General features: G+C 37.9%; 4 protein-coding genes across 12 annotated transcripts; all 4 read right to left on the reverse strand.

Moving 5' to 3' along the window:
* Nucleotides 1-245: 245 nt before the first annotated feature.
* Nucleotides 246-13,219, reverse strand: LOC310639974 (cilia- and flagella-associated protein 298-like). 3 transcript variants are annotated; one of them, XR_014492443.1, is made up of 8 exons: nucleotides 13,059-13,219; nucleotides 8,701-8,841; nucleotides 7,862-8,029; nucleotides 5,707-5,774; nucleotides 2,310-2,468; nucleotides 1,241-1,372; nucleotides 607-1,116; nucleotides 246-511 (listed from the first exon to the last, which is right to left on the reverse strand). XR_014492443.1 is itself a non-coding variant. In XM_083362008.1 (8 exons), the coding sequence occupies exons 2-8, from the start codon at nucleotides 8,837-8,839 to the stop codon at nucleotides 401-403; spliced, it is 873 nt and encodes a 290-aa protein (XP_083218134.1). In that variant the 5' UTR covers nucleotides 8,840-8,841; nucleotides 13,059-13,219; the 3' UTR covers nucleotides 246-400. The 3 variants fall into 3 exon arrangements, 2 of the variants coding, with proteins under 2 accessions (XP_083218134.1, XP_083218135.1); XM_083362008.1 differs by having other exon boundaries at nucleotides 607-702; XM_083362009.1 differs by having other exon boundaries at nucleotides 607-702; nucleotides 13,073-13,184.
* A 3,072-nt stretch (nucleotides 13,220-16,291) lies between these two features.
* On the reverse strand, nucleotides 16,292-73,377 carry SYNJ1 (synaptojanin 1). Of its 7 annotated transcripts, XM_083361842.1 has the most exons (31): nucleotides 73,327-73,354; nucleotides 69,857-69,910; nucleotides 69,576-69,721; nucleotides 60,916-61,002; nucleotides 60,354-60,621; nucleotides 59,357-59,582; nucleotides 57,968-58,051; nucleotides 56,821-56,882; nucleotides 56,277-56,373; nucleotides 55,318-55,487; nucleotides 54,988-55,069; nucleotides 51,931-52,083; nucleotides 47,810-47,975; nucleotides 46,782-46,805; nucleotides 45,427-45,618; nucleotides 45,242-45,326; nucleotides 43,174-43,314; nucleotides 41,058-41,250; nucleotides 39,614-39,772; nucleotides 36,537-36,693; nucleotides 36,000-36,117; nucleotides 35,675-35,890; nucleotides 33,919-33,997; nucleotides 32,616-32,778; nucleotides 31,619-31,831; nucleotides 29,134-29,259; nucleotides 24,732-24,776; nucleotides 23,951-24,018; nucleotides 23,163-23,280; nucleotides 22,326-22,534; nucleotides 16,292-19,079 (listed from the first exon to the last, which is right to left on the reverse strand). In XM_083361842.1, exons 3-31 carry the CDS (start codon nucleotides 69,697-69,699, stop codon nucleotides 18,255-18,257), a joined length of 4,650 nt encoding a protein of 1,549 aa, XP_083217968.1. In that variant the 5' UTR covers nucleotides 69,700-69,721; nucleotides 69,857-69,910; nucleotides 73,327-73,354; the 3' UTR covers nucleotides 16,292-18,254. The 7 variants fall into 7 exon arrangements, with proteins under 7 accessions (XP_083217968.1, XP_083217970.1, XP_083217967.1 ...); XM_083361844.1 differs by lacking the exon at nucleotides 69,857-69,910 and having other exon boundaries at nucleotides 47,810-47,966; nucleotides 73,327-73,377; XM_083361841.1 differs by lacking the exon at nucleotides 69,857-69,910 and having other exon boundaries at nucleotides 73,327-73,377.
* Nucleotides 73,378-79,891: 6,514 nt separating this feature from the next.
* PAXBP1 (PAX3 and PAX7 binding protein 1) lies at nucleotides 79,892-113,174 on the reverse strand. Its single transcript, XM_083363102.1, has 18 exons — nucleotides 112,475-113,174; nucleotides 106,661-106,786; nucleotides 104,644-104,820; nucleotides 102,850-103,071; nucleotides 101,049-101,152; nucleotides 99,703-99,920; nucleotides 98,102-98,291; nucleotides 93,144-93,267; nucleotides 91,958-92,057; nucleotides 90,942-91,057; nucleotides 89,831-90,030; nucleotides 89,034-89,178; nucleotides 88,827-88,948; nucleotides 87,848-87,924; nucleotides 87,693-87,759; nucleotides 86,659-86,805; nucleotides 84,933-85,087; nucleotides 79,892-80,902 (listed from the first exon to the last, which is right to left on the reverse strand). Exons 1-18 carry the CDS (start codon nucleotides 112,971-112,973, stop codon nucleotides 80,800-80,802), a joined length of 2,892 nt encoding a protein of 963 aa, XP_083219228.1. The 5' UTR covers nucleotides 112,974-113,174; the 3' UTR covers nucleotides 79,892-80,799.
* A 7,728-nt stretch (nucleotides 113,175-120,902) lies between these two features.
* On the reverse strand, nucleotides 120,903-121,669 carry EPCIP (exosomal polycystin 1 interacting protein; the record flags this gene model as incomplete). The annotated part of the gene is made up of 1 exon (XM_083362820.1): nucleotides 120,903-121,669. The coding sequence occupies one exon, from the start codon at nucleotides 121,667-121,669 to the stop codon at nucleotides 121,019-121,021; it is 651 nt and encodes a 216-aa protein (XP_083218946.1). The 3' UTR covers nucleotides 120,903-121,018.
* Nucleotides 121,670-144,179: the final 22,510 nt, after the last annotated feature.

The raw sequence follows: 144,179 nt of genomic DNA on the forward strand, positions 1-144,179 counted from the left end.
TTAAACCAGTATTGGTAAGGCATAATGTTTTCTGGAAACTTACCTAGTATACAATATTTTTTCCTACACAAAGTTTGAGTTTCCCTTAAAAATAAATTCAGTTCCTTCTAAGCTAAGCCATACTAATTAGAATAATTTTATTTAGAATGCAAAAATGTTGAGGGACAATTTTATTGTTTTTAATAATAGTTTTTAGTAATAACATGACAGCATCAGTATTTTTTTTTAAAAAATACGATCAACAATCCTAATAATATAGATTTATTGACTACAAGGCAATCAACAGTATAAATAAATAAAAATCTAATATTTAGTTTTAATGAGTAAATCTGCATTGATGCTACCAATGTAACTTGCTGTGTCAGCTTATCTTAAAACTATTTTTTCTTGCCAAAATAACTTATCTTGGTCTCCACTTAATATCCTTGACACCGTGAAAATGTCTTTTCAAGGCATGACTATCAGCCCATTCGGAATCTAAAAATGAATCATCATCATTTTCTTCTAATTTCTGAAAAACACGAAAAGGAAATGAATTACATATATTGCAAACACAATGTAAGTATCTTCTTTTCAATAGAGTAACACAGCAACAACACCTGATACCTTGAGTTCTTCTTGTCTTCTGTGATAAAAAAGAATCATCTGTTTATGTTCTTCGCTACTTATGATAGGTTCACGTGCCGGAGCTCCTTGCCCTTTCTTGAAACATAACAGAAAATTAATATATTTCAACCTGCCTTGATCTGACAATGGAATACCTATTGATATGATGAATAAAATGTCAGGAGGGGCAGACATCAGTCCCTCTCCAGCACAAATAGACAGCACATAACTCCAGATATTGAATTGCAATGTCTTTGTGATGAATGATGAAGAATGTTAGAGGCTGTAATTCAGCCACACGGGGAATGAATCATGTTCCCTACTTTTGCTTTACAAAGGCAAGTTTCTCTGTACTGTGAGACACTCAGCAGCTAAATTTGGCTACCTTCAAACTGGAGCCGAGGGACAGCTTGCCATAATATTGTTTTTAGTGCAGGAGTATGACTATCCAACACTCATTTTTTTACACCAGTAAATGAGGTCTGCCTTGCTTTTGAACAGCATGCTTACCTGTATGAAGATAAATAATATAAAATAAAATCTAAAACATAATAAATCTGGCAAAATATTGCTTCGGTGGAGTGCAAACCTATATAAAGACTCTCACTTTACTCGGAAAGTCACAAATACTTACTTTTTGTATTTTGATAATAATTTTTGTTTTCTCATTTTTGCCAACATAGTCAGAAAGCTGGTTTGTTCTTTTCAGTTCCTTTGCTGCCCACCACAGCTGGGCCTCTGGTTCTTCAATAACCTCAAGAGCTGCCTGTAACAAAACTGAGCTTTACAACAGGCAGAATCCAATGGCACACAAGCAGAAATCTACTCACACCCTCGACCTTCTTCCTTCCCTTCCTTGTACTACTCTCCGAAGCCTTTAAATCTGCTCTGAATGGTTAAAAGATTCCTTAGAACATTGTTGAGATCTATATAAGACAGACATGTCAAACACAAGGCCCGGGGGCCAGATCCAGCCCGCGAAGTGGTTTCATGTGGCCCGCGAAGCCATCCTGGAAACAGTGAGGGAACGGCCCCCACTGCCTTGGACCTGGCCCAGAGACCCTCCTCCTGCCAGAGACCCTCAGATCTGTCCAACTCCTGCCCAGGCCTCCATAGGCACCCTCGATGCGAACGATGTAGAGCTGGCCATGCCCACCCAGTAGGCCACGCCCACCCAGTAGGCCACGCCCACCCAGCCCCCTGACGGCAACCGCAATGCTGATGCGGCCCTCAATGAAATTGAGTTTGACACCCCTGATATAAGAGATGAAGCAGTGAAGTGATTTTGGCTGATCAGCTAGCTAACACTTCATGAAGGAAATATAAGGACTTAAAAATGCTTAGATTTAATACTCCATTATCATTTTTTTCCAATAAAATCGTTAGCACTATCGTTGATTTCTAAGTTGAATACATAACATTTTTAAAGATGTATTTGTTTTTTTTCAACAGTTCCAGTTACCAAGCGGAGGTAAACAGAAGGGGAATTTATTTTCTTGCACTGAAGAGATAACAAGGGGAAAATGACTTTTTTTAGTATAAACATATAACACTATGTAAATATATATATATACCGCACAGCAGTCTAGAAACCAAATAAACATGTAGATAATGAATCAGTTACATTTTCCAAACATCTCTCCAGGATGAACAATATTTTTAAAAATAAAAATAAAAATCATTAAATCAAAACTAATGCTTACTTGAGTTCCTGACAGATCTTCTTTATTTTCAAACTCCATTCTAATTGGGTCATATGGAGGGAGCCCCATTGGATAAACAATCATTACAGCTCCTCGGAGCTGGTCAAGTGCATCTTTCACCATACTGGTAGTAACACATACATTGGCTTCCACTTGTCCCTACATTACAGAGAGAAGCAACTTAAATGAATAAACTAATACACTACGGAAGAAAGAATTCTTCCTCTGAAATCTACAATGACAGCACAGTATGAGATAAAGTCAAAGAACAAAAAATATTTTCCCCATTTTTAGAATAACATTTCTCTGTCCATTAGCATTATCTACTACCAATTTATCATCTATTCAGAATTACCATTAAACATTTTGAAATGTCTGTTAAAAATGACATCTGCTTGTTTTTTTTCTAATGAAATGAATGGTTATTGATTTACTGAAATAATTATTTCAAATATGAATAGGAAGCAAGGAGGATTCCTTGCAGACATGAAACGTTATTTCATCTCTTGATGTTTAGATATTTTTTGAAAAAAATTATGGGGATTAAACATTTCTCCCATTGCTCTACACAGCTAATCTACTTCAAAAAAAATCTACCCTTACTCTGCCTTTTATATTTGTAGTAATACAGTTTCAATTAAAACATATCTGTCCAAATGGACTTCATATGCATTGTGCAAAGTATATAAATATTTATATACTTATAAATGTGTAGTTACTAATTATTCTACTTGGGCAATAACAAAAAGCCAAATTAAATGGAGGGCTATTGTAAGCTATAATAATTGCAGGCATATTTTCTTTTGCAGTTATTCCAAAATAATTTCCAAGTCTTAAGTATGCAGGAATTAATAAGCTTTGTTTGGACAGTAGAATCCAACCATTATTCACAACTAAACTTAGTTATGAACCAAATTAAATTTAACCTTTCACATATTACAATATTCAGTATGGAATGAGTTGTTGGAGCTTCAGGTAAAGGAAATCCTTGGATGAAATAGATTACTGGAATCATTTATAGTCAGGATTCAAAACTGGGCATGGGACCAAGTCTACATTGGTCACTGATAAATGAACTGCATCAAGACTTGGATAATAAGTACATCCCTGCTTGTCCTACTAAATCACTTGACAATGTTTGATCACAGGTATCCTTTGGGACTGTCTGCAGGGATTGGAAATTGGGGATATTATTTTCCTCCATTTCCTAAGTAGGTCGTTCCTTCTGATAGACATTAAGAATGGTCCACTTGGACGATTGGTTCTGTTAGTGTAGCACAGGATGGAGCTCTCTCTCCTCCATGATATTTAACACCTAAGCTCATTTGTCATCATGACTTGAGGTATAAATCACTGGCCGGGCCAAGCTGGAGGTCCCAGAAGAGGTCACAACTACCGTTTTAGCACTAGGTAGAGATGGTGGCAAGATGAATCTTTTCCTAGCTTCAACTAGTGTGTCAGCTGCAATCCTTTTTCGAGTGGGAAGCCTTATGAGATAGCGATTCATGTTATTATCACCAGTTAGACTACAGACTTAACAGGGGACCACCTTTAAGATGATTTGGACATTGCAATTGGTTAATGTAGCAGCCTGGCCACCTTCAGGAATAGCAGCATGATACTTGTGCTACAATGGTTGTATTATTTGCCAATACCTTTAAGTATTGTTTCTTTGGAGAGCTAAAGCACACTGCTGGGTCATGCTTAATTTGTAATCTACCAGAACTCTCAGATCTTCCCTGAGTACTACTGTCAAAGCAGGGACTACCTATCTTGTACCTATGCATCTGATTTTTCCTATCTAAGTGTTGAAATTTACATTTATCACTGCATAATATTTGTTGGATAGCATCCAATGTTCAAATCTATCAGGTTTCTTTTGAATTATCTATGGCATCTACGTATTTGTTGGCGCTATCTAACAAAATGAAATTCAATGGTGAAAAAAGTAAGATTCTACATTTAGGCAAGAAAAAACAAATGCACAGGTACAGTATAGGTGGTACCTTGCTCAACAGTAGTAACTGTGAGAGGGATCTTGGAGTCCTAGTGGACAATCACTTAAATATGAGCCAGCAGTGTGCTGCAGCTGCCAAAAAAGCCAACACAGTGCTAGGCTGCCTTAACAGAGGGATAGAATCAAGATGACGTGAAGTGTTAATACCACTTTACAATCCCTTGGTAAGACCACACCTGGAATACTGCATCCAGTTTTGGTCACCACGATGTAAAAAAGATGTTGACACTCTAGAAAAAGTGCAGAGAAGAGCAACAAAGGTGATCAGGGGACTGGAGGCTAAAACATAAAAGGAATGGCTGCTGGAACTGGGTATGTGTAGTTTAATGAAGAGAAGGATGAGGGGGAACACGATAGCAGTGTTCCAATATCTCAGGCGCTGTCACAAAGACAAGGGAGTCAAGCTATTCTCCAAAGCACCTGAAGGCAGGACAAGAAGCAACGGATGGAAACTAATCAAGGAGAAAAGCAACCTAGAACTAAGGAGAAACTTCCCGACAGTTAGAACAATTAACCAGTGGAACAACCTGCCTCCAGAAGCGGTGAATGCTCCAACACTGGAAGTTTTTAATAAGAGAGTGGAACAGCCATTTGTCTGAAATGGTACAGGGTTTCCTGCCTGAGCAGGGGGTTGGACTAGATGACCTCCAAGGTACCTTCCAAGTTTATTTTTATTATTGTTGTTGTTCTCGTTATTATTATTATTATTAATCATCGCACAGTCAGCCAGATGTTCAGACTGGATTTGGCATTTTTGTCTACCTATCGAGTCCTTACCAAGGACCTGGGATTTTATTATTATTATTATTATTATTATTATTATTATTATTATTATTATTATTATTATTATTATTATTATTATTAAAGAGCCTGTCTTTCAAGTATTAGCTCCATGAAACAGCATTCCCAAGTTGCTGGCACATCAGAAAAACTGAAAAAAACAGGCCTGTTGTGGTAGGTATTCAGGTGCAAATGGTAGAACTGGACTGGCTTTTTGTTTTGGGTGGATTTTAATTCTGGTTAATTTTTAAGTTTGGAGTGACAAATTTTAATGGGGGGTTGGGTTTTTTATTATAATGGGTTTTATTATAGTAAACTATTTAGAGTTTATGTGATTAAACAGTATCTACGTTACGAGATAGTTAAATAAATATATAAGAAATCTGATCCTTTAGAGTTTTTTTTATAATAGGTGTGAGCCCAGAGATGTGGTTTTTTAATCAAAAAACTGCCAATAAATAAATACAACCTTACTTTAATTAGCGGTTTGTTTTAGAATCAGACTTCCTGCTATTCTCTGAACAGCCTAAGAATAGTTGTCTCTGATAACACAGAGCTGCTGGCTCATAAATATTTCACACCAACAATATTGTATCTTACCTTAGAAATGAGTGCCTTAGCTTCTTCTATGGTTGCTTTTAAAACTTGTTTCATTTTCTCATTTGGAGCTTTAAAAAGAAATATGCAGACGATAGTATACACTATTATATAACTATGGAAATGATATAAATAATAATGTTTTGCACTGAAAGGGCTTCTAAATTAAAAATCAGCTATTGTGATTAAAAATCAGCTATTATCTTAAACTCTACCCAATTTTAAAAGATCAGAAATTTCAGTGATTTACAGACGCAGGGTTTTTAGCTTATTCCCGTTAGAAAACTTAAGTGTGTGGAATTGGCCCAAGTGAGCCAACAACAAAGCTTCTGAGCAAGAGTGTTAAACAGAAAAAATCATGTCTATTCAGGAATAAATCTCAGTGGGGATTAGTCCTAATTTACAACAACAACAACAACAAAAAAGCACAGCATGATATTGGAGCCAGAAGTAACAAAGAATAAGGGTTAAACAAAGGAAAGAGAGCTTACACAGCAATGAAAAAATGCAGACAGTAGCTAACTCTGTTGAGTAATTTAGCCCCATATAACCATTGCATTTGTCAATATAGCATGTTGATGAAATACAAGGGCAGTGGGATATATCAAATAGAAAAAGCAATGCTAATGCCATCTTACCTAGCACAGCACAGATCTTGGAAGCTTTGTAGGATGGTATCAAAATAACACATAAATAAGCCCCAGATGGCAAGAGGGATGGAAAAGGGGAGTAATGAACAGACCAGTAGTAAGCATGCCAAGCAGCTTAATATCATCTCTTGTTATTAACAAGAATGCTAATGCAGTGCCACATTCCTCCTTTTTCCACAGAGAAGCACCAACATGAAAGCAATGAGCCACTGACTCTTTGCAAAGGAGAGCAGGTCTATCCCTTTTCAATGAAGGGAGTCAACTGGTTATTATCGCCTTCTCTGAACTGGCAGGATGGGAGAAAAAGGAGAAAGATGGCAAATGACTGGTGAGGGATGAGAGGGACATATGCAACACCCATTGTATCTTAGAATTTTATGGCTCATCTTCTTCTTGTTGTTAGTTGCAAAGTCGTGTCCCACCCATTGTGACCCTATGGACAACGTTCCTCCAGGCCTTCCTGTCCTCTACCATCTTCTGGAGTCCATTTGGGCTCACGCCTACCGCTTCAGTGACTCCATCCAGCCACCTCATTCTCTGTTGTCCCCTTCTTCTCTTGCTCTCAACCTTTCCCAGCATTAGGCTCTTCTCCAGTGAGTCCTTCCTTCTCATTAGATGGCCAAAGTATTTTAGTTTCAACTTCAGGATCTGGCCTTCTAAAGAGCAGTCAAGGTTGATCTCCTTTAGGACTGACCGGTTTGAACGCCTTGCAGTCCAAGGGACTCGCAGGAGTCTTCTCCAGCACCACAGTTCAAAGGCCTCAGCTCTTTGGCGCTCAGCCTTTCTTATGGTCCAACTTTCACAGCCACACATTGCAAATGGCTTGTCTACCTCTCACTAAAACATAGGCTCCAGGATTAGTGGAAATGGGAAAAAGACTATTGAAATATCTTTGTGGAATACTGACATGGCAATAAATAAAAGAATGGAATAGTAAAAATGGTGCAATATATTAAGTGAGTAAAATCATGAAAATGCCCTCTAGAATAATTGGGCTTTTCATTATTTTACAGTTTCTAAAAGGCCAGGAGGTAGGGGGTGCGTCTGATCTCTAAGGGGAGGCCAGTCCAAAACAACCCCATTGCTAGAGAGAAGCAGTGCCGCCCAGTTCGAGCTCCTCTAGTGCTTAGAAGTATGGAATCATTAGCAGCTGTTGCCTGTAAGATCTAAAAGGTGCTTGGGAGAAGATTGCCCTCAGGTGCCAAGGCATGAAGGGATTTAATGTTTAATACCAGAATCATAAATTGCACTCACAAATACAGTGTCAAAAGTCTAAAGAGCATTTTCCTTTCTTTTTAATACTGAATTTTAGAAACATGTTTTAAGTTGTGTTGCTGACTGAACATTTTTTCATAAAGGGCACACAATGTGGTATCTACAGTATTATTGATGTTTATTAATCAAAATTTGAAAGTGTACAATATGCCAATATATGTTTCATAAAACTTGGCAAGCTATTTTTATATACAAAAAGATATGTATGTACGTAGGTATGTATATTTATTTACCATGACCATTTCTTCGTCCAATGTCATCTTTTTTAAATGTGCTTCCACCACTGGGAATACATTTTTTTGCCCATTCATCTATCAGCCGCAGCTCTTCAATTTGTTCATCTGTCAGACCTTGCATGTTAGGAGGTAAGAAAATACCATGTTCTGCCAGCGATTCCATTTCTTTCAAAAGAACAAAGAGTGGGACATGGAGATGTTACATAAAATGTCCTTTAACCATCTATTTTTGAGAAATTGTTAAAAGAAAGTTCCACTGTAGCAGTATAACAAATTCTGCAATTTATTTAATATTATTAGAATATATTACAAATTTCTCAGAGTACATAGTTATACTTAAAAGCTTATAATTCTTTCATATTTGAATATATTGTAAATATTGCTAAAAGGTATATTTAGAAAAAGAGTTAATAACAGACTGAAAGCACAAAATGTACCACAATAGTAATCCATGTAGAAAAACTTTAGAAAAATGTACAACCAGCAGAATTGGTTGAATAGTTTCCACTATTCAAACAATTCACTTGTGACATGAATGTAGTATATGGGCTATAAAGAGTAAGCAAAAAGAAGATTCAGAACGGCCCAGAGTTGGGAATGGGACAGATAAATACATTTAATAATTATTAAATTATAATAAACATAATGATAATAAATAATTATATATTACATTTATTATGTTACATTTATTACTGTTATTTATGTTTATCTACAGTAATAATTATTATATATTGTAGTAATTATTTATATAACTATTGGTATTAAATTATTTGTTATATTTTTACCCAGGAGGTTTAGGTAAGAAGGACAAAATAATAGATTGACATATTTAATACCTGCGCAAAGACGTTGAATTTTGAGTCTTCCATTGTAGATCCTGGTCACTTCCTGAGTTAAGTCTTCAATGGAAACCTTACCTGTTGTTTCCAGGAGAAACTGGCTCTCATCTCCATGCTTCACATGAAGCAGAACCATTTCTGTTAAAGCAGAAACACAAAGAAAGTGCATGGTAAGTATTAATTATGAATTTCTTCTAGCCTAAGGGGGGGGTCTGAAATTTTGATCTGTACAGACAAGGATCATGTTTCCCCTGAGGGTGGTGTGGTTCCACTTGGTTAAAAGAAAAAACAATAAGTAAACCGTTGAAACCGTACAGCTTCTATTATGTAAAATGTAGTACTCAAGAATAATTATAAAAAAAATCAAGATCCCAAAACACCAACACAGGAAAGCAAAAAGCAATATCTAAACAACACAGAATCGAGGCTGGTGGCAATGATGCACATCAATATCCCAAAATAGGCTCATATCCCATTCTGGCTCAATATGTGGGGGAAGGGAGCTTAATCCAAAAGGCAAGTGCAGCAACAGAGAGGTCACATCTCCTAGATCCCATTAGATGGCACTGCTTTAGAAATGGGACCTTAAGCATGCCCACCTTTGGTGATGGGAACAAACAACTGAGAAAAGGCAGTTCTGCAAATAACCCTGTCCTTTTGTCACTGCACTCCGAAGCCAAAAGACTTTGCCCAAGGTACAATCTGATCCAAGTCTGCCATCCTGCACCCAGGTCAGGCAACACCTAAGATCTCAGTGGAACTTTGTACCAGAACTTCAGAAATAAGTCCAAGTTCCTATCAGGTCCATCAGACCAGGGCTTTTTTCCTCACAGAACGCTCAGAACGGAGTTCCGGCACCTTTTTTGGATGGAACCTTGTAGGGTAGGCAAAGTGGGTTGTATGACATGTGTGAGTTCCGGCACCTTTTTCTTTTACAAAAAAAGCACTGCATCAGACCCATCAGGTCCAACAGGTTCTGATCCAACAAGTTCTTTCTCCATGGAAGGGAACAGCAGGGAATGATCTGTCCATGAAAAGGGAGTAAAAACATCATCTCCCAGCTCTAGATCATGTTACCGTTGCACCTAGAGAAAAAAAATATAACTTTCAATAACCTCGGTCAGGTCTGTTGCTGCCATGGTAGCCATGGAAGTCCCAAGCTGTTTCTGACTCTCTGCCTGGTGAAGAAAGATTGAAGACCCACAGAACTATAAGCCTTGGAAACTACACGGCCAACCTGGAAACGTCGTCCAGCAGCTTGGATAGAAAAGCAGTTACGTAGCAAGGTGGCAACAGCATCTAATCCTAGAACACGCATTTCACCAACAGAACCACACGTCTAAATATCTGTGGAATATCAAATGTCAAAAGGTCTCCTGACCTGGATGACAAAATCTACCTCCTGCCTCTGTGCTGGGGTTGTAGTTGATGCCAGATACAAAATCCAGTTGGACACTAATGTACAATTTGGGGCCAATTTCTACAGAAACCACAATTTTATTTATTAAAGAGTCTTTAGAGTAAAATTAATAATTCTGTTCTTTACCATCCCAGTATTGCTGAGAAAAGTGAAGCAGAGCCTGGAATTCCTAGCTGTGCTTAAAGTAACAAGGTGCCAACAAGATAAGTGAAAGTGTTAACTGCAAGAATATGAGTTAGTTTTGGGAAGTATACTAACATGTCTGATAATTCTTAGCAGCTAGTGCTGGTAAGCACTCGATCAGGAGTGTCAAACTGCCAGTCTGCAGGCCGGCTGCATCATACGGAGGCCGCGCCCACCCTGGCTCTAGCAATGCAAAAAAAAAAAAGTTGTGATACATTGCGACACGTCACGTGGTGAGTTCGACACCCGTGTTCTAGATAATGGCTAGGGCATCTAACTAAGATATACGATGAAGGCTTATTGCTTATTAAAGGTTGCCATAATGCAGGAAAAGGTGATCTCATTGATCTTCCCCTCTCATTATTAAAATACACATTAACCACCAGACCAATCAACAGGGGTAATTTTGTCAAAGTATAACAATAATAACCAATAATGTAAGTAACATACTATAATTAGAAAACAGCCAATCCAATAGAGAGATTCATTTGCCTACACTTTTAAGAGGTTCTGCAACCCCCATCCCATCTGTGCTTTGTTGGATAAAATCATTCTGCTTTAATGTAATGGTATCCTGGCCTCAGCTTTAAAGAGACACTTTTTTGGTTGGGGTGTGTGTGTGTGGATTTTCTACTAGAACATTTCTGAGAGGGTTACCACTCACCCTGATTCTGTTCCAAACCAGATCTTGGCCATGCATACCAGGCAGGCCTGTTCATCCAAGCTTAAATCACAGATGACTAAGGTTTTATTACAGAGAACTTGACACTGAGAAGCAACAGTTGGGTATCAGGGCCTCCTTGGCTATGATGACTGGTCAATGGGACAAAGACCAAGAAACTGTAATATGACATTGGCACTAAAAACAGATGCCATATTCTCCGAGAAAGGCAGCCCCAGCTCCCTACTATATCTCTTCTTTCCTATTGCCACCAAGATGTCACAGCACAATCCCCGTCCTACCAGAATACAACTTTGAAAGCCCTGAACCTTGCAGCAGCTTTTGATATTTCAACAATTGGTGCAATGGTCTGGATCAAGGTTAGAAGGTATAGCGTAACAGTCCTCCTTGGCATTGTCTTAAAAGAGTAACTATTTTCCATCCCATGGCGACTTCTATGTGGTACTATAAAATTCTGCATTATTCTCCAGAGTTCCCAAGATCTACATAAAGGCACAGAATTATCTAGAACTTGTATCAAGACATATCATTTTACAGATTATAATAAATAAAGGAGAATATTTATAGCTCAGGGTTAAAATAAGGGGTCCTTGGTGCTCTCTGAGCTGGGTTGTTTTCTTGCAGAGGTTTCATTACCCAAACTAGGTAACATCATCGGTGCTGATGATGTTACTTAGTTTCTGCAATGAAACCTCTGCAAGAAAACAACGCAGCTCAGAGAGCACCAAGGACCCCTCAGATTATAATCTACTCACCCTCTAATTACCATTGCCTGATCTCAGACAGGCCTTTGAACGCTTGAATTGTTATTGAACATAATTTTGGTTGAATTCAGTATCAACAGTCCCAGGGTCAATTACAGATATTCCCCAGGGTAGATCAAGTGATAATAAGGAGTAAGAGTGCTTTTTAAATAGGTGCAGTTGATGCAATACTTAGGTAAAAACTTACTTTCAGTTTTCAGTACCGATACTGAGGTTTGAGTACAGTATATGATACTACGGTATGTTTAAAGATAGTACAGAAATTAAAGAGGTGTAGAACGTAGGCATAAAGGTACTTTTATGCCACTTTTACCATTAAAGTTCATGGGATACTTATTTTATAATAGCTACATTGGCATTTGCTGCATTTTTAAGCCATTTTAAAGCACTAACTTTAACTTTTAAACTTTAAGCAGGTTAAGATGGACAAATTAACTTTATAGTGCAATAAAGAGCTCATTTTTGTCCCGCAAAAACTGTTACTTGAAGAAAGCTCACAAAATGCACTTATATCTTTGGTGACTTCCCACTGAGAAGTATTGAAACGTCAGATGTAAATCGGACACTATTTGTGATTTGCAAATCGTCATGAGAGATCTACAACATAAAACTATATTAAATAAATATATATATATAAAAATTAATTATATAACGAGAATCTGTACAAAGGACTTTAAAAAAAATAAAGCTGAAGTGGAACGTTTTAATGTTTCAGTGTTAACCCTGAATCTATTCTTTCCTCCTCAGCACCCTAGGGCAGGGGTAGCCAAGCTTGGCTCTTTTATGACTCGTGGACTTCAACTCCCAGAATTCCTGAGCCAGCCGTGCTGGCTCAGGAATTCTGGGAGTTGAAGTCCACGAGTCATAAAAGAGCCAAGCTTGCCTGCCCCTGCCCTAGTGCTTTCCACACAAAAGCAGTACAAATTTTAGCAAACGAATATTGCTGCAGAATTCTTCGACAGCACAGAGTTGTAAAATCTATTTCCAAACAGATTCTGCCGCGGTAGTAAATTCAGTGTCTCGTTCAACTGCCTTAATCACACTGGAATTTCAACCCCCACCCTGCCCCTGGTCTCAAACCCGCTGCCAGTTTCTGCCTCGTAAATAAATCGACTGCATTTATCAAACTCATCTGCCCACAACTGTTGAGGACGTTAAGTGAAAACGAAACAAAGCGCGCGCCTGAGAAAGGGCGAAGGACGGACTGGAGCCGGTATCCATGTCAACCACGCAACAGACGTGGTCGCCGAGCCAACAACCGATTCTTCTCTGTCACCCCAACAGCCAAGCTCAGAAGGCCCCTCACCTGGATCGGCCCACCTATCGCTAAGCCTGGGAAAACTTCCCCTTTCGCCCGGCAGACGCGCGGCAACAGCGGGGCTCGGAGATCCCCGGCCGGTGGACGAAAAGCCACGCGGTGACCCAGGAAGCCTTCGTCCTTGACAGCCAATCCCAGCCAGGAGCTCGGCGACGACTTCGTCGGAGAAGCGCAACTTCCCCGTCACTCAAAGATCCGTCTTACACCGCAGAGTGCTTTTCATTGGCCGCTTAGGGTTGCTATAGAAACGCGCTGTGCTGAAGGGAGGTCCAAACGCGCGAGCGGCCGGAAGCTGTTTGGCCTGCGAATTGTAGTCGCTGTTGAGGACAGTCTCTGATCCGGGGCCTCTCCGTTTGCCTTCCTAGCTTCTGTGCAAGCTTTTGCGTGAGGCTGAAGGCAACCGAACCGTGTAGCCTCCAAACGGACCGCAACTGCTGTCTGTTTTCTTCTTTCCCACTATCTTCGTGGGAGACCTAAATTATTATTATTGCCCTGTGGTAAGATGGACGGCCAATAAAATAGATAGATAGATAGATAGATAGATAGATAGATAGATAGATAGATAGATAGATAGATAGATAGATAGATAGATAGATAGATAGACAGACAGACACAGACAGACAGATGATAGATTGATTGATAGATGATAGACACAGACAGACAGATAGATGATAGATTGATAGACAGACACAGACAGACAGATGATAGATTGATAGATAGATAGATGATAGACAGATAGATGATAGATTGATAGACAGACACAGACAGATAGATGATAGATTGATAGACAGACACAGACAGATGATAGATAGATAGATAGATGATAGACAGACACAGACAGACAGATAGATGATAGATTGATAGACACAGACAGACAGATGATAGATAGATAGATAGATAGATAGATAGATAGATAGATAGATAGATAGATGATAGATAGATAGATCCACCTATCTCATCCCTGGCTAATCTAGGCGGCTCACAGCCATAAATAACGAAATAAAACGTTTAAACAAAGCGAAAGTAAAGCTATAATAAACTTGGAAAAAGAAAACACGTCTCAATCAGAATAGAGCTGGAAGGGACCTTGGAGGTCTTCTAATCCAGCCCCTTGCTTAAGCAGGAGACCCGGTATACCAGGGGTAGGCAACCTTGGCTCTTTTTAGGACTCGTGGACTTCAACTCCCAGAATTCCTGAGCCAGCCATGCTGAGGGGAAAGGGAGAGGTTTCCCAGCTGAGCCATGCTGGCTCAGGAATTCTGGGAGTTGAAGTCCACGAGTCATAAAAGAGCCAAGGTTGCCAACCCCTGCCCTATACCATTTCAGACGAGTGGCTGTCCAGCCTCTTCTTAAAAACCTCGAATGAGGAGGCACCCACAACATCTGGAGGCAAATTGTCCTCACTGTTAGGATGTTTCTCCCAAATTCCTGGTTGCTTCTCTCCTTGGTGAGTTTCCATCCATTGTTTCTTGTCTTGCCTTCTGTAAAAAAGATGGGCATGCGGGGAACAGAGAGGCGAGGGGGAGTCTGCCGCCAATCTAGCAGCCACCTCCAGTGTTGGAACTTCCCCATCGGGGAGGCCAATTTATAGAGCCAGGTCTTTATGCTCTTACTGAAGGATAAGATGCTAGGGGCAGTGAAATGCAGCGTAACACCAGTTTTATACATATTACTTGCCATTCTGCGTGATTTGGAAGTCTTGTTTACACTACTTTACAACATTAAGTTTGCCTGTAGGTATTTTTTCTTATCATTGATGTGTTTAATAGCCAACAGGGCTACCTTGGCATTTTTGGCCTGCTGTATTAAACTGTGGTAGTAAGAGCCTTCCTCTTTCCCCAGGTCCTGCTGTGTTGCTTCCTCATAATGGGGAGACATTCCTGGGAGGGAATCCCAACAGGGTCACTTAAGGCACAGAAGTCATCCCAGCTGCCAAGCAAAAGCAAGCAAACTCTTACATTCGCAGTCACAATAGAGAAAGATGCTATAAATGGACAGTCACTTTAGTGGTGATGGCAAAGGCATCATTTCATACTATGCAGGGAAAGGTGATGGTAAACTACTCCTGTATTTTACCAAGAAAACCACATGGAAAGATGTGCTGTAAAGTGATTGGCAATGTAGTACCACATGATGGGCTCCTCAGGTCAGATGGACTCAACACCTTGAGGAAGAGCTGAGGATCACATGTTGTTTATGATATGGGTAGATTAAAGCTTTTGAGGTGACTAGTTGCTGATGTTGCCATGTAGGACAAGATAACTAGAAGCTGGACCCATTAGGCAAAGACCTAGCTCTTTGGAGAAGTCCATAATGCTAGGAAAGGTATTGGGATGGAAAAAAAGAGGACAATTGGTAGCAAGCTCTATGGTCTAAATTACAGTAGCAATGTATATATTATACACCAGGGGTCTTCAAACTTGGCCCTTTTATGACTTGTGGACTTCAACTCCCAGAATTCCTCAACCAGTGTGTCTGGCTGAGGAATTCTGGGAGCTGAAGTCCACAAGTCATAAAAGAGCCAAGTTTGAAGACCCGTTATACACTATTGGAAGACTTGAAGGATCACGGTGGGATGTCTTGGAGAAAATCCATGTGTTTTTAAGAGTTGACACCACTTTTAGTTATGTTTATGGAGAGTTAAAGTGCGATAGAATTTAATGTTTTATTTTTGTTGTTAGCATATTGTAGCTTAAGTTTGTAAGTTTATACCCTGTATTCAGCTCTGGGAAGTCGGGGAGGGTAGGGTTGGGGGGAGGGTTGGGGGGAGGGTAGCGGGAGGGAGTGAGTTTTTTCTATTTAAAAATGTACTGTAAAACTTTTCAATAAAAAAAAGACACCACTTTGATGGCAATTGCAAAATTATATAGCCTCATCTCTCTGGGTGGCTCAATAACCAACAGTAGAATGAGGATTATCATAAAAAGATTATTGCAGCCATTCCATGTCTTTCACTTTTTCCCAGGTCTGTTTTTACAGGTTAAAACTGTTAGGAATAGAAACTGAAGCAGAATTATTTGAGATGGAAGTAAGAACCAAGCAGAACAATCAGACCAGACATTCTGCAAAAGCTTTCATCAATCTTATTGCTTCAAGATGTTTGTTGCTTCCTGATATCCCTGGTAATCTTTTTATATAAAGATTATCTGATGATCTTAGATCAGAAAGATATCTGAAAATTTTAAGTCCACAAGGATAAAGCCAAATTCTGACAGCATCAATAATGGAGATATATCCCTAAAGATGGGAAAATTTATTTCATAAAGTAACATGTTCCACAGTATATGAATATGCAGTATTGTAAACCATCAATATTAATATTGTAATGGAGATAGTCAAATATGGTGTACCACAAGTAATAACTTGTTATACATTAACAAAGCAATTTGCACAGGAAAACACTTAATGAAAATATATAGGATTTTAGACTTGTAACTTTGACTCTCTAATGATGTCCTTTTGCAGTACACATTATAATAGTTAACTATTCATCCTATGCTCATACATGCTTTGTTGCAATTTTTGTGGTACTTTTCTGCCAGATTTTATAATTCATTGAAGATGCTGAGGCCTGTATTTGAAATTTAATAGGAAAACTATACTAACTGAAAATTAAATATTCATACAAGGACCACTTATAAAAGAACTCTAATTGCACTATCGAGAATACAGTTGTGTTGCTAACATTATACCAATGCATGATCACACAGATGTTAATACAATATGGAACCAGAAAATTATAGTTCTACTGCTGTTTCAAAATGTACAATTTTAAAAGCACAATATAGACGTCACTGTATTTAATGACTACTTTAATGAGTAAGTGTTATATGAGATGATTTATATAAATACATTGGAATAGTATTAGAGAAATTGAAATGATGCTTTATTTTTACTGCTCCATGGAATGAGGTGCTTCGCTCAGATACCACAAAAGGAAAATATTTTGTAAACAGAGCATACTATAACAGTCTTCAAATACAGCAAAAGGAACAGACGTATTTAGCACGGCCCTTCTCAAAAAAGATTTTCATAAATTTAAAAAAGCAAGCAATATAAATAAGTGTGACAATATGACTAAGAAAAGGCTGTATCTTGCTTAACAGTAGTATGAAACAGACATATATTTCCTTCATGACATGAAAATACTACATTTAAGTGCCATCTGTTGCAAAAATTTTGGAGGCAAACTATAGTTTACAAAGCATTATGTATGGGATTATAGAATCTGCCTCAAGAAGCATCACCTATAATACTGATGTTTGTCTGGAATGTGATACATTTAACTTGTCAGAATAGTACATTAATCATTGTTTTGTTTGTTGATAACCATATTTGAGACACATTATTTCTATACGTTGTAAAGGAAAAAGGCGGGAGAGTTGAAATATATGGACCATCTATCCAATTGCTTCTTTACAGATCTTCCTATCAAAATGAATATAAAATTTCCTTCAACTTAGAAAGCAACATTCATAATAGAATAGGAAGCTATATAATGAGAATAAGATCAGGAGGAGAGTAACAATAATGCTACAACAAATTTTCTCATGTCTGCAAAACAAAGCATGTGCAATGATAGGAAAAATATATTACTATATATTGTTTAAAATTATTTCAATTGTTGGGGGAATTCACTTCTACAAATCTTCATAAATCTCTATTATAATTTATTTCCCAACATTAACATTAAACAATTGGCATCTTAATTAAACTCTGACAGTTCTTTGGTGAATACTTATAAATATATCAGTTTATCAGATACTGGAAGTGGTTCTACATTCTAACCGAAGGGCATTTAAAATGGTATTTAAATTCTTATATAAGAATGTTCAAGAAACAATTGTTTAAAACTCTTGTGCGTTAGTCAGAGAAACCAATGCATGCTTGTTGGTCTTCAAAAACAAACTTAATTTTATACTTTCCTATGAACTAGAGTGGAATTGAAACAAGCATAACTTTTCCTTGCATTGTATCCATTAAAGGAACAGAATCAGATCACTATTTAGATTAATTCTGTGCATCATTTGACACCCTGCCACCTTTGTGTAGTAACCTAAGAATTAATGTTCAGTGCATCCGATTAAAGTATTGCACATATAGAATTAAATCAATGCCCAGTTCTATTAGTTAATTTTTAACTAATCATTTCTACCCAGTTTAAATAATTATATCTTAAATAATTTATCTTTCCATAAAATCTTGTGTCGGTAATACTTTAGGTGCTAAACAAATTAAAGGATCTGTGACTGAACTGTCGTTGGTAGATCTGGATGGTATAGGAGGTGCAGGAGGGGGTCTTGCTGGCAACAGATGAAAAGAGCCAGAACTTTTGTTATCACCGTTGTAAACAGTAAAGTTGGAGTCAGTGATATTTTGTTCAGTGCCCAGTGAAAAATAAGTTGCTTGCAGGGAAGAAGCTCTTTTTAAATCAGTGGTATTGGCCAATGGTTTCAGGGTTAAGACTAAATCGTCCTCTTCAAATGTTACCCAACCTTTTTGTTTTCCATTGTTAGATATAGAAGATGTACTCTGCAAACTAAAGTCATCTTCAGATGTATCAACATAAAATGTAGCTTTACCTTTCTGGTGAATAGGAAGCTTTAGAGATGGAAAAGGATTAGAAGTGGGTCCTTCTCCTATGCAATGTGAAGTTGCTCCATATTCTTGAGATTCAGTTCTAAATGGATTTCCAGTTGTACTATTTGTTTCAGTAAAAGGGTTTGTGCTGTTTAATCTGTTAGCAAATGGATTCAGAGAATTGCACGTGTACACCTCAGATTTACTGTGTGCTAGAGTACTGGTATGTGGCATACTTATGTTACCGGAATTAAGATTGTCTTTTGAAGAAGGCAAGTTTGTCAGCTTCTTTTGATTTAAAGATACAATTGGAGACATTTGAACTGACTGAATTTTAGATTCAGAAAACAGCTGAAAGGACAAATTTTCAAAAGGATCATTGTTTAGTTGTGTTTCAAGCTGAACAGCGTGAACTCCATTTGTTCTAATCTGAAAAATAAATATAGCGTTCAAATATGTAACTGGTTTGATAAAAGATCTTTTGTTCATGAAAGAAGCAGTGGTTTGAACATCTGTCTTTTGTGATTTGCTGTATACTTGAAAAATATTACTAAGTTTGTTTCTATACAATTTTTTCATTATTTTCACTATATGATCCCTGTCAGAATATACACACAAATGGATAATTATATATATATTACACACACACACACACACACACACACACACACACACACACACTATATATTTACAGTATGAAAGAAAAATTACAGGAAGTTTTAAGATCAGAACAGAATGTTTGGGTTAAAAGCACTGTATGGTATAAAGAATTGGAGCATTAAGCTAATAAAAATTCACATGCAGAAAAAAAAAATGAAATATTTTTCATAATGAAATCTTAGTAATTAAGTACCAAGCCTTCTCATTCTTAAGTATAGGCTATGTTAATTTGAAAAGAGTATGAGAAAGTTCCACTCATACTCGATAAACGGGCCAAAATAGAAAATATTTTCTCTATCATTTATCTAAATATGCTTAGAAATATGTCCCATGAATTAAAGCTCAATGAGAATGGAAACCAAACACAAGCTCCCATCCCTATCAAACACTCTCGCCCATCTAATGCCTTTCTCTAGTGAGCTGAAACAATTGCCCTAAGGCAGAGGTCCCCAACCTTTGGGGCACCAGGGACTGGTTCCGTGGAGAGAGGTTTTTCCACGGACCGGAGGGGGCGTGGTTTTGTGTGCTGCCTGCATCCCGCGGATGGGGCTTTGGTTGTTTGTGCAAACCAGTTGCTGGCCTGCCGCGGTCCCTGCCCTAAGATGACTCAAGCCAATGGCCTGGTTCACCCTCCCACCAAAGGGAATGCAAGATGCCCTGCCCAAGTACAGGAAATGAGTTTAAGCTTAAAGATAAGTTTTTTTAATCATTTAAACACATTCTACATATTTATTTCTTCTAATATTAATATATCTATTATATAAGATTAAATTCCAATAAATATAATAAGGGGATACATAATGTGAAACTATCAAAGGTTGTGATTTGCAATATTGCGCTCTAATACCAAGATTACATTTAGCAAAATGTAAAATTCACTGTACTTAAAAATCAATGATCAGTATATAACACTGAAGCTTAACTGCAGAATAAATAGAAATAAAAGTTTAGCAGCAATTAACGTATTCTGTTTATGGACTAGTTTATTACTAGCTGATTATTATGTTTTAAATTATGTTCATTGCATTGATCTCAGATGCAAAGCTTTTTTAAAAAAAATATCTAAGATTAACTTCATTTCAAAATTAAACTAGATAGATTATATGTTAAAAGTAACTTTTTAAAAAAATATATGACAAAGTTGGCTTAACTGAAAAGAAAATTTGGAAAAAAATGAAACCAATATTTTCCCTGTAATGTCTCAGGCTACTTGAGTTGATCAGTGTTAAATAGTTTCAGACAGTGAGAGAGAATCAAGCACCCTCAGCTGCAAGAGTTCTCAAAATGTGAGTAAGGTCCAGTTGAAGAATTGTAAATAAGGCTTCAACTTTTCATTTTATTAAATAAGCTGCTAAACTGTTTTACTCCCTTTTACCATGGCAATAGCAAGAAGCTGTACATCCCCATCTCCCTTGTCAATTAATGTGTCAGGGACAAAAATAAGGCAATTTTTCGTAAGTCTCTCTAGTATGCTGTCATACTACTTCCATTCTCTCTACTTCCAGAGTAATTAGTACAAATGGATATATTGAAACATCTTTCGATAGAAGGTAGCATAACACAATTTGAAAACTCTTACCCTATAGGGCATAGCATGTCATGTAAGTTGCCTTTTATGTCAATAACGTGATGCATATCTGCCTATTCATACAGGCAGGTGATTTCAGTGCAAGCACAGATGTATGAACGTAACTGTTCATACATCTTTTATGCTAGAATTTATGGAGAACATAGAATGGATGAAAAAAAATATAAGACCAGTAAAGAGTCAGGTACCTTTTACCCTGAAGGTTGATCCTGCTTGTGAAAAAGAGACAGATATCAAAAGAAAACATTAGGAAGAAATCCAAGGTAACATGCTTCCAAGAGACTCAGTATTACGTTGGCCACATTAAGGGGAACTATAATTCAGGTACAATGTACATCAGACATCTTTTTCCTGCACTAACCTGAGTACCTGAGAACAAACAGCATTTCTCCGTGGCCCTGGTTTACAAAGAAGGTTGCAAGAAGTGGGTTTTTTGTGTGTATGGAAATTGGGGTTTTTTTATGGCTTTGCCTTAACGAAACAGGTATATTCTTGTCCTTGCTCAAACTTTTTTTACATTCCTATGAAAAGTTGGACAGGGTTTGGGTGAGGGATGCATTCTCTTGAAATATATCTGGATATAGGGCAAAAATTACTTAGATCAAATACCAATTATATTGTAGGTTATGGAATTGTCAAATTATGGAAATTCTAAAGGTCCACATTTTTTCTCTTGTTGTTCTATTTTCTGAAGACAAATTAATAAAGGTATTCCTCATTTGCTTCATAAATCACAATAGTATACTGCATGTACAATTGCTAACATCAACATTAGGACAGTTTAAAATCTGTCAAATTAAGAGATTCTTAAAAATAGATTTTAAATTATAAGCTACATTTTTGAAAGTTATTTTACTTGTAAAACAACAAAGGCAAATGAGCACATACAATTTTGAGATTACTTTGAGGTTACTTTATTATAGCAGATGAAAAACTGTATTTTTCCATCTGGCTGATCTTTAATTGTAATAAATTGAAATTGAATGTATTTGCCCACGTTTTTAAGTCTTTAATTAAAAAAATGTTCCTCTTTATTTTGTATTCTGTTGTTGCAAATTTTATTCTGTATTAAATTTCAATATTTGCATTTTTCTGCCTTTTGGAAGTTACAATATTTTTCTGCAAACCTTTGACTATGATGAAGATAAACCTAACTAATGTCCAATGTACTGAATCCAACATAATTCTAAACCTAATTTGTTAATCCCCTCACTTGAAGTATGCCTATGTGTCCTAGTGACAGAGATTAGGAAGTGATAGAACAGCTCAGCCTTAATTTTTGATGTGAATAGATTTAAGTCTATATTGGCAATGTATGTGATGTTCAGCTTTATACACTGAATACAGCAGTATTTTTGATTGGAGCAGTACAGAAGCCGCAGTAGATACACCCAAAAGAAAACGTTTAAATGATATTCCGTACATACCTGCTTCTGTGATGGAATGTTGTCAGAAGGCAAACTCTGGGATGATTTGCTGCGAGGGGGAGGCTGTGGTGGTGCCTCCAGGTTTGATGGAGCAGCTGTTTGAGACGTTGCTGTCATAGGTATAAGTGGCTCTTGCATCTTTACAACAGAGGTGGGATGAATAGGAACTGCACCTTGTGGTTTAAGTGGTTCAGGAAGTAGAGGTGACCCTATAAATACATTCAATTATTATCTTACTTCCAACACCAAAAATGTTTTTAATAATAATAGTGGTGGTGATGATGATGATAATGCCAAATCCAGTCTGAAAACTGGCTGACTATGCAACAGATCATAATGGTTAGTGGGAGACAGATGCACTTGATCAGCCTAAGAACAAAAAACTGCTCACAGTGAATCTTGCCTTCTCCTTGAGCTAAGTACTAACTCACTTTAAAAATAAGAAGTGGGTATTTAGGAATTAAGGGACGCAGTGGCTCAGTGGGATAGGACACTGAGCTTGTCGATCAGAAGGTCGGCAGTTTGGCGGGTTGAATCCCGAGTGCCGTGTAACAGAGTGAGCGCCTGTTACTCGTCCCAGCTTCTGCCAACCTAGCAGGTAACAGCGTTCCATGCGCCTTTGGTGTCTAGTCATGCCGGCCACATGAAACGGAGATGAGCACCGGCCCCTAGAGTTGGAAACGACTAGCACGCATGTGCGGGGGAACCTTTACCTTTACCTATTTAGGAATTATGTTCCGTCTAAGGGATAGTACCCGGACTCCCTTGAATGCACTTATAGCACTCCTATGTAGAAGAATTCCATTAAAAAAAGAAAAAAATACGTAATATACTCACCACTTTTACCTGTTGCTAATTCTGGTGGCTTAGGGTGGAGTTCAGGCATATGCTTTCCTATAGAAGGACGCATGTGACTTTGTGGTGCACTAATAACTCCAGCTCGGGGAGGAACAATCTGAAATGGAAGTATAGACCTTTAATCGTGAGTAAAATTTGAATTGGTTTGTGTCAAAGTAGGCTGGCAACTTAAGCCAGTTGCTCCTAGCCTCGAATATCCTGCAGATCCACTGGGCTTCAGTCCTGTCATCTTCCAGACTGATAGTCTCTAGATCAGGGGAAGGCAACCTTGGCTCTTTTATGACTTGTGGACTTCAACTCCCAGAATTCCTGAGCCAGCCCTGCTCAGGAATTCTTCATTAACACACAAGGGACCTTTTGGCTAGCATCACAAGAAAAATATTTTTTTAATGTTACATAAGGCATTCAAACCCGTCAGTCCTAGAGGAGATCAACCCTGATGGCTCTTTAGAAGGGCAAATCCTGAAGTTGAAACTCAAATACTTTGGCTGCCTAATGAGAAGGAAGAACTCACTGGAGAAGAGCCTAATGCTGGGAAAGGTTGAGGGCAAGAGAAGAAGGGGACAACAGAGAATGAGGTGGCTGGATGGAGTCACTGAAGCAGCAGGCGTGAGCTTAAATGGACTCCAGAAGATGGTAGAGGACAGGAAGGCCTGGAAGAACGTCGTCCATGGGGTCGCGATGGGTCGGACAAGACTTCGCAACTAACAACAAAAAAACTAAATGTAATTCTATTCTTAGTTTTACCAGAAGATATATATCCTTACCGGTCTACATGTACTGGGTCCGGATGCTCCTGTGTTTATTTGTCCAGTGGGAGGCAGAGACTGATAAGCTAAAGAAAGGGGATGTATAATTAGAATATATTTCTAAATTCAGATTATCTATAATTAGTAAATATTTATATTGATATATAGTATCTATTATCTTTGTGGAGTAAGGGTTTTCTGAACTTTCAGATATGAAAGAATGCCCCTCCCTTCCAACTTTGTCATGCATATTGGTCACTGAAACTATGCAGTGAATACTAATGATTCATACGGTACTCGAAAATCACAACTGTATACTGTAATCTTTATAACATCATTCCCATAATCAGTTATTGATGTAACATCCATATCCTTTATTCTTAGTATTTGAAACTGGTTCAGCATACCCACACATGTATGGTCCTAATTGAGGAATCTGGGAGACTTTATGAAAAAAGCATTAAGTCTCACCTTTGTCATTCATAACATTTACAGAATTATTTATCTAGGGAGAATTTTTGTCTATGGTCGAACCACTTCCTCACTGAACTAGCTGGCTGATGGCACAGATAAGAATATGAACAATGAATTATTATTGACACGGATAAGCTGCTCAGTTTCAAAATTCTCTAAATAGCTAGCAACATGATTCCATTTGGTAAGAGTCTTTCAAGCGTGAACATTAAATTTATGAAGTACAAAGAGAAGTCTAAATGTTCACTACGTACATGAAATTTAAAGATTAAATATTTACATATTCAGTTTAAAAATTCAGTGCGACGTTAAGAGTAAGAGTTACCTTCTTCTCTCCTAGCTACAACAGGGCTGGGAGGAGCACCAAAACCTTATCAGAGGAAAGCAGAAAAGTACTATATAACATGTAAGCAACATACTAGATTCAGAAAAGGCAAAAATAAAGAGAATTGCAAGGCTTTTTAAGAAGATGACTAATAGACGTTTTTAATACGACAGTTGCATTGCATATTGCTGTAATGCTCAGTAAGAAAAATAAAAGCTGACGTATCACTCTTAGATAGCACACAAATAGCTGCAAACACCAATTTACCACTGCCATAGTACCACCGCCATAGCCCTTCGGAGGGAATGGTCATATCCCCACTACTACGGGTATCAAATGTGCGTTTTCCCCCTAAAAGGGCTCAGCTCCCTGGGGCCACCCCAGTGCTTGGGCACGTGTGGAGAGGAGTAGTTGGGTCCCTTGAGAGGTGGGATAGACTGTAGTATCGATTTATGAATGTGCGAGGGTGCGAAGATCAGGTGGATCGAACTGAGTGGGCAGGCAGGAACATCAGGATGGTGATGGGGATACAGGATCCAGCGTTCGCAAGTGGTCTTGCTGTTTGCCCCCCCCCATACACACACTCAAACTTTAGTCCCCGGCTATCGGAACCCTGAGCTCTGCTGTTGTTTTTGAAAGTCAAGTTGGTTTGTAATAAGGCTACCCTCATCTGTGATCTTCACAGATGAGAGCGCCAACCTGACAAGGCTGACCAAACTCTGGGTGGGCCTGGAAGGGAGTGACCCTCTATCAGAATTGTGCCACCTGGATTTTGGTTTAGGGTTCTGCACCAGCTGAGAGTCTGGTGGAGGCAGGTGAAGAGGCAGTTGTTCCCTCTGGTGCCCTGCTTTGCAGATGTCAGGTTCTCTGGCTGAAATTGGGCACTAGGGAACAGTTGGGATTGTTTCTGGTACTGTCCTACCTAGTGCCCAGCACTCTCCTTGTCAAAGCTGTTGGATTCCATTACCTGACTGGCTACAGAATCTCTGAGGTTGCTGGTACTTGGATATTTCAATTCGCCAGATCAGATAGAGCAGGTATACTCCAGGTCCTTCCCTTAAATGTTGCTATCTAGTGGGACCTAGGAAGCATGCCCTTTGTATGGCAGCCCCCGACCTGTGCCACACCCTTCCTCTTTAGTCTCCACCATTTCAACCTTCTGGAAATCTGTAAATTGCTTTTAAAAAGTTGTCTCTTCTCCAAACACTGGGGTTGGGTGAAGGTGGAAGATTTATCATAGACGGTTCACTCTCATTGCCTTCAGGCTTACTGGTGCTACCCAACCCCTCCCCCCCTCCCCGCACGGGAAGGTGGCCCCTATTCGATCACCTGGCCCAGGCAACTGATGGACCCTTTGGGATTCCAGACAGAGCTTGGAGTTTCTCCTGAGGATCTGGTGGGGGAGCTCAACTTGAAGCTTTGATTATCACCTGGAACAGGGTGGTGGTGATGTTGGTGGGATTTATTGGGGAACTCTGGGAAATGAAATGCCAGAAGAAATGCCTGGAGTGCCACTGGAGGAAGATCCAGAGGAGAAATGATTAATAAGCTATGTTAGTGATTATCTCATGGTGGTAAGAGCAATGTCAATAATTCTTCACCCTTATTGTGTCTGTAAACAGCTTCCTATTTTTAGAATAACTTGCCCGCCTGCTAGGCAAGGATAAGCTACATCAGAACATCCAATTATACCTTTCAACCCCAAATGAGCCCTGTCTCAGTGCCTGGAGGCTATGTGAACTTGGCTAGAGAAAAACAAACTCTGTGTTGTGATTCAGGGTCAGCCTGTGGGTTCGGCAGTTGGGTCGGACGACTCAGAGGAGGAGGCGGGTGTTGAAGACCTTGCTGAGGGGGTTGAAGATCTTGCTGATGATAGCCCTCAGGCAGGCCCCTCCCACCTGGTCACCATGGAGACCCAGCTGTATGAGCCTGACAGTGTGGATGAAGATGACCCACAGCTGGCCCTGTTCAAGGACGCCCGACGCAGGAGGCAGTCAAGTAGGAGTAAACAGAGGAAGGCAATGGGGCTTCTCGGAAGGAGGCAGAGAGAAGCCACGCCCTGAACTCTTTATAAGGGGAATGTGTGGGGAGGGCTGGTTTGCTGAAAGCAACTGCTCGGATAGTGTTTCAAAGCTCCTGTATCTTGGTTCGTGTCTTGTTTGTTTTTGTAGTAATAAATTTGGCAGACGTAATTCCAGCCTCTTGCCATTTGTAAAGGGGTTGCCTTTTCTGCAGGGCCGGTAGCAGGCTGGTACAGAACACTCTGGCTTAATCCCACCAAGACAAAGGGGCCACGGTCACTGATACCATCAGGGTTGAGGATTTTCCATAAAAATTTTCCATTTTTACTCCTGGCTGGAATTACGCTACTACAACATGCCTTACACTGGGCTTACGTTGAAGGTCATTTGGAAGCTTCAACTAGTCCAAACTAGCAGTGTGAGCAATGAGGTTTGCCTCACCGTACACTTCTAATACATGAGCAGTGTGGTTACCAATGTGTTTCCATGAGTAATTCAAGGTGTTGGCCATTTCCTATAAAGCCGTGCATGTCACTGAGACCAATTAGGTCTTGTGGTTTTTCCTGGGCAGTACAGTCTGATAGAATGGGCACGTTCCAGATCCCATCCAGTTTAGTGTAATGATTAATGATCAAGGTGGTATCCTAAAAAACAGGAGATTGTGACTCTCATGTTAAGACATCCCATCCAGTTCTTTCAGGACCTAGAAAACATACCCTCACTATAAAGGAACCTGCGATCTAGATTGAGCAGGGCAGGTGGGAATGAACTTGGGAGGCAGAAGGAAGAGCCACAGACTAGACAACCATTGTGCAAAAGAGACGGCAGTCCATAGAAGCAAAAAGAACATGGGAAACGTTCTCAGAAGGGACTCTCCCTAGTTTTCTGGATAGTAAAAGAGGGGAGAAATGCTTTCAGACTTGCAAAATTCTATTAAAGTAACTTTACCCTAAGGTAGTGTTAGTACTCATGGTTGGTGCTTCTTGTCTGGACTACATTGAAGAGTTGACATATATCCCCCCAACCCCCCCCCCAAGTTCTGGATAGTTCCCATCCCAATTTCTGGAAAGCTTTGAAAACATGCTATTCTCTTAGGCTTTGGGACAGGCAGGACAGACTGTCCTGTTTAAAACTGGTGTTCTCTGGATTACCATTTTTTAAAAATACTCTTTTATAATCCTATTACTTTGCAAGTAACTCAAGGTGGTCCTTTCTCCTCCTATTTTCCCCACAGTAACAATTGTGTGAAGGGGGCTAGGCTGGAAGAGAGAGCGTGATTGGCCCAAGGTACCCAGCTGGCTTTCATGCCTTAACATGCGAGTCACAATCTCCTGTTTTTTAGGATACCACCCACCTTAATCATTATACTAAACTGGCTTTTAATTTTGTAACTATTTCGTAAAAAAAAAATTGGATTAATTTTATTGTATCCTTATTTATCAATTATTTTTATGTTATTCTTTACTTCGTGAGCTACCCAGCCAGCCGAAGTCAGTTAGCACCAAAATCAAATAAATAAATAAATAAACAAAACATCTGCATTTGTTAAGCCAAAGTTAAATAATCATTACCTCCAAGTTCTTTTCTAGTAAGTGCGGGACTCTTACTCCCTTAGGAGTAAGAGATAAAGGCAGCAGTAAAAAAAATATCAATTGAAAAAAAAAGGATTAGAAAGAAATTAAGAATCACAGTGAATGAATTTATTATCGTACATTATAAGGGAATTTCAGGCTCATATCATGTAATGACAATAATTATAATAGAGCACTCTTGTATATACATAATCCAAAGCAGCTGCACCACAGAAAGCTAAGAAGTCTTGCTAAAACTTCTATTATGTTAAAATAATAATGTGGTTACAAAGAGAATTTAGGATGGAGCAAAATGTGGAGGTCCAATCTGAGTTGGTCACCGGGAAATGTGGAGAATATTAATTATAATTGGGTTTGAATCAATAGAAACCATGGTTGTAACTGTTTCAAACAAAGCACGATTACCACTATATCATCTGAACTGATAAGATATGTGCAAACCATTAATAACAGAAGTCTTTCTGAACCTGCATTAGAAGGGCAGAGGGTAAATGTATAAGCCCGAGAGTCATCCAAGCTGTTTTACCCATGTTAAACCAAAATAATAAAAAAACCTATAGCCTTCTAGCTGTTACTGAGCATTAACTATCATGACCCCAAGCCAACACATCCAATAATTGGTCATGAATGGAACACCAACAGCTGGGTGACTACCTATTTCCAAGCTCTGTGCTGAATTATGATTCAGCATTATCTAAATGTGATGGATAATAAACTTATTAAACATATGTCATCTAAAAATAACAGAAAAATCTTAGGACCATACCATTTTCTGTTTCATTCCCTTACCTGATGGAGGAGGGGGCCTTTGTGGTGGAGCAGGGCGAGCAGGTCGAGGTGGAGGTGGGCGTTTTGGTTCCAAGCCTTGAGTAGACTCTTTTAGTTGAGTTATAGGTTGAAACTCTGCTGATGAACCTGAAAATAATATCAAGGGACAGTTCAAACAGCATGATGTCAGTATGTGTATGTTACCAAAGACAGTTCAAGGATTATATCTTAATATAATCCCACATTTCCGAGATGTTTGGAGAACAGAAACCAGAAGAGGCTAATATAAGTATATGTGTGTATGTATACTCTCTCTCTCTCTCTCATTCCTCTCTCTCTTTCTCTCTCTCTCTCTCTCTCTCTCTCTCTCTCTCTCTCTCTCTCTCTCTCATCATCCTAATCACAGAACTAAACCGGCACCAATAAAGGTAACTATGTTAAGGTGCTTTGGAAGAGTCTCTCAATAAAGATCAGGCTGGCTCCCTCCTTGCTGGTTTTCTGGAAAACTGAATTCTTTTGGGGGGAGCGTCTTTTCTTATACCTGAGGCCATCTTGTTTCCTAGTTGCTTTGTGTATTTTTCCTTTCACATTTTGTTCTTTGTGTTTTTGCATTGGCTTTGGATATAAAAAGCCTACATACCCTTGTTAAAATACCAGGTTTTTGAGATGTAAAAAAAAAATTAGACCAAGATAACTTCAGAATTTCCCCCACAATTAACGTAACATTTAAGTTATACAATTCAATTGAAAAACAGACTGAAATCTTTTAGAGGGGAAAAACAATAAAAAAGTACAATAACATGGTGGCGTAAGTGTGCACACCCTTAAACTAATATTTATTGAAACACCTTTTGACTTTATGACAGCATTCAGTCTTTTGGGGTAGGAGCCTATTACCAGTAGCATGGTAAATCTTGCCTTGGGGATTGTTGCCCAACGTTCCTAGCAAAAGCACTCCAAATCTGTCAGATTGCAAGGGCATTTCCTGTGCACAGCCCTCTTCAGGTCTCCCCACAGATTTTCATGTGGGTTCAGGTATGGCTCTGGCTGGGCCATTCCAAAAACTTTGATCTGGTGAAGCCATTCTTTTTTGATTTGGAAGTATGCTTTGGATTGTGCTGAAAAGTGAAATTCCTCTTCATCTTCAGCATTTTAGTAGAGACCTAAGATTTTGGGCCAAAATGAGGACCCAGATTGTTCGGGGCAATAAGCTGACTTTGTAAAAATGCTGCTTTGGGGGGGCGCGCGAAAGCCCTAATAAGCAGGCATATACATAGAATGAAGGCTATTGCTAAGCACATTGATTTGTGCTTCTTAGATTGTAAGCCGCCCTGAGTCTTCGGAGAAGAGCGGGATATAAATGGGATTTTTTTAAAAAAACTTAATAATTTCCTCCACCTTGACTGAAGCCCCAGTTTTAGCTGAACAAAAGCAGCCCCAACGAACAATGCTTCTAGCATTAGGTTTCACTGTGGTTATGGTGTGCCACCACATAGTATGTGCAGAGTGTTGTTTTTACACCAAAGATGCTTTTTGAAATTATGGCCAAAAAAGTTCAACCTTGGTCTCATCAGACCATAACATGTTTTCCCACGTGCTTTTTGTCAGACTTGAGGTAGGTTTTTGCAAAATGTAACTGAGCTTACGTGTTTTCTTTGTAAGAAAAGGCTTCCGTCTTGCCATTCTACCCCGCAGCCCAGACAAATGAAGAATACGGGAGACTGTTGTCACTTGTAGTACACAACCAGTACTTGCCCAGAAATTCCTGAAGCTCCTTTAATGTTGTTGTAGGCCTCTTGCAGCCTCTTGAACCACCACCACCACCACCTCCTCCTCCTTCTTCTTCATCAATTTTGAAGAAGCATTCAGCTCTTGGTAATGTCACTGTTGTGCCATAGTTTCTCCACTTGTTGATGACTGTCTTCACTGTGTCCCATGCTATATCCAATGCCTTGGGAAATTTTTTGCGCCCTTCTCCTGACTGATGCCTTCCAATAATGAGATCCCTTTGATGCTTTGTAAGCTGTTTGAAGACCATGGCTTATGCTCTAAGAGGCAACTTGTGTAAACGTCGGAAAAATCTACTAGAACAGCTGAACTTTATATGGGCTTGATCAGAGTCACTTTAATTGATGGGCAGGTACATACAGAATATTTTAACACCAGTTTGTATGTGATTTGTTAATTCTGAAAACAGCCACATCCTTACTTATAAGAGGGCATGCACACTTACGCAACCGTATTATTATACATTTTTTAAATTTTATTTCTCCCCCTAAAAATGCAGTTTTTTCCCTCATTTGAAATGTACAGCTTCTATGTATTACATTAAAGCTGGAAAAGTTTTTAAAGTTGGTCTGATCTGGTCTGAGTTTTTTTTTTTTTACATCTCAAAAAACTGGCATTTTAAGAGGAGAGTGTTGACTTTCTATAATATCCATTGTAGTTACGGAAAGTTTCTTTGACTGCGACAGAACAGAAGTTGGATTAATAAATAAGTATCTACCTTGAGAAGACACGGGAGGTCCGGGAGTCTTATTAGGTGTCCTGCTTGGCCTTGACGGAAGAGTTGGAGGCGGACCTTCCGATGGAGTCGGGGACTGGCAGGGGCTTGAACGAGGGGAAGAGGCAGGTGAGGCTCCAAAACTAGAGCCTGAAGCGAGCTGTAGATGTTGTGGGAGGATCTCTTCTACTTCAGTGCTATAATCATCAACATCACCTTGAAATGAAGAAAAACATCCCTATCAATTGTATCGCAATTAATATCTAATGAAAATTGATATGCAGAAACATTCCACTTTGATAATATACAGTTCTCAAGCAAAGTTTAATATGTGGATGTATTCAGAATTCATTTATTTTAATGTCAGTGTAATTTATTTTAATTTATTCGTTTAGGCACCTCTCAACTCCAAACTGACAAAATATATAAGAGTCATGCAACAATAGAAATAAACAAACAAGAACTGGTGGTGCATCCAGCTAAGCAAAACCTCATACAATTTGGCAGGGACCCCAACCACCCTAATACAAGGCCTGGGACAATAGCCACGTCTTTTAAGGTTTTTTTTTTTGGTATGCTAGCATGGTGGGAACCCTGTAGCTATTAGCAAACTAATCGCTAATTGAATTATTTGAACCCTGGCATCTTAACCATAAACAGGAGCTTAATTATTTTATACTCCTTAGTATTCTATTTGAAATTTAGGTACACTTTGGCATCTCATTCTGATAAATATATGCCAAAGAAAAGGTAATAATTTCATATAAATTGTTGTCGCTAACTTGGCCCCATAAAGAATCAGTAAGGTAAATTTAGAAAAAAGATTTTGTTGATGGACAAATTTATGAACTAAGCACAGGAATTTAATATTAGCAGATGTGAAAAATAGTTTTATTCTTATCCTAAAATTCAATAGATTCAACTGTGATATGTTGTATATTAGTAATACGTGCTGTAAGACAGCATCCACCAAACAGAATCAATCCTGAATCTGTCAAACCTTCCATATCGTAGTCTGCAGTAACTTCTACATCTTCACAAAGCAAAGTAGAACTTGTTGATGAAGGCAGCCCAATATTAACTCTCTCCAAACTTATTTCATCTTCTAAACTCTTAATCCAATCAGGGCTTTTCAAAGAAATGTTAGCAGTTTTCCCAAGTACCTGAATTTCAACCAGAAAGAACAATTCACATAATTTCTTAAAAAATCAAATCAAAACAACCTCTCCCCCCCAAAAATGTTCTTTATACTGTAATTAAGAATAAACATGATCATTGGAAAAATTAACCTAGAAATAAGAGCATCTGCAGAAGTGTGCTAAATGATGATATTGTAATCCAAATTCTGTCCCTTGTTATTTGTATCGTGACATCCCTCGCACGCAGTGGAGTTTAATATGACATAACACAGGTAGTCCTCAACTTACAACCCAAAATTGAGCTCAAAATTTCTGTTGCTAAGTAAGACCATTATTGAGTTTTCTCCCATTCTACGACCTTTCTTGCCACAGTTGTTAAGTGAATCACTGCAGTTATTAAGTTAGTAGCACAGCTGTAAAGTGAATCTGGCTTCTCCATTGATTTTGCTCGTCAGTCACAAAAGATGATCACATGACCCTGGCACACTGCAGCTGTCATAAATAAGAGCCAGGTGCCAAGTGTCCAAATTCTGATCACATGTCCATGGGGATGCAGAGATGGTTCTAAGTGTGAAAAATGGTCATAGGCTACTTTTTTCAGTGCCGTTGTAACTTCAAACGGTCACTAAACAAAAGGCTGTAAGTGGAGGACTACTGCTACACATTTTGCTGAGGTTGAGATCATTGCAGCTAGCTGCAAAACAAGGTGGCTATACATGCAAACACATGTGGAAACCATTAGGGAAAATCCTAGAACGGGTAGGCAAACTCGGCTCTTTTACGACTCATGGACTTCAACTCCCAGAATTCCTGAGTCAGCAAAGCAAAGCTGACTCAGGAATTCTGGGAGTTGAAGTCCATGAGTCATAAAAGAGCTGAGGTTGCCTACCCCTGTCCTAGAAACAACCACTCCAAACCTTCCAGTTTATGATGCTTCTTCATTCCCCTGTGTCCTAATTTACCACTGACTCAACAAGAAATATATAAATGTAAATGCAGTCCATTTCAAAATTAAGTTGCAAATTTCACAAATTGTGCAAGAACGGTTTATCAAATATCTATACCTAATGAACAGAGAATGCTTAACCAAAATATAATATCACACACTCTGCTTGCACCACTATTATTTACATATGTACAAACAGGATTAGAAATGATGGTTACCTCAATACCATTCAGATCCAGAACACTCAAAGCAGAGCTGCCTTCCAAAAATGTCACCCACATTTTATCTTCTACAAATCTGTAAAGTATACCAAATTTTAAACCTGAATGGCAAAACATACTGAAGAATACTACTCATCTATGTGCTGTCTCTGCAGTTTCATTGTTTTTTTTCAACATTTCCATTGTCCAAACTGACTAGCATGATATGGCTACCGGGAACAAAACGTAGATGCAATAATATATACAAAACGTACTACAAAGTAACAAAAATATTTATAAAAGAGAATAAAGAGAACTCTTTTGGCATTCCAATTTGGTTTGTCTAAGACCAGAACACTGAATACATAGCCACAGTTCTTAAGACAATATTATATATCGAACACAGAGTGGTAGCCTGGCTGACATACAAGACCAAGCCATAAAACTGCTTCAAAATGTTTTGGCAGGGGAAGCGGTATCTAAATATGTTAAAAATATTATTTACACATTTTGATAAGTTAAAGCAGGGGTGTCAAACTCAATGTCATTGAGGGCTGCATCAGCACTGCGGTTGTCCTCAGGGGGCTGGGTGGGTATGGCCAGGGTGGGTGTGGCCTACTGGGTGGGTGGCTAGAGTGCATATGGCCCACTGGGTGGGCATGGCCAGCTCTACATCATTCTCATCAAGGGTGCCTATGGTGGCCTGGGCAGGAGTGGGACAGATCTGAGCGTCTCTGGCAGAAGGAGGGTCTCTGGGCCAGAGGCAAGGAAGTGGGGGCCATTCCCTCACTGTTTCCAGGATGGCTTTGCGGGCCACATGAAGCCACTTCACGGGCCGGATCTGGCCCCCGGGCCTTGTGTTTGACATGTCTGAGTTAAAGTAAAACATTGCCAAGCAAAAGTGCCAACATTGTTTGGTCTACTATTCCCATACCATTGTGATTGTTTCAATACTTCTTATCATACAATATTATACTACATCACTTCTGATAAATATCCAAGGTACACTGGGGATCCTCGTATTTAAAAGCAATGCATTTTTACAGCAATACAAAGGTGTTTTCTGTTGCAGGCACGGGCAGTATAAAAGGCCTGAAACAAATGAACACATATAAGGAACTGTAAAACGCATACCTTCCATTTGTATTTTATATGTCTGCTGAAGAAAATATACAGGTAGTCCTCAACTTGCAACCATAATTGAGCCCAAAATTTATGTTGCTAAGTGAAACACTCGGCAAGGTGAATTTTGTCCCATTTTATGACCTTTCTTGCCACGGTTGTTAAAGTGAATCAGCGCAACTGTTAAGTTAGTCACACGGCTGTTCAGTGAATCTGGCTTCCCCAATGACTTTGCTTGTCAGAAGTATATAAAAGGAAATTGCGTGACGCCAAGACCCTGCAGCCGTCATAAATATGAACCACTTTCCAAGTAGCTGAATTCTGACCAAATGACCCTGGGAATGCGGCAACGGTCATAAGTGTGAAAAGTGGTCCTAAGTCACTTTTTCCAGTGATGTTGTAACTTCGAATGGTCACTATATAAACTGTTGTAAGTTAAGGACCACCTGTAACTGTCTTATCATTAGTCTTATAGAAAAGGCTACTTTGGGAAGCTACTCTGAAAATTGGAATGATTTTTCCTTCTCTCCTACCATAATCTCCATAAAATATTGCATACATCCCAGATTTATCATTTTAACTTTACTCTAAACAAAAGATTTTGAACGTTTTAAAGAAAAGTTGCAGTATTTACAACTGAATTTGTTCTAACCTTATAAGTATAACTTCCCCATAAGTGGCAAATTTTTGAAGAAGTTCATCAATCAAATTGTCGTCAAAATAGTTATCTTCCAATGAAGATCCTTTAATGGAAATCATAATAGTGCCATCAGGAGGTCCCTGAACAGCAATTACTTCCTTGTAAACTTTGTGCCGCTCTTCTGCATCAACTTCAAAAATATCTATATCAATCAGGGCAACAACAGGCCTGAAAAAATATCAATAAAAGTCATAAATTAATCCAAAGCTAGGGATCATACTGGAATGGTTTTTCAAAGAATGAGAAGCTATTATGAAAGGGTACGGTAAGTTCAAACCTATGGTCAGATGTTTTTAATTCTGCTCGTCCATAATATAGAAGACTTCCTGGATTCCATGTGTAAAGAAGTTTATTTTCATCGTCAAAATTGGAGTTCAAAAGATCCATGTCTTCCGCTAAAATAAAAAATAAAAAATGAGATGTGTTCTACAGACAGATTATAGGACTATAAAGGGAAAAGTAAATCAGTGTGAAGGGAAATTCTCCCTTCAGTTTTGTACTGAAACATACTTTCTAAATATAATCTACAAGCACATCTTATAAATTAAAATACCAGAAGCAGTGAATTGGAGTTTCATTTCAGAGGTTTTTCATAATAACCTATGATTAGAAACTCTTTTAGAATATATTTAATGCATTTCTGGAATTAAAATGTTTGTATGTTCCCACATGAAAGTAAAACCAAAAATAACCATGAATCAGATGTAATTATTTCTTATAATTCCAATGCTTCGCATTTTTTGTACAGAATATTTACAGAACCAATCCTTATCAGACTACTTTGTATTGGCAATATTAAATTTCGTTATCTGACCTGATCGGTCAAAAGGCCATTTTCGTCTTCTCCACAATATCCGATCTGTCCAAGCTGGTGTACGACATTTTTCACTGGTATCATAGTCATCCGAAAATAAATCATATTTGTATGTAGGAGCAAAAGCTACTTTTCCCTCAACAAAGCCTCTAAATATCTGTAGGAAGGAAACTAGAGCATTAGGAAAACTTTAATATTATACCAATATCTTACAAAGCTACAAAGCAAAATTTTTCCTTGCCATATAAAATTTATTTATGAAATTTTGAATATTATAAGTGGTATTAAGACTAGGTAGAACAAAACATCTCTTTACAACAGAAAAGAAAAAAAATCCAAACATAAATGCTGTAGTCTTTATAAACGGCACATACATTTGAAAAAGTGACAAAAATATAATGATTAAAAACAGTCATGATATGTTTTATAAACGTTGATGTTGAGGATTTTTTATTCTTATGATCTCCATGTGTCTTCAAAGATGGAAAAATTGTAGCATTTTACAATACTCAATTGTACTCTATAATAAACTAGATTCCACATTATCAGATGCCAGTATACTGAAATGCATTTAACTGGTCTTTATTAAGTTAAAATACTGGTCTCCGTCAGTGTTAAGGTTGGCAGGATCTTAAAATAGGCTGTCCTTACCAAAGAATATGTTTTCAGGATCAGCTGAAGTTTCCAACCAGATAGTCTGAAGAAGATATACGTACATATAATTCATGTGCATGATGAGTGATCCCATAGCAACTTTCTCTTCACATCATAAAGGTTAGTCTGACTGAATTTATACATTGCTCGTCTCTACTATACCACTTGAAAGAAAGCCATCAAAAAGAGGTGTGTCTCTTTTTTTGCATAAAGAATTTGCAGACTGAAAACTAAAGGGAAATTAGAATATTTAACTTATTTATCTGGCTGTTACCTATAAAGGCCTACACAGCATAGGACCTGGTTGCTTGAGGGCCTTTCTCACACAGTATCTACTCTGCTTGATTTTATCTTTCAGAGTTGGTGCATCTGAGGTTCCCCTTGGAAAAATACATTCTCTGTAGCACTGTCTACCCATTGGAAATGAGGTTCCTCCTGAGATCTGGATGGTCCACATTCTGCTGTTGTTCAGAATAACCAAGACAACCTGACCCTTCACCAAGGCCTTTGAGAAGCAAGAGTGAGACCCACCCCCTGCCAAATTTCCTCTGGCTTCTTGTGCCTATTATCTTTATCTGTATTAATTTTATTGCATTTTTTATTGTTGTGAACTCCCCAGAATTATTGGAAACTGTATGAGCATACAATTTTAATAAATTATTATCACCTAAGATATCCTATTTGCATATCAAGCAGAGTGGTGATAGTAGAGATTGATGTTTCTTTTAAAAGAACACAAGCAATGGAAATGATAATTTTTCCTTTCATCATCATCATCATTATTATTTTATGTAGACAATTTATTTGCTTTGCTTTATTATTCTTATTATCTCTGAATCAACCACTAAAAATGAAATGGAATTAAAGTTAAAGAGAAACTTATTTCATGGGACGTATTAGGGAACATGGTTTGAATTTTTTATTTCTATGCTTTTGTTCTCTTCAGCCAAAAGAGAAATCCACAAATGTTCCAATGGCTCTTCTCTCTCAGTGGCTTCCGTAATTTTACGCTTCATTTTATTCCATAACTTTATGCTTTATTATGTACAATATATCTCCATTTGTACTGCACATTTGGGCTGAATAATCGTAATAGTCATTTTTGACCATCTTAGAAGCAGAACAGAGCTGGAAGGGACCTTGGAGATCTTCTAGTCCAACCCTCTGCTCAGGCAGGAAACCCTATACCATTTCAGACATGTGACTGTCTAGTCTCTTCTTAAAAACCTCCAGTGATCAAGCACCCACATCATCTGAAGGCAAGCTGTTCCACTGGTTCTCCTCACTGTTAGGAGATTTCTCCTTAATTCCTGGTTGCTTCTCTCCTTGGTTAGTTTCCATCCATTGTTTTTTGTCTTGCCCTCTGGTGCTTTGGAAAATAAAATGACTCCCTCCTCTTTCTGGCAGCCTCTCAAATATTGGAATACTGCTATCATGTCTCTCCCCCCCCCCAGCCCATCTTTTCTCTAGACTAGCCAAACCCAAATCCTGCAACCAATCACCATATGTCTTAAGTCTCCAAGCCTTTAATCATCTTAGTTGCTCTTCTTTGTACTTTTTACTAAGTCTTATTTGTATTCAGCTTCCATTGGCTGAATCCAATGGATACAACACTAAGGATCAAGAAAGCAAGTTTTAAGCAGAACAAATACATTCAAGTGATACTTAATTTACCAATGCCACATATACAATAAATGCAATTTGGTTATGACCGGAGCTTACAGGATGTCTTGCAGATAAGATAAGAAATATCAAAAGGTTCGTTAATATATATATATAAAAGAGGTAATAATAATAATAATAATAATAATAATAATAATAATAATAATAATAATAATAATAATAATAATAATAATAATAAAAAAATTGGAAGGGACCTTGGAGGTCATCTAGTCCAACCCCCTGCTCAGGCAGGAAACCTTATACCATTTCAGGCAAATGGCTGTCCAGTCTCTTCTTAAAAACCTCCAGTGTTGGAGCATTCACCACCTCTGGAGGCAGGTTGTTCCACTGGTTAATTGTTCTAACTATCAGGAAGTTTCTCCTTAGTTCTAGGTTGCTTCTCTCCTAATGGCCCAACAGCAATGAAAAATAAAAGCCTTTATGGTAATAAAACAACAAAAAAACCCCTAATATTTTCAGGTTGTGCAAAATGAAAGGAGACTAGGCTAAGGTTTTCTCTGTTTGTGCAATAAAAGGAGGTTCTAGACACTCAAATACAAACTGAAAACCTCCTATTTACAACACATACATATTACTCTGGGACAGAAAATAACTGATACAACCCATCGGACTAGTAATACTTATAAAAAGCCAGATTAATTAACCAGCCTCTGATACTGAAGATTTTAACTTATGCATCACTCAACAGTTAGCAGCAAAGAGGAAAACCACATATCTTTAAAGGAAACGTGCAGTGTTACCTGCCCTGCATTTTTCTGACTAACAAGTTGATCTCCTGCAATAAGAGCATCCCAATTCTGCTGCCGAATGAGTTCTTTTACTTCCTCATTAGGAAGATCGATACGATAATTAAAATCACCACACCAAAATACATAGTCATGTGAAAACAGCATCCTCCCCTGAAACGCAAGAAGAAATCAGTGCAGCCACTTTGAATTTGGGTACAATAAATATTTGTCATTAAATTACAGTACAGGTTGTCCTCGACTTACAACAGTTCGTTTATCATTCATCATTTCAAAGTTACTAGGGAACTGAAAAAAGTGACATGATTTATGATTTGTTTTTCACACTTACGACCATTGCAGCATCCCATGGTGATGTGGTCAAAATTCAGACGCTTGGCCACTGACTCCTATTTCTGACGGTTGCAGTGTCCCGGGGTCATGTGATCACCTTTTATGACCTTCTGACAAGCAATGTCAACGGGGAAGCCAGATTCACTTAAGAACTGTGTTACTAACTTAACAACTGCAGTCATTCACTTCACAAGCGTGACCAAAAAGGTTACAAAATGGGGCAAATTTTACTTAACAAGTGTCTCGCTGAGCAACAGAAATGTTGGGCTCAGTTGTGATCGTAAGTTGAGGACTACCTGTGTATGCAATACTTGCATTCAAAATATTTGTCAATCTCCATCTGAAAGAAGAAATACTTAGCTAAATTTCACTTTTGCACCATCTTGTTACCGCCCCACCCATTTCAGTACATATTTCAGAGGCTTTTTTTGTTTCTCTGCAACTGACAGCAGCCAGAATACAGGTAGAGAGTGTTGTTTCTGCCTCTACAATCCTTTATCAACCAAAGTTTATCACAGCATATCACTACAAGACTTCAGGAAAAAAATCGTAATTATTTTCAATGAACTGATTTAGATATTTATTCTATTTACCTTACTTAGCCTGGCTCTGTAAGTCCAGTTACAAGGCTAATTTATATTCACTTGTTAGATTGGCACATGCATATCACAACTATTCTTCTAAATGTTGGAGAGGTAGTCAAAAAGGAATATATTGTGAGCATTCCCTTCAGGGTACCCAACCCAACTGCCAAAACCAGGTTTTGATCTTTTTTGCTATTGAGATAAATCATAAAACTCATCCAAATTCAATAAAATTGTGGTTCCTGTCTTTGATGTCTCACTAATTTTATATGTGATTTTTCCCAATATAATACATCTTATTAATCTGTAACTCAATGGTTATGTTACCTAGAGTTTTCCAATGTTGCATTAAGCTTTTTTTATTTTTAAGCTTATGATTTGGTCCCATAAATAAAAGCAGTAAACCTATTTTGTGGGAAGTCCATGAATCACAAAAGAGCCAAGGTTGCCTACCTCTGGTCTAAGAGGTCCCCAATAAATGTTAGACAAAATCTGAATTAGGGGATTTAATTTCACCTTACCATTGGGAAGCTCAATTTGCGACATATTTCCACAAAATCTTCATTTCTCTCTTTGACTTGTGACTGCCCTGCAGCAAAGTGACTGCATACAAAGCAAAGACTGGATGTATGAAACAACATTCGGATAGCTACTGCACCCTTATTACCAGTAGCTCCTCCCATACCAGTCTTCACAGTATCTACTGCGACGTCCCTAGAATGAAAATAAAAGCAAGTTCAATAAGCTAGTCAAAATATGTAACTTTCATTTTTTGTTCATGTTTTCAAAGCATGTAAGTCTTATCCCTGGCAAGTAATTGTAACTGTCATAGGTGATCATATTCTATCATCATGAGTATGTTCAATTGTCCTGCACCATGATATTCATTCATATTCATATAATATGGTATAGTATTTTATCAAGACAAATATTCATTCTTACTTCAGTTTCAACCTGGATTGGGAACATTTTGAAACCAAATATCAGAGAGTATTTGAAGAGTTTAATTTATGAGAAATAAATTTTTCCACTTTCTAAGTGAGCTTCCCCCCGCCCCGCCTGAAAATAGCGTATATATTTGCTACAATATATCAATGGATAGCACCTTAGAACAATTGTAACTATAGCCAACTTCACATTAAAGCAAAATAACTTTTTTACCTTCAAAAAAGGGAGCTTGCTATTATAACATAAAATACATTTTAAGAATTAATTCGTTATAGCAGTGGTCCCCAACCTTTTTGGCATGAGGGACCAGTTCAGTGGAAGACTATTTTTCCTCAGATGGGAGGGGGAGCGCGCAACCTAGATCCCTCGCATGCTCAGTTTACAGTAGGGTTTGTGTTTCTGTGAGAATCTAATGCCTGATGATCTGAAGTGGAGCTGAGGTGATGACGGTAGCACTGGCGAGCAGCTGCAAATACAGATGAAGTTTCGCTTGGTCGCTTGTCCGCTGCTTACCTCCAGCTGTGTGGCCCAGTTCCTAACAAGTCATGGTCCGGGACCAACCCTTGGCCCAGGGGTTGGGATCCCTGCGTTATCCGGTAATATTTAAACCAAAACAGGATATATTAGAGAGCTTTCCCTTCAATTATGAAGGTTTTGAACCTTCTGTATCAAGTTGTTAGAAGACTTTCTGCCTGGATTTCTGAGGCTAAAAACCCACCTTTGTACTCTACAGATATTCCAATCTTCCTTGCTGCTTTCTATGAATAAATGTTTGCTTAGCTGAATTCTATTATTTACTAACTTGTTACTCCCATTTCTTTCACCCAGTAAATGTTTTATCTTTCCGTTCCTATTTGGGATTCTGAGAACACGCCAAAGGCTAAGCAGGCATGATCAGTCACAAACACTGTTTTGTCAAAATGCTAAACCAATGAAGTTCTTCACTGCCATCCAATTTAGTCACTCTGGACATTCTCTACCACCTTAATTCTATACTGTGTTTTTATGGACAAGACAGAGAGATACATTTTCTAGGGATTGCTAAAGAGCTAATGGAGGGTAAAAGGTGACGCAAAATGCTATGAATTTACTGTGATGCTGTGACTTTACTTGGCACACACCAGCTCCTTTTAAACGACAAATTTAAGAAATGTAAAAGGATTCTGAAATTAATCAGGAAACTGAAACTATCAGACCGCAATAAGCTTTTCCCACCAATAGAAAAGCAGTGAGGACCAGGAAATCAAGTTAGATCAAATCCAACTTGATGTCACAGCAAGGATTCTATGAGAGACATATAGTAATAATCTATTTGATACTAGCAGATTCCTAACTGCTCTGACACACTCTAAAATGCCCTCCTGAATGTCTCCTGCCTCTCCATGTCTCTCTCTCTAGAGAGCTTATTACAGTGCATTTTATACAGGAAAAAATATTTCCAAGCACATACGAAATAAATTGCACATAACCACTTTTTTCTCTTATAAGTTGCTTTTGTAAGTATAAAGACATAAAAATTTGATTGTTGTCACAAAAATGACAATAGGATAGGAATATTCATTATCTGTGGTTATAGTTATAAGCTGTCTCATGAAGGTTTTAATACGTAACTGAAATACACACACACACATCAATCAAGAGGGATAAAATGATCTAAATCAGTGGGTTTTAACATGTCAGGGCATTTACCTGATAAAAGGGGCATGCTGAGGTCTGATGAATACAAAGAGGCACACACCCACCAGTTGTTCCGAAGCCAAGAGAACATATTTGTAATCTCTTGAGATCGTCTTCTGCAGTTCAACAGCCCATAACTTCTGATTAGTTGTACTGCCAGTGTAGACAAGATAACATTTTAGTTTTTATAGAACCTGTACATTTATTTTTTCTGAAAATAGTTAAGTTCTTTAAAAAACACCCTAAAATTGAAAAGTAGGAACTTGTAGCAATACAGGTAGTCTGCCAATTTCAACAGTTCATTTATTGAACAGTTCAAAGTTACAAGGACACTGAAAATGGGTGAGATCATCTGATAATTTTAAGTGAAGTGTCACCAGTATGCTGAGGATACCCAGCTATACATCTCAATCCCAGGCTGCTTGAATGATGGCCAGGGACATCCTGTCCCAGGGCCCGGAGGCTGTTGGGGCCTGGAAGAAATGTAACACACTTCAGTTCAACCCAAGCAAAACGGAGTAGCTTTGGGTGTTTGGATCTTTGATTGCTAGGAATGTTTTACCTTTGGTTCTGGATGAGGTGGCAGTACCTCAGACAGACTTGTTACAAAATCTGGGAGTACCTTTGGAATCACAGGTCTTGCTCAAGGAGCAGGTTGCAGCCATGGCTAGGAGGGCCTTTGCATACCTTTGAGTTTTGCACCAGTTATTTACTCTTTCCTGGACTGGAAGCCCTGCCCGAGGTCACTCATGTCCTTGTTACCTCCTATTTGGACTACTACAATGTGTTCCACATGAATTTTCCCCTGAAGAGCATTTAAAAACTTCAACTGGTGCACAATGCAGGAGCATGTGTGGTTAATGGTACCAGTTATTTGGTGCATATAATATCACTGCTTCATGCGTTGCTTTGGTTGTCAGCATGTTACCTGCTGCAATGCAAGCTGGTAATTGTCACCGTTAAAGATCTCTATGACTTGGGACCAAGTTACTTGAGGCACTGCCTTTCCTCAGTTGCTTGTACCTGTCCAATCTGGTCCATCAGGATAGGTATGCTTTGGCTCTTGCTAGCTAAAGAATGCTTGTTGGTAGGGCCAAATATTTTTTCCTTTTTTCTTCCATAGTGATCACCCTATGGGACATTTTCTACCCGGAGGGGCTAGGATGGTCCCAACACTGCTGACCTTTTGTAAGGCACTCAAGATCTGGTTTTATTCTTGGGCCTGGAGCCCCGAGTGTGTAAAAGGTGTGTAATCTCCTGCCTCTGTGACCTCTGTTGACCATGTTGTTTTCCCTCTGCTGCTATATATTTTAACCTTTGTATTTCATTTTTGTATATTTATTATGTTATTGCTTTTATTATACTTCATTCCTGTTCACCGCTCAGAGTAATTTGTTGAAACAGGTAGCTTTACAAATCGGATAGATAGATAGATAGATAGATAGATAGATAGATAGATAGATAGATAGATAGATAGATAGATAGATAGACAGACAGATAGGTAGGTAGGTAGGTAGGTAGGTAGGTAAGTAAGTAAGAAGAAAGGGGGAGTGCTGTCTTTCAATCCACCTTGACTTTTGGCAATGCTTGGACAAGTCTGCAGTTTTCTCAGCAAGATTTCAGAAGTGACTTGCTATTGCTTTCTTCCCAGGGCTGAGACAGAGTGACTGACCCAAGGTCACCCCGCAGGCTTTGTGCCTAAGATAGGACTAGATCTCTCAGTCTCCCAGTTTCTAGCCTGGTGGCTTAATTGCTACCCCAAACTGCATTTCGATAAGAAAGCATACTCATGGTGAATTCCTATTTGCTCCTTGTGAAGTAGCTATGTACATTCCATTTGTTTAAAAAGCAAGTTGTGATAGTTTTCAGGTAAGCATCCATAGCAACTGTCCGGACTTTTTATAGGAAAAAAGCTGCAGAATATTGACAGCAAGGATTCAGAATAGGCAAGTTCTGTATCAGGGACAAGTATTGGCATTTGATTTTAGGTTCTGAATTATTCAAAATCGTTCTTTCATTTTTGAAAATATCTTAACAGTTTGGCAGTTTAACCGAATATTTATAAAGCAGTGGCACCTACCTTGCACTCACAATGTTTCCTGCATTTAGCTCTACCATTTCTTCAAACCCGATGGCGAAGATGTCGATAGGTTTGCTCTTTCGGTCTGAAATTCAAGAGTGAAAATTATGGCAATTGCTTTAAAGAATGAAGATTCAAAGTGAATAAAAATAAAGTAATAGTAATAATAATACAACTAGGATTACCCTGGAATTCACTGATGCAAGCTATCTTCGGTGCATCCAAAACCCAGTCAGTCAGAGTTTGGTTTCTAAAGGCAATGCTTCGAAATTGCTTTCCACCATTGACATTCCACGTTCCAACACAAATTCGAATTTTTTTGGGTTTTGAATATTTATAAAAGTTCTCACACATACTCTTCAGTATTTTTGCCGATGCTATAAAACATAGGTTTACAGAGAAATATTTTATTTTGTAAGTAAATTTTCAAATTTCCAAGTCAGCAAGCCAGAAGTATTAAGCTTTAAAAATAAATGAACAACAACAAAAAAGCATTCAAAAAAGCAAGTACACTTCTCAATTAAGGCTTTATCAATTTTTCAAGTGATAGTTTTACATAGACACAGTAATAGCTCAAAGAACTGACTTCTGAAGCATGTTTTAAACTAGAAATTCTTAAATCACACTTAGTGATGTTTAAAAATCTCCATTATATTAAATATCTGTGGTATGTTGCTTAAGATTTTTTGAAATTAGCAGATTCACCATTTATTTTATACAAACACAAAATAAGTTTGTTATTTGTTGTGACTGCATCTGACCATGTGTTTGGGTTCTCCCCACAGTACTTTCTAAGAGCCACCACCAGATGGTTTAGTATTTGTTTCTTGAATTGTCTGACTGCTGCTAAGATGAGAAACTAAACCTTTGATTCTCTTCGTCGTAACAGACAGAATGTTAAAACAAATTCTAAGTAAGACAGTGATGGCCATTTGAGATGTAAAGCTCAACAGTTACTTATTTATCTTGCTTACAGCAAGTAGCACAATGTCAGCTGCTTTCCGTAACTAGTGATTCAGCAGTATTTTTCCTCATATCTTGCACTTTCTTGGTCTTAATGATGACCAAGGATGTCCATCACTTCAGTTCAGTTCATAAGATGTTTTTACCATTTTGGTTGGATAAGCATGATGGAAACGCCATAGAATCCAAATTCATGTATTTCAAAATCTGACGTTTAGCAGCAAAAAAATTCTCTATCTTGTCCTTAAAAGTGTTAATTGTAAAATATTCCCCAAGACAACCAGGTCTCATGACATTATTGCTAAGAATGAAGTGTCATTCTTTAAACTGAGGATTATTAATTCCATTTTTTTCATAACAGTAAAACCAAAGTTTATACTCTACCAACTCTACTTCCGTTTTACTAGTGACAATGTTAAAATTAAGACTGAATATATCTGAAACTAATGGACCAGAAATAGTTCCAGTTATAAGAGTGCATAAAATACTCTGCATGCATTTCAAGAAAACAAAAATATCCCAAAATTATTTAACATTATCATTCCATATATTGATAATTATGGGTGCTATACTCTACCTGATTGCAAAGTTTGCTCTGAAACTATGGATGCAATGAGAAAGGAAAGAAAATGAATTAAATGAACAGTTAGATGTTACCAAATTTTATTGGAAGATTTCCAGGATACCTTACACAATGTTTAAAAGTTAGAAAAAATTATTATACAAACACAATTTCCTAATCTTTTAGAGTTTTGCACATAATATAGTTATCTATATGTCATGTAACTCTAAAATAGCTGCAAATTTAATTAATTAAACTTATTATTGACTTCCAGAACCAGTATGTAGACATTTATACTTTAAAGTACAAGTATAAATAGTTGTTATGCACAGGGAGTTGCAAACAGTAGATTTGCTGAAGAAATGGGATTTTTATATAGTCTATTCATGCATACACTTGATATATAATTTATTTATTTATTTATTTATTTATTATTATTGGGACTTATATGCCACCCTATCTCCCGAAGGACTCAGGGCGGCTAACAACAAAACACAATAATACAAATGTTTAAAAAAAAGATTAAACTAACAAGCCCCAGTGATAAAATATTAAAAACATTTAATAATAATAAATGTGGGGTTCCTTTATTTTCTGAGGTTCTCAAAAATAATCTAACCTAACCTAATCTAATCTAACTGCTAAGCTTGTAAACCGCCCTGAGTCTTCGGAGAAGGGCGGGATATAAATGGAATTAAAATAAAAAAATAAAAAATAAAAATAACCAAAGAACAGGAAATTACTTAAAAATAATTTCTACAATAGTATGAATCTGTGTACTGAAATAATACTGTGCATGGATTATAAAGCAATTCTCATACTTGTACAAAATGTTTGCAAGAAGAACGTATTTTGGTTTTGTCTTTTTTTTTCCCCCACACAATGATCTTGCAAAAAGGATATTTTATTTCTTTAGATTTTGGTGCTGCCCAACTCTAAATTGACTTTGGGCAGCTTATCTTCCACATGAAAAAGTGAAACTTTGGAAGCAATCATTTTTATTAGCAGCCATACATATTAAGAATCTAGAAATACATACATACCACGTAAACTGCTGGTGGTTAAGAGAGCCCGTGCTTTGTCTGCTAAATCACTATTTAGGGTATTGCCCAACAGCAACACATCAATAGCTTCCTGCTTTGAGCTATCAAAAAAGTTATTTTGAATTGTTCTAGTCACAGAACGGGCACCATCCTTCAGCTTCCCAGCCTGGTATGGTAGAGAGGAAAATGTATAAATATTTTATAAGCTATTTATACAAATTTGGCAAATGCACATAATGTGGTTCTAAATCAATTTACAGTCTTCTATTACATAAATTAGTTTTAATGGAGTATTAAATCCAGTTATTACAGGAATTTGCAAATCCATACATTTTTATGCTGGGATAAGATCAAAGACAAATATAAAACACTTAAGAAATACAAACCAAAAACTTGTCTAAATGGGTGTGACAAAAATTACACACGAGTAGTCATGCACATCTTGCATTTATGAAAAGTAAAATACCCTTCTATTACTAAGCTATTTATTTAGCACATGCTGTAGAAACTATTCTTAAGTTTCTACAGCAACTGGTTATTTTCAGACTTTTTCTTAGTAGGATTCTGCTTGTACTGGAGAAGAGAGGAAGGCAATGGTATTCCACTTTTTCCCCTCACAGTGATGTTATATGAGGACCCAGATTGTTGGGGGCAATTAAGCTGACTTTGTAATAATGCCGCTTGGGGGTGTGTGAAAGCCCTAATAAGCAGGCATATACATAGAATGAAGGCTACTGCTAAGCTTGTAAGCCGCCCTGAGTCTTCGGAGAAGGGCGGGATATAAATGGAATTAAAATAAAATAAATAAATAAATAAATATCTTTATGTATTTCATCTCCTTTTTTACATTTACCACAGTTGTGTGAATTTGCTCCCCTCACTCCTGAGAGAATGCTGCATGTTCTCTCAAACTATCTTTCATTTCACTCTTGCCCTTTTGCTTAGCTGAATAAAGATGGTTTATTTCATTTCACTCTTGCCCTTTTGCTTAGCTGAATAAAGATGGTTTATTTCATTTCACTCTTGCCCTTTTGCTTAGCTGAATAAAGATGGTTGCCTAAAGCTAAAGTGTGTTAGAAGCTACATATTGTCAGAGGTGGTTTTGTTTGAATATATGGGCTCTCTGAAGAAGAAATAAATGCGTTCAATCCGAATGGACACCTTTAGTCTCACTATGGCACTGGTATTGCAAAGTAATACTGCAGGAAATTAGAAGAAGCAGGAAAAGAAATTTAGGATATATTTAACTGAAAGACGAGGAAGATGCAACAAAAAATTAAATGAACATTACATAGCTTAAAAGAAAACCCATGTGCCATTTATAATACTTTGGTTTTCTTGGGAGGGGAAAAGTGCTACAGTTAAAGAAAGTCCTGAAGTGATTTCCCCATGACATAAAAAAAACATTGTTTCTGAACAGTCCTTTAATAGCAAATAGGTAAATAATATGTTTCAGTTTGAGGCTCTAAAATTATCACTGAACTACAGTCGAAAGTGACGGGTGAGTTTTGAACTATCATGGTGCCTTATTAGGGTTATAACTAAATTTACAAGACACAGAATTGATTTTTTTTTAAAAAATGAAAATCTGTAGGACTCCTTTGGTTATGGCTCTGGCAGCAGGGTTTGGTTGAACTGAGCACAGTGAATGTAAGATGATATGAAAATTAACATTTACATGGAAAAGAATGAGGAACTGAACTGAAAGTCCCAAAAAAGGAAGCTGAGATGGGCTACTTCCTCCTTGGAGATAAAACACATTTGAAAGACAATTGCAATAAATAAAGAATACCCTGCGAGGGCATCTACAATACATATTGTCACAGGCAGCACAGAACATGGACATTGTAAACTGCATCGGATAAGCGTGGATAGTTTATTTATTCATGGATGTGTTTAATTCTCAAAATTTGATGGCTTGGTTTAGTGGGTATTGAATAATAGAATCTCAATTAGACACAAGCACAATAGGAAACATTCTGACAATTACTGAGTGAAAAATTATTGTTAGGAACTCAAAACAAATTTAATGGTGTTTGGGTTAATCTGTATAGTTAGTATCATTAGTAGTTAATTTATAATGTGTTAAATTGAGAAAGTGCCGTATAAGATAAAACAATATTTGAGGAATAGGGAATAGCTTATCTAATGGATATCTCTGTAGCATCTCAGGTAATACTATTTTAAAAGATTAAATTAATATCCAGATGTTTTTTGAAAGTTTGGGTGAATTTTAGGAGATATCATATTGCACTAGGAGCCCTACTCTGTCCCAAGAAAAAAAGGGGGGTGGCACGCAACTATGGAAAACAAATAGTGGCTCTGATTTCATAAATGGACAGAACCCTTGCTTTTGTGAAGATCTATTTCATCTAATCAAATATTAATTTTGTGTAAACATATTAAAAATAGAGTTGATCACACAGAACTGCAATATTATAGAGCAAGACACTGATTATCCTCTTCTGCTCAGATGGCAAAATCACTAGTTACTGACAATATACTGCTGATACATTCAACTGTTTAGAACTCAAAAACAAATATGTATTTCCAGTACATTTGCAATGCATGTGCATCTATCTACATGTCTGTATATATTGTGTTCAAATCGTAATTTAAAATTTAGAAAGAAGGAAAATAGAGGAAAAATTCTTTTTTAAACAAATGATTTGCTCCACGGGGAGCATAACAAGCTGCAGTTTTTTTAATTTCAAATGTCATTGTTCCTAGCCATCATGGCTAATGGAAAAAGACTGTGACAATTGCAATTCAACAAAAATATATTTATTGTAGAAATGGAAGGCGTCAGGTTGCCTACCCTGTATACAGGATAAAATAACATCTTCCAATTCCCGTTTATTTTTCAAAATATTCTATACTTCACAACTGAACACTTCCTGAAATGGATGCAAAAGTATCTTCTAGATATTTTGGCATGTTTCAGGGTCACTGTTAAATTAAATAAAGTGTAAGTTATGAAAGCATAGGCATTGTAACATTTCAGCCTAATTTATTACTAAGAGAAATCTCAGCTGTGAGTTATTTGCCCATGCACAGCTCTGCCAATATAAAATGTCCTACAGAGCGTTGTATTGCTTCATTTATCTCAACTTTTTCCCCCTAATAAGTTTTAAATTGCTTCATTTTTATGTTTTTTAATATAGCATACTAACACTTGTAACAAATCCTTGGGCGGGGGCAGAAATTGTTGGAAGCTAGTTTTTAAACTAAAAGTATTTATATTGCATTAATTCTATGCTAACTTTTGAGGTCTGAACTAACAATCCAACACTGGTTTTAAACAATAAAATGTATCCTAAAGGGAAAGTTACCCTTGAAAAAAGTAAACAAGAGTTTGTATCAAATCTTACCATTTTCTTTCCTTAAGTTTGGTGTACATAAGCATTTTTAAACATAATACAGAATATTTGACAATATTCAAGAATTACACTCACCAATTACATATCAGGCAATAGAAATGAACCAAGAGAAAAGCAAAAGAAAGATTAGTCAAGATGTTAAAGATTACAGTAGAAAAAAATTGACAGAATATTTCAAGTTTTAACTTGAAAGTTAATCTTCATTCATGCAATGAAAATGTAACACAATATGCTGTTTTTCTTAATGGCTACGTAAATTTCTGAAAAGTCAAGAGACAAAATATATAGAAATCTATAATTAAAAATATATCTACTAATTTAGTCTTCATATACAACAGGCAAAGACAAGCTATATGAAACTTTTAGCTTGACTATTCTAATTATATAGTACCATTTGCAGCTCTCTGACAGCTATTTAATAAAGCATATATCTAATGTGGTTAGTCATGGACATTAAAGAGTTAAATATATAAGATTATCTGCAAAATATACCAAAAAACATGGGAAAACAAGACAAATATTAGTTTTTATAACAGTCATTTATATGATTTCTAAATAATAAAGATTAAAAAACTACAGAAAAAAGGACCAAAAGAAGTTGAAATGGTCAAATATCCTAACTCGAGGTTAAATGCAAGACTTCACTGGGATTACAATATATAGTAGTCCAAAATGCAGGAAAGATCCAGAGAGTTAGGATGCCAATAAATAACAACAGCAAATTTACTATTAAAATATTACCTTTGCTTTTCCTTCAAGAGCTCCAGTTCCAGCATATATTTTACTGACCGAGTCACCATTAACAGACCACATTGACCGAAAAACTTCCTGGAATCGAGTAACCAGCTGAGGTTTTTCAGCTAAGCCTAAAACTTCTAATTGTTTTGTTAGCATCTATAACAAAGTAACAAAAAAGTTAATTTAAACAATATCGACCAATTTAATTTTAAAAAAGCTTTTGGGCAATCTTATAAAACTGTTATTTAATCCGTTTCTAAAATTTATAGAAAACAGTATATTCTAATTATAGATCATATAATTATAATTGTAATTATAATTACAATTAGCAATGACAGGAAGATCTACAGAGTAAGATGAGCAAAAGCTTATGTTCCTGTCCAACAAAAATTATATTCTTCTTTCCCGCCTTATTTATTTTAGACTGAATGAACACAGGTCAGCCTAGGTAGTGGTTAAGGCTCCAGACCTATAGGTGGAAGCTCATCGGAGGGAGGTTCAACCTGGAAATAAGGAGGAATTTCCTGATAGTAAGAATGATTAATCAATGGGAAAATTTGCCTCCAGGAGTTGCGGGTGCTCCATCACTGGAGATCTTTTAAGAAAAGACTGGACAACCATTTGTCTGGGATGGTATAGGGCAGGGGTAGGCAACCTCGGCTCTTTTATGACTCGTGGACTTCAACTCCCAGAATTCCTGAGCCAGCCAAGCTGGCTCAGGAATTCTGGGAGTTGAAGTCCACGAGTCATAAAAGAGCCGAGGTTGCCTACCCCTGGTATAGGGACACCTGCCTTGGGCAGGGCTCTGGACTAGAAGACCTCCAAGGTTCCTTCCAACCCTATGATTCTATGACTAGAAACCAGGGAACTTAGTTCTACTCCTGCCTTAAACACAAAGCCAGATGGATGACTTTGGGCCATTGCCTCACTCTTAGCCCTACGAAGTAGGCTATATGCCTCCTATTTTCCTCACAAGAACCCTGTGAAGTGAGTTGGGCTGAGGGATAATGACTGGCTCAAAGTCACCCAGTTATTTTTCATGACTAAGGAAGACCTAGAAATCACAGTATCCTGATTGCCAGGCCAGCACCTTAACCACTAGATGAGATCCGCTCTAAAAAAACAATTCAAATGCACGGTGAGGACGGGAAACACGATGCAGATTCTATTATGTTACATATTTTTCAACTGATTTCTTGTTTACCACAAACCATAATCTGGAAACTGAAAATTATTTCAGAACACTGTCAGAATCAGAAAGCAGGTTTGATATGGATTTCAAAATCTCATTTACAAATGCCAATTAGGAATTTGCCACTTGGGACATAAGAAACAACTCTGGACACCAAGAGATGGATAAAATAGAGAATAGTTTGCAAAGCAGCCATGTGTCTGCTTAATAAATCAAAAAGAATGTATTCCCATAAATCCAAATCAAGTTTTGAGATTAAGATTATTGTAAAGAATTGGGACCTTCTGCAAATAGAAACTTGGCTACAGTACTTCAACACTGGAAGCTTTTAAGAAGAGACTGGCCAGCCATTTGTCTGAAATGGTATAGGGTTTCCTGCCTGAGCAGGGGGTTGGACTAGATGACCTCCAAGGTCCCTTCCAACTTCTTCTTCTTATTATTATTATTATTTAGTATAATTTAAAAAATGCTGAGACAATGATGAACATGCCAGTAGATGTGTTTGATAGTATGCATATGGATGTAGAAGGGAGACAAATAAATAAGTGGAAGTTAACCTCCATATATATTTTAATTAAAATATGTGCTATTACATCTGGTTGTCCACTGAAAGCCTAATCCTATCTTTTACCGCTCAAACTTAGCAGGACTCTCCATGATATGTCCCCCCTCCCATGATATTGCAAATACTTTCATACTCCAAAAGTTTTAATATTTCAATCAATGTTTTAATATTGCTATATTGCATTGGCAAATTCTTCTCTACTGAGACTTTCACAGAATGCTTCTTTTAAAGCATGTTCAAAATATTTTTCATGGACATACTTATTTCCCTAATCACAATTCCTTCAATAGATGGCTGTTAAAAGAAGAGGTTAACAAAAAAATAAACTTGTGAAATATGTATTCAGGGAGATTTTTATATTGTGTATTATTTGTTGATATTTTCAGACTCTGACTGTAGGTGTTTGGTTCCTAAAATGTCAGTATTAGGAATGTTTGTAGCAGGAACTTTTTTTAGTTAACCGTTGCTTCCAATAAAGTAATTGTATACATTTGTATAGATCTATTAACTCTGAAATGAAAGCTTAACTCTACAAGGAAAATAAAGGACCGGAAACCTGTATTGTTATGATTTGCTCAACAATAAGACTAATTTATTAAACTTGTACGCCATGATTTATTGTCTTACAAAAATAAAAAATAAAATGGAAAAAAATTCATTCTCTTATAAGATGATTTAATAGTTAAGATATATTATTCAATTAATATTAATTTCAAATGGTTTGGGTCCGGGATATCTGAGGGAACACCTGCTGCCAGCATCAAGTTCCCTTCGTCCAGTGCGCTCCCACAGGGAGGGTCTTTTCAGGGTGCTGGTGGTAAAAGATTGCCGGCGGATAACACCCAGGGATAGGGCCTTCTCAGTGGGTGTGCCTGCCCTCTGGAACCAGCTGCCTGTGGAGCTTAGGACTGCCCCCGACCTCCGTTCATTTCGCCGGGACCTGAAGACCTGGCTCTTCGAGCTCTCTGGCCCAGGCTGAGAATTTTAATTTTAATTGGGGTTTTTATTTTTTTCAGGGATTGATTTAATCTTTTTAATTGTTTTTAACTTTTGTATTGATTTTTGTTTTAAATACCCTGTAAACCGCCCTGGGTCCTTCGGGAAAGGGCGGTATATAAATCCAATAAAATAAATAAATAAATAAATAAATGATTTATTGTCTTACAAAAATAAAAAATAAAATGGGAAAAAATAATTCATTCTCTTATAAGATGATTTAATAGTTAAGATATATTATTCAATTAACATTAATTTCAATGTTTTCCCCCCAAACTATAATTGTGGAAGACTATTAGATTCTTACCTCTAAGCCAATAAATGCTTGCACACTATTTGTTCTATCTAGACAATCCAAGCAGTTTGTTCTTATAGTACCACTCTGTGAACTGCACCAAACACAAGAAGAATATTAAATAATCTGCATATAAACTAGAATCTCTCACAAAATGTTAGTCTGGACACCACAGGTAAAGTGTTACTTTACACACATTTGTGCAAAAGTGATAGGTCACAATGACTTTCACCATTTATACTGCAGTAGTGGAAAAAGACAGCTCAGGATAAACTGCATTATTATGGCAAGAGCAAAATATAATTTTCTATCTGCAAATTAACAGAAGTCAAATAACCAAACCTTTTAACTTCTTTTCCATCAAAATAAAAAAATCCACATTCAAAGAATTTCTGGATCTGCGGCTTAAGAACACTATGCAGCTTTTCTGCTTTTCCACCTTTCACCATTTGATGATAGTCAAAATTTACCATTTTGATGTCATTAGTATGTTCAGATGCCTTCAAGTGGCTCTGTTGAGATGGCAGAAGAAAAGACAAACAAGTCAGTAGATAGATGCCAGTGAAATCTTGTAAAAATACAATGCTGCCAGCAACTATTATTTTAATTGTTTGGCTTTATTACTAATAGTTGTAAATGAACATGTTAATAAGTTCTAGATAAAATACCATGCTTCTATTAAAATTAATGTAAGATACTTTTTGAAAATCAAGATGCTTTAGTGCAGGGGTGTTAAACTGCCGGCCCGCGGGCCAGAGCGTCACAGAGAAACCGCGCCCATCACATTGCCGGCAATGGGAAAAAGTTCTGTGACGTCGTGAGTTTGACATGTCTGCTTTAGTGGGACTACTGACATATTACTACTGATACTTCATCTGTCATTTATTAAGACCTGATTTTTTTCCCTATAAAATCAGTGTTAATTCATCGCCATGATTTTAAAAATAATTTTAGGTTTAGGTTTATTCGATTTCTATACCGCCCTTCTCCCGAGGGACGGTCATTAATATATTGTTAATTATTAATATATTATTATTAATATATTGTTATTAATATATTGTTTTACTAAATTAATAGGGGACTAATTTTAATTGGTTTATACTTTCAAGTTTTACTTATTTTTTTAAAATACAAAAGACAATCTTATTGGTATCAGAGAGAAAAAAATATTCAACTGTTACACAGAAATGAGTTGCAAGATAATCCAATTGTTCTATCTTTATGAATGTAAGAGTTTGATAACTGCAGAACTTGTTCAATATTGCCAGAATGGCCAATTTAGTAAATTACAATATTCTTACCTGAAAAGCTTTGCTAAGCATATGTTCTCCTTCTTTTGAACCAAGAAGATTCACAATTATCTGATTACCATATATATTTTTAAGCGTATGAAAATGCCTGCAAAGTGAAAAAGGTCTGTTATCTCTGAGAGTGGTAAAAATCTAGCAACTTTAAACATCTGAGTGGAAGATGGTCTTAATCTTTAGTTACTACCAAACAGACATCTGAAGCTTTTTTCCATTTCCAACTGTGTAGTGTGGGTGAAAATAAATGGAAACTGTACAAAAGAATTGTAATCTTTAAGGCAAAGCTATTATAAATAGCTTATAACAAAGCTTACTTTTGACATGGATTCATTACTCAGCAGAAAACAAAATATGATTGCATTTAAACAATTAAGATCCTAATATAAATTATATGTTACAAAATGTTTAATCAGAGTTAAACAATGCATGGGTTAATCTTTAGGTTTGCTTTAGTTCCACTGAGATTAATCACTTATTGTGAAGATACATGATGTTAAAATTACAAATAAATCCATTCTTCTAGAAAAAAGATTTTTACCTGTCAAAGGCTGGTGCATTTGCTTCAAATCCTCTTGACATTCTGACACGATGAGATCCAACCTGAAAGAGAAAAGTGATTTAATTATTTTGAATTCGGATTCATTTCTTGTTTCAGAAAAACATTTAGATTCAGCAAATTTTATTTCTAAACTACTGAAATTTCTACCCATTTCCACTGGAATCAAGTCCATCCATCTTCCTGCAGTTGAACTGCATGAACTGCCCAAAATATGATAATCTGAAGCTAGATACAGTAACTTGTGTCTTCAATGAGAATTCCGAATTTGTTCTATGACTTATTTTCTTGGTTTTCCATGGAATTCTTAGCAGTTTTCTCCAACACCAAATCTCAATTGGGGAAGTGGTAGCCCACCCAAGTCCAAAGGTGAAAAACCTTCAAGGTGTATGTGTGTGTGTGGGGGAAACAGGGTGAGCAACTATAGCCACTCAGTCTTGTCAGGACTGAGCGTTCTAATCTTTATTTTCCAATATTTGAGATTTTTGTAAGAAGTTCCTCAACTCAGTGCTCTCTAAATACTGGCTGGATATTATAAGTGTTAAAATACAAAACATTCAAAGAGGAAAGCTCTTTTAAAATCACTTGAGGTACAAATAAGCAAGGCAGAAGCAAGTCTGATGTCTTTCTAAACAATAAATCTGACAATTTAAACAACTGCGTTTTCCACAGTCTCCAAACAGAGATGATTTCTTCTAGAATGTATTAGCTAAAGGTAAAGATTCTCCCGCACATGCGTGCTAGTCGTTTCCGACTCTAGGGGCCGGTGCTCATCTCTGTTTCAAAGCCGAAGAGCCAGCGCTTGTCCAAGGACGTCTCTGTGGTCATGTGGCTGGCATGACTAGATGCCAAAGGCACACAGAACTCTGTTACCTTCCCACTGTAGTGGTCCCTATTTTTCTACTTGCATTTTTACGTGCTTTCAAACTGCTAGGTTGGCAGAAGCTGGGACGAGTAACAGGCGCAGCACTCGGGATTCGACCTGCCAAACTGCCGACCTTCTGATCGACAAGCTCAGCGTCCTAACCCACTGAGCCACCACGTCCCTTGAAAGTATTAGCTACCCGCCCTCTAAATAGTTTATTCAATTATTACAGGAAATGCAATGGAAAAATGATACCCTTCATACCTGTAAGCCAGGTTGCTCCCAAAATAATGGAACAGATCCACGAATTTGTATAAAAGAAGACACACATTCATCCAGAAATATCACCTGTTGGACATATATTTGTTGTATTAATTTGTCTTAAAACAAATAACAAGGCAGGGTTTTTCTTTTGGTTTTTACATATTCTTCCACAGTTCTGCATATTTAAATTTTAACACTGAGAAAGTGCATTCTATGGATTAAAATGAAATTAGCATTGAACAGTTAATTAAAATAAACCTCCGTTAGGTTATGGCAATTTCTCCCTTGTGCAGTCCTTGGTGCTCTATGAGGTTGGTTGTTTTCAAGGTTTCATTACCCAAAGCTAAAAAGGAAACAAAAATACCAGAACACCTCCTTGCCACTAATCAACACCCAAATAATAATAATAATAATAATAATAATAATAATAATAATAATAATAATAAGTAGTAGTAGTAGTAGTAGTTGTTGTTGGAAGGGACCTGATTAACACTAGACAAACAAACAGTAAACAGTACCCTAATAAAGTAACTACTAACTCAAGAACTACCAAGGAGAAAACAACATCCCCACCAATAGTGACAGGGCAAGCTGCTGTGTATTAGAGAAAATTCCATTCCCTTCTAGGTCTGAAGACATTACCTAGTTGGATAATAAAATGCCTGCAAAAAAACAACCAAGCTCAGGGAGTACCAAGTACCACAATTCAATCCTGAGCTGCAACTCTTCCTGAGCTGCAACTCTTGGCTTGTTTACTTATTCGAAAAATTGCTATAGTGCAGGGGTGTCAAACTCAATTTCATTGAGGGCCGCATCAGCATTGCGGTTGCCCTCAGGGGGCCGGGTGGGTGTGGCCTACTGCATGGGCGTGGCTAGAGTGCAAATGGCCTACTGGGTGGGTATGGCCAGCTCTACATCGTTTGCATCAAGGGTGCCTATGGGGGCCTGGGCAGGAGTGGGACAGATCTGAGGGTCTCTGGCAGAAGGAGGGTCTCTGGGCCAGGGCCAAGGCAGCGGGGCCCTTTCCCTCACTGTTTCCAGGATGGCTTCGTGGGCCACATGAAACCACTTCACGGACCAGATCCGGCCCCAGGGCCTTGTGTTTGACATGTCTGCTATAGTGCCAAATCTTGTGCAACGTATATTCATTAATGTTCCTTTCCTAGTATATGTATTGAGAATTATTGCTTTAAAGGGCAAATTTATACATAAATCTAAAAATAATAAGGCTGATTTTGTTTCTATGCCCTGTGATTTCAAATCCATACTATTATGACAAAAAACCATGCCGTGTTTCTTTTGCAGGTATGGTTTGGTTGCTATCACCCACAAAAATTCCCAATTTATATACTCTAATTAAATTAATGAATAGTTAAACCCTTATCATACCTGCTCTGTTTCAACAAAATTGGCCACATGGCCATCATCATTTGTTCCTCGAACATTAAATCTGGTCCCAGCTCGCTCACAGCTTAGTCGAGAAATAATGCAAGCCTTTGCTTGTTTGTGAGCTGCATAAATAGTTCTAATCTCCACTCCTCCACACATGAGTCGTAATAACCAGTCATCACACTTCACTCCATAATGTTTCAGATGCAAATGCAATGATTGATTCCTATCAGAAAATTAAGGAACGTAATTTAATTCCAAAATTAAATCTAAATCAATATATAAACCATATATGTATAAAAATAATTCCAATATGTGAATTTAGGAAAATAGGAGGAAAGTATAAAAATCATTCAGACTTAAAAATGTACATTTGAATGAAATTTAAAACATTTCAGATATTTCTACATCAAACAATATTTTATAAATTACATTCAACAAATTTTAGAGTTTATGAAAATTTCATTAGGCATTTCAAATGAAAACTTAGAGAAAGCTTAAATGAAAATAGCAGATGGAATTTCCCATTTAACACATTATTTGAGAATATTTTTTCCAACCATTTACAGCCTATTAGTATGCTTGCTTCTCCAGATTAATACTGACTATATTGAATAAGGTTTATTTTCATGTGAATATACAAAGAACTGGAGAATATTTGAACAACAAAAGTGATAAAAAAGACTACACATTTAAATCAGAGAAGTCTTAAAGACTTCTGTGGAGTGCTTTAAACTGTGTCTGTAATTTTTTTGGTAAATGTTTAAAACCCATTTCTAAACTCAGATTTGTGTTTCTCCCCATACATAGAGACTAAATGATCAAGAAAATTTGCTTCAACTATCATTGCAAGATCTGATTTTTTAAAAAATAATATATTGCTTTAATAAAAAAGAAATGGGCAATTTTTAAAAAGGATGTGTAAAAATCACGAGACATTTCATAACGCAGCTACGTAACCTAACGTAACGAATAGACCTTTTAAAACAAAACTCACCAGAAAAACCTATTATCGGTGCTTTCTTCTTGCATATTACGATGAGCATTTAGACTAAGATCTAAACTGACTCCAGTAGAAGACCAAGCAAAATAAAAGTTTCCTGAATTCAAGACTTTGCGCACTTCAGAGACACGTTCCTCATCTGAAGGATCAGTTCTTAGTGATATCAAATCAGTGGAAGTAACACGGAAAACTTCAGAATCTTGAATTTTTCCAACGGACATGCATCCTGTGACAAGTACTAAATAATGCAGTAATGTATCTCCTGTAATAAATAAAGTAACTGCTTACTATACTTCAAGAAAAAATAATTTGTTGTTTTACTGTTTCACTACGGAACTGAATTATTTTAAAATAATTAGTGTATACATTTTTAGTAATTGATTTTCAACTCATTCAATAACATCTTGGTGTACAAACAAAATTTTCTCTGAAATGTGAAAATACTAACTTACAAAAAAACATCAAGAGCAATCTCAAAGAAATTCTAACAACCATTATTTTTTCTGAAGTGAAAAAAGTAGACAATTTCCCAAATAAAAAAACAGGAGGGACTTACCAAGATTTAATCGTAATACTCCTAGGAGTCCATATGCATCCATTACCTTAGAGTACATATTCTTGATTGCCTCTTTCTCAGCGGATGCTGTTTAAATAAATGTTCAAAGTTTACACGTCTGCCAAAAAGTTTGTTTAGAGATTCATTCTAAAGTTCTTCATTTTACTTCAAAGTACTTACAATGCAAAATAAGCAACTGAATTTGCATAATTGACGTGATTGAATACTTAGGAAAATAGATGAATGTATATGCTTTAGAACAGAGCTATCAAACTGTTTTGCAGAACTCTTGCAATATTTTGCAAGAACCTGAGAGGTTACAGATAGTCCTCAACTTACGACCGTTAGTTCAACAACTGTTCAAAGTTACGATGGTGCTGAACCAGTCCTAAAAGCTACAGCCATCGCAGCAACCCCGCTGTCCACAAGTTCAAAATTCGGGAACTTGGCAATTTAAGACTGCAGAAGCACTTCAACCTTCCCCACCCACCTCCCCCATAAATGCTTTTTTGGCCTTTACATGCCATGGCCCCTGCTGTTCTAGCTGACCGCCTTGTCTTCTTCCTGCTATGACCAAGCACAAACTGGTCTGGTTCTTTGAGAGGCCACTGTGGGCTGCACAACATTTTCTTTCCACGATCATGCGTGGTATTTTCCTCGTACCAGCTGGAGAAGATTTATTTATTTATTTATTGATGGGATTTATATCCCGCCCTATCTCCCGAAGGACTCAGGGCGGCTAACAACAAAACATATAATAAGTACATAAATCAAGATAAAATGAAATTGAGAACATCAGTGCAATAAAAAATTAGAGAATTTAAAAAATGAATTAAAAATACTAAATATAAATTAATTAAAATGCCTGTCAGTCTAGGTCAGCCTGGTGGAACAGGTGTGTTTTGAGGCCGCGGCGAAAGGATTGGAGGTTTTGGGCTATCCGAAGCTCAGGGGGGAGCTGATTCCATAGGGTTGGCGCTCCCACAGAGAAGGCCCTCCCCCTGGGGGTCGCCAGCCGACATTGCCTAGCTGACGGTACCCTGAGGAGGCCCTCTCTGTGTGAGCGTACTGGACGATGGGAATTTGTTCCCGGCAGCAGATGGTCCTGCAAGTATCCCGGACCTAAGCCATGTAGGGCTTTAAAGGTAAGTACCAGCACCTTAAATCTCACCCGGAGGGCAACTGGTAGCCAATGCAGCTCACGCAGGAGGGGTGTAATATGGGAGTATCGGGGAGCTCCCATCACAACCCGTGCAGCTGCATTCTGCACCAGCTGAAGCCTCCGGGTGGTCTTCAAGGGCAGCCCCATGTAGAGAGCATTACAGTAATCAATACGGGAGGTAACGAGTGCGTGGGTGACTGTACGTAGGGCATCTCGGTCCAAAAAGGGGCGCAATTGGTATATAAGACGAATCTGTGCAAATGCCCCCCCTAGCCACAGCTCCAATGTGATCTTCAAAACTGAGTCGTGAATCTAGGAGGACGCCCAGATTGCGTGCTCTATCAATGGGAGGTAACATCTCTCCTCCTATACTCAGAGATGGAACCTCTTGGACTAAACGAGATGACGGTATGTACAGCCACTCAGTCTTGGCCGGGTTGAGTCGAAGCCTGTTTTCTCCCATCCAAATCTGTACCGCTTCCAGACAACGGGACATCACATCAAGGGCATCACTGGGTTGGTTCGGGGTGGAGATGAATAGCTGGCCTCATGTGGCCAGCAAGCTGCCTTGCAAAGGGTCAGGGCAGCCACATCTTATCAGCGGCAGGAGCAAAAAGACAGCAAAGGTCAGCTGGGATGGCAGAATGTCAGCTGGGCTGGGGCAGCTGGGGTTATGCTCCTGGCCTGCAGCTTTGTGCTGTGCTCCTGGGGCTTCCTGGGATGGAATGGGACAACTCGTCATGGTCAACTCACCGCGGGACAACTCGCTGTGTCCAGTTGGCCACGGCCAACTTTCCATGGCCAACTCGCAGCAGGACAACTCACGGGACAATTCAGCAATTCAATTTAATTTAAGAAAATTAAGTGTTTTTTAAAAAAATCCCATTTATATCCTGCCCTTCTCCGAAGACTCAGGGCGGCTTACAATCTAAGAAGCACAAATCAATGTGCTTAGCAATAGCCTTCATTCTATGTATATGCCTGCTTATTAGGGCTTTTGCCCCCCCCCAGTGGCATTTTTACAAAGTCAGCTTATTGCCCCCAACAATCTGGGTCCTCATTTTACCTACCTTGGAAGGATGGAAGGCTGAGTCAACCTTGAGCCTGGTGGAACTCGAACCTGCACTAATTGCAGGCAGCTGGTGTTACTTAAGGAGGCCACTGCTCCACCAAGTTTTTGTTGTCCACATTTCATTTTGTCCCTCCTTTGGCATCCTTTCTTTAATGATTCTATTCCACTATTTGTTCAATATTAATGTAACTCTTGTCCTGCGGCAAGTTGGTCGTGGTGTGTTGTCCCACGGCGAGTTGGCCACAGCAAATTGGCTGCAACAAGTTGGCAGCGGAAAGTTGTCACAGACCCTCCCAGGATGTTTCACCTTCACCCCAGGCTGTTGGGAGCTTCCCAAGAGGCTGTGGTTGGACTGGAGCAGCTGCAGCTTCACACTGTGCTGCAGCTCAGGGGTCTTTCACTATGCCTCTTGATCAAGAGTTGTGGGAACTTTTTTAACCCACCGTTAGAATACGCCAACTTCTGATATGCAACAAGCATTCATTATAGCAACTCTTAAGCAAATTTTAATACTTTGGTTGCAGCATGTTGGCATCTAAAGAGGGGTGTTGGTTTGTTTTTTTTGATAAGCAAGGATAAAAACTTGGATTGAGCCAGGAGGAATTCTGAATGTTATAACTGCTGTATTTCCAAGTTATTAAAAAAAACAACGTATAGATTAAGCAATTCAAATCACTTTACAATGTGCCAATCATTTGCATGTTTTGCATACTAAACCCAAGAATTGGGAGGAAGAGGCCTATACTGCGATAATAATGGGTTTGCTAACAGCTTTGATAACCATTTATTTCATCAAGTCCAAATATGTTCTATTTCATGGCAGCAGTAAAACATATTTCTTAATACAAAAGACAGTATGTATTGAAGCAAATTCTAATTGCTGAATGTCAAAAAAAGAAAACCTTTATTTCACACTACTACATACTACAACATTTTACAAGCAATGATGCTACGACACGATTTAATGTATTTTCCCTTATTTTAAATGTCTCATGACATCTCATGTAATAATCAGTAGATAACATCTCTGGATATCATGGTATATGTGTATGATTCTACATTGCTTGATCCTGCATTAATTTATAAACTCTAATATTCATTTCTGAACAGGTTCAAGTAAAATGAAACTGTTCTTAGCAGCTCTTTTTCACTTAGCTATATCCTTTAATTTACATCTCGACTAAAAATATTAAATATCTGCTAACAGACATAATGATCTTATCTGTTCAATTGTGTCAATTCTCAGCAATTCTATGGACTAGTTTTCTCCACATTTTCCAGTCTTGTATGGCTTCTTTCAGTTGTTTTATGCTTTTGTTGATGTCAGCCTTGATGGTGTTTAGCCCCATGATTTTTTTGTTGTTGTTGAATAGTTCAAGAATAATTTTGCCTTTTCTAGTGAGATGGCTGGCTGCATGATATGGTGAAAATAAGGTGCAATTTTGAGATTTTATCTTTCAAAGATATGTCTGATTTTATATGGCCAGCTTGTCACTTTTGCCATTCAAGGAATGAACAGGAGCCATTTAAAACACCACAGCTTGAATTGTTCAATATTCTTCCTATCTATTTTTTTTCATGGTTGTTTCCACAACTGCAGATAGCTGTGGGAAACAGAAGAGTGCAGACTAATCTGCATTGCTAGGCTGATGTTCTACCATTTCTGAATTCGATTCATGCTCATCACTGCTGTGTGACTCAGTGTGATTTGACGCTTTAGTTCTGGACTGTATTCATTGCTTTAATCAATCTGTGATCAAAGGAAAATGAATTCATGCATGCGTTTGATCTCTTCACTGTCGTCTGTTACTTTGACATTTCCATTCTTTGAGGTGGTCATATCAGAGTTAAGTCCAGAGACAAAACAATGAGATCCAATCCAATCTAATTCTTTATTTGCTTACAACCAATAGTCAGACGGAATTTCCCATTTAACACATTACTTGAGAATATTCTTTCCAACCATTTACAGCAGGGGTGTCAAACTCAATTTCATTGAGGGCCGCATCAGCATTGCGGTTGCCCTCAGGGGGCCAGGTGGGTGTGGCCAGGGTGGGCATGGCCTACTGGGTGGGCGTGGCTAGAGTGCGTATGGCCTACTGGGTGGGCATGGCCAGCTCTACATCGTTCGCATCAAGGGTGCCTATGAGGGCCTGGGCAGGAGTGGGACAGATCTGAGGGTCTCTGGCAGAAGGAGGGTCTCTGGGCCAGGGCCAAGGCAGTGGGGGCCGTTCCCTCAGTGTTTCCAGGATGCCTTCACGGGCCACATGAAACCACTTCGCGGGCCGGATCTGGCCCCCGGGCCTTGTGTTTGACATGTCTGATTTACAGCCTACTACTATGCTTGCTTCTCCGGATTAATGCTGACTATATCAAATAAGGTTTATTTTCATGTGAATATACAAAGATTTGGAGAATATTTGAACAATGAAGTGATAACAAAACACTACACATTTAAAACAGAGAAGTCTTAAAAGACCTCTATGAAGTGCTTTAAACTGTCTTGCCAAATTATAGCTGTAACTTTCTAAACTATTAGATAGAATCCTGAGAGATTCTACGGTGTGGTTACCCAAACCTCTTCCACTCCACCAGCTTGGGACTACACTGTCTCTTGATCCAGGTCTTTTTCTGAGAAAGTTCTGATTTGGCAAAATCCTCCCCTTTTGCTGCTGCAAGTGCACATTCCATCACATGTCATGAGCTTGGTCTTTTTGACATTTAGGAAGAGGTCAAATTTCTTGTCTTCTGCAATCCTATTGATCAGATGTTTCAGGCCTCTTTAATTTCTGAGAGCTGTGTCATCGGCACATGGAATATTGTTGATGAACCTTCCTTCAACCTTGACACTGATTTTTGATTCATCAAGTTCCAACCATGATCACTTCAGCACGTAGGTAGAACAAGAAAGGTGAAAGAATGCAACCTTGACATACTCCTTTTTCTATTTTGAAGAGTTACCTTGTGGCAAGATTGGCAGCTAATATATTTTACAAAAAAATAAAATATTGAACTAATCTGTGTCTCCATGTAGTGTTTGCACACTGACCTCCTGATTTGTGCATAGTGATTGCACCAAAATGATGAAAGGGTTGGCACGCTCCGATCTTCTAGGTCAGGGGTAGGCAACCTTGGCTCTTTTATGACTCGTGGACTTCAACTCCCAGAATTCCTGAGCCAGATATGCTGGCTTAGGAATTCTGGGAGTTGAAGTCCACGAGTCATAAAAGAGCCAAGGTTGCCTACCCCTGTTCTAGGTTTATGCACAGCTTATGGTGATTTAACACAATCCAAAGCTTTCTTGTACTCAATAAAGCCTATGTAGATGTACTTTTGATATTATTGAGATTTTTCCATGATCCAGCATGGATTTGCAATATGTCATGAGTGCCATAATCCCTACTGAATCCAGTATGAACATCTGATAATTCACTGTCAATAGTTAGCACTAGACTTGTTCTATGATCTTAAGGAGAATCTTGTTAGCATGAGGGATGAGGGCAATTATCTGCTAATTGGAGCAATCCTTCGAGTTGCCCTTTTCTGGCAGTGGAATGAAAACCAATTGTTTCCGATTCTGTAGTTATGTGTTTGTTTGCAAAATTTTCTGGCACAAGGCTCTGATGGTGGTGGATGATATAGACCTCAGTAATTCTGTGGAGATGGTATCAACACATGGGGGCTTGTTGTTTTGACAGTTGGCTCACTGCCCACACTTATTCCTGAAGGATGATTAGTTCCATTTCTGCTTCCTTTTCCTCATCACCTTGAGGAGTCTGGGCCACTTTGTTGCTGCCATAAAACTCTTCTGTATTATCTCATCATCTGTCTCCCTATTAGTTAGACCAGACATGTCAAACACAAGGCCCGGGGGCCGGATCCGGCCCGCGAAGTGGTTTCATGTGGCCCGCAAAGCCATCCTGGAAACAGTGAGGGAATGGCCCCCTCTGCCTTGGCTTTGGCCCAGAGACCCTCCTTCTGCCAGAGACCCTCAGATCTGTCCCACTCCTGCCCAGGCCCCCATAGGCACCCTTGATGCGAACGATGTAGAGCTGGCCATGCCCACCCAGTAGGCCATATGCACTCGCCACGCCCACCCAGTAGGCCACGCCCACCCTGGCCATACCCACCCGGCCCCCTGAGGATAACCGCAATGCTGATGCGGCCATCAATGAAATTTGAGTTTGACATCCCTGAGTTAGACAGTTGCTTTTGATGATGCTTTTATGAGCAGTAAATGGTGCCCAAATCCTTTTGACTTGCACAACTACTTTCCTGATGTGGACCTTCATACATTCCTCTTCTAGCTGCTTGTAACAGTTGTCCTGGTATGTTGTCTTTCCTTGCTACTCCTTAGAAATCCACATTCAATCTCCTTGCTTCTTCCTGTTTGACCACTGCTTTGGCTGTTTTTCTTCACTTGGCCATTCTGGTTTATCTGAGAGCCACCTACACTTTTTCTCTGGCTTCTTGGATGGTTATGTGTTGGACCTGCTGTTTTAAGGATAGTCAATTAATTTTTTTGCTACAATTTGTTGGGCATCTTCTCAGCAACATCCAGCAGTTCAAACCTATTTTTACCTCAATTGCACATGTAGAAGATGGTGTTATACCTCTTCAGGGATCTTGTATTTTTGAAGTTGCATAACCGGACTCTGATCTTAGCTACCAATTCATAATTTGAACTGCAATCAGCACCTGGGTATATCTTGACAGGGAGGACTGAACGGGACCAATGATAGTCCAGATAGGACACAGTTGATCTTATCACTGTGCAGTTTATTTGGTGAGGTCCAAGTGTATAAGCACACTTGTGCTGTTTGAACCAGGTATTCATAACTCAAAATCAGTTTCCATGGAAAAATTGAACCCATGAATTCCACCAGGTTTTTTTCAATCCTGGCACAGAAACGCTCTATTTTAGGCTCCATTGCATCAATCGTTGGGGCATAGACTGGACAACTATGATTTTGAGGAGTTTGGCACAGATTTGGATGATAAAAAATGTGAGGATTAACTGTTGGGAAGTTTTACACTGCTTGGGTAAGTTTCTTGCTTGTGATAATGCCACTTCATTCATTTTTCTGATGTCATATCCCAAGTAATATGTAGTGAAGTCCCCAGACTGGAAATAGATATTGTCTATCCAATGTAGTTCACTAATGCTTAGGAGATAAAGGTTATCTTCTGTTTGATGATTTACCCTGACTCATTCCACAGACATTTCACGATACCATCAAATATGCCATTGTACAGCACAGATCCTTGCTTTCATCAATGCCTGCCTCAATAGCTGGGATTCCTACTGGATTTACCACAGAGACATTATTAATGCTTTGACTACTCACTGCAGATCCTTGCTCTTCCCTCCTAGCTTGTTGTATACTGTATGGCCTAGGGATCCTTCCATTTGGCACCATTTCTGATTAATTTGAAAGCCTTTCCATATTTTTTTCTTGGCAAAGTTTTTACAAGGCAAGTCGCCAGCTTTTATCTCAACCATCCCCATTTATCTAGGGTTGAGACTGGCATGCAAATATTAGATAAGTTTATCTAGTAAGTTTAAAACAAAAATTCATATTTAGAGTTGCTAACCATTTTAGCAGCTATTGAAGAAGCAGAAGTTGATGTTGCAACAGCTAACAATGCATCAGCGTCATATCCCAGACAAGTTAAAAACAGCTTTATATCACTTTATATCACATCAATAGAAATAAACCCTATATCTTTCTTTTCAAAAAGAAAAAACATTTTTTTTATTAAAGGGAGATTCATTAATATAAAAACCAGAGTAATTTGAATTTGAATGGGGCCAGTGTAACCGCTAAGTATGGAAATTAGAATTTAAGCAATATTTGTTTTTGTTTGTAGATTCAAGCCTTTCAGAAAATCATCAGCACAACTGATAAGTTGGATGAGGCAGACTAGCAGAGAGAATGATTTGGATTTTACTTCTCTAGCATTCTCAACTGCATTAATTTTGTGTGTTGTGAGAAGTCGTGGTAGGTTGGGTATGGTGTATGTGTTCAATTTGATCCCCAACTGCAAGCCAATTGAACATGCCACCTGTAAGCTATTTTCTCTCTCCAAAATAATAAAAATATTAATTCATAGCATTATTACTAGCCATACTGGCTGGTCTATTGGGAATTTATGTTTCAGTCATATCTGGCAGACTACATTTAGCACAATGTCCAAAAATTCATTCATTCATTCATTCTTCTGTCTTTCGATCTATCTATTCTAATAAAATATGCTAATCAGAAAACTGCAATGTGAAAGAATAAAAAGATTAGAAATCATTAGACAGATGAAGTTACTAGCCCAACACATATGGTGACTCAAGAACATTTGTTCTGTTTTAATTTTTTATCTTTGTACATATTATCAGCAATCTGCTTATATCTGCAGTGATTTTCAACTTACAGAGAACAGCCACAGCTCCAGATTCAAACATTAGACATTCTTCCTTGTTTCTGGCTTCTACAATTACACTGAATGGTGGTGGGTCCAGTTTATGATAGATACGAAAGCCTTTACTGAATGCCATTTTTCCTTTATCAAAGGCAGAACTGTACAGCAAAGTCAAAAAAGAAAACACAAGATTTTTCTAAATATTTAGAGATATCCCTAATCAAACTATCTTAATGTCATTTCAATAGAACATATTCTGAATTTATACGCACTTAACGTGTCATTATACTCACCTGATTAATGAAAGATATCACATCACAATAAGATTCAATTCAGAAACTGATGATCTAAAGTAATTAATATAACCATTGTTACTTAATATTATGTTATTAAAACATGTATCTTTCCTAATTATTACTTTCAGCTCAGATTACTATTACATGTTTTTATGCCTTCTTTAAAAACAACACAGGAACTTTGAAATGACTGTTCCAACACAATGGAAATTTTTCTGAAGATAGGCTGTTTGCCTCTACTGCTACTCATCCTTTAAGCATCCAAAACAAACTTTTATTTAGCTCCTTCAAATGTTGTTGTTTTCATGCTAATATTAGTTTTATATATTTCTATAGATAGAATTTTAAAAGCTATCAGCACTTGAAAAAAATGATATTTTTCATAATATTGTTTCCAGGGTGGATTTGATTTAAATCAAGTCGATTTAAATCATGATTTAAATCACTAGTAAAAAGGCTTGATTTAAATCAACTTGATTTAAATCATAATTTTTAAAGAGCAATGGTCATCTCTGTCCCGCAGCGGCTCCTCCTCTGACCCGCTGTCCTATTCACTTTAATGGGAAGGCTGGTGATGTGGCAGTGACACAACAAGGTGAGGGACGTGGCGGGCAGCAGGTGAGTGGATGCCCGCTAACAGGCTCTGCCATGATGGATCTGAAATGACAGGTGCTCTTTAAATGTAAGGACTCATTCTTGCTGGTAGTTAGAATCTTTAGTATTATTTGCAAACAAAATGAAGGTTTCCTATTTAGAATAATAAGCTGTCAGGTTAGTAAAACAGCAATATCAGAACCAATTTTAGGTTAATAGGTTAATCACACATAGTTGGAAATCTACTCAAATTCTTTTATTTAACTAAAACACTCAGAGCCTGGTACATATGTACTTCTCTTCAAACAATCATACAGTTTGTAACATACATAGATTTGCAAAACAATGGGATAAAGAAATATTCCTGAACTTTGTTTTATGATTTATCTCATGGTTACTGTGAAACTGTGTGAATGCATCAATGCAGTGAGTATTATCTCAGCTTGCAGAGTTTGGATTCACTGAATGAGTTTACCAAAAATGTAAATATTGCAGAATATACAGCCTCATGCTACATAACTAAGCTCCATTTCATGCTGAATAAGCTAAATTATCTTAAATGGAAAACTATAGATTTTTACTCCAAAAGCATTTTATTAAAATAAATTTGATAAAAAAATCCAATTTAAATTTAAAAAATCCAATTTTTTTATTTTTTTTATAAAAAATCACCAACTCTGATTGTTTCACAAGAAGAGTCACATATATGCACATTGAAATACCAAAACAAAATACATCCTGATGCATCTAAGCAAAATAGGGAGAGCATACATTTTATTCTGCAATGCATTCCAGGTTAAGGCTCACATCCAAATTTGTAGGGAACTAAGAGATCACAAGATGCAAAAAAATTATTCCTTTTCGTATAAAATTAAAATATCTGTATAGATGTAGAAAAACATTATATTAGACACGCTAAATAAATGAAAAGCTGTTTATAGTTTGGTCTACTAATGATAGCCATTCCAACTCTCACTGGCATATTAGTATTACAAGTGCTAAAACCCGTTAATGCAGTTAGCAAATTGGCTAACTTCTTTACATGTTCTACTTCCATAATATCCCAAATAGGGAAGCCAGAGAAAGCATATTAGTAAATGTACCAGCAAGCTTCTCTATTATTTTATTCATATTTTAAATATATAATAGATTCCTCTCTATAGTAAATGTCACTTTTTTCAATTTTTAGTTACAAGGACACACATGATAGATCTATAAATAGATCTTTATCCAAAAGTAAAGATGAGGTTGGCTATTTTCAAAGGTGATGCACTTACATCATTCTAATTACTACTGAGTATTCCACGTTCATTTAGGACTTAGCTTGAGCTGGGATAATCTGACTCAGCTTCACAACACAGAAAATTAATTTGCTTTTACTGTCATCTGCTAGAGGAGAGTAATCAAATTCCAAGAAGCAAATATGTAGACCAGAATATAAATCAGATCAGCACCAGCAACGTAGCAGGCAATTTCTACGTAGTGATAATATCACTGTTACAGACAACTAGAAATAAAATTTTATATCGTATATCTTATGAAAGAGACCGAAACTATTCTCTGGTTTATGTCTATTCCTCTTCCTGCTTATATAGAAAAATGTATATTTTGCTTTTAACTCCATAAAAACATTTAGGAAAAGATACAGAAGAATATAAAGCAATGGTGCTGTTATGAAGTAGCATTTCAGTATCCCATTTATTTATTTTATTTTATTTTATTTTAATTCCATTTATATCCCGCCCTTCTCCGAAGACTCAGGGCGGCTTACAAGCTTAGCAGTAGCCTTCATTCTATGTATATGCCTGCTTGTTAGGGCTTTCACACACCCCCCAAGCGGCATTATTACAAAGTCAGCTTATTGCCCCCAACAATCTGGGTCATTTTACCTACCTCCGAAGGATGGAAGGCTGAGTCAACCTTGAGCCTGGTGAGACTCGAACCTGCACTAATTGCAGGCAGCTGGTGTTACTTAAGGAGGCATCAGCCCACTGCTCCACCAAGGCTAATTTATCCCTTCTTATTGGAAGGTGCAGTATTTTTCCAAAGCAAAACTAATTTCTTAGGGTAGCACGAACAAGAGAAAACTGACTACTAATGGTAGAAGCAAGCAAGGGATGTAAAAGGTTTTTAAAAACCCGCAATACTTCCAGGAACAAAAACTGCACCTTTTATGATATTAAAAGAGGCAGCAGAGAAATGTTTTTTTTTCCTCAAGCAATATGCACAGACAGTTCCCTTTCCATTTCTTCTACCCACCCCTTCTCTATGTTGGGTAGCCGCACTGAAGATGGCTTAGCTCACCAAATATCCACCACCCCCCCCACCCCCCTACCCCTATCTTTCTATTTCCGCATCAAAGACTCGGGAAAGGAGCAGAAAAGCTATTTGGTCAGTTGGGGGTAAAGCAAAGCAACTGCAAGGGGTCTCCGGGGTTCATCTTAGAACCGGCTCTCCTGCAACCACCAGACTTCTTCCCTCGTTGCGATTGTTAGTTAGGTTGGTGGTTGCGAGAGAGGCTGCAGGAAGGCACCAGCCTTACCAAAGCAATACCAATTAAAAGGCAAAAGGCAAAAGAAAAGAATAAAAACAAAAAAGAAGCCGAGCCAACCCTCCTTCTCCTCCCCCCCCACCTCGACAGGCTGACACCTGGGGGTGTCACCGCGGTTCATAAAGCCTCCATCTTGTGCGAGGACACCACTTCCCTTCCACACCTCCAGAAATCTTGTCCCTCCGGAAAAGACGGACCCGGTTCTTTAGGACCGTTGAGGCACGGCCAGAGAATGAGAGCGAGGAGGAGGAGGAGGAAGAAGAAAGGGAACCACCCCCGCCCCAAACAGGTCAAACCAACCTCTTCGTGCAATGTGCCTTACCGCCTCCGACGGAGCCTCTCGGTGCCGCCGCCTGAGGCACCTGCCTCACTTCCTCCGTGATTGAGCCATCACTTCCGCATTATACCGTCTCTCGCCGGAAGCGGTGGGCGGGACTCTAGCGAGAGCGGGGCAACAAAATGCTGGCTTCCGCAAGCGGGGGTGGGGGGGGGCGTTTTTGTGTCTCGCTTGTCTTGCTTCTGACCCATAGGCGTCTTCCCCTCCCATCCCACTTCAGCTCTTAGTACAGGGGTCTTCAAACTTGGCCCTTTTATGACTTGTGGACTTCTACTCCCAGAATTCCTCAGCCAGGCACGCTGGCTGAGGAATTCTGGGAGTAGAAGTCCACAGGTCATAAAAGGGCCAAGTTTGAAGACCCCTGTCTTAGTACTTCAGAAGGCGGTAATAGGCACCGCTAGTGGACAGTGAGCCCCCCCCCTGAAGTCTGTGGGCTTTTTTTTTTCTTCCTGACTCATAAGCGATAAGCTTAACAAACCGTGCAAGTAATTAAGGCGACCATTTCATTCCTCAAACCTTCACCGTCCTCCATCCATTTTTGAGTGCGGGTTTACGCATATTGCTCGCAGCCCGTCTCGCCTGCGAAGTGACCCGGTCTGCTGGCTTTGGCGACTAAAAAAAAACATTTTTTTTTTAAAAAAAGATGCTGATCGGTCAGTACCGATAAAGGAGGATGTTGGTAGCTCAGGGTCGCTTCTCCGAGCTTGCTTGTTTGCTTGCAGACGTTTCATTACGCAAACCAGGTAACACCAGGTTTGATGGTTTGGTGGGTTTAGGGTTGGATCTAATTTTAACATAGTTTTAAGCATTGTATTGTATTGGGCATGATTATTTAATTATTATTAACTTTTTTAACTTTTGTATTTATATTTTGATATTTATTGCCCTGTACACCGCCCTGAGTCCTTCGGGAGAAGGGCGGTATAAAAATTTAAATAAATAAATAAATAAATAAATAAGTCTATTGAGTCTTAGGAGTTTGTTGTGCAGTTTGGTTTTTCTTTTCCCAGCATATCTCTGGGACGCATTCGATGTGATGGTCTGTTCAAACTGTTCTTTGAGATTTGCTTTGGTGTACAGATATTTGTTTAATCTGAGGTGTGCGTCTGGTGATCATGAGCTGTATCATTTTTTGCCCACTTTCTTCGGCTATTTTCCTAGCTAGCACAGATGATGTTGCCCTGTACACCGCCCTCAGTCCTTCGGGAGAAGGGCGGTATAGAAATATTAATAAATTAAATTAAATTAAATGTTGCAGAAACGTCTGCAAGAAAATAAGCCAGCTCGTTGAGCACCAAAGACCCTCTGATCAGTTAATTTTGCTATTGCAATTTCTTTTTTTGTACAGTTAAACTTAACTTCGGTTTTCAAATGCGCCTTCATTGTAGGATATTGCTTCGTCATTTTGAAAGTAAAAAACGCTTACCAATTTGTTTTTTTTTAAGATTGATATACTTTAAAAAAGGTTTTAAGCATGTTTATCTCCAGGCCAAGCTACATTTCCAACAAATTTGCACTTTAGACATCGACAGATTTATAGTATTAACTTCAGCAGACTAAATCCATTGTCAGAGGTGGTGCAGTTTATGCATGTCTAGGTAGAAATTTCAGTGAGACTCACAAGGTAAGTAGGCAAGGGAATGTAAAGGTAAAAGTTCCCCCGCACATGCGTGCTAGTAGTTTCCAACTCTAGGGGCCGGTGCTCATCTCCATTTCAAAGCCGAAGAACCAGCGCTTGTCCGAGGACGTCTCCATGGTCATGTGGCCGGCATGACTAGACGCCAAAGGCGCACGGAACACTGTTACCTTCCCACCGTAGTGGTCCCTATTTTTCTACTTGCATTTTTATGTGCTTTTGAACTGCTAGGTTGGCAGAAGCTGGGACAAGTAACAGGCGCTCACTCTGTTACGCGGCACTCGGGATTTGACCCGCCAAACTGCCACCATCTGATTGACGAGCTCAGCATCCTAAGCCACTGAGCCACTGCGTCCCTAAGGAACTGTATGTATACTAATGTACTTTTTATCATTCGAGGCAGTCTGAGACAGTTTTTTTTTAAAAAAAATGCTACACTTCTTTTATGTAAAAGATTTTGAAACGGTAAATGCTTCTATCCAAAACATGCTTGTTATTCGAAAACTTGTTTTAGCAATAGCACTTGACTTATATACAGCTTGACAGTGCTTTCAGCCCTAAGTGGTTTACAGAGTCAGCATATCGCCCCCAACAATCTGGGTTCTCATTTTACAGACCTCAGAAGGATAGAAAGGATGAGTCAACCTTGAGCTGAGAATTGAACTGCTGTCAATCAGCAGAAGTAGCCTGCAGTACTGCATTCTAACCACTGTGCCGCCACAGCTCCATGGTTTTGGCTTTTACTGCCAGGGTGTCAAACTCACAACGCCAAGTGATGTGTTGTGATGTATTGCAACTTTTTTGCCATTGCCGGCAATAGGATGGGCGCAGTTTCATTACGATGCATTCTGCCCTTGGGCCGGCAGTTTGACACCCCTGCCTTAAAGTGTTTGGTAACTGACAGACATTCCAGCAAAAATATTTTTTTCCCTGAATGCTTAGTCCTTTGACAGTTACGTATGTTGTTTTTATATTTCACATAAAGTTCCTGGTAAATTAGTATTGCTACCATTGGCTTGCTCTATTTTTGGATGATATTTCTCAACACATTATTTAAAAGTTTATTAATTTATATAACTATCTCAGAATGTATTTTTATATACTTACATATTTAAGAACTGAAATATGAGAAAAACGATGGTAAGAAGTAAGCAGAGCATATAGTGGAATTAATATATACGTATACTATCACTGAATTATCTGCCCTACAATTTTTATCCAACTTTGAGACCAGTACAATAATTAGAATTGTAAGGATCGTTTTTTTGACATAAAAAGCCAAGTAACCTTTAAAAGCAGAGCTGAGTTTTATAAACTTGTTTTTCTTAGCATCCTGCACTATGTATTAGTACAACATTGCAAAGGTGCGTCTTAAATAAATTTAGTACTGCATGTTATTGGATATGTTTAAAAAGTTCTTATAAACATTGACTGCTGCAGTTCTTTTCTCAAAATACTTTTATCAGGGTGAGATTAGGGCATTTACTTATTTCAATAGTTTTTAACTGTGTATTATAGCTATATTGTCCTTACTGTCAAAATCCTTTAAGAGTTAACTGATAACCTGAAAAATTACTTCATGTTTACAGAATTAAAGTAGAAGCCACATTGAATGAAAGAGAAATTGTTATTCTCATATTGGTAAAGAGGATCAAATTCTTCATTTTCATTTGTTTTAATGACTCTGAATTATTTGTACATCTATTTATTTCAGCTAGGATCAGATGAGCATTCATATATATGCATATTTGAGCAAATAAATTGTTGGAATTTTAGATTAATAACTTGTTTTAAAGAATTAGTTTTGTTAATCTTTCAGCTAAAGAATCCCATTATATTAAGCTTTTAGCACAATTACTCTGACTATATTTCAAAATGAAAGTATTTTCAAATTTATAAAGGCCTCTAGATAATGGTAATATATTATTTTTCAGACAAAAACAATCCATACTCAAAAAAAAATCTTGAAAAATTGTAAATTTACAGAGTGGAATGAACTTATTGTTAAGGCAAGCTCTAAATAAAGGATGGCCAAATGTAGATAATTGTAATTTATCTTAAGGAATACATAGAATAATTGATTTTGTGACTTATTCGGAAAAAAACCTAACATTTCTAAAATGATTTTTTAAACTTTAGAAAAGGTTTCTTTGTATACGATTTCCACAAATCTAGTCTAGGGAACATGCCTTCCTCTGGCTTTGGATAAGTGTATAAAATATGGGATATTATGTGAATGAATGATAAAAAAAATTAAGACTGCAAGCAGGCACAAGATGAATCAGCATTATTCTTAGTTGCAATTTCCCTGACAAAATCTCTTTGTAGCTTCATAGATGGCGAAGCTTTCTATTGGATTACATTTTCAGATCTAGCTTAATAAACTCTTTGTATCATTTACCTCCAAAATTTCAACATTAGTCTTGGCTCATGAACTGTTAAAAAGAAATTTTAGTAAAAATATCTATTACTGTATTCAGTTTTACATAAGAATGTATCCTATTTCTTCCTTTATCGTAACAGAATTTGGTATATAATTGCATAATAAGATAGACTTGTACTCAGATGACTTCTGATAGCACTGTACAATGGAAATGGGACAGAAATATTATATACAGTTGCAAGAAAAAGTATGTGAACCCTTTGGGATTACGTGGAGTTTTGCATGAATTGGCCATAAAATGTGCTCTAAACGTCATGTAAGTCACAATAGAAAAACAGTCTGCTTAAAATAATACTACACAAACATTAGCTGTTGTCATGTTTTAATTGAACATAAGATGGAAACATTCACTGTGCAGGGTGGAAAAAGTATGTGAACCCCTAGCCCAGGGATAGGCAACCTCGGGTCTTTTATGACTCGTGGACTTCAACTCCCAGAATTCCTGAGTCAGCATAGCATAGCTTAGCTGACTCAGGAATTCTGGGAGTTGAAGTCCACGAGTCATAAAGGACCCGAGGTTGCCTACCCCTGCCCTAGCCTAATGACTTCTCCAAGAGCTAATTGGAGCCAGGAGTGAGCCAGCCTTGACTCCAATCAGTGTGATGATATTGGATGTGTTGCTGACAGCTGTCCTGCCCTTTCAAAACACACACCTGTTTTGGGTTTACTGGTCTCAAGAAGCACTGTCTGATGTGAACCATGCCTCGCAGAAAAGAGCTCTCAGAAGACCTATGATCAAGAATTGTTGACTTGCATGAAGCTGGAAAGGGTTACAAAAGTATCTCCAAAAGCCTTGATGTTCATGTGTCTACGGTAAGACAGACTGTCTACAAATGGAGAAAGTTTAGCACTGTTGCTACTCTCCCTAGGCGTGGTCGTCCTGTAAAAATGACTGCAAGAGCAAAGCGTATAATGCTTAATGAGGTAAAGAAGAATCCTAGAGTGTCAGCTAAAGACCTACAGAAATCTCTGGCACATGCTAACATTTTTGTTGACACATCTACAATAAGGAAAACATTAAACAAGAATGGAGTACATGGGAGGACACCACGGAGGAAGCCATTGCTGTCCAAAAAAAATATATTGCAGTACGTTTGAAGTTTGCAAAAGAGCACCTGGATGTTCCACAGCACTACTGGCAAAATATACTGTGGACAGATGAAACAAAAATTGAGTTGTTTGGGAAAAACACACAACACTGTGGAGAAAAAAAGGCACAGCACACCAACATCAAAACCTCATCCCCATTGTAAAACATGGCGGAGGGAACACCATGGTTTGGGGATGCTTTGCTGCCTCAGGGCTTGGACGGATTGTTGTCATTGATGGGAAAATGAATTCCAGAGTTTATCAGGACATTTTGCACGAAAACGTACAACCATCTGTCCACCAACTGAAGCTCCGCAGAGGATGGGTGATGCAACAGGACAATGACCCAAAGCATACAAGTAATTCAACAAAACAATGGCTTCAACAGAACAGAATACGCCTTCTAGAGTGGCCCAGTCAGAGTCCTGACCTCAACCCGACTGAAATGCTGTGGCATGACCTTAAGAGAGTGATTCACACCAGACATCCCAAGAATATTGCTACACTGAAACAGTTTTGTGAAGAGGAGTGGTCCAAAATTACTCCAGATCGTTGTGCAGGTCTGATCTGCAACTACAGGAAACGTTTGGTTGAGGTTATTGCTGCCAAAGGAGGGTCAACCAGTTATTAAGTCCAAAGGTTCACATACTTTTTCCACCCTGCACTGTGAATGTTTCCATCTTATGTTCAATTAAAACATGACAACAGCTAATGTTTGTGTAGTATTATTTTAAGCAAACTGTGTTTTTCTATTGTTGTGACTTACATGACGTTTAAAGCGCATTTTATGGCCAATTCATGTAAAACTCCACGTAATCCCAAAGGGTTCACATACTTTTTCTTGCAACTGTATCAGCCTTCATGATATGTTTGCCTGCCAGTGGCAAAACTCTGCTGCTGAATAACATTGGATACATTGCAGGCATTGCAAAGAAAATTTAATTGCTGATGATGTTACCTAGTTTGGATAATGAAATGTCTGCAAGAAAACAAACAAGCTCAGAGAACACCAAGGACCTTTCAAATTGCTATAAGTTTTCCTTCCCTTTCAATGTTCTACGAGAGGCTTAGTAAACAGATATTGTTAATATGTATGACATCCCAACATAAATAATGCCAAGAATTTATCGATATAGATTGTATTTTCATATTCTCAGGTATATTAATTCTATTCACATAAAAATATGGAAACAGACTTCTTCCTTACCGTTCCTCTCAGAGAGGAAAATCATTGCAAATTGTCCACATTGCATTTTATTGATGTCTGCTGCCCCTATGGTGATATTAACTGCAATTTCTTGGTGTTACTATGTAAGTCTGAAGGCTTGATGCCATTTGGGGATAATGATCGAAAATAATCATGGTAAGGAATTCAGAAATAATTTAGTGTCCAAAAGGCAAACTGTACATTTAATATTTTCTTTCCATCACATGACAAGACCATGATAAAGTACGATAATTTGGTAGCCCATTTCTTTTTTCAGGTACAAAGGACTACATATCAAGATAAAATCAAGGATATCTACAATGACAACATTCTTCTCAATTCAAACTAAACTTAGGAGCAAGCCATGACAACCAAAAAGTTAGTCTTAAACAATCCAAGTAACTTTGGAAAATTTAATGATCACAGGATATAAAATCCTATGGACATTGTGGGGTTTAAAATCATGTTATGAGAAAACACATTCCAAAGAGTTAATTTGGAAAAAAATACAATTTAGTTGCTCCCAAAATAAAAATCTAACTTGTATGGCACAAATAATTTCACCTGAAATATAATTTATCGGGTAACTGGAACTGTGACTGCAGGTTTTTTATCTAAATTTTAAGAATATTACTTTATGATCAATATGTGTATTTTTAACAACAAAGAATTATTTGGGAAGTTTGTTTACTGACACAAGGCCATACACATTATGTAGTTGTGACCAATTCCAGCAAACAAAGTTTACTTTAAAAGGTAGCATTTCAAATACATAACTATGGAGGTATAAATATCTGAAATCATCAATTCATTTTATCATACAGAATTTCTTTCCTATTGTGAAATTAACTGAATAGATGGCCATCATGGGATACAAAAGTGTTTGTAAACAAAATGTATGTGAAAAATCCTGGCTTTCACTTTTTCACAAAATCAACACTAATAACATACGATGTATTTAAGAATGCACTTTGTCTTAAAAACAATCTTACAATTTAAGAAAACTTTACATATATACAAAATTACAGTTCAGGAATGATTTTATATTATAGTATTAATTGACACAATTTTATTTCCCATCACCTAAGTTTTTAACTCTTTCACATTATGATCATTTGCTACTGTAAAAGCATGGTCCAGTGCTCGAATACTTGATAGAAGTTTTATTATCTGTTTTATATGTTCCCTACAAAATAAAAGACAAAAAAAAAATCAGATTGTTAAAAAAAAACCAGGCAAAGTACAGATGTATCTACCGTATTTGGCAAATGTGCAATACAAGTATACCAAATAAATCATATAACAGTAGTTAAGACATTCACAAAGCCTCATCCCTACAATGACCATGGAGAGCACAATTCAGAATAGATTCAGCATTATACCTCCAGCAACAATTTGTTCCAAAAGGTTTAGAATTTTAAACATGCTTGTTTGCCCTAATTTATTTTAAATGTGTGCCCACAAAACAATTACCTAATGTAGAAAAAGGACACCGCTCTGCTGACATGTGATGAATCAGCAATATGACCTATCAAACAAATGTCAACCAAATGGAGAATCTTTGACAGTCTTTTTTATGTTCTACATGAAATTGGTTTGAAGACATACTTGGTCAAAAATAAGCATTCAGCTTGTTGACTGCTGCATGGCACTATGACCACATACCCATCTTGCAAGGGTCTATGTTGATTATCAGTAGCTTTTTGGGTGCAGTTCAAAGTAAAAGTGGTTGTCTTATAAATTCCTATATTGCTTGGTGTTCATGTACCTGCAGGCCACCTACTGTATCCTGAGTCTACTGTCAGGATAGCCCTCCAACCAAAATTACCAGTGGTGCCACGCTTCCATTAGATGGCAGGACTGAGGCTAGAAATTACTGCCCCTTCTTCATGGCACCAATACTCTGGAACAATCTTCAAATGTAAACTAGATTGGTTTCCCTGGTAACAGTTTTCAGAAGTAAAAATCAAGCCTTTCTGGAGGGCTTTGGGGAAGGATTGTTTGATGATCTGGGAGGGGGCTCACCAACTATTGTCTCCCTGTCATGGTCCGATCATCACCTCCTGCGGTTGGTCTTCCGCTATACCACCCCCCGCTGCTGGGCTGCGGAACCGACCAGGTGATTCCGCCCCAGGCGCCTAATGGCTCAGAAACGGTTCCAGACGGCGCTTGGGTCTATACCTATCCCCCTCGCTTACAGCCCGACCGACGCCTTGGTGGATGCCTGGGAAAGGGCTGCCACCGAGGCGCTCGACCATGTTGTACCCTTGCAACCCGACCCGGCGCAGATCCCGGTGGGCTCCATGGTTTTCTGTGGAGCTCTGGGAGATGAAGCGCCGGAGACGAGGTCTAGAGAGCTGTTGGAGATCCAGCCGGTCTGAGTCTGACCGATTGCGGCTAAGAACCTTTACGGGGTCTTATCTCGCGGCGATGAGGACAGCAAAGTTACTTCGCTGCCCTCATCATGTCCGCAGATAATCGCCCGGCCACCCTGTTTAGGGTGACTCGCTCCCTCCTTAATCAGGAGGTGAGGGAGGAGCCTTGCAGGGGTGGGCCGAGGAGTTTAGCTATCATCTGATGGACAAAATCGCTCAGATTCGAGCCGGTTTGGATTCTGACTGGGCAGACTGATGGGGAGGAATCGAGCGGTCTAGAGAATGTTACCTGGAGTGAATTCGATCCTGTGACCCCAGATGAGGTGGAAAGGATCATGAGGAGACTGAGTTCCGCCACGTGTTTATTGGACCCGTGCCCTTCCTAGTTGGTATATGCAGCCCGGGAAGAGACACGAGGCTGGTTCCAGGCAGTAATAACTGCTTCTTTGAGGGAGGGTACCTTCCCTGCCGCCTTGAAGGAGGCGGTGGTGAGGCCCCTCCTCAAGAAGCCTGCCCTGGACCTGGCTATTTTGAACAACTATCGTCCGGTCTCCAACCTTTGCTTTCTTGCGAAGGTGGTTGAGAGCGTGGTGGCACTTCAGCTCCCTCTGTTCCTGGAGGAAACTGATTATCTGGACCCGTACCAATCGGGTTTCAGGCCCGGGTACAGCACGGAGACGGCATTGGTTGCGCTGGTGAATGATCTCTGCCGGGCTCAGGACTGGGGTTGTTCCTCTGTCCTAGTCCTATTAGGCCTCTCAGCGGCTTTTGATACCATCGACCATGGTATCCTACTGCAGCATCTCAGGGGGTTGGGAGTGGGGGGCACTGTTTTACAGTGGTTCTCCTACCTCCTGGGCCGCTCGCAGTCGGTGTTGACGGGAGGGCAGAGGTCCGCCCCGAGGCCTCTCGTTTGTGGAGTTCCTCAGGGGTCGGTCCTCACTCCCCTCTTGTTCAACATCTATATGAAGCCACTGGGTGAGCTCATTCGTGGTTTCGGGGTGGGGTATCAGTATGCTGATGATACCCAGCTTTTTCTTTCCACCCTGAACCAACCCAGTGATGCCCTCGACGTGATGTCCCGTTGCCTGGAGGCGGTCCGGGTTTGGATGGGGAGAAACAGGCTTCGTCTCAATCCTGCCAAAACTGAGTGGCTGTGCATACTGGCATCTCAGACTAACCAATCTTTTCCGTCGTTAACTATGGGGGGTGAGGTGTTACCCCCCGTTGATAGGGCCCCCAACTTGGGCGTCCTCCTGGATTCACGGCTCAGTTTGGAAGATCATATAGGAGCTGTGGCCAGGGGGGCTTTTGCCCAGGTTCGCCTGGTGCGCCAGTTACGGCCCTATCTGGACTGAGATGCCCTACGCACAGTCACCCATGTGCTTGTGACCTCCCAGCTATACTACTGCAATGCTCTCTACATGGGGCTACCCCTGAGGACCACTCGGAGGCTTCAGCTGGTACAGAATGCAGCCGCGCGAGTTGTGATGGGAGTCTCCCGATACTCCCACGTAACACCTCTTCTCCACGAGCTGCATTGGCTTCCAGTTGTCCTCCGGGTGAGATTCAAGGTGCTGGTGATGACCTATAAAGCTCTAAATAGCACGGGCCCGGATTATCTGAGGGAGCACCTGCTGCCAGCATCAATTTCCCATCATCCTGTGCGCTCCCACAGTTAGGGCCTCCTCAGGGTACCGCCAGTCAAGGATTGTCGACGGGCGATCCCCAGGGGGAGGGTGTTCTCTGTGGGCGCGCCTGCCCTATGGAATCAACTGCCAACGGAACTCCGGACTGCCCCCGACCTTTGTTCATTTCGCCGGGACCTAAAAACCTGGCTCTTTGAGCTATCTGGTCTGGACTGAGGGGTTTTAATGTTTTTAAATTGTGATTTTAATTTTTTTGGGGGGCTAGACTTAATTTAATTTTAATTTTATATTGTATTGCTTTTAAATTTTGCCTTGTAAACCGCCCGAGTCCTTCGGGAGTAGGGCAGTATATAAACCAAATAAAATAAATAAATATTTATTGATACTGGTACTTTGATTTTGCTGAATCCTTTAGTATGTTCTTGGAATGTTGTGTGTTCTGGTTTTACTATACAATGTTATACTGTACTGTAAATTTATTAAATCTGATAAGAATTGGTGATAGAAGAATAAATGATCATTATAAAAATGGCTCGGGGATTTTATATATTTTCTTTGACCATTTTGGATCATATAACAATGAAAAAGGAGAAGCGCAACCCTACTGCTAGCTGCAAGATTCATCAATCATGCTACCTTTTTAGGAAATGGGACTTGGGAGGTGTTGCGCTTGATTGTATTTGGCAGTGTTCCTAGAAGTATAGAAGAAGTAAGTACTGGAGTTTTAGGTTTGAATCAATTTCTTATGATGCCCCGCTTTCTCTCCACTGACACCAAGATGTTCTTAAAAACCCTGCACCATTGTCTGGATGGTATGAGAGCCTGGAATTATGCCTACTTGGCCAAAGTAGTTGCTGCCTTAATTAACATGAGTTAGAAGCTGCAAACTATAGAACTTCCAACGTAACTTGCTTCAATGTAATTAACCATTTTTTAATGTTTACGCCCTGACCAGTGTACACTTGAGGACCTCATGGAAGTGCAACAGAATGCAATTAATGTTGTAGTTTCTGGGCAACATGTTTAATCTGTACATATTTTAATCTTGTATTTTATTTTTAAAATTTTATGTCATATAGTATGCCTTATTTTAATTGTGATGTTTCTGACATGAATAAACAAACATTTTAAATACTGTTGTTGCTTACATCGAATGATTCCAATCAACAAAACATTATTTAAAGTAGAGTACCTTGCATTTCTTTTTTCTACATCAGAGCTTCCAATGCTGTTTCGGTATATTTTATCAGCAAGGTGAACAAGGTATCTACAGAGATTTTCTAGATGAGATACTGTCTTATTTCCTTTAAGATTAGTGAACCATTGTTTAGGGAAGCAGTTAATTACCTAGAAAAAGATTATATGAAAAATAAAATTAATACAAAACAATCCTGTATAGAAAATAATACTATAAACTTAAAATAATACCTGGTGGTTTGTACAGTACACAAGGCAAGATTTTGAAAAAGTATGGCTAACTATAAAGTTTGATACTAGTCTGTGGCAATACCTGCCATCTTATTTTAACCTGAAATTGTTTCTTTAATATCAACTTCAGTGTTCACCTCAATTAATTAAATCTTTGATATATACAGAACAGGAAAAAAATACTAATTGTAAGCTGATTTCCATATAGCTAGCAGTATAATAAAGCATTACATTAGAAGATTTGGAGAAGAAAAACTGACAATTTAATTTCAAGTGGTATGTAACACTTTATTTACAGCAATGCCAATTTTCAGTTACAAAATTTTTGAAGCAAAACATTCCACTTTCCACTCTTAAATACCCCTGCCTCCCACTCAGCACTTCTAAAATCAGGGAGCTGAAATTTGACTATTTTGATACTGAATTTTGTCAATATCATCTTGGGTCATTTGGGGAGGTTTTTCAAAGAAAAAAAGGATATTTTTTTGGCTCCTGAGACTTCCTTCTACTCATTATATCCCTCCAAACCATGCAAAAGATAAAGGGAGAGGGGGAGAAACGGACTCCATCTTTTTCTCTGATGTCACATGTGACCTTCCAGCTGCTTTGGAGAACAAATTACTGTTACTGCTTAAAATTGTCCACCCATGGGCCCAGCAATTTAGCAATAGCTGACCCCTTTTATATGCATGTGGTAACAATTCCATAAACTTAGCAGGAAAATATGGACTAGATTATCAACTGCCAGAGATCAGACATCTGCCATGGATAGTTCTTTTTATTGCTAGTGTACTGAAATTTTTAGTGGATCTTATTGTAAGCCATTTGGGAACTAATCTTGGATAAATAGCAGAGAATGGATGTAAAGTTGTAATACGTTAATTTTAGTTTTTGTACTTTTAACAGTAGTAAAAAAAGATAAAGGAGTCTCTACGGATTTTACTCTGCTAGTTGTTGCTGACTATAGGAGGCGGTGCTCATCTTTGTTTCAAGGCCTTTGAACCTGTGCTGTCTGAAGACATTTCTGTGGTCATGTGACCAGCATGATGCTATGGAGAACTGGGGAAAGTAATGGGAGCTCATCCCATCATGTGGTACTTAGGTCTCAAATCTTGTGTGCTGGTTTTCCACCAACAAGCCCAGCAGCCACCATGCTGCCCATTAACAATAGTGCTAGAACAGAAATGGGAATTCAAGAAATTTTCTTGTAAAATAGTTTACTTTTTTTTGGTTTTGTTTTGCTCCTTTTGCAGCAACAGAAAATAGGATCTACTGGGCTCACTGTTGAATTTTAAGCTGAACATCAAGATCTGGGCTAATTGATGAACTTTATTGTTACATGTATATTTGAATACACTGATATTCAAATCCCTGCTACTGTCGCTACTATAATACACTGCCTCTGAGTATATAGGCAACAGACTAAAAAGGATTTTTTTAAAAAAAATCAAGTGAAATTTAAAACATAAATTTAAAACATATTTACTTACACTTTGAGCTTTCTTAATGCTATCATCTCCATACTCAGAATTCTGGAAAGCCATAAGAATGTATCTATTTAGCAAACCATCTATCGATAATTCTTGTAATGTTCTGTTGGAGAATATTCCATACCATTGCAGAAAGTTTCCCAATAGCTATAGAAATAGAAAAAAAAATAACATAAATAACAAAGCAACAGAGCTGTATCAATATTTGCTGCTATTATTTGTAGTTAACACATTTTAAATGAAATATTTATTGTAGAACCTATAAAAGCTAACAGCCGAAACTAAAATTTTCTCAGAGCTGTCTGAAAGAAGAGCAATGTGCTACAATTTAATTGACAATGTCCCAGCAACAACCTGTTTGTGTAAAATGGTCAGCTATTAAACATGAAATATTATCAGTATCTGCTAGCAAAACAAAGTAGTAAATTAATTTGAATTATTTGTGATTCTATAATGGTCAATTTTAAAATCACATAGGCTGGTTAAATCAATAATTTATTCCTACTAGGAAATACCAACCTAAGTACTGATTTCCAGAATTAAAAGGTAAAAAAAAGTATAATCTTCTACAATTGATAAATAAGGAGCTGCTGTGTTCCAGGTAAATTCATTGTGTAATAGTAGTTACAAATATCCTCTACTTTGTTAAAGTGACTTTTTGGTTATATTCGATATATTTTGAATGTAAATACTTTTATATTTAGTTTTTCATGTTTCAGGTATAGAATGTCATTTCCAAATCCATCTATTTTGCCTATGCAATATTCTCAATCAAACTGTATGTAATATTGATTCATTGCTCTTTTGACTGCGTGATGGGAAATTCAGAAAGCTTTAGTTGTGTGCATAGCTTTACAGAATCACAGCCTTTTGGTATAATTCATACTAAAGATTAGCTAAATTTCATAGTGATACAAGATCTCAAAGGTAATGGGGTTCCAATCCACTTCACTTCACTCCAACACCAAGCAAATCAACTCATCCATTTGTGAAAAATCAGTTGGATTAGTTTTATTTCTTTGTTGTTACTTTACCTTAACTGAAGACCAAAACTGGCGCTGGAAAAACAAGTAAGGACCAGAGTTCTTGTTCTCTAAAACACTGAAATAGAAGAGATGTCAGCATGTTACATTATTACAAGGGTAAATGATTCCGAAATGGAATAAACAAACTAGACTAGAAACTTTACCTTTTGGGATAAAGTGGCATGAACACATCATCATCTAGTGTCCGCCTCATTCTAAGTAAGAGGGCTTTGAGTAATGTCTGAAAGTTAATATAATTTATGTTAGAACAATATTTTATAATGCATTTTAGCACAAACTAGACCAAGTATTCTTCTGTTCATTAGCTGTACATTATTCTCATTAAGAAGCCACTTTAACAGTATTTTCCATTAAGGTTTTTCATAGAAATTAGTAGAGATTTCATCTAAGATGGGCACTTTGTTCTCACTACAGGTAATCCTCAGCATATGACCATTTGTTTAACAACTGTTCAAAGTTACAACAGTGCTGAAAAAAATGTCTTATAATCAGTCCCAGTCATGATTAAAATTTGGTTGCTTGGCAACTCGCACATATTTACAACAGTTGCAATGTCCCAGGGTCATGTGATCACAATTTGGGACCTTCCCAGGAGGCTTCCAAGAAGCAAAGTAAATGAGGCAAGCCAGATTCACTTAATGACCATGTAAGTCCCTTAACGACTACAGCAAAAGGTTGTACATTTGGATCCAAGTCACTCGAATCTGGAAAAAAAATATTCACATCCCACTTTTCAGAGCACTTCCTCTTTCTAATTTCCCAACAAATACCCTGTGCAGGTTTTATTAAGAAGGACTGGCCCAAATCACCCAGCAAGTTTTCATGTGTGGGTGTCCAGTATCTTAGCACCACATCACACATATCTCACTTTTTTGTTCTGGATCTCAAGGGGGCATATAGAGAAATCACAATCTATTTCCTTTGCATGGATGTTAAGATTCAAATCACTAACTTACTCTTCTATTCCCCACCCCCAAATTACTCATATGTGAAGCAAGAATATATCCTATCTGAATTTAGGTCTTTGAAGATACAGAAGCTTCATGAAAATCCTAATTCAATAATAGTAATTGAAGCAATATAGAGGAAATCATGAATCCAAAGAAGCAATTTTTTTGTCACCTGTGTATTTTTGTTTTCTGCATGTACTACTGTAGGATATCCATTAATTAGTTTCTGGGTAATAGCAACCATCCTGGATGTTTGGGTTGTAGAAAAGGGGTCCCATACATTTTCAGCCAGCACTAACAAAGAAGAAAATGAGTACTTCTCAAAATTCAATTCAATTGTACTTTGAAAAATAAAAAATAACTAAATAATATAGAGTACCTGTTAATTTTGGTAAAACCACTCTTTCAACAATAGTAGGCAACAGTGAAACATCAGCATCATCTTTCTCCTGGTCATATTCTTCACATCCATAAAATAGCAGGGATTCAAACCACAGCATACTTTCAAAATCTTGACATTTGTCCTATTAAAAAAATAAATGCTGTTTACGTCAAGCGTGTGTGTTTAAGCTTAAGATGTATAAACACTCCCCTCTATTCACAAGGCAAATCTTTTGGCTGTGGGCTTCACTCTCAGGATGTCTTGAATGTCAGCACATCAAATTCTATTGGTAGACTTTATTACTTGTTCATAAAAATAAAACACCTGTGTTTTTTTATGATGCCACAATCTTACATTCCTCATCACTGGGCTTCCTGGCTGAGCTACTGATGTTGTAATTCAGCATTATCTGGAAGGCCAGAAGTCTTCTACAACACACCCTTTCCTTGAACTATTTTGTTAATATATCTAAATCAGAAACTGCAGAAGCTCCCAATTTGTCCTGATGCACATCTCCTTCACTGCTATACTATGACTATTTTCAAAGTTCACTGATGAAGCTGTTAAGATAGTACACCTCATACCATGTTGACATTTATCAAATAATCAAACTACTAAAATGATACTTTTAAAATGGCACATCAACATTAAGGCAGCAATATCCACCACTGGGCCAATCTAATGCTCAAGAGAAACAACCTGTCAATTAAGAATCATTTCAAATGATTATATTAATTTCTACATAACGTTCTACCTTGTTAAACAAACTGCATACACTTTTAACTTGCTCTTACCTCCAAAGGATTCCAGGTAAGTAACTGAAGTCTTATTAAAGGATTTAACAGCTTGGGTAAGCAAAGGCCAATATAAGCATCCTTATATGAAGACAAATACTTAGAATGCCAGGCTTCAAACTGTGACTTAATACAGTCAATGGAGGAAAAGTTTTCTAATACATCCTCAAAAATTTTGCTGGACTCCTTCAAAATGCGATCTAGGATAGAAATTTTTAAAGATTATTTTTAAAAGAACTTATCTCCTGTTTTTCTGGTTTATTGTAGAATGTATTTATATGGTCCAATATACTAAACATATCAAATTCATGAAGCATTCCCTATTTTTATTTTGTATTATTTGCATGGTTGCTGTTGTTTTGGCAGTTGTTTTAATTGGAAGTTGCCCACACGGACAGCTCTATAAATTGAACTAATGCTTATCATCAATCAAGTAAGGAAAATGTAACAAAAGATTTTTTATCAACTTGAATGCTTTATTCTAGCTTTCCTATATATTTAATTATATTTTGGGAGGTTTTTTCCAGCTGGTTTTAAACAAATATTTAACCTGCCTGCTTAAATTTGTGAATAGGTCTTGTGATTTATTTTGTATGGATGATTACTTGTCAAACAGTTATTATAATGATCTGAAAGACCACCTCATGGAAGCAAGGTTCTAACTACGGTAAGTTTCCTCTCTAAGCAAATATATTTTTAACAAACTACATATCCTATTTTTAATATGTAACGAATTCCAAAGAAGGCCTATAGGTATCTTGTCATTATTTTCCTTACATTCACAAAAAGTTGCACTCAATTAAGAGCATGAAGAAAAGAAAGGTATTCTTCAATAAGTGATTTTTGCTACTGCCAAGTGGAACGAGTACTTTTAGCTCCCTACAATGATCACTTATGAAAGAGAATAAAAGCATATCCTACACCATGCTATATTTCATCAAGTCAAGGACAGCTATTACCTCAAGCCAAAACTAAAGTAATAATAGTAACCTAGAATAATTTTTTCCCTTCAGACATTATATTAAACCATGCCATTAATCTGCTCAAAAGTTTTTCTACAAAACACTGTTTCAGAAATGACAATTTCTATCATTAAGATGAATTGGCTGACCTTGTTCCATGTTGAAGTTTGTTGTGTCTGTTGAGGTTTCTTCATCATCACTAGAAAGACCCTCAAGGTGATCAGCCATTTTCCCAGACTGCTCTCTGGCAAGTCTACGACGAGCTCTGTTACAAAGAATAAATAAATGAGTGGGGGCTGAGTTGAAGTAACTTCTTAATAAAAGGACGTGTAATGTTGTATGAGCAAATATGACTTACTTTTTTGATTTGAAGCAGAAATATACTTAACCCACCCACTGTAAAGTGAAATGGGATATACAACCTTCAGCCATTCAAAGCCTTTGTAGCCACCAAATCAGATTTTGAAAAGCTATCCCCAAGAGAAATTTAATTAAAAATAAATTTTGACATTCTGTCTAATTCTTTATTCTAGCCCCAATGTATTCTGAAGTGTGGCTCACAAAAAGATTTGTGTTCCCTTTTACGCAATGATAAAACTTTGAATATTTCATTATTTCCCCCTTTTCTTTTAGTCTGAGACACTTCATACACTAACTTGTAATTTTCCATGCCTAGCAATTGTTTCAATACTACTCTGTGCATGATCCAAACAGTACTCCAAGTTAAAGAGGCTCCTGTCATACAATTTTGATTGTGCATTTCTCTCTCATTTTGCAAATTCAAAAGGGAAAAAATACTCTTTTTGACGAAAGTTACCATTTGGAATAGAGCAAAATGTATTGTATACTGCAATGGGGAAGAACTGGCAGCCCTTCCTATCTTTTAAAACTTCGATGCTGTCTGAAGCTGATGGGAGTTGGTCAACGATCAAGGACAATGGGGAGTATCACTCTCCAGATAACACTAGACCAGGGGTAGGCAACCTCGGCTCTTTTATGACACATGGACTTCAACTCCCAGAAGTCAGCACAGCCGACTCAGCACAGCCAACTCAGGAATTCTGGGAGTTGAAGTCCATGAGTCATAAAAGAGCCGAGGTTGCCTACCCCTTGCACTACTAGACCATAAGAATCACCCTTTAAAACCCCCGTAATGCTTTACTACCTTCTAGCTTCCCTTTCTGCAGTCCGCCTTTTTACATGTTCTTGGTAGAGGTTTCTATCTCGCCCGAAAGAATCAAGGTTTGGTGCCATCAGTGCTTTATCTGTAAGCGTACAAACACTAAAATTAGGACTGCATCTTTTGTAAGGAAAAGTAATAGTAGTGTGTATGTGTGTGTGTGTGTGTGTGTTGCATTTTCATAGATGTTCAACGAAGGTCAACATATCTGATAAGTTTGATTATACTACTTCTTACCCGCTCACATATAGGCAAAATGGTGTCAAGTGAATTTCATTTTTGGATGGATACCAGAAATATTGGACCCTCTTCAATATCATCAGCAAAGCTTTAAATGTTTTCTCACACCATTTAGAACTTCTAAATGGTAAACAGGAATATTAAATGGCAACAGAATACTTTTAAGTCTGTGTCTGCATTTTTTTAAATACCGTTCAGCATTTTCACAACGCATAGGTTTTTCTATATGCTGCTGAATGACATTAACGAGCAACAGGAATTAATACATTTTCAGCTGAAGTTAAGGCAATTAGTATTGAAATAGTATACAACTTGATATCTGATGTTTGCCACATGTGAAAGCAATGAAATGTCTGAAATGTGGGAGGATTCTTGGATGAATGTAGTTTACTCAACTTAGTCTTCTACCAATGAAAGCAGGAGATTTCATACGAGAGGTTACATTCATTTTTAATGGAAATTTTGCAGCATTTATTTTACAAATTGGTCCAAGCAAAATTGTGTAGTATAAATGTATTTAAAACAAAACAGGTTAGCTCTAATGTTTAAAAATAGGAAGATATGACAAACTGTACCTTTTGTGTTTTTGTTTTAAAGCATCAGAAACCAGTATTACTGAAACGAAAACTGCTAGCAGAATAGCCTTAACCATTTTCAGGTTCAGATAACTTTCTGTGAAATACTTTCAGGAAGTGAATAAGATGGTATATTGTCACATCAGTTACTAACTGGTAAATAATTTTTCCTATTTTTAGCCTCGGCAAGAAAGTCTGTGAAAAGTACTTTGAAAGCATGAGCTAGATTTCTTTAATCTGATTTTCTTTTATCAGATTTAAACCAAGACATACTTTGAAATTTCATTTTATATCATAACTGAACCATGTAAACAAGGTTGTTTAATGAATAATAAAAACCTTCAAGATGGACTGACTTGAATGGCTTGAAAACTCCGAAGATTCATCTTTAATATCATCTTGTCGTCTTTGGACAAGGCGGGAGGCGCGCTGTTTGTACAGCTGGTGCATTGCTGTTTCAAGTTCGTTAATCAGGAGCACCTGTAAAAATATAATACTTCGTAATAAAAATATTTTCAAGTGTTTAATTGTATGGGATGCCACACTATTCCAAAGTGTACTGCTGCACTTTCAGTTTACTATTAACTGTTTAATGACTGAATCTTTAATAGCAATAAACAATACTAAAGTTCCCTAACTAGAAGCAAACTATCAAGCCTGTACAAAAAAATACAGAAAAGTTATAAAGCTACCACACATTTTCATTAGCTTGCCCTCAATATCTGCCACATTGGAACAATGGTTAATTTGGAATAGTCTGAAAGAAAAAACACTGTTTCCAAAACTTTTTTATATAAACACTGACAGATTATTTTTAGATGACTAAGCAGATTGCAAACCATAATAAAATTTAAGTCTCTTGGAAGCTTTTTCTTGATTGTGAACAAACAAACAAAAACCGTTATAGAAGCCTGTTGGGATTTTCAAATACTCTGAAATGTCTCCTATCGATTTCCTACCCGGTTTTAGGCTTCCAATCAGGTTTCACTACCTCAAATCGAGCAATGGGATCTGTCAATTCTGCAACTTCCCTGGCCTTCTCTCATAATACATCACCCCTGGAAGCATATCTGCTCGTAGCTGATCTTCAAAAGGCTAAGCAGTGATGGGTCTAGTTAGTACTTGGATGGGAGACCAACACGATATCCTAAGGGTTGTAGGTAACACTGGGAAATAAAAAAAGGAATTCCCAGGAGAAAGAAAAGGCAAATTACATCTCTGCTGTTACCCAAAAATGCATGGATGTTTATCAGCAGCTTACTTAAAGTTGACATGACTACAATCTAATACCTGGATTTGAATATACTTATTTGAAAGTTATTTCTTTTAGTGAAATTTATTTGGAAGCAGATATTCCTATGTGGGTGACTACTGGTGTGGAGAAAAATTTCTAGTATTGAAATGAAGTTTCAATAATAGAATTTAAAAATAAAAGGAGATGGGGAAAATGTGAGAAAAATCAGTACGATTCTTAGTTTGTTGAAAATTGCTGAAAAAATTAGAATTTATTTCTGTAAGCTTTTATAGGGAAACAATACTCTCTTCAATTTTCAGACACTACGTTTAAAATTTTATAAGCACAGCTATTTCTAGCATGGAATTTGATATCAGAATTCAGAAAGTTAGTTAAGCTATTAACACACAAGGATTTTGTTATAAGAGGAAGTAGCAAAGACAACATTTTACCCAAAGAAAATGGGTAAAACCTGAATTTGAATAGAAAAAAAATTCTCACTCTGACAAGGAACTTTTTTTATTAGTGCACTTTAAAAAAACAGTGAAAATATTTTTAAGAAACCAGAAACCTGATTAAATGCAAAACCCCGAAAGAACACTTGCAATTACCATCAATCAAAAAGTAACTATTATATCTAGTGTTCACATTAGATCACAGGATTTCATTGTTGCTTTAATACTATTTTAGTATTAGTAGTCTATTCTTATCTATGTTGACAATAGAAACTGAAATATGATCTGCTAAAACAGGTTATCAAATAATCCAAATCACATGGATAAACTTTATATTTTCACAAATGTTACTCTTGCTGATTTGGTGTGAATAAGACTTAAAATTCAGAAATAATTTAAGATTTCTTTCCTTGCCTCTCAATTTGAATTTTGTCAATCCAAGCAAGAAAATGAAAGAAACATGCGAAGAGAGCACAAAGAAGAGAGCAGCACAACTGATGCATAACTCACTATTGTTCCATATACAGAAACACTTTTTGTGAGAAAACTCTGTCCCACATGCACCTCACAATCCATAATGCACAATAGTGATGTGATGTATAAAGAACTTATCTGAAAAAGGTATCATGAAACAGTCTAAATCACACTGATAACTACAATAAGCTTGTTAAGCAGATGTTTCTATAGAAGATAAGTTTAATTATGTGCATGTTCTCCTTTTTCCCCATTTCTTATTTTCTGGAAAGATTTGAAAGTTAAATTACAGCAAAAGAATTCTTTCAAAATCTATAAGCTACAGACTAATAATTGTAAAATTAATTAATATAATATAAATCTGGGTGTGGAGGGCAAAATAAAATCCTGCTGATTCTTCCTTTGGGGAAAAAATACACCATAATCATATACATGTTCAAACAGAAACATCTAAGTAGCCAATACTGAGTATTGTTTATATTTTGGCTCCTGCTGTATGAATGGTTTTACTTTCTAAACCAATCTTATAAATTACATTACACATGCATCTGTTTTTCATTAACACAGCATTTGTCTCCTTTCTCTCTCAATTTCCCAAAAGTCTTCTTGAAAGGTTTTAAAAATGTTTTCTAACAGCAAAATATGTGAGGCTCGGAATTGAGGTAAGAAAAATCACGGAAAATTGGAGGGAGGGGGTCTCCCCCATTTGTAGACTAAAGAGAATGACTTAGAAATTGTATTATGTCCAAAGTCTTTGTTATAGTCGTATTTACTCTCTAATGTTACTGTTGTTGTGATTTAAATATTTCATTGATATATTTTCCCCCTAACTACAAATGTTAGACTGGACTGCCCATGCACATAACGAAGATAATAAATCCAACAGAAAAAAACAAATTTAATACAGAGATAAAAATTAAAAAATTCTTACTCATTTTGATTGTGTGTTATTGAAATAAGAAATGTTTATATTTGGAGTAACACATAATCAAATTGCAGTAAATAGTATGATTTAAAATTAATTATAAAGAAATGTTCCAGTAGCAATTACATGTTCAGCTACCAATTGCACAAGCACTAAATAGTGCAAGCACTCCCAGTAGGGAACTGTGCAAATATCTATGAGGTAATTTACACAAAGAAAATCAAAGTATCAGATTTGATACACAAAGATGAAAACTGATTTTTTCCTTTTGTACTAGCAGAAAAGAACTGAGACAATATATACTGAAGTAAAATATATACTTTTTGTGTAATAAAAAAAGATGAGAGCAAGTCCTCAATTCATGAGGAATATAATGGAACCTGCCCACTACATACTGATGTCATGACAGCTGTTAAATGAATGTGATTGCCTCACTATACAACCCCATCCATGCTCTCCCTAATGGAATTGTTAAAATGAATGCATGGGCTATTAAACAGATCATGGGGGCCTCAGAGGCCACAAGGCGGCCTTGGAAGACCTAATACAAGCCCTGTCCTGGGCTTCTAAGGCCTCCCCTACACCGAGGCACCCTGTGTTCTGCTTCCTGCCCTTGGGGTCTCCGTAGGCTTGGACTTACTTCCTGCCCCCCCGGGCCTCACTCCCCCCTTCTCCCTCTGTTACCCCTCACACATTTACCTTTTGAAGATCTCTGGATCTTGGGTTAGGGAAGAAGGACAGGCCATTCCATTACTAGTCCATAAGACGCAATCCCAGAAGCGGCCATTTTCTGAGCAGCTACAATTCAATGCAGATGCTCAGAAAATGATGTCTGCTTCCAGGATTGCACTGCATGGCTCAGCAAAAGAGCCACTTGCTATGTTTCCTAACACGAGCAGCCTGTCCTCCTTCCCTAACCCAGGCTCGGGAACTCTTTGAAAGGTGAACAAGAGAGTGTGAGGCCCAGTTGGGTGGGAAGCAGGTCCAAGGTCTGTGGCACCCAGTGTGAGAGATGGAGGGGAGATAAGACAGGGGAGCACTACAACATCCCTGCAATAGGTTATAAAGGTAAACAACTGTGGGGATACTTCAGTGGCCATAACTTTGGGACCGGGTCATAACTAGCTTTTGGAGGGTCCGCATAACTTTGACCAGTTGTAAGTTAAGGACTACCTATATAACTACTTATTCCATCGTGTGTGTGTGTGTGTGTGTGTGCATGTACATGTACGTGTGTGTATACATACACACACAATTACATATTATACACTTTATAGAGCACATATTAGGTAGGACTCTGCATAAGCAGTTTAAAGCCTTAACCAGGTTCCTATTTTCTTCATAGGACGACTTCTTTAAAAATAATTTTAATTTAATTTTTGTTTTTTTTAAGCTTTAAGAAAACTATCCTATACTTACAGTGCAAACCTGTGCCTATTTATTCAGAAGTAAATATGTAATAGGATTTACACAGTTCTGCAAATACTTGCGAACTTTGACAAATAGACATCCTTGAACAACCGCAACATCAAGTAATCAGTATAGATATATACTGACAGGGCTTTTTTTCTCATAGAATGCTCAGAATGGAGTTCCGGCACCTTTTTTGGATGGAACCTTGTTGGGTAGGCAAGGTGGATTGTATGACATGTGTGAGTTCCGGCACCTTTTTCTTTTACAAAAAAAGCACTGTATACTGAACTGGGTAAAATCAGGTTTTGAAAAAGTCGGATGGTATTTGACACAAAGCTTCAGATTTTAGAACAAGAGGCACAGGATAACTGTTTATTTTACAATCTATAACTCTCCTTGGAAACCAACATGAGAACTCAACATGAAAACAGTCGGGCTGATTTTAATGTTCTTAATTAATTCTAATTGGAAATAATTGGTGCATACACCATTTATCTGGATCCAACGTTTTCCTGCAATTACCTTGCGATGCCTCAAAAACCGCAAAATGTAACTAAAAAAAGGATTGGAGCACAATTGTGACTCATAATGGTTTTCTGGAAGAAGGTATCTTCTAAGAGTTATAAAGCTGGGATCAAAAGCTTATTTTCTATTTCAAGAACTATTCCAAAAGTTAACTTACTATGCTTTTTTTACGACCTTTAAAGCCAAATCTTCAAACACGTGCTTTCACTGGCATGTATAAGACAACATGTTTGAGCACAGAGTAAACTTCGTTACTGAAAAAAGATGGGATATATTTTGCATTCTTACCTTTTCACTGAAACACTCAAGCAAGTCTTGGACATACCCTCGCATTTCTTGCAGAAATTTATACCGTTCACCAATACCCCCAGAAGACCCTTCTAATCTTTCAATTGTCTTAGTAGAATCATCACGGTTTTGCTGATGCCTCTCGTGTTGTTGTTCATTCGCTTTGTGAAATTCTTTCATTGACTCCAACCTAAAGGTCAAGAACACACGTTTACATCCAAAAGCACAGTATAAGTTACAGTATATACAACACTGGGGGGAGGGGGGGTTGTACAGCGAGAAACAATCCTAACAATGACAAGGTTAAGTTGCTTTCAGGCGACAAAGCACATTCCTTATTTCTATTACAAATTTGTTTTATTTACTTGTCAGGTAGGTTGCTTGAATCACAACTTTTATATGAAGAATCTTGTAGGATCTTCAAGATTAAATTTTTATAACCTATCTTGCTGTAATTGCATTTTTCTTTTTAATTTAACTGTTATGGTTTATTCTGTTTCATTAAATAAATAAAACAAGACCCCCACAAAAGACTAATTAATTGTGTGAAGAGCTTTCTGACCCAGGAAAACTATAGTTTCATGGTAGAATATCACATAGCTGCTATTTTAAGGCTATTTGTCCAAAGGTGCTTTTTCAAGACAACAGCTTCTTGGATGAGAAGTGAAAAACAAGGAAGTCTAGTTGCCTTTTGAAAAAGCACCTTTGGAACAACCATGACCTGGATGACTGAGAATCTCCATAGACAATTAAGGCTATTTGTGTTCCTATAAAACATTGACTAACCAGAAAGCTATATACTCAAATACATGTTTCTGTTATTTCTATCTCCATTCAGCAAATATCCTTCATATTTACTACTTTGCTCTCACCTATTCTCAGTTATGATGGATACAACCCAGTGATTTTTGGCGTGCAGTGATTTTCTCTCAGCTCATGGTTTAACTGCTTAGATAAAACTACATGATTTAAAGACAGAAATAATTTTGGCTACTTCTGCTACTTTCTCATATGGTGTCTTACCTACAGGAGTATCACTTTCGCACAGTACTCAGGACCCTTAATTCCTGATGGTTTCAGTAGAAATCAGAGAAGCGTACAAAAATCATGAAAGGCAATTTGTTGGAGGTTAACATTAAGTTTGCAAATAGTTAACCTTTAGTTTATCATTTTTTTTACTAATTTTGTTCACTTTCAAACTATAACAAGGAACGTTATAATATATTCATAAGCCTGAGCAAATATTTAGTGTACTGTACAGTATTTTTAATTTCCAATTAAAATATAGAATTTAAAACTGTTACCTTTTTAGAGTTTGAATTGCTTAAATTCTTATACAATCATTATATAGCAAGTTGAAAACATCACTCTTTCATTTTTCTTAGTTACAAAACTATTTTTCCAAGAAGACGTACCAATCTTCAAGATGGTTCAAGCTTCATTTCCAGAACAGTAATGTGAATAGCCTATTGAACAGTTTTTTCTTACGTTTTACAATGCAGGATCCAGTCTGTGGGCTTCCGTTGATGAAATTCTGAGCTGCCCCCCAGACTGAAACCTAGAGGACAGGTCTTACATTTTAATAAGTTGATCTGCCCTACCTGTCTTTAAGCTGTTTCTTTACCAAATCAATAGTAACAGGAGCCATCTCATTACTGGGGGCTTTGAAAGGTATTATGTTATCTGTTTTTTGAGACTTTATCTCTGATCCATATGCAGCATATGTGTAGGGCATGCCATAAGATGAACCATAAGGCATTGTCTGGTAAGCATTCTGGTAGTAGAGGTTATTCACTTCAGCAGGTTGACTTGCTTGAACCTACAGGAGTCAAACATATATATGTACAGACATATAAAAACTGGGTTTCTGTAAACGCTATTATAAACCAAGAATTTTTTTGTTGAAAAACTAAATTACCAATTTAATTACGTTCCTTGTGCAAAGCAGTACATATCAAAGAAAGCAACACTTGAAAACAATCACTAGGAAGCAGAAAGCATCAAAATAGCAGCAACAACAAACTTCAAAATTACAGTTATATGTCTATTCTTTGGGACAATTAGTTTATGGGGAATCACTTTGATGGGGGTGAAGAATACTGTACTACCTAAAGTGAACTGCTATCATATGCACCATTTATGTTTCTTGCCAGTGTACTGACTGGTAAATGAGCAGGAGATGGCATTCACCAGTAGACCAGGGATTACCAATTGCTGAATCTTATGCTAAAGTATTAGTATTGAATAGTAAACAATTAGCACAAAATACTAGAGTAAAAATGCCTTAAAACTAATGATCAGTTAATTTGAAGACATTAAAGCAACTTGTTAGCATGGGATTTAGCTCATTATATCTGACTGTTATGAAAAAAAGAATGTTTATATTTCAAAATTCCATTCTAACAAGATTAGTGGGAACATCTTCATGTAGTGATTTTTCGCATCATCAAGTAACACAGTTTCAGCATACACAATATTGAATACATGCACCCACACAATATTGAATGGATGGGTGGGTGGATGGATAGATATCATTTAAACTAGAATGATAAGTTACAACACATTGTATACATTTATTCCTTTGTGTGGTCTTAATATACTGAGACTGGTTGAGCCTACAGCATACTTATTAATTGTGCTGTATGGAAATCTGACATAATACAATTTAGCAGAATCCAAGTTAATTTCTTTTAGTGAATTACACATCACTGAACTTTTTGATTTCAATGACATCTATGTTCAGGTAAGCCTAATTCTAACCAGAGGAGACAGGGTGAAATGAATTGGTCTATCCTAAGTTTTCACAGGCAAAAACCCTCTGCTACATATGTTCCTTCACAACTTTCTCTTTCGTTTTGGCAACTAGGATTATGTGGCAATAGCTTGGATCAGCTGTTGCTAAAACTACCATCTGTTGCTCTGAATCTTAAAATATTTGAATACGTGCCTGAGGTATATTAATGCCTTTCCGTATCTGTTCTTGCTCCCACCGGCTTAATTCTTCATCCTGTTCTCCAGCAATCAGAGCTTCATCATCACTTCCCTCAATACCTATACAAAGGTAAGTGTAAGAATATAGACTAGTAAAACCAGTGCTTTTTTTGTAAAAGAAAAAGGTGCCGGAACTCACACACGTCATACAACCCGCCTTGCCTACCCTACAAGGTTCCATCCAAAAAAGGTGCCGGAACTCCGTTCTGAGCGTTCTATGAAAAAAAAGCCCTGAGTAAAACTATCAAAATTAAATATTGAAAGCTTTATTGTCTCTCTGATTCTTTTTCAGGGTGAAATATCAAGAATGTCCTGGTTTCTAGAAAAGAGCTGCTATTCAGGGCATATCTGGCTTCTGGCTTCATCTGAATTAATTTTTTTTAAATAGTCCCATAAACTTATTTGGAATAAAAATGGTAGACAGTTGCAATTCGTTTCAAAGTATGCATAATTATCTAAGAAGGGGAAGAGTAAACAGGGATGGAAAAGAACACCAGGGAAGGTGATAAGGTTGCATTTTGGTCAATCTGTCCTTTATTACTAGTTCTCTCTCGAGTAACTATTATATGAACAAGTAGCCACATTCTAAAAAGTCCAAAGATACTTATCAAAAGCTTGAGGATTCCTGCTCTAGAACTGCTACTCGTATTCTACACTGTGCAGAGCACTGACTTAAGTACCTTTCTGAATTCTGTATGATGAAATGGAATTCAGCTAACCACCAGAATTCTAATTTTTCCAATGACATAATGCGTGTTTTTAATATTTAAATAGATAAAAACAAGCAATTTTATAGAAGTTTTAAATCACAGTTTAATGCACAAGCATAAAGAAATTATAGCTGTTTTTAAAATTGGTCATAGAAACCACTGTTTCACTATTAGCCTACCATCATCATTAATATACATCCCATATTTCAATTCAATCACTGATTTTCTGATCTGCCTTGCTCAGGATGCCCCAGTAGCTACTGCAGGTTATATAGTGTGTTATTTTACAACCAGCAAGTTTATAGCAAGTTATTGGGTTATTAATCGTAGTGTCCTGTCATAAATTCACTGATGGCAGGATCCAGAGGTGTGTGTATACATATATATACATATATATACATATGTATGTATGTATGTAGATGTATACAATCACCAAAATAATTCTGCAAACCAATATGATGCTTGTCTTTTAGTCTACTGAACACCTGGGGTTCCATATAAACTATAATCAGTAGCGTCTTTTAAGATTTACCATACAAATTCATGGAGGAGTAACTGTTCAAGGAAAAGTATAAAACTTCCCTAACTGGTTGGTTCTTTGAGAGTGGTCTACAGATAATCCAATTCTCTTCTAGTTACTGGAAGAAATTCTTCTCATGTCTGGATCTAACTCAGGCTGACAGATAAAAAGTGCAGAGGGAAGCCATGTAACAAACTATGATTAGAAAACAGAAGACCAAAAACTAGATCTCCTTGAATTGTTTGATTCAGATGTATTGTCAAATATGGTCTCCTGTAAATCTGGAAACTTCAATCAAATTTTGGTGACCCAGCCTCATCAAATCGCCAGGTATGAAATAACCCATTCAGAAACAGATGAACTCCAGAAGGCTTTTGGAAGGTATTTGAGAAGGGTAAGAATGTTTCCTCTGCCTACTTGTGTGAGTCAGCACCATATTTGATTTTTGTGTCAAATGCTTTACATATTCATAGCAAGTATTTAAAATGTAATTTCATTTAGCTTTTTTTCTCTTCTTAAAAGTTTACCTATTTCCTCTGCAATCTTTTGTCTCTGGGACTTCTCTTTCACTGAAAAGACTATTCTTCGCTTCTCATCATCATCCTCATCATCACTGGCATCATTTTCATCTTCTCTCACAAGACGCCCTTTACCAGGATCATTGTCAAGGGGAAGAAAGTCACCAAGTTCACGAGCCATTTGGCGCTTTTTCCTAGCAGCGTGAATAAAAGCAGCATCTGGAATTTCTCCTGAGGGGGAAGATTGTTAGGTTTTAAAAGTTAGCAGTTATATCTGATCATAGGGTCTACTTGTTGCACTGCAACTCTAACTGAAAATTTGCATCAGAAAAATAGGCAAGACACTACAACTTTTCTATCAACATGACCGGTCCCCTCCCATTGCTTGGCAGCCATTCCCTCATTCTCTTTCAACAGAGAACTAATACACTACTTGCAACTCTGTGAATATGTAAAGATCTAAAGTTATTTGAATATTTGAATAAAAAGGTAACATATCAGATCAGAAAATGTAAAATTTAGTATCAAATGAAAGATTTAAGAAAATAATTTTGAACACATTGAATAGAAACAAAAATTTACAAAATTATATGCAACCTTAAAAGATGCTTTTGTCCAGAAAAAAAACCTTTTTAGAAGATATAATAGAAGAAATAAGAGACTAGCAGCTAAATAAATTTACAGTGGTACCTTTGAAACTCATCAAATTTGATACTCAACACATTTTGACATGAAAATTTTGTCCTGGTATTCATCATTTGTTTGGTACTTAACGCACAAGCTAGAACTTGACGATGTTGGCTGCTTTGTGACTCACATTATTCCTTATGGCAGGGCTTTTCAACCTTTTCACCCATTGTATCACTTTTAGGATATGGCAACATCCAAGAACCACCAGTCGCCTAGCAAGGTGTCAAAAACTTGATGACCAAAAAAAAAAATAAAAATAAAAGGAAAAAAGTGATGAAGTACGGCAGCGCTCTTCCTCATGTCTGAGGTTTTCATTGTTGTGAGCATTTCTGTTGAGGATTGGCAGTGGGGGTGGGGTAGGAAGGTGTTTGGTTTTTATTCCCCCCCCCCGCTGGGTGGTTGCAGCAGGTTTTAGTCACTTCACATGACCCTGAGACAGTATGACCGTCATAAATATGAATCAGTTGCCAAGCATCTGAATGTAAATCACAAGACCTTGGAATGCCGCAACATTCCAGCTGATCGGCGCTTTTTCTGGGCTCAGCGGATGTGCCAGGATCAGCACCGAGCTCCAGCTGGAGCCTGGTGGTGATCCTGACGCTTCCACTGAGCCCTGACAGTCCTGCAGCTCCAGCCATCTCTCACTTAGGCTTGTGCGGTGCTGCCACCGGTTCAGCTCATTCCCCTCCCCTGCTACCATTTTTCTAGGATGGCCGCGTACCACCTGCCAGGTGCCAATGTACCACAGGTGGTGCCCGTACCACTGGTTGAAAAGCCCTGCCTTATGGGAATACTTTGTTTGGTACTCTTTATTTTGGAAATCAATGCACCTCCTGGAACCAATTAATGATGAATTACCACTGTACATTTGAATTACAACTAAATATATCCGAAGTAAGAAATAAAATATGTAGCTTTTTAAAACATAAAAAATTGGCAAAACTACAGAAAAACATACCAACAGAAATAGAAACAGTTCTTTTCTGGAAACAACTGGAAACAAGTATCTCTTCTAACAGTACCTTATTGTCTGCGTGGATTTACATTATTTTTACCTATCAAGCAAGGAAGAATAATTCAACCCGTGAAAAATATGAGAGAAAATGTGCTAACCTGGACGAAGAACATTTAGAGATGACAAAGCACTGGAAAATGCTCCTGCAGCTTTTGTTTTTTCTTCTTCCTTCTCACTTTCCACTTCCATTTCTTCTTCTCCTTGTTCACTATTTGTAGCCCCATCTTCCTGAACTGTATCTTTAAATAGTCCTAGTTTGTCTGCAGTTTGTTCATCTGTGAAACAAATCTATTCAGTACTTCAAATCTCCTTATGGAAAAGTTATTTACACATACTACATTTACACATTTCATTTCATTACAGTGAAACATTACATTAATTAAAACAGCATACATTGCATGTGTGTTCATCTAAAATACGTTTTCATAGAAGTGAAATAATTGTCAAACATGAGATATTTCAATTCTCCTGAAAATTTGTTTGGGCCTGCATGCACCAAGGTAACCAAAGATTTCACCTATTCCCCATTGTAGAATCGGTACTTCTGCCCTATTGTCTGTTTCAGAAAAGTTTGGGCAAGAGATCCAGTTAATTTAGACAGAATGTGATGCAACAGGAATTAATTAGGAGAAATATCTTTGACTGGGAAAATGCCTATGCCCAATTATGAGGGAATGCAGTCTGCTTTATAATTTATTCAGTGTTCTCTCCTTTATAATTTATTTCCCCACCTTCCTGGTTGAGGACTGCAAATGGGAGATTTCAATGCACAACAGAACACGGATCCAATCCATAAGCAATTTTATTTTGTGCATGATAAAAATTCTCAAATTATATACATTAGAGATAGAAAAAATCCCTAGAATCTCTCACTGCAAATATGATACTGCAGCTGATATATTGTTTACCCTATTATCTTCCATAGTAGTATATTATTATTTAAAACAATGCTGTTATAAAAATTACAAAAAAAGGTTGTTTATCATATTTAGCCTCAAATCTATTCCAATGGCGAAAAAACTGTATAGCTGCTGTTTACACAGATATCTGAAGGCATGTTACCACATATAAATTAGGCATACCTCCTTGGACGGTATTTTCTCAGTATTCTTAGTAAGGGTTTATCAAAGGAACTAACATTTCAAGATGTCATTAAACTGAATAATATTCCTAAAATTTGAAATGTATTAACTGACGAACAAAGGCTCTATTGTGATTGGATTATAATAAAAAGACATGTTCTCAGAAAGGCACCAAATCTCAAAGATTGGTTTAAAGAAATGTGTGCACTTAGCGCTTGAATTGGCTCTTTACTGCTGCAATGGGAAAAAACCCAGTCGCTATGGTCCTGTGTGATCAATGCCCAGTTTGTTAAGCAGTTTAAACACTGAAGTGTAATAGTTCTCAGAAAGGCACCAAATGAATACCAAATTACTATTGTGTCAAATGGCCAGAATACCAGAACATTGCGGCAAGTTCGAGTAATTGCTGAGAACACAGTCAACTCAGAAAGTTTCAAGCGCAAAGCAAAAAAAAAATATGTTTTTTTGCCTCATGCAACTTTCTAATATGGACAGTTAAAAAGAGGATTTTCTGTGTACTGACTGGTATCTTTGAGAAAATATAATGAAAATATTTAGTAGGTGTATATTTTTTTTGTTGTGGGGAGGACATTTCACAGGGCGGGGGTTGTCTTCCTAGACCAGGGATAGGCAACCTTGGCTCTTTTATGACTCGTGGACTTCCAGAATTCCTGAGCCAGCATAGCTGGCTCAGGAATTCTGGGAGTTGAAGTCCACGAGTCATAAAAGAGCCAAGGTTGCCTATCCCTGTCCTAGACCATCATTCAGAATTCTTTAACTGACAGGGTCTGCAGCATACCTTCCCTGTCTGACAAGATGGGACGGGTCAACGTAAATCAAATGAAAAGCAACTGTTATGTGCCCCAACTATTTCGAAAATGCTGCTTATTTCTTTTTCAGAACTGTCCAAACGTTACATTTATTAAGTATCATTAAATGCGCACTGAACATGTATTAAATCCAATAGACTGAAATAGCTATAAAACTTTAATGGAGAACTATAACTATTTTTAAAATATATAACTAAGATTACCATCTGCTGAAGAATTTGTTTCTGGTTTTGTCTTTGATTTTTCAAGATCTTCTTTGTATTCTTTCTTAAGTAGCTTTACTATCTTTTTGCTGTAACTTGATTTCTTCACTTTAAAAACTTCAGTTTCTTTGGGGAAAAACACAAAAAATAATAAATTAAAATTGTTAAAAATATGAAGCAAAATAATAATACTTAATAACAATAATTACTTAATAAAACTTAATAACTACTTAATTTTAACAAACAGAAATTCTGACGCCACAACAACTAATGCAAAGATGAAGAAATCCTGATTTGGGCCAAATGTAACCTGTTAGATTTCTCCAGGCAAACTGTGAAGTTTCAAGTGAATTGCCAAACCTTCCACTAGGGATGTGGAAAATTCACTGACTTAGGAACAGAACATTCAGGGAGTTCCAGCACAGACTGGCATTTTTCAGAAGAAATACGCTGAACCACTTAAGGTGTTTCAGACATACTCCACACAAAACAGTCTCTTTCAGGACCAGACCATTCTCAAGACACAATAAACCGCTTTCAATTTGGAAGTTTTATTTCAAAACCTCGAATTATCCCAAAACAAAATGGTCTGGTTAGAGGTTAGGTGTGATTAAGTGGGAAACGAAACTCTCAACACTTTTCCAAAACTGTTCCATTTCCAGAAGAACAAATATCACATATACATACTCTCTGCCTCTCAGTCTGTTGTATGCAGGATGCAATCTTCCCCTATCCCTCTCATGTGCAAAAAGGCAGTGCCTTAATTCTAATATGGAAAGATGCTGGGAGAAATCACATCTTTATTCTTTCAGCCTAGAAAAGACAATGTCGTACTTTGCTTGGAAGATTAGGACAGGGCTTTTCAACCAGTGGTACGGGTACCACCTGTGGTACATTGGCCCCTGGCAGGTGGTACGTAACCATCCTAGAAAAGTGGTAGCGGGGGAGGGGAATGAGCTGAACAGTGGCAGCACCGCACAAGCCTGAGCGAGACACAGCTGGAGCTGCAGCGCTGTCAGGGCTCAGCGGAAGCGCCAGGATCAGCGCCAGGTTCCAGCTGGAGATCGGTGCTGATCCTGGCACTTCTGCTGAGCCCAGAAGAAGCGCCGATCAGCTGGAATGTTGCAGCATCTCCAGGGTCTTGTGATTTACATTCAGATGCTTGGCAACTGATTCATATTTATGACAGTCACAGTGACCCAGGGTCATGTGAAGTGACCAAAACCTGCTGCAAACACCCAGCAGACGGGGGGAATAAAAACCAAACACCTCCCATCCCACCCCCACTGCCAATCCTCAACAGAAATGCTCACAACAATGAAAACTTCGGACAGGAGTAAGGGTGGGCAGGCAGGTGTCTTGTTTGGCTGTGGCTTGGGGGGCACTTTTTTCAGTGCCATGGCAACTTCGAACAGTCACTTTCTTTTCTTTTTTTTTGGTCATCAAGTTTTTGACACCTTGCTAGGCGACTGGTGGTACTCGGATGTTGCCATACCCTAAAAGTGGTACAATGGGTGAAAAGGTTGAAAAGCCCTGCATTAGGAGTCTTCCTAGCCATCATATGAGGGAAACACCGGAGGAAAGGCTCCTTTAACAAATTCAGAGATGTGTGAAGCCAAAGAAATTTCTAAACTAATTAAGCCATTTTATGGGAAGGATAAGCTTGCTTATATTTGTATAATTTGTAAAACATGGGGGCTCATTATGAAGACAGCTACTCTCATTTGCTAAACTCAGGAAAGAAATATACTTTTTTGCCTTAAATCAGTTAAACTGCTCTAGGTTGTAAATTACTACAAACTATAAGCTGCTCTTAAGGGACGCGGTGGCTCAATGGGTTAGGATGCTGAGCTTGTCGATCAGAAGGTCGGAAGTTTGGCGGGTCGAATCCCAAGTGCCGCATAACAGAGTGAGCACCTGTTACTTGTCCCAGCTTCTGCCAACCTAGCAGTTCGAAAGCACGTAAAAATGCAAGTAGAAAAATAGGGACCACTGCGGTGGGAAGGTAACAGCGTTCCGTGCGCCTTTGGCATCTAGTCATGCAGGCCACATGACCACGGAGACGTCCTCGGACAAGCGTTGGCTCTTCGGCTTTGAAACGGAGATGAGCACTGGCCCCTAGAGTTGGAAACGACTAGCACGCATGTGCGGGGGAACCTTTACCTTTACCTTTTAAAAGCTGCTCTTGGTAGTCTCTCTCCTAGTATAGCTACTGAGATGAGATATCAATATGGGAAAGCATAAGAAGTAAAGGCAAGGAGAATGAAGGTGTTGAGGAAAAAGAATTAATTCTCCTGAGACTGCTAATCAATAGGTGAATAATAAAATTAGGTGGTATTTACAAAGCTATAAAATAATATCTGGAAAATTATCTTCATGACTCTTCACCAGAAACTGTTGAAATTGAAAAATTTACTAAAAATTGCTTTGACTCTTATTGCTTAGTACAAGCTACCAAAAGTTATATAGTTTTTAAAATGTAATATTTAGATGATTATTTTGGACATTCTTTACAATACAGAAACAGGATTCTTAAAATGGATCCTACAACAGTGAGGTATCAAAAAAAGGTCAGTTTTTCAGTTCCTACTTGCCTAACCTAAAGAGATTAAGGAATGTAGAGAACACACTTTTCAGGATATATCAGGTTGCTGACAGGTGATACGAAAACATCAGCTCTAACGTAACTTTACTGAGCAAAGCCTAGAAACATGAGAAGTACATAAGCCAGGACAATAATTCCATTGAGGCTTACCAAAAATAACAACATATCTATTTTGAGCTGATAAAATAAGCCAACTTTATATTCCTTTTAACAATCTTGATCTTTAGGCCCTTCAAATAATGGCTTAGTTTAGAACTTGATTTCTCTTCCTTTTTTTCTTTATCCCTTCTCATAAAATTCTTCAAAGCTTTTAACCAGCCTCTTTTATGAATCCAATATAGGAAGATTACCCAGGGCATTCTCTTGGTTTATTTTTGTTTATCTCTTTTAATAATTAAGATATAAGCTGGTTTCTTTTGCATGTTCAATGTAATATCTTTTTCGGTAGCATTCTTGCAGCCCATTATTTTTAAATCCACTTTCAGACCAGTCCCAATCCTGTCAGTTACAAATTGTTCCTCTTCCATTACATCTTAAACATTCTGTCTATAAAGGCAGGCACTCTTAAAAGTAACTCTTGGGTCCACTGTTCAAAAATATCCTTCAATATGTCCAATGTTAAAATATTTTGCTTCAATCTTTATTTGTCAGGCCTGAGACAATATAGCAAAATCCGATCAAGTTCAACTGTTTATTTGCTTACATCTAATAGAATTTGCCAAATTCAACTGCCTTGCCAAACTAAACCATCTAACCAAAAAATATATTCTGAGATTCTAGGGTGTGGTTCCCTTGAACCTCTTTCCTCTCCCCATCCAGTTGAGGATTGAAGGACTTTTGATTTAGGTCTCCCTCTGGGAAAGCTGTGTTGCCCAAACTTTCCCACACTGCTCCTACAGGTGCACATTTCATCACTGTGTTAGTAAATCAAATTTAAGCATTTTTCCACCTTAATTGTAATATTCCGTTCCTTCTGGTTGCCTCTAGTGCCCCACCTCATCCTATCATGTTTTTTTAAAAAGAAGTCAAAACAAAAACATTTTCCCACAGGAAGGATTTTTGTGATTCCAAAATCTTATTTAAAGTCTATCGTAACTTACTCTGTAACTTTCCAAAATCAAAGTTTTAATCACTCTTTTGCTATTTATTCTCAAAATATATATTTTTAAGACCTTAAACCTGTATTTAAAGCTTCTTTTGCGAAGGATTGAAGGAAACACACCATTTTCCAACTTGTGCACACAACAGTTCCTAATAACTAAAAAGCAGTTAATAAGTAATTTCTGAAAGTGAACAGAAAAGGAAGTATATGAAGCCAATGTCCTTTTGAAGGCGCCAATTATGACTTGAGCAAGATGGTTATTCCTTTATCTCCCAGACCTTTAAATCCATCGGAGAATGCTGTCTTGTGGTTTCCTCGCAAGAAGCAACTGTATGTAGCACTGGTGAGCGATCTAAGTTCTCTCCTAGTCATGGGAAGAATTACAAAAAGCTGTTCTATTGGCCAGGTCTTTATTCTACTGTAGTTATCAAAGTGGAGCTCTTTTCAATTTCCCTGGAAATCCCAAGCATCTCAAATATTTATGCTAACTTTCGGTCTCTTCTTTTGAGAACAAAACATATATTACTTATCTTCCTTTCAGTCCCACAGCTGACCTTTCATTGATAATAGCAATATTTAACCAAGAAATTTTGGGAACTCAAGCACCTCTTTTCCACACCTGTAAAACAATTCTCATACATCTGAGGCATAATAAATCCCAAATTTTGCTAAACACGTGCATAATGAAAGAATTTTTCCACACACTTTACAATTCCAAATACTTTGAACTGTATCTCCCAGTAGTGGACATATCATTGGGAGTTATATGACCTAGAGCCCAATGTTTTAGAAGGCACTTGCCTGGAGAAGGAAGATCCTATATATTGCAGTTCAGTATTTTTCAAATTTGGCAATTAAGATGTGTGAATCAACTCCCAGAATTCCCTGCTAGCAGGCTGCCTAAGAAATTCTGGGAGCTGAAAGTCTACACAACTTAAAAAGTTTCCAAGTTCAATATAAATTATGCTATTTTCTAATGTTTCCAACTAGAGGAAACTTAGCTTGGGGGAAAAAAACCAAGAGTTTTAAATAAGGAAAAAAAATCAGGAGTTGAGGTAGTGTGTTTGGAGAAATCTAATACAGGCAGGGACGCGGTGTGGCTCAGTGGGTTAGGACACTGAGCTTGTCGATCAGATGGTCGGCAGTTTGGCGGGTCGAATCCCGAGTGCCACGTAACAGAGTGAGCACCTGTTACTCGTCCCAGCTTCTGCCAACCTAGCAGTTCGAAAGCACGTAAAAATGCAAGTAGAAAAATAGGGATCACTACGGTGGGAAGGTAACAGTGTTCCGTGCGCCTTTGGCGTCTAGTCATGCCGGCCACATGACCATGGAGACGTCCTCGGACAAGCGCTGGTTCTTCGGCTTTGAAACAGAAATGAGCACCGGCCCCTAGAGTCGGAAACGACTAGCACGCATGTGCGGGGGAACCTTTACCTTAATACAGGTAGTCCTTGACTTACGACCACAATTGAGTCCAAAATTCCTGCTGTTAAGCAAGACACTTGTTAAGTGAGTTTTGCTCCATTTCGCGACCTTTCCTGTCACAGTTGTTGAATCACCGCACTCATTCATTTAGTGACACGGTGGTTAAAAGTGAATTTGGCTCTCCCATCCACGCTGCTGATCAGAAGGCCAAAAAAATGGGGTGATCACATGGCCCTGGGATGCTGAGACCATCATAAATGTGAGTCAATTGCCCAGTGTCTGAATTTCGATCACGTGACCACGGGAATACCGCAATGGTCGTAAGCGTGACAAGTTGTTTTTGTTTTTTTTTTAGTTGCCGTTGTAACTTCGTGCCGTCATGAAACGAACGGTTGTAAGTTGAGGACTACCTGTACGAGCTTTAACGTGACCAGGTGTTCGGGGTGGAGGGTGAGAAAGGGGGGGGAAAAATGAAGCACTAGTGCAGGGGTAGGCAACCTCGGCTCTTTTATGACTCATGGACTTCAACTCCCAGAATTCCTGAGCCAGCCAAGCTGGCTCAGGAATTCTGGGAGTTGAAGTCCATGAGTCATAAAAGAGCCGAGGTTGCCTACCCCTGCACTAGTGAAAGAAAAAAAAAAGGCCCGGAGCTGCTGCAAAAGCCGGGATCAGGCGTGCTTACCCTCTTCCTCGTCCTGGAAGCTGAGCAGACTGCGGCTTCCGCGGGGCACCCCAGGCGCGGCCACCGACTCTTTGCCCTTTTTCCGCTCCTTCGGCTTAGAAACGGCAGACACGTGCCCGTTGTTTCCCAGAGGCGGCAGCGGCTGCGAAGGCGGCGGCGTTGGGACAAGCGCAATCGGGGCTGGCGGCGGCGGCTGCTGCAATTCCGGGGCCGGCAAACTGGGGCCTCCCCGGCCCACCACCACCACCTCAGCGCTGCTAAAAGCGAAGGTTCCGCCGGAGGAGGCGGAGGCGGCGGCGGGGGAGACCAGAGGGACGCAGCCTGTCGGCAGAGGCAGCAGCGGCGGTTTAGGGGCTGGCAGCTCCGTCTCTGCCGCAGGCCCATCACTACTCGGCGGCGGCGGCGGCGGCTGCGACGGTAACGCTTCATCTCGCTCTTCGTCGTCGTCCTCCGACTCGTTCCGCTTCCGCACGTTCACGCGCCGGGCCTTGCGGAACATTCTTCTTCGACCGAACTGCCGCCGCTGCGGGAAGGTTGGAAGAAGAAGCGGCGGAGAGAGAAAGAGAGAGAGAGAGAGAGAGACGAGCGCGAAAAAAAAGCAGCAACTACCGCAACGGCTCCAAGAGCGCGCACGCCGCGACTCCTTCCTCGCTCCCTCCCCGTTGCCGCAGCAAGAGCAGCGCGTCACAGCCTAGAAGACATCGTAGCGCCCTCTACCGTACGCCGCCGCTTTTGACTATTTTTCTCTGCGCTGTCACGGGCAGAAGAAGAAATAGCCGACGGGGCTCTACCGTCGAGTTCGCCCTGTTGGCTAGAGCGCCTCGTTATACCATAGACTTCAGGCAAGAGTCACGGCCGGGAGGGTAATTGAAGAAGTCGGCCATTTTGGGACGGAGGAGATAAAAAAAAAACAACGTAGGTGGGGGGGGGGGAAAGGGGAGGAAGGCCTGTGACGCGAGTGGTCCCTTGGCAACGGATGTGGAAGGGCGGGAAAGTCACCAGTATATAGAAATGTCTGAAAGAAAGGCTTTAGAATTTCTAAAATGGGGCGGGGGGGGAGGGAGTGTCATGTTAACGAAGAGCGAGATCCGAGGGATCGCGAAGTTGCCGTTGTGATCAATCGATTGCCTTATACTAATAAAGAAATGAAAAAGAGAATATTCTTGATTGGACACACGAGGAATTTGTATCCGGTGCATAAGCTCTCAGTATACATACGTATAAGCCACAAAGTGATAACGCATAACTCATAAGATACAATCATATGTCATAAGATAAGTGGTAGCCAGCCAATGGTTGTAGGTCAGGGGTCTTCAAACTTGGCCCTTTTGTGACTTGTGGACTTCAACTCCCAGAATTCCTCAGCCAGCCATGCTGGCTGAGGAATTCTGGGAGTTGAAGTCCACAAGTCACAAAAGGGCCAAGTTTGAAGACCCCTGTTGTAGGTAATAGGAAAAGGGGGGGGGACGGGAAATGACGGAGATTTTTGAAATATTGTTTTGGTTTAATATATTAATTATATATATATACAGGTAGCCCTTCACTTACGACCACAATTGAACTCAACATTTATATTGCTGAACGAGACGTTTGTTAAGTGAGTTTTGCCCCATTTTTACGACCTTTCTTGCCACAGCTGTTAAGTGAATCACTGCAGTTAAATCAATAACTTGGTTGTTAATTGAATCTGGCTTCTTCATTGACTCTGCTTGTCAGAAGGTTGCAAAAGAGGAATGCATGATCCCGGGACATTGCAGCCATCATACATATGAGTCAGTTGCCAACTGTCTGAATTTTGACCACATAACCATGGGAATGCTGCAATGGTTGTAAGTGTGAAAAATGGTCATGTCACTTTTTCAGTGATGCTGTACCTTTGAACGGTCACTAAATGAGCTGCTGTAAGTCGAGGACTACCTGTAGTAAAATTCCAGCAAGGGATTTTACAAATTGTTGTTTACAAAATAGTAAGCTACAACTTAATTACTTCTTATTGGAGTGTGCAATACTAAAATCTTGGCTTAGTGGGCTTCTGTTAGAATGAATAAAATTTGGCTTTCACTTCATTCTCATTTAAGTAAGTAATGTCCATTAAATTGAGGGCATAGCTGCTATATCAAGTTTTTACTGCAAAAGTTGCTATACACATCAATTTTGTAATATAGATGGTGTAATGTCAGTTTTAATGATGTCTCTCTGCAACAAGATGTTATCTTAAAATTTTACATCACACTTTTTGTGTTTCAGGGCTTTTGGAGTTACTTTTGAATCAGTCATCCCAACCAGACATCCTAATCAGTCGTCTCAACCCTATGGAGACTGAGAACTGAGAAGATGAAAGAATACAGGAAAAATGATTATGTTGTTTTGATTCCCCAAAGTAAATGAGAATGGTAATTATTTGCTGAATCCTTAAGAAAAAAAATCCACTTGTTTCTAATGTATGGTTTATGCATACATCATGGCAAACTAACGAATATAAAAGAAGAGTATGCATGAGACAATAAGGAGAAACAAGAAGTGCATTGTTGTTATCTAATTGCATGAATCATTGTTTTAAGTTACACCTGGCATGCTAGCAAAAGAAAACAGAAAAAGGAAGATAAAGAATAATCACAGTCCTATCTGATTAAAGATAAAACACTGAAGAGAAGAATTTACAGATACATTACAGTATGCTCTAGTCTTTTGCTTTTCTATGAAAAACACTTTGTTTCATTATTGTTTATTGTACTGTGTTACCCAATATTAAATGCTGTGGAGAGTACATTTTTTTACAGTTTAAAAAAAATGAATAAATTGCTGTTTCACATTCATATTATAATATTTCCACTGCTTCTTTAATAACATTTGGAACTCTTGTTCTGTTTTTGGTTTTGTTACTAGGGGGCAGCAGAAACTCAGTTGCTGATTATTCTGCTGTTTCTTCTTCATAGAGTAGCATCATGTAGGGCAGTGTTTTTCAACCTTTTTTGGGCAAAGGCACACTTGTTTCATGAAAAAAATCACGAGGCACTCCACCATTAGAAAATGTTTAAAAATTTAACTCTGTGCCTATATTGACTATATATAAAGTAATTCTCTTGAATAGGAATCAAATAAACACAAAGAAAGTATTTTATAATTACTTTTCAATTTTTCCCACGGCACACCAGGCAACATCTCGCGGCACACTAGTGTGCCGCGGAACAGTGGTTGAAAAACACTGATGTAGGGAATTTAGCAATCAGACAAGATTTTTGAAAAGTCCCTAACTACAAGACCATATATGTAGAAATAAATATAATTCTATCTAATTATATAGTTAGAAATTGCCTTTGGGAATATTTTTGCATTTTATCTAGCATACTGTAAATACCCCAGCATAAATAAAATTTTGGTCTGAGAAACAATTTCATACAATGTAGTTAAATCCCACAAGAAACCCCAGGTAAATCAGTAAATAATGAATATTATTAAAACATTTAGAATGGCAATTGAAAAGATACATGAAGCTGTATGATAAAATGATTTGTTTTTAAAGAATGGTTACAACACAAGAATGGGAAGAATTATGGACTAAATCTATAAAATGTTACACTGAATTATAACTTAAAGGAAAATTGGTATAAACTGTTCTACCTAGATAAAATACAACTCTGTTGATAATACCTGAGATAGACAAATCATACTATAACAAATGCTTGAAATGCCATGAAATAGAAGAAACTCTTTATTACATGTGGTGGACATGTAAAATAACCCCAAACTACTTGAAAGATACACAGAGTACAATGCAGAACATTGTGGAATTTAAATTGGTAATGAAATCACAACCTTTTTTACTAGATATAATCTCAGAAAAAACCATAATTTACTGAGATACGTGCTTAACATTTTGCTTAACATTGGGGGGAAAAATACGGTAATGACTATAGAATTGGGAATATTTTTATTTTTATCTGATTGGCAGCTTAAACTTTGAGAATATGCTGCAGCCCATTATGCTGCAGTGGCAAAATTAGTATACATACACAATAGAGGTTTAATCAAATTTAAGCAAGACTGGTTCCCGTACATATAATACAGCACACAGGATGGCAAATAGAAACACAGTATGGCTTCTAATGATATTATAAATTCTCATACCTACAAAAAGTGAATAGTTGGAAACCTGATAGTTTTTTTCTATTTTCTTTTTAAAAAAATATTTTTTAGTTTTTTAAATTCCTGTTAAATTTGTATTGCTTATCTACAGTATTTTTTCTTTACTTTTTTATTCACACACACACACACACACAAACACACACACACACACACACACACAGACATACAATGTATATGTAGCAATCATACAATGGAAATTTCAATACTAAGTAATCAGCTCAAAACTGAAAACTTCATTGAACAATAAATACTTCTACGTAATCTCAGCAATTTCTTTTTTCTAATATCCTCAGTTTTTTATGAAGACAAAAAATATGTTTATAATACTGATATCAAAGTGTAATTAATAGAATATTTTTTATTTTCAATACTCTTAACTTATCTAAACACGTCAATAATTTTATTAATACTGTACAAATATTGTATCAAAACATTAAAATGTATCAGGATTAACAACAATATAATGTGGGGAAGAATGATGGATAAAATAATCCATGGGAATAATTGGAAATTTGATCATTCACTTTTTACTGTGTTTAGGATTGTAAAAAATAATATCTCAACAAATATTAAAAGAAAATTCTTAAATCATACAATTGGAAGGAACCTTGATGTTCAGTTTTGTTTTTAAACATTTTCTTAGATACATTCTGCTAGATTGTTTACTGAGCATATTAAAAATAGATCAATAAGATCATTTTTAAATGTCCTCAATCACTGATGTAACATATTAACAAACTCCTTTGTATACAGTTAATAGATCTGTCATATATGGTACACATATACACTTGTCGTAATCATGGAAATACAATTCATGTATTTACAAAAACATTGCATTTTAAATTATGCATATAACTAAAGTAAATATACTATATTACAGTACATAAAGTGAGTTTAAGGCATCCTTTCTTTAAAAGTTTGGCAGGATATGGAATACTTCTTTGGTTATTTATTTTTCAAATTTATGTAGGTGTCTATCTCACAAAACAAATGACTCTGAGGAGTAGGCAACAAAGTTAAAAACATCATCATTCATTGATGATGATTAAAAATATTAAACCTTTTTCTAATAATATTGCTCATTTTTATTTGTTTGCATCATTTTTGTCTAAAGAATTAGTTATAAAATCTAATTTCTGATGTTCAGATCATCACATGTCTAAATCATAATTCAAAATTTATTCCTACTTTTAAAATGGAATTGTTTTCAATGTGCTTCTATCTGTAATCAGTACAATAATATTTGAATGTAATGCATTAAGATAGAATAACAGAGTTGGAAGGGATCTTGGAGGTCTTCTAGTTCAACCCACTACTCAAGCAGGAGACCCTATACAATTCCAGACAAATGATTGTCCAGCCTCTTCTTTAAAACTTCCATTGTTGGAGCATTCACAACTTCTGAAGGCAAGCTGTTCCACTGGTTTATTGTTCTTACTGTCAGAAAACTTCTCCTTATTTTTAGGTTGCCTCTCTCCTTGGTTAGTTTCCATCCATTGCTTCATGTCTTGCCTTCTGGTGCCTTGGAAAATAGGTTGACCCCCTTTTTCTTCGTGGCAGACTCTCAAATATTGGATCACTGCTATCATGTCACTCCTAGGTCTTCTTTTCATTAGGTTAGACATACCAAATTCCTGCAACCGTTCTTCATATGTTTTAGCTTCCATCCCCTAATCATGTTTGTTGCTCTTCTCTTTCCAGAGCCGCAACATTTTTTTTATATTGAGGTGACCAAAACTGGATGCAATATTCCACGTGTGGTCTTACCAAAGCCTTATAAAGCAGTAGTACTAACACTTCACATGATCTTGATTCTATCCCTCTTTTAATGTAATCTAGGATTGCACTGGCTTTTTCAGTGGCTGCAGCATTCTGCTGGCTGTTATTTAAGTGATGATCAACTAGGATTCCAAGATCTGTCTCGCAGTTAACTGCTGTTGAGCCAACAACATAGCTCCTATTCCAGTAGTTCTTGACATTTTTCTGGGAAATATAATTTATGCACATAGCTACAACATCTCTGGGTCATTTTTTCCTTATTATGAGATTTAATTATGCTTTTCTAAAATTTCAGTGCCTTTCAATAATAATTATCACACAACCATCTGCAGTAATTCCTGTCTTCTGGGATTTTACTAGTTACTAGTTATTTCTTTCATTGGAATGCATTAATTAAGCAAACCAGCATTACCTTAATTATTCTAGTTATTACTCCAATATGTTTCCTGGCATTAAATATGTATAATTTTGTTATCTAACAGGCTGAAGACTACGGGTAACTGAGTTTGCCCACCCTCAACCTACATGTTGATTAGAAAGATTTTTAATGTGGTTGACTGAAAAGTGGGGTTGATATATCAATACAGGAATAAGGAACATATCATTATGGGAATCTTTGCAAACACTGCATCTGTAACATATGATCTGAATATTTTATGTGGGATTAAATATGGTACTTAGATTTTTAATAATTTCTAATGAATTATATTGCAATTAATACTTCCCTGACAGTGGTTTTCATTAGAAAAATGAATGTTTTTAAAAGATAGGTTGGGATTGTAGTAGAAGTAACAGGGTTCATTGTATACTTATAAGTCCACTCTTACAACACTAGCTTTTAACCAGATTGTTTTAGAAGGTATTAGTCAATTCCAATTTAATTCCATCTTTAATGCAAACATTTTAATTATTTGCCAATGCAATCCATTATGCAAAAGCAGATTTATGCATTTTTCAAATATCTTCTCAAGAATGTTTATAAATTCAGAATTATGTGATTTTAGAATGAAATTTTAATAAACATCTGTGGCCATATGTGTGATACAGTTGGAATAAAAAGAGTCTGGAGTATTTTTCTGTTCTATAAAACAGCAACATTTTTATATCTACATTGTAAAGTGTACAATGAAACCTGCTGAAATGTTGAAATCCAGACTTTTTTTTAAAAAAAAATCTTTTTAGGGATATTATTCTCTAATTTAAAGGATTTATTAGATCAGTATACTTATATTTAAATGGTTTCCTTTACGTTTTGCCTGATATATCAAACGTGTTTTCCAGGACTAGAATATTTTGGGGGGGACTAGAATATTTGCTAGGAATTACTATCAAATATATTGATTTTGTAAACATATAGTAAATTGAATTGTGCAAATTTGGCAGTGGGAAATTCAGGTTCACAGAAAGACGTTTTTGGCTACACACCAATTTTACCTTTATGAGTTGACAAACAAACATGGTTATCTTTTACTAACTATTTTGTTCAGATTTACAAATATGAATAGTTTTGGAACAAGTACAATATAAAGTCAGTTTCAAATAAGGGAATAAATGGCCTGGCTTGCTCTGTAATTGTATAACCATTCAGACTCAGTGAGGAAACTGCTTAATGGAAGGTTTTCTTTTCCGGCTAGTATAAAATTAGAACGCCAATTTTGTGATTAAAAGTACCAGGCTAGAAACTGGAACACTATGAGTTTTAGTCTGTCAATAGACAAAAAAGGATCACAAAAGTCATCAAGGCTGGGTGACCTTTGGTCAGCCACTCTCTTTCAGTCCTAGGAGGAAGGCAATGGCAAGCCACTTCCAAAATTTTGCCAAGAAAACTACAAGGACTTGTCCAGAGTACTTGCCAGAAGTCAACATTTTTGCGCTCCCACAGGGAGGGCCTTCTCAGGGTACCGGCGGCAATCTTTTGGGTAACACCCAAGGGAAGGGCCTTCTCTGTGGGCGCGCCTGCCCTTTGGAACCAGCTGCCCGTAGAGCTCAGGACTGCCCCTGACCTTCGTTCATTCCACCGGGATCTGAAGACCTGGCTCTTTGAGCTTTTCGGCCAGGACTGAGAATTTTAATTGTAATTTTATTTTAATTGGGTTTTAATTTGAGTTTAATAGGGGTTTTATTTTATTCAAGGACTAAATTTAATTATTTTAATTGTTCTTAACTTTTGTAATTGTATTGTTATTTTAAATTCCTTGTGAACCGCCCTGAGTCCTACGGGAGAAGGGCGGTATATAAGTCCAATAAACATAAACATAAACATTGACTCGAAGGGGCACACAGAAAGTCTCAGGAAGGCTGTGTGCAACTCAAAAGGTACATTTCCCAGAAGAATTAAATCTTAACCTCCACATGCCTATAATGGAATAAATTAGCCTACATTTTTAATGTATCATGACTTGAACAATCATTGTTTATCAGAGTTAAAGGCTTGATTTTTATAGCATTCTGTAGATTATACTGAAATAGGAGCTATTATGACTAAAGGTAATTTATCTCCCTGTTATTTTATTTTATTTTATTTGTAATATAAAGAGCAACAGAAGCTTAGCTTCTACAGTATCTCAGGGTGGCTCATTTTATAATTTCTACATTGTAGAAACGGCCAAGATTTGTGTGTTAATAAATGAACGTTATGATACAACTTTTGTTACTTGGAGTAAAAAAGTTGTCCAAATGTGGAAACTGGTCTGAGATGTTGGAAATATTTTCTACACTGTATGATTTCAGTGGGCCACTGCCATTGAAAAGAGATGTGTCTAAAACAGCAACACGAGTAATCATGTTTTTGTCTTTGTATGACATCTTCAACTTGCCTGGGGCTCCATTGTCGCAGCTAGTAGAGATTGTTAAACTTTGCTGTTTTAATTGGCCATTATTCTCACTTCTTATCTGTAATTTTTGTAATCCCCAAATGGTCAAATATTTTGTCGTCAAGGGAATAGTGCCACAGAGTGAGAGTTTTAGATTGTGCACAGATGTAACATTGAACAGGATTCTCAACATATCACTTTCAGTGAACCAAATTACCAAATTATCGTAGTAGGTTTTGTCTACTGTATAGGGCAAAACAGTCTTACAGTTACAAATTAGATTTGCCAGGTTATAATCACAATCATTAATCGCATCAGGGGGACACATGCACTTACGAATTGTATTTTCTTTGGTAAAAATAAGTGTGTTGTTTTTTTCACGGCACATAAAACTGTCTACACAGAAGCTTAACAGACCAATCAAAAAGAGATTATTCCTGTGGGCTGAAAAAGCCATATTTTTTGTGGAGCTGATAGCTCTAGGACCCTCACTTACTTAAATCAGTGGAGGGGACATTTCAATCAGAAAACAGGTTTTGCTCCAAAGCAAAACAGCATCCATTTATATGTGGGAGTACAATGAAATGGTTGAGAGTTGGGATCAGTAGTTCTTGGAAATTTATTCTATCCTCTTTGCAGCACAGAAATGGATTAAACCCAAGCCGAAATCCTTATTTCTTTATTGGAATTTTCCCATTTTTCACTTTTTGCTTCCATTGGGACTGTAAGTCACTGTCTTCTAGTTTCATCTCTCATTTTGTAAATTTGAGGGAGTGGTTTAATTCATAAGATCATTGCAAGGATAAAAAAAGGCTGGATATGTCCACATATTAATGCAGAGCTGTATTCCTTCCTCTGTAGGTTTCAGTATAACTCTCTTGCAGGCTTAAATATAATAATCAGATGAAAGATGCGCCTGGAACCAATTTTCCAGAACTTTTCTTGAGGTTAAGCTTGAGGCATATCTGTTTGCCTGGTAACGGTCAGAGATGTTCAGAGACTTTTATAGTGAAACATGTCTTACATAAGTATATGTAAGGGCCATATGCAGCCACTTCAGGGGATCTGAAAAACAAATAAGCTTTATTTATTTATTATTACTAAAATCTCTGTGCTACTCCATTCCAGGCTGGCAGGATGTAAGAAAAGATACTGCTTTAAAAACTGAAAGAAAAAAAATACAGTAATAAAGATATAATCTACAAGGGGTTTGCGAAATATAACTTCAGACCCAGAGCAAGGGACAATGTACACTAGGTATCAGTTTTGCATCAACAGTATGGTAGTTGCTCTGATTTTCTCACAGGCTGGTGACTAGTAGAATTCTCCAGCCCATTAGAAAATACAGAAACCCAGGAACTACACCCAGTTGTCTACACAGCAGGTGTTTTTTTTAAAAAAAATAAAATAAAGTACAGTAGTAACCCCATTCAATCATTTCCTAAAACAGTCGCAACGTTCTGTTACCTTATTTTCCATGTATTCTTGGAAAAGTTACATGACTGGAAAATAACTAACTGAATTAAGACAGCAGTGACATCCTTGATTTATCGTTTTTGATTGAAATATTTGGAATTGTGTTTTGCCTCTGCAGGCAAATTTCTAGTAATCCGAACTTATTCCCATTACAATGATGCTTCAAAAAGGGTAGTCTTCTACTTATGGATGAGGGCTGGTCCAAAAGCTTTCATGAGATAGGCAGACTTTTATTGTTTCTGCAGGCAGTTTTTGCAACTCTTTTGTAAACGTTGCATAGAGAATTTAAAAGGGAGTTGAGATTGAAGGTCACCAACCTCAGTCTTATTCCAAACAAGCAGCATCCCATGTATTATTATTCTGTTCTGTCATGCACACCCCATTCACCCACTCTGCTTTGCACTGTCCCCTCGTGCTTTCCCCAACCTATGCAGCACCTCTTGCGCACCTCCTCAATCCACACCTTTCCTCCTCTGCACCTTCCATGACCTACATGGCACCTTTTGCACACCCCCAGGCACCTTTCCTGACGTGCATTCCATACATGCTGTCCCAAGCCAGGCAGCACCTCTCACACACTCCTGCAACCCTCCCCATGCACCCTTCTTAAGTATACTGACCCCTAGCACTCCTATCTGACCCATATGGGAAGAGTAAAATGTATTTTTGATTCATTTAAAATTATTCTTTTCATTTTCTTTACACTATTGCCCACCTCTGCATCATAGTGACAATGTTTATTATCCTTAAAAACATTTTAAAATAATATTCTTTTTAAAAATTAGATAAGATATATAGGGGGGGAACAGGCCTCATATTTAGTTCCTGGAATTAGTTTTCTTTTAAATAAACTTGCAAATGCCAATGTTGGTTTTAAAGCATGTGGTATCATAGCAGCCCGTCACTCCCACGAAATATTTGTACCAATACTGGAAGACTTTTAAGCTGAGATTGAGCAACTGAGGTATTCAAAATTAAAAGATTTAATATAAAATGCCAGGAAACTGTAATCACTGAACGGCATATTGCAAAAATGGCAACTAACATACTTTATAGTGAAGTGCAACACTTAACAAGGTATCCTTCAATAGGCCTTAAAGGATACTTTTATAGCACGTTTTAAAAATTGCCTGCTGTAGGGTTAATTGCTAATGCCAAGAAATATAAACCTTAAATATTTGTTTCAGATGATTACTGAAATAAAAATTTAAATTAGTAGGTACAGAGTTTCTGGATGTTGAAAAAAACTGCAACTGGACTGCCTTTTCACAATTTAGTTATATTAAGTACTATTTATCCAATAGTATAGTGTCATCTGCTATCCCCAACAATTTCATACCTTTATCTAGTACCTTAAGTAAACAGCAAGTATATTCAAATTTAATCCTAAATTTCGGTGTATTCCATGAACTCTGGCTAGCATAGCATCTATTCTCATAGGAACTTTCATCAAAGTTTGAAATCCTACATTTGGATTTCTTTGTGTATTTACAGCAAAGGCCAAATTCATCTGGGCAAGAAACAGAGCCTCCTTAGTAATTCTTCAAGACATTTATCTACAGACAAAGAAAACAAACCTCCCTCCCTGTTTCCCCCCCCCCTTCCTAAATCTGGCAGTTCTAAGTATTTGTAGTTGTGGCTTAAACTGGCATAACTGATTTTCATCAATATACCTTCACTGCAGTATGTAGGGAAAAGTTTTGAAAGGTCAAAATGAGCACTCTGAATTTTGTTGGGAATTCCTTCTGTTCTGCCATCAGTTGGAATATATTTCAACGTTACATTGCTTTTTCTTTCATGTTGTTGGAAGGATTTATTTACCAGTTGGCCAATAATTCAAGAGAAGCCAGATTAAAAATGTTCTAAAACTGGAATATGGTATCAATAATTCTTACAGAATTAATTTTATTTCATTGTGATACTTGTGTCTATTCAACAGACACAAGTATCACAGCATACCATAGAAATCATACCATAGAAAACAATCTATTTATTGCATAATATACTTTCATTTTATCATATATTCAGGGCACACTTAACAGGGCACCAACTTTATTTTGGTCATATTCTTATTATCTTAAACCATTAAGTAGACTGAAAAAATAATAGCACAACCCTACTTAAAGCTCATGTTGTTGAAAGCAGTCCAAATTCGACTTATTGGCTTCAAAGGGACTTTCTTCCAGAAAAATTACTTATAACAATCTCTATTCGTTACAATCAATTCTGTAATTTTTCAAAAAAATTATAAAATATTCATTTTAATTACAGTCATTTCAGAGCCAAATAACTGCATAGAATAGCACCTTTGACGACGTATATTACATAGAGCAGGAAGTTGTACAGGTGAAGCAAACCATAATCCTACTATTTTATTGGGGAGATCCTTTTTCACACCTATGCTTCTACAAGTCGAGATAGGGGTTTTCTAAAGAAGGTGAGATAAGAAATGGCATAAAACGAGACACATCAAATCAGGCTTAGAGCCTCAGACAATTGCAGTTTGATACCCGTCAGCCTGTGACTGATCTCAGCTGAACTAAGCAAAGTTCTCTTTGGCTAAATCTGTAGAAGACTGCTAAGGAAGTTAATGGGAAAAAATGTTTCCCATTTGCTCTTCTTCCATCAACCTTTCTCCATATCCCATAGTATTTCAAAAACTGTTTCTGGGGTGGCAATTGACCACAGGAGAGAGGTGATGGGATACTGGTTTTTGTTCCTATAAATCAGGGGTGTCAAACTCAATTTCATTGAGGGCCGCATCAGCATTGCGGTTGCCCTCAGGGGGGCGGGTGGGTGTGGCCTGGGTGGGCGTGGCCTACTGGGTGGGTGTGGCTAGAGTGCGTATGGCCTACTGGGTGGGCGTGGCCAGCTCTACATGGTTCGCATCAAGGGTGCCTATGGGGGCCTGGGCAGGAGTGGGACAGATCTGAGGGTCTCTGGCAGGAGGAGGGTCTCTGGGCCAGGGCCAAGGCAGTGGGGGCCGTTCCCTCACTGTTTCCAGGATGGCTTCGCGGGCCGCATGAAACCACTTCGCGGGCCGGATCTGGCCCCCGGGCCTTGTGTTTGACATGTCTGCTATAAATCATCTTAAACAACCATAGATACATACATCCTGCAGCAATAATTCTGGATTGACATTTATTTTGTACAAGGCTCTACATACAGATGTGAGAAAAGCCTGTTCTTATTTAGAAGACCTTATAAATCTTTTCATAGTAAAGCAGCACAAAACTCAAGATTCAGAATTACATTTCCATTGACAACAGAAGTTTCTGGTTGACTGTGATGCAATGCTGCTGATGTGGAACTGCTTATTTCTTAACACAAGACATTTCTTTTCTCTCTTTCTGAAATAACCAATGTACACTTTTTTGGGGGGAAAATAAAGAGTACTTACATTTGCAGCTTGTGAGCAGTTTCGCTGTACGTTTCTTCTCTTTGTAGATCTTGTCTTCTAACTGTTGATTTCCTTTCTTTTGACAGCCTGGCTAATCAGCAAGACTAAAAGGAATGTGCGGCCTTGCACTTGCTGTTCTTTTATGTTTTCTGGAAGCTAGCAGCAGCCCTAATTGCCATGACAACCAGGACCAATGCTGGAAGCCTTCATTAATAATTAAATAAATCACATACCTGGTTTATTAATCCTTTTTGCATTCCTCCTTGGGTGCTTCACGCTATTAGATTTTTGTCCTGGAAATAAGAGGACATCTCTTAAAAAAAACAACCATGCAGTTTTTGAAATGAACTTTTTGCACTTTCTTAGATGTCTGTGTGTGGTAAGAGCAGCTTTTTCCTACCTGTTCTCTTTCAGATATGTAGGGAGTACGATTCTCAGAATCCCCTATAAATAGCCAGAGTGATTGATGAAAATTGTGGTTTCTAAACATCTGGAGAGAATTAGTTTAGGAAAGGCTGCTTAAGAGGGCACAGATTCTCCCGCCAGCCCCATGCTAGCTATTTTTCTGTAGAAGAGAAACAAGTAAAGAGTAGGAAGAGGCAACAGTCAAGGAGTATGTTGAATGAAGATAAAAGGACCTGGATTTTTTTAAAAAATCATCATTGTGAATACATGACAGTTGTACTGTACGGCATACCTTACAAATATGCTGAATACAATGCTGAATTTTTGAAGCTTTGACTAGGCTTTATTTACCTGTCTTCAGAATCTTCATTAATACTGCAAAAATATTGCTCGAATTTTGGAATGGAGTGTGTGTGTGTACATATATATAATTATACAAATATTTTCAAATATTTTTGTAGCCCACTATATATTATCAATATACATTATTGCAAAATATGCAATTTAGATTTGCTTGCTCAACTATATGTAGAGTAAATGAAGGACAAAATAGTTCGTTTAATGGCTTATTTGTTTTATTGGAGCTTTTCTTCTGTTATATTACTCTAGGTTCACCCAAGAAAAAAATAGTGAGTGAATAGAATCAATTATTCAGGTAAGAATGCAGTATAATAAGAATAAATAAAAGCTGAAAGATAATCCCTGAAGTTTTTAAAGATAATCACCAAGTGCAAAATAATCCCCGGAACTGAGATTTAGTTGTTTCGTATACTCTGTATGAAATTCAGTATCCATAAAATACTTTGCAATGGATATTTACATCAAATTTAAATCTAGGACTGTGTAGAAAATTAGGAGACTTGAGAAATAGGTGCCTTTAATCAATGGAGTTATTTAAAATTACAGATAGTCCTCAATTTACAACCGTTCATTTAGTGACCGTTCAAAATTACAGCCACATTGAAAAAAGTGATTTATGACCATGTTTTACACTTACAACCATTGCAGCATCCCCATGGTCACGTGATCAAAATTCAGATACTTTGCAATTGGTTCATATTTATGACGGTTGCAGTGTCCGGGGGTCATGATGTCAGCTTTTGTGACCTTCTGACAAGCAAAGTCAATGGGGAAGTCAGGTTCACTTCACAACCATGTTATTACTTTAACAACTGCGGTGATTCACTTAACAATTGTGGAAAGAAAGGTCATAAAATGGGGCAAAACTCATTTAACAAATGTTTCACTTAGCGACATAAATTTTGGGCTGAGTTGTGGTCATAAGTTGAGGACTACCTGTATTTTCATTTCTTGCCTTATTTTCTCCTTCATTGATTGTCATCTGATTCAACAGGCTAAAGTAAACCTGACTTGCAATTATGGCTGTTGAAGTGCATTTAGAGGGCAATAATTTGGAGAAAGTTATTGAGATCATCTTATTTGCAGATGTGTCAGAGTGATCAATTCTATAGTATAGGATTGTTATGGGTAAATAGTGAATACTTCAAGCCTGCCATGAATATCTGAATTCAGTACAATTCTATTTATTTTCTCTAATGGCACTCATACATGAACAGTCGTACAAAAGAGAAGGCCTTCCTTACAGAATGGTGGATTTCTTAGAGGTCAGCGCTTGGGCAGTACATCTGCATGTTCAATGGTTTCTTATGGTATTGTTAAATTCAGCTCATTTTTTTAGCTCATTCAACTGCCACTTATACATTCTTTATCATTTTTATCTAATTATTCCAACTACCCATCTTCCTAAGAGAACTCATGATACATTTCGCTATCAACATGCCTATTCTGGAAGTCTAGAGCTGTCGGTTTGGGTATAGACGTAGCAGATCCATTTCTGATTCATCATCATTTTCTTTGCACTTTTATGAAGAGACCTGTCTTCTTCACTTGTAAACTTTCCCCCTCATTTGTCATCCGCATTCATAAATGCTTACAATGCATCCTATAGTACATTATTGATTATTGATTCCATAATCAATTATAATTGTCATTATAATGATAAATGAATAGAAGGGATTATAAAAATTAGTATATAAGCAACATAAAGGTAAAGGTAAAGGCTCCCCCGCACATGCGTGCTAGTCGTTTCCAACTCTAGGGGCCGGTGCTGATCTCCGTTTCAAAGCCGAAGAGCCAGCGCTTGTCTGAGGACGTCTCCGTGGTCATGTGGCCGGTATGACTAGACGCCAAAGGCGCACGGAACGCTATTACCTTCCCACCATAGTGGTCTCTGTTTTTCTACTTGCATTTTACGTGCTTTCGAACTGCTAGGTTGGCAGAAGCTGGGGCTAGTAACAGGTACTCACTCTGTTATGTGGCACTTGGGATTCGACCCACCAAACTGCCGACCTTCTGATCGACAAGCTCAGCGTCCTAACCCACTGAGCCACCGCATCCCTTCGTAAGCAACATAATTAAATGCAATTCTAGTGGGTATTGCATAGCTGTTTCTCAATAAAATGAAATATGAAATTTAATTTAGAGATATGCTGATGGTGTAAAACATGTATTGCTGCTGATAGTGTCATATTGATTTATTCTATTACTAATATTCCTATATCCCCTTCATGGATTACTGCCTTGTCGTGGCGAAGGGGCTTGCGTAATTCAATGAAGCTATGAGCTATGCCATGCAGGGCCACCCAAGACGGAAAGGTCATAGCAGAGAGTTCTGACAAAACGTGATCCACTGGAGAAGGAAATGGCAAACCACTCCAGTATCTTTGCCATGAAAACCCTATGGACAGTACCAAAAGGCAAAACGATATGACGCTGGAAGATGAGCCCCTCAGGTCGGAAGGCATCCAATATGCTACTGGGGAAGAGCAGAGGGCTAGTACTAGTAGCGCCAGAAAGAATGAAGCGACTGGGCCAAAGCCGAAAGGACGCTCAGCTGTGGATATGTCTGGTGGTGAAAGGAAAGTCCGATGCTGTAAAGATTCTTTCTCCATAGGAACCTGGAATGTAAGATCCATGAATCAAGGAAAGCTGGACGTGGTTAAACAAGAGATGACAAGACTAAACATCGACATCTTAGGTATCAGCGAACTAAAATGGACAGGAATGGGTGAATTTAATTCAGATGACCATCAGGTATACTACTGCGGGCAAGAAAGGTGACAAATAGATTTAAGGAATTAGATCTGATAGACAGAGTGCCTGAAGAACTATGGACAGAGGTTCGCAACATTGTACAACAGGTAGCAACCAAAACCATCCCAAAGAAAAAGAAATGCAAGAAAGCAAAATGGCTGTCTGAGGAAGCTTTGCAAATAGCTGAGGAAAGGAGGGAAGCCAAAGGCAAGGGAGAAAAAGAAAGATATGCCCAATTAAATGCAGAATTCCAAAGAATAGCTAGAAGAGATAAGAATGCCTTCTTAAATGAACAATGCAAAGAAATAGAAGAAAACAATAGAATAGGGAGGACCAGAGATCTTTTCAAGAAAATTGGAGAGATGAAGGGAACGTTTCATGCAAAAATGGGCACGATAAAGGACCAAAATGGCAGGGACCTTACAGAGGCAGAAGAGATTAAGAAGAGGTGGCAAAATTACACAGAAGAACTATACAAGAATGAGCTTAATGTCCCTGATAATCACAATGAGTTGGACACTGACCTCGAGCCAGACATCCTAGAATGTGAAGTGAAGTGGGCCTTAGAAAAGCTGAGCAACAACAAAGCTAGTGGAGGTGACAGTATTCCAGCTGAGCTATTCAAAATCTTAAAAGACGATGCAGTAAAAGTGCTACACTCAATTTGCCAGCAAATTTGGAAAACTCAACAGTGGCCACAGGATTGGAAAAGATCAGTTTACATTCCAATTCCAAAGAAAGGCAGTGCCAAAGAATGTTCAAACTATCGCACCATTGCACTCATTTCTCATGCTAGTAAAGTTATGCTTAAAATTCTACAAGCTAGACTCCAGCAGTATGTGGATCGAGAACTACCAGAAGTACAGGCAGGATTTCGAAGAGGCAGAGGAACTAGAGATCAAATTGCTAACATACGCTGGATCATGGAGAAAGCTAGAGAGTTCCAGAAAAACATCTACTTCTGCTTCATTGACTATGCTAAAGCCTTTGACTGTGTGGATCATAACAAACTGTGGCAAGTCCTTAAAGAGATGGGCATACCAGACCATCTTATTTGTCTCTTGAGAAACCTATATGCAGGCCAAGAAGCAACAGTGAGAACTGGACACGGAACCACTGATTGGTTCAAAATTGGGAAAGGAGTCCGGCAAGGCTGTATACTGTCGCCTTGCCTATTTAACTTATATGCAGAGCACATCATGAGAAAGGCAGGGCTAGATGAATCAAAAGTTGGAATTAAGATTGCCGGAAGAAACATCAACAACCTAAGATATGCAGATGATACCACTCTAATGGCAGAAAGTGAAGAGGAACTAAAGAGCCTCTTGTTGCGAGTGAAGAAGGAGAGTGCAAATGTTGGGTTGAAACTAAACATTAAGAAAACCAAGATCATGGCATCTGGCCCTCTCAATTCCTGGCAAATAGATGGGGAAGAAATGGAGGTAGTGACAGATTTTATTTTCCTGGGCTCCAAGATCACTGCAGATGGGGACTGTAGCCAAGAAATTAAAAGACGCTTGCTCCTTGGGAGGAAAGCCATGGCAAATCTAGACAGCACACTAAAAAGCAGAGACATCACCCTGTCAACAAAAGTGCGTATAGTCAAGGCTATGGTCTTCCCAGTTGCAATGTATGGCAGTGAAAGCTGGACCATAAGAAAGGCTGAGCGCCAAAGAATTGAAGCCTTTGAACTATGGTGCTGGAGAAGACTCCTGCGAGTCCCTTGGACTGCAAGGCGATCAAACCGGTCAATCCTAGAGGAGATCAACCCTGACTGCTCTTTAGAAGGCCAGATCCTGAAGCTAAAACTCAAATACTTTGGCCACCTAATGAGAAGGAAGGACTCACTGGAGAAGAGCCTAATGCTGGGAAAGATTGAGGGCAGTAGAAGAAGGGGACGACAGAGAATGAGGTGGCTGGATGGAGTCACTGAAGCAGTAGGCGTGAGCTTAAATGGACTCCAGAAGATGGTAGAGGACAGGAAGTCCTGGAGGAACGTTGTCCATAGGGTCGCGATGGGTCGGACACGACTTCGCAACTAACAACAACAACAATATTCCTATATGGGTTGTATAACTTTCATAAACCTGTGTAGAAGATTTTTTGCTAGCAAAACTATACAATCAGTTCAGATTTGTAATGTGCATATGTTTGTGTCAAAAAGTAACTTTTAAATGTGATTATTTGTGTGTATGTGTTTTAGAGAAAATGTTACTATAGTATATAGTCTTCAATTCTCTGGATCTCATTCTTGGTTTTTAAACTCAGTTGCTTTAAGCCTTACTTGCACTGGGAATTTAAGGTCTGTGCATACCTTTCAATACCAGAGCTCCCCCTGCTGATAAAAATGCTGTTGATTTGAGTTGTTTTAGGAACAGATGGGAGGGGGAGCCATTTGCTACTATTACCTCCATAGTGGTATTCTACCTACTTCAAACTAGCCATGTTTGCTTCTAGCAGAGAAGCATTGCTACTTTCAACAAATAGTCCCAGTTCTTTGCACTAGATTTTATGAGACTGGTACAGATGAAGAGTGTGTACCTGTGAAAGGGAAAGGGAAGTAAATTTCCTCACTTACACTATTAAACAAAAGAAATTTCTCTCATGGGTGATAGAACAAGAGAAGCTTAATCAGTCAGGCATTTATGAAAAATAAGAAAATATCTATCTGAATCTCAAATGAGTATTGCTTAATGATTGTGTTCACAACACTTAATCAAACCATGCAGACAGTGCAGTCATGTGACATATTAAGTGGCTTAATTTTGATAAGAGGGGTATGCACGTATATGTGGTTTTCTGTGTTGTTCAGACTCTATTAAAAAGGTAAAGGTTCCCCCGCACATGCGTGCTAGTCGTTTCCAACTCTAGGGGCCGGTGCTCATCTCCGTTTCAAAGCTGAAGAGCCAGCGCTTTTCCAAAGACGTCTCCGTGGTCATGTGGCCGGCATGACTAGACGCCAAAGGCGCATGGAACGCTGTTACCTTCCCACCGTAGTGGTCCCTATTTTTCTACTTGCATTTTTACATGCTTTCAAACTGCTAGGTTGGCAGAAGCTGGGACGAGTAACAGGCGCTCACTCTGTTATGCGGCACTCGGGATTCGACCCGCCAAATTGCCGACCTTCTGATCTGCTCAGCATCCTAACCCACTGAGCCACCACGTCCCACCTCAGACTCTATTAATTAATACTAAACGAAGCCAGACTATGGATTATTTCAGTAATTCCAAACCCATTGATCTCAGTCACTCTGCACAGTGCAAACTTATTATAATGGGTTATTAAGTACATCCAACTTAAAAGCAAGTTAGAATGGTAACATTGAACATTCATGGCAGTTTTTATTCATGGCAATCTACTGTATGATTATTTCCTCTTATACTGGAAGCAATCCATTAAAAAAAAGTCTCTCCTTTAAAAATTAGTGGAGTTAAATCTAATTGTTATTCTTTATCCTGTTTAATCACTAGACTGGCAACAATTCTTTCAAAATCTGTTTCATTTTTAATAAAGTTATAATGCTCCTCATATAACACAGAAAAACTATTCACTCAATGTAATATTAATTGTACTCATTAATGCACATGTTGCACACAAAAAATAGTGAAACGTAACAAAGATTAATGCAAAGTCACAGAAAAAAAATGTTATTGCCTTCCCCCCCTCCTACTTTGTAATATAAATTTTATATATTATAGTAAAGATTGCATCCTGGATCCTTACTTGAGAATATATTTTTAAAAAGCAAAATGGTAATATATTACAAAAGAGGACAAGAGAATTTTTGTAAAAAGATCAGCAAACAGATAAAATGAAGGATAAATTGGACAAAATTGGCAACTACAGAATCCATGGAGGCTTATCTTACAGTGTTTAAGTTTAAGTTTATTTAATTTATATACCGTCCTTTTCCCGTACGACTCAGGGCGGTTTACAAGGTATTTAAAAACGTCAATACAATACAAAAGTTAAAAGCAATTAAAAATAATTAAATTTAATCCCTGAAAAATATAAAACCCCAATTAAAAACTCTCAGCCTGGGCCGGAAAGCTCAAAGAGCCAGGTCTTCAGGTCCCGGCGGAATGAACGAAGGTCTGTGTTATCAAACAGGAGATTTTGGGAAGGAGGTTATTTTTCCTTTCCTGAAAAATATTTACCAGTTCAAATTCCCTGCTCTAGTCCCTCCCCCACTGAGTTTACTGTGTTATTCCAATGCTTCTTAATGTTTGTCATGGCTAATTATACAATAATAAAGTAGTCTCTAAATTCCCACTTGAGATACTTTTATAGCTTGTTGCTCTTTATACTGTATGTACAGAAATAAATTCCTAGGAAGATTAATTTATTGGTCCTAGGACCTAGAATAAGTAATTCTTTCTTTATTCCTTTAATATCTTGGATTTATAGTTCCTTCGATTTATCAGGGGTGTAGGTATTGATTAGGGAAGTATTTATTATTTATCTCTAGAAGTACAGCGTGCAAAAACATTAGACCAACTCTACAGTAGATCACAGGCTACTCCATTCTGTACATAAATATGGTACTGAAATCCCAGTATAATAATTATAAAATGATTGCTCATTGGAAAACTGAATGCATTGTCAAAATAATATCTTTAGAGGGCACTCTGTAGCTTACTTGGTTCCTTCAGAGTTTAGTAAGGCTGTTTGTTTAAAGTAGTCTTGTTTCTAACGCTCTCATACTTTCAAGGGAAAATATTGATAAAAATATACATTATTTTTTATATATCAGCATCATTTTCATTAGTGTGTTTTTCATTCTTTGTTCAACAAGTGCATGAAAAAAGAGAAGATACTTAACATTTTTATTAACAATACGGTCAATACCCATAATGATAAGCAAGGCAAAAAAAATCATAAAATAGGATAAAAGATCCCATTGTGAACAATTTGGATATGATTAGAACAATGTTTTGCCAGTTGCTGATACTGTTAAAAGTAGCACTTAATCTCGCATACAGAACTGTACAAAAATTGTAGCTATAATAATTTAACACAATTATTTTTTTCAGAGTTTTTCCCAACCTGGAGCCCCCCCCCCCAAATCTACTAGCCAAGTTCCATAACTCCAATCAGTATATTTATTGTATATATATGAAAGTGCATGGTTTCTAAGGGATTAGAACAAAGGGAGAAAATAATATATTCAAGTTGCATGATGATACGTTGCTAGATATAAATTGTAATATGTTAAAAATTAAGTTGAGAAGTATAATAGGTGAAACAGAAGTAGAAAATAGTTTGCTACTAGTAATATCAAACTGTAGTTCCATTCATTCACATTTCTAATAATGAAAATACCCTGTCAAGTGAATAAAGAGTACAATACAATTTAATAACACTAAACTGAATTTAAAAGATAAATGTCACAATGAATGCTGATTTAATCAACTCTTTCCTCATTATAAATCAAGCTGGTCTAAGTTAGCAATCTCTAGTTATCTATAGAAATAACATTTCATTGTATCTATAAAAGAAGGATAAACTTTTCTGCTATGTGAAACAATATTGAAAACTGGAAAACGTTTAAATAATTGTTTTTTCAGATATTGTTATATTGTTATATCCACTTCTGACAATGTACAGTGGTAACTCGGTAGCCATCAGTAATTAATTCCAGGAGGTGCAATGAGTACCAAATGTTTCCCATAAGGAATAATGTAATGAATCACAAGGCGGCTGACACAGACAAGTTCTACCTTATGGGTTGTGTATCAAACAAATGATGAGTACCGGGACAAAATTTTCACATCAAAATGCGTTATCAAATTTCATGAGTTTCAATGCAGTTGAGTACCAAGGTACCACTGTATATATCATTTCCTTTCCTTATCTAACTGGGCTTTAAAGACTAGAGACTATGCATAAATATGTTGATTTACGTATTCGTGTGTTCTGGGGCATCTTTACCTAGGATAATGATGATTAGATTACCCCGTTGAATGCAACTGGAATCAAAGTACAGGAAGTCCTTATTTAGTAATTGCCTTGTTTAGAAGTGATGACCTTAATGGAAAAGTAACTTCATCACAAATCTTTGCATTTATGACCTTCACAGGTTTGTAAGGCAAAGGAAAACTGTAGAAAGATCATAAGGATAATTTGCTGTTTCACTTACCAACCAGTTGCTGGTCCCAGTTATGGCTGCTGAACAAGGACTACCTGTAGTCCAATCAAGATTTTGGAAAGTCACAGTTAACTCTGGATGTAGTCCTATGCTTTTACTACTCTTATTTGATTTTTAATGAATTGGACCTGGAATATATATATATAACAGTAAATATTTCCTAAAATAATATTGACATGATCTCCGAATGAATGAATGTCATAGTTTTTATTGAAAAAAAAAAGCAATTACAATTTTTAAAAACTCAAAATATTTCTGTAAAAAAGAAAAATAGTATACTGTATGTTACTTTCATTGCTCTCCTGTAGCTTGACAAGAGAACATTTGGGGGGAAAAAAAGCATCTGCATGGAGCTACTAATTCCAGCCTTCTGACTGCTACATCTTAATGATGCTAGGCAAGTAGATCTTATGTGAAGCACCCTTACAAGTGGGATATCCTTGTAAGTTATTGATAATAGAAGGGTGGATGTGTCAAATGGAATCAAGCTTAGCGAGGCCGATTGTAGCTATTGTCTTCAGCTACTAAATAAAGAGGACGCCACCGCCATTGTACTTGTTTCAAAAATTATTGACAAGATTGGTTCTGTTTAAAGTCACAGCTGACATCCAGCATCCTAAACGGGCTTTAAAGGGTCTCTTCAAAAGAGGCATTTTATTTATTCTTAGTTGATCACACGGCGTACATTAATCTTTCTATGTGTGTGACCCTTGTGGAATGGACCAGGTTGAATAAATTGCAGCATTCCGTTCTTTAAAAAAAATGCAAAAAGCTTATTTTCCATTATTGGTATACGCAAATCAAATAGGCATGTACTATATGTTTTAAAGTATAATTTGTTCATTGTTGTTAACTCTGAGTTAACATTCATTCCATATAATAATGGAATGAAATAATAAAATATTTTTTATTTCAAATAATACTCTTTTAAAGCATTATTTTCCTTGTCACCAAGGGACAAACTTGGCAAGCATTGGAAAATCCTGTTGGAGATTAGGATTGAAGGTACTAGAGGAGCAGTTGAGTAAATTTTAAACCATTCTTGGTAAAATACTTTTTATTATGATTATATTATAAATTACAATACAATTCTGCTGGTATTGCTCACTTTCCACTTTATAAGAAAGTGACATTATAATCTTTCTATATGTAGTCTCAAGAAAATCACAGTGTTCAATTAGATGTATTCCCCAATAAATTTATTTAAAATTAGAATTAGAACTCCCCTGAATATATAGGAAGTACACATGTTCACTTCACTACCAGATGGATTCATGGCTGGCTGACCGGCCATACTTTACAATGCCTTGGTAAGGCCACACCTGGAATACTGCATCCAGTTTTGGTCACCACAATGTAAAAAAGGTGTTGAGACTCTAGAAAGAGTACAGAGAAGAGGAACAAAGTTGATTAGGGGACTGGAGGCTAAAACATATAAGGAACAGTTGATGGAATTGGGTATGTCTAATTTAATGAAGAGAAGGACAAGGGGTGACATGATAGCAGTGTTCCAATATCTCAGGGCTTGCCACAAAGAAGAGGGAGCCAAGCTATTCTCCAAAGCACCTGAAGGCAGGACAAGAAGCAACGGATGGAAACTAGTCAAGGAGAGAAGCAACCTAGAACTAAGGAGAAACTTCCTGACAGTTAGAACAATTAATCACTGGAACAACCTGCCTCCAGAAGCTGTGAATGCTCCAACGCTGGAAGTTTTTAAGAAGAGCTGGACAGCCATTTGTCTGAAATGATATAGGGTTTCCTGCCTGAGCAGGGGGTTGGACTAAATGACCTCCAAGGTCCGTTCCATTCCAATTATTATTATTATTATTATTATTATTATTATTATTATTATTATTATTACTATTACTATTATCTGTAATATGAAAAGTGCCTTTGAATAGATGTTCCTCAATATTTTGAATTTCTAATTCAAATAACTAGGGTGTGAGGTTTGTTTTGCATAAGCTGGTGTTTTGTAGTGTCCTGCTTTGCTTGTTAAGCCACCAACATGGATTTTGTTATGATGTATAATAGCATAACTGGGCTCATAAAGTATAAGGCTGGAAGTCTCAAAACTCATCTCCCAGAAGCCTCTTGGTCTACACATCATAGTTCACCTTCCTGCCTTGGTAATTACTGTTACTACCACTTATCTTCCTGGATACCTCAACTGCTGTACCCCTTCCCCCGTCCCCCAGCTCTAGTCTGTGAGAGACATAGGATTAATACTGATGATATTACCTAGCTTGGTAATGAAAGGGCTACAAGAAACAACCAAGCTCTCAAAGCACTAAGGCCCCACAGTCAGCTACAAATATTATCTTCTATCTGTAGATGTACAGTACTTAAAATACACACTACTCTTCTGTGGATCAGAAGATAAAATAATGAAATGTTTTCTATAGCTGGTATATCTTTCTTGGTCCTATATGTAGAGGTTCAGTATGTATTCGCACCAATCTTTTGGAAATAAATTAATCCCACAAAAGAACAATTTAAGGGAATTTAAATGTCTTATATATGAAACTAGATTACAAAACTACATGGAATGATTTTGACAACCCACAAGATGGTGCTGGTCTACTATAATAACTAGATCTCTTTTTCCCCCCAAATTAAATGTCTGCTCACAAACCAGTTTATAAAGGAAAAATAAATCTGCAAAACAGTCTGCATTATATGGAGTAGCCTACTTCTGCAGCATAAAAAGAACAAGTGACAGGAAAGCTTAACTTTGTTTGTTTGTTTGTTTGTTTGTTTGTTTGTTTAGCTGGCCAATCTCAAGTAAATCAACCCTACCACAATGTTATGTCATTCTTGACTTTAAAAATGTTTCAGCCTCTTTTGCATAGGCAACAGTTCCAGTATGTCTCCATCAAGGTGATCATCCTTACTTTGTATAAGATAACTGACTGGCTTCTACTTTAAAAGGTAAATAAAGAAAAATTCAGAACAAACACAATATACACCCCAAAAGGTGAGGCTGCCGTTAATAAACCAGAGTCCTAGGGAAACTTCCAGGTATACAGTGACTTTTGGACATCATCAGGGCAGAAGCCTTATAAATCTCTGGAAGGGCACTGTTCCAGAGAGCAAGGGGTACAAGGCAGGGCTCATTCACCTATCCTGTTGCAATAGCCCGAGAAGAGCCCAAGTCAGAGGACCTGAACACACAACTTCAACTCAACCTGTCCCTAGCCCATCGCAGACTTACCTGTACCTATCATCTTTTGCTTTTTAATCTCTGCCAATCCATGTGGTGCTGTGGCTCATTTCACTGTAGACAATTACTTTGCTACAATAGCCTAACAGATGCTATAGGTCAGTGATGGCGAACCTTTTAGAGACCGAGTGCCCCAAAACCATCCCCGGCCCACCCGCCCCCACTCCACCCTCGCTCTGCCCCCTGCCTGCCCCCTGCCTGCCGCCCCACCTGCCTGAATATTCATTGTTTGATTCTTTTTAAATTTTTGTATTTTATGTCTCTTAATTTTTATTGTTGTGAGCCGCCCTGAGTCCTTAGGGAGAAGGGCGGCATATAAATTTAATAAATTCTAATTCTAATTCTAATTCTGAAGGATCACCCACCGCCTCCATGTCCTGCCACAGTAGATTGCCCAAGCGGCCCAGCAGCGCCATGGCGGCCATGCCATCCGCCTGCGCCCTGCAGCATCATCTGCGCATGACAGGGCACGAGGGTGGAGTCTTGTCCTCGCTGCCCAGCTGCCATGTCCTTGGCTGTGCTGCTCCGCGCGGGCCGTGCTCAGGGGCGACTCTTCTCTGGGGAGAGGTAGGCCTGGGGTGACAGTGTTCATGCCCACCAAGAGGGCTCTGGGTGCCGCCTCTGGCACTCGTGCCATAGGTTCACCACCACTGCTATAGGTGGGCATGGCTGTTCTGTACCAGCCTGCTACCGGCCTTGCAGAAAAGGCAACCCCTTTACAGACGGCAAGAGGCTGGAAAGACGTCTGCCAAATTTATTACTACAAAAAACAAACAAGACACGTACCAAGATACAGGAGCTTTGAAACACTATCTGAGCGGTTGCTTTCAGCAAACCAGCCCTCCCCACACAAGTCCTTTATAAAGAGTTCAGGGCGTGGCCTCTCTCCCCCTCCTTCCGAGAAGCCCCATTGCCTTCCTCCGTTCACTCCTACTTGACTGCCTCCTGCGTCGGGCGTCCTTGAACAGGGCCAGCTGTGGGTCATCTTCATCCACACTGTCAGGCTCACACAGCTGGGTCTCCACCAGGTAGGAGGGGCCTGGCTGGGGGCTCTGCGGAGCCTCAAAGCCATCATCAGCAAGTTCTTCAACACTTCCTCCTCCCCCTCATCTGAGTCATCCGACCAAACTGCCGAACCCACAGGCTGACCCTGAATCACAACAATGGCCCAGACCTTCTGTGCATTTGCCAGTGCTGACTGTAGCAATGCCATCCATGAGTTTAAAAAGATGTATTTTTGTTTTCTTTTGAAAGTGGTTCCACAGAAACTAGCTAAAAGAAAAACAGGGATAGGAGGCCAAGGACAACTTGCAGCAGGGAAGAGAAGTCTGTGAGAATGAGAGAGGACGGGATCTTCTGCCTGTGCGCATCTACAGTATGTATGTTTGCACTTGTCAAGGTAAGAACAGCTGGAAAGCTAGAGTAGTAGGTGAAGGACTTCCTGCAATTTCATTTATATATTATCAAAACCTGAATGTTCACCATACAAAAGCTTTTAATGTTGCTGTATACCCCTGCTGATATCACTCAAATGCTGTTGACTCCTTTAAGGCAATCTCACATATAGTGACCTTTATCTTCCTGCAAAGGTGGTAAAGGGATATCTCAAATGTTCACATGTTGAATGTAATAGATATTTAATCCCTGAAAGGAATTTGCCTCAAATGCCAAAATACTTCAGTTACATCTCAACTACATCTTTGCTTAAGAGCAATTTGTTCCTCTCTGTCAAGCAGAAACTGTCTTGACCTATCCAGTAAGCCAAACAGTTTCTCCTGAGCCTCCTAGCCTGCTCCCTTCAAGTTCAGAAGATGCCACCTTGTGCTTCGTCTCAGGACCGGTCCTGTCCTTAAACATTGCTAATCAGCCCTTCCACTCCAGTGATACAATGGTGATGAGAAGGAAGGGCGGAAAAAGTATACTACTTTGAATACTAAGTGTTGAGACCAGGTGGGGGTAAAAAGACCACTTGGTTTTTAAACTGAAAAAGCTGTGATATTTTATGCATTGCCACATATATCCCTTTGGCAGAACATGACTTGTCCCTTCTAATAGGGTTTTATATGAAACAGTTGCCTTCCTCTTGCAGCTTTGGAACATTTCCTCCTCCAGAGATGAAAGCCTTTTTCTTTCAGCAGGGGTTTAACAACTGTTTACAAAGCTTTATTTCTGTTTGGTCACAGAGATATAATTAACTCCCTGTTTGCTTTGCTGAGCTAAAAAGAAAAAAAAGTTCCATGGCTCTCACTTCCAGTCCACAGGAGGAGCATTCATGTGGATATTTTCTCCAATGCTACAAAGATGACTATGGTTGGAATATTTTTTTTCGTTTTGACAGTAATTAAAATAGACTGTATCTTACTTAATGTGGGAGGAACATAAATTCATTTGATGTATTTCCTAGATAAGGACTAGTTGATGTTCTCAATTTGCCAACTAACTACTTTTGAAGTAGATCCATATGGTTTCTTTAAATTCTTCTTTTAACTCTTAATTTGAGAAATCATGTGCCATTGTATTGGTGGGTCTCATAAGCGATGAATCGTGAATTACAAGGCCTACCCTGATGTTAACAGAAATCTCTTTAATTACTGCAATTGAATTACATACAGAACAGGAAGTCCCAAGTATTCAGTGAGACTTATATCCAATAGATTTGTTCCTTCCTGGGTTAAACAAATATTCAAATACAAATTGATCACATTTTACAGGGATATGTGAAATACGTTTTTCTCACCCATTGTATCAACACTCGCAGATTGTCCAAATAATTTCTACATCTGTTTTCTGTTATCATAAAGATCCTGAAACATTACTCACAATATAGCTGAGTTGTGCCAAAACATGTAAAGTGCAATAAAAAATAATGGAGGTTTTTGTACAAATGAATCTGGTTATATGTGGCATTGGTATATAGCAGGTGCTGTGTTGCTATATAGAACTGTCTGATTTTAGCTATTGTTGATCTTGGAGAAGAATATATTTTCCAGAGAACTGCCTTCTCTCGACATAAGTATACAAAAAAACACCGACAAGTATGTAGTACTCTACAGCAGGCATGTCAAACTTGCAACGTCACGTGACATCGCATGATGTATCGGAGCTGGTGGGCGCAGTTTCGTTGTGACGCATCTGGCCTGCGGGCCGGCAGTTTGACACTCCTGTTCTACAGTAAGGAAAATTGGGCTCACCTGACTATTGTGGCCTCTTTCTCACTGCAATGATATATCTATGCATATCTCTGTCTGTATGTTTATTTAAATGTATTGGCTGCCCAACTCCAATGGACTTTGGATTATATGTGATATCTGTACAACCACATATAAAAGAAAGGAACTCATGAGAGAAAGCACTTTTCTTCAAGATGCTATTTTTCTGTATGTAAGGATATTTAGTAATTTCTAATTTAAAATTGTTTGACCTTGCTACAAGATAGTTTGCCAGATAATTCTAACCTCTGAATGTTGATGTCACAAAAGAGATCAGGAAACATTTGCTACCCTTCACTATTAAGATATATTATAAATTAATGTACAGTGAAGAGAACCATCATGGAGTCATCTAATGCACCTGTGTGGATGAACAGATATCACTGCATCATTTCTTCCACATGGGGAGCAGATACACTGACACAGGCAGTCAATGAATAGTGTGTCTCAAGAATCTGGATTTCAAATTGCTCCAAAATTGGATTAAGGAACTGGGGAAGAAAAGCAAAAGACTAGCAAATCTACAAACAGCAGCTAGCCTGTCAGACATGAAAATTACTTAATCTCACAACACAAGGACAGAATGAACTACAGTTTCAACTGGAAAACTAATAGCATCTTAATCCAAGCCAAATCAAGAAATGCTATGACATTCCTAGAAGCTTTACATTCAGACAAATCACCCTCCAATGCGTACATGGAGATAAATCACATTTACACACCATAAAAGAGGCAATTAAGATTTCTGGTTTTGCATCATGGTGAGACAGATGCAGGAACGCAGGGCTCTGCCTTCTGTGCCTGATTTTGCCCTGCTGGGGGCCCTAAAAAGGGCCTAAAATCACCTCGAAGAGGTGATGAAGAATGAGGGGTGCCTCATCGATCACAGAGAGATGGTGGTGTTTCCATTCAGTCTGAGAAAAGCCCTCCAAAGGGGAAAGACTGGCTACATTCCTGTGGCCAGCCATTAGCTGCTGACAACCGAAGAAGAAAAGCACCAATTAACACATCATAAACAGCATGTTTGGAACTGGGTGAGAATATTGATCCTTTCTTTACTATTTTACAATTGAATTTCCTGGGAAAGGCTCCCAAGAAGCTAAAAACCTCCAAATGTGAATGGAAGCAGTGTTTTAATTTCTGTGGGGACAGAAATTCATAGTATTGAAGTAGAAGTAACAAAGCTACAGTTTTGATAAATTTGAGAACTGAGATAATTGTTAAGATTTTCTCTTTCAAAAAAAAACCTATTGAGGTGAAATATAAGAAATCAATCCTTTGTCAAGAGTGGAAAATGGATTTTGAATGACATCTAATGGTGGATTTGAGTACAGCACTATAACATACTTCCTGGCTGCTTGGTGACTCCTAGCTTAAGGGAGAACAGCTGGCAATAAAGGAAAATTGGGCATACATCATCCTGAGCTTCTTGGACTATAAACACCTGCTGAGCTTGGACTTTTAATCTCAAGAGCTAGTGAGAGAGAGAGAAAAAATTGACCTTTGATTATGTCTGGCTGGGAGAGACTTTTGAGCTGTTTTCAGAGAGGTTGAACATTTTGAATTCTTTGAACATTGTGGATTAGAACCATGCCTGACTGATACTTTTTGGATGCCTGAGACAAAGGATCATTATAAAATATTGCTTTTTGGACTGGACCTGCATTCTGGGATCCATTGCATTATAAGGGCTACATATAAAGACCAGAAAACTAGAGGAAACTCTGTTCAATTCTTACTGAGACTGGTGATATTAGAGGATCTCCAGAAATGATGCCTCAAGAAAAAACAAACACTTTTCAGAAGGAAACATACTGTACGCTACAACTAATTCACCGAACAATTGTTGTATAAAAAGAGGACTTAAAAAACCAAAATGAGACTAAAAATAATCTAGATAATATAAATGAGCAAATCTCCAACTTAAATCTTCAACTAGAAAGTTCCCAGACAATGGCCATAAAGTATGAACAAATAAACCAGAAATCAGA

Source organism: Vipera ursinii (genome assembly GCF_947247035.1).
Source record: "Vipera ursinii genome assembly, chromosome: 4".
Taxonomy (NCBI): Eukaryota; Metazoa; Chordata; class Lepidosauria; order Squamata; family Viperidae; genus Vipera; species Vipera ursinii.

Excerpts from the sequence above, each read along its gene's own strand:
- SYNJ1 (XM_083361841.1), bottom strand. The coding sequence starts at position 69,699 with ATGGCATTCAGTAAAGGCTTTCGTATCTATCATAAACTGGACCCACCA. Across the intron at positions 56,374-56,820 it reads AATGCACCAGCCTTTGACAG|GCATTTTCATACGCTTAAAA; the intron begins GTAAAAATCTTT and ends TTCACTTTGCAG. Across the intron at positions 24,019-24,731 it reads TGTAGCTAGGAGAGAAGAAG|CTTATCAGTCTCTGCCTCCC; the intron begins GTAACTCTTACT and ends CCCTTTCTTTAG.
- PAXBP1 (XM_083363102.1), bottom strand. The coding sequence starts at position 112,973 with ATGTTCCGCAAGGCCCGGCGCGTGAACGTGCGGAAGCGGAACGAGTCG. Across the intron at positions 86,806-87,692 it reads AGTTTTGGTCTTCAGTTAAG|CTATTGGGAAACTTTCTGCA; the intron begins GTAAAGTAACAA and ends CTATTTCTATAG. Across the intron at positions 85,088-86,658 it reads GCATTAAGAAAGCTCAAAGT|GTAATTAACTGCTTCCCTAA; the intron begins GTAAGTAAATAT and ends ATCTTTTTCTAG.
- LOC310639974 (XM_083362008.1), bottom strand. The coding sequence starts at position 8,839 with ATGGTTCTGCTTCATGTGAAGCATGGAGATGAGAGCCAGTTTCTCCTG. Across the intron at positions 8,030-8,700 it reads AATTCAACGTCTTTGCGCAG|AAATGGAATCGCTGGCAGAA; the intron begins GTATTAAATATG and ends TTCTTTTGAAAG. Across the intron at positions 1,373-2,309 it reads AAGATCTGTCAGGAACTCAA|GCAGCTCTTGAGGTTATTGA; the intron begins GTAAGCATTAGT and ends GTTTTGTTACAG.